Source organism: Ascidia mentula, chromosome 7 (assembly GCF_947561715.1).
Source record: "Ascidia mentula chromosome 7, kaAscMent1.1, whole genome shotgun sequence".
Taxonomy (NCBI): Eukaryota; Metazoa; Chordata; class Ascidiacea; order Phlebobranchia; family Ascidiidae; genus Ascidia; species Ascidia mentula.
This window is the reverse complement of record NC_138572.1, coordinates 899948-1028510: the sequence shown is the minus strand read 5'-3', so window position 1 is coordinate 1028510 and position 128563 is coordinate 899948. Positions and strand designations below refer to the sequence as shown.

At 37.8% G+C, this 128563-nt stretch overlaps 9 protein-coding genes and 4 long non-coding RNA genes across 26 annotated transcripts; 8 read left to right on the top strand and 5 right to left on the bottom strand.

Moving 5' to 3' along the window:
• Positions 1 to 7528: 7528 nt before the first annotated feature.
• LOC145909147 (uncharacterized) lies at positions 7529 to 17891 on the bottom strand. 3 transcript variants are annotated; one of them, XM_082996466.1, is made up of 22 exons: positions 17823 to 17891; positions 17600 to 17708; positions 16978 to 17113; positions 16701 to 16777; positions 16556 to 16633; positions 15243 to 15368; positions 15102 to 15186; positions 14845 to 14946; positions 14729 to 14776; positions 14446 to 14496; positions 14046 to 14066; positions 13914 to 13940; positions 13715 to 13744; positions 13600 to 13644; positions 13490 to 13525; positions 12850 to 12885; positions 11935 to 11976; positions 11454 to 11544; positions 10053 to 10159; positions 9624 to 9722; positions 9432 to 9525; positions 7529 to 8535 (listed from the first exon to the last, which is right to left on the bottom strand). In XM_082996466.1, exons 2-21 carry the CDS (start codon positions 17621 to 17623, stop codon positions 9458 to 9460), a joined length of 1329 nt encoding a protein of 442 aa, XP_082852592.1. In that variant the 5' UTR covers positions 17624 to 17708; positions 17823 to 17891; the 3' UTR covers positions 7529 to 8535; positions 9432 to 9457. The 3 variants fall into 3 exon arrangements, with proteins under 3 accessions (XP_082852592.1, XP_082852593.1, XP_082852591.1); XM_082996467.1 differs by lacking the exon at positions 17823 to 17891 and having other exon boundaries at positions 10053 to 10156; positions 17600 to 17811; XM_082996465.1 differs by lacking the exon at positions 17823 to 17891 and having other exon boundaries at positions 17600 to 17809.
• A 352-nt stretch (positions 17892 to 18243) lies between these two features.
• Positions 18244 to 28000, bottom strand: LOC145909769 (integrin beta-1-like). The gene is made up of 18 exons (XM_082997120.1): positions 27864 to 28000; positions 27595 to 27680; positions 27326 to 27443; positions 26743 to 26832; positions 26286 to 26514; positions 25530 to 25710; positions 24725 to 24886; positions 24379 to 24474; positions 24134 to 24238; positions 23886 to 23999; positions 23499 to 23655; positions 22952 to 23132; positions 22619 to 22704; positions 22117 to 22310; positions 21351 to 21494; positions 20909 to 21035; positions 20051 to 20217; positions 18244 to 19492 (listed from the first exon to the last, which is right to left on the bottom strand). Exons 1-18 carry the CDS (start codon positions 27916 to 27918, stop codon positions 19409 to 19411), a joined length of 2376 nt encoding a protein of 791 aa, XP_082853246.1. The 5' UTR covers positions 27919 to 28000; the 3' UTR covers positions 18244 to 19408.
• A 2797-nt stretch (positions 28001 to 30797) lies between these two features.
• Positions 30798 to 38705, bottom strand: LOC145908313 (choline O-acetyltransferase-like). Its single transcript, XM_082995564.1, has 17 exons — positions 38621 to 38705; positions 37962 to 37963; positions 37487 to 37702; positions 36917 to 37035; positions 36693 to 36746; positions 36247 to 36424; positions 35538 to 35715; positions 35155 to 35299; positions 34554 to 34676; positions 34048 to 34146; positions 33581 to 33736; positions 33089 to 33239; positions 32617 to 32727; positions 32378 to 32467; positions 31959 to 32181; positions 31454 to 31660; positions 30798 to 30994 (listed from the first exon to the last, which is right to left on the bottom strand). The coding sequence occupies exons 1-17, from the start codon at positions 38703 to 38705 to the stop codon at positions 30810 to 30812; spliced, it is 2322 nt and encodes a 773-aa protein (XP_082851690.1). The 3' UTR covers positions 30798 to 30809.
• Positions 38706 to 42283: 3578 nt separating this feature from the next.
• LOC145908838 (putative vesicular acetylcholine transporter-B) lies at positions 42284 to 44263 on the bottom strand. Its single transcript, XM_082996161.1, has 2 exons — positions 43923 to 44263; positions 42284 to 43817 (listed from the first exon to the last, which is right to left on the bottom strand). Exons 1-2 carry the CDS (start codon positions 44261 to 44263, stop codon positions 42284 to 42286), a joined length of 1875 nt encoding a protein of 624 aa, XP_082852287.1.
• A 5522-nt stretch (positions 44264 to 49785) lies between these two features.
• On the bottom strand, positions 49786 to 63118 carry LOC145909175 (splicing factor 3B subunit 1-like). The gene is made up of 22 exons (XM_082996505.1): positions 62803 to 63118; positions 62346 to 62447; positions 61739 to 61918; positions 61464 to 61573; positions 60578 to 61226; positions 59844 to 60054; positions 59332 to 59522; positions 58654 to 58761; positions 58149 to 58351; positions 57590 to 57701; positions 56888 to 57010; positions 56188 to 56303; positions 55783 to 55936; positions 54894 to 55052; positions 54525 to 54617; positions 54106 to 54276; positions 53012 to 53231; positions 52484 to 52671; positions 51701 to 51946; positions 51197 to 51433; positions 50686 to 50781; positions 49786 to 50322 (listed from the first exon to the last, which is right to left on the bottom strand). The coding sequence occupies exons 1-22, from the start codon at positions 63019 to 63021 to the stop codon at positions 50188 to 50190; spliced, it is 4023 nt and encodes a 1340-aa protein (XP_082852631.1). The 5' UTR covers positions 63022 to 63118; the 3' UTR covers positions 49786 to 50187.
• A 2697-nt stretch (positions 63119 to 65815) lies between these two features.
• LOC145908436 (prostasin-like) lies at positions 65816 to 70795 on the top strand. The gene is made up of 10 exons (XM_082995716.1): positions 65816 to 65919; positions 66041 to 66195; positions 66613 to 66761; positions 66830 to 66930; positions 67111 to 67253; positions 67834 to 67952; positions 68830 to 69024; positions 69362 to 69462; positions 69998 to 70113; positions 70394 to 70795. The coding sequence occupies exons 1-10, from the start codon at positions 65850 to 65852 to the stop codon at positions 70682 to 70684; spliced, it is 1440 nt and encodes a 479-aa protein (XP_082851842.1). The 5' UTR covers positions 65816 to 65849; the 3' UTR covers positions 70685 to 70795.
• A 1286-nt stretch (positions 70796 to 72081) lies between these two features.
• On the top strand, positions 72082 to 76323 carry LOC145909083 (serine protease 41-like). Its single transcript, XM_082996404.1, has 10 exons — positions 72082 to 72216; positions 72475 to 72656; positions 73138 to 73301; positions 73476 to 73576; positions 73641 to 73774; positions 74197 to 74315; positions 74373 to 74567; positions 74719 to 74819; positions 75394 to 75512; positions 75856 to 76323. The coding sequence occupies exons 1-10, from the start codon at positions 72135 to 72137 to the stop codon at positions 76114 to 76116; spliced, it is 1458 nt and encodes a 485-aa protein (XP_082852530.1). The 5' UTR covers positions 72082 to 72134; the 3' UTR covers positions 76117 to 76323.
• Positions 76324 to 87610: 11287 nt separating this feature from the next.
• Positions 87611 to 92321, top strand: LOC145909096 (uncharacterized). 8 transcript variants are annotated; one of them, XR_014403074.1, is made up of 12 exons: positions 87611 to 87749; positions 87831 to 87968; positions 88031 to 88188; positions 88566 to 88718; positions 89017 to 89211; positions 89572 to 89667; positions 89750 to 89966; positions 90064 to 90119; positions 90517 to 90647; positions 91174 to 91248; positions 91357 to 91493; positions 92180 to 92321. It is a non-coding gene; the product is annotated as an uncharacterized LOC145909096 (long non-coding RNA). The 8 variants fall into 8 exon arrangements; XR_014403075.1 differs by having other exon boundaries at positions 87831 to 88171; XR_014403073.1 differs by having other exon boundaries at positions 87831 to 88188; positions 88566 to 88713.
• LOC145908836 (chymotrypsinogen A-like) lies at positions 92306 to 95144 on the top strand. The gene is made up of 8 exons (XM_082996159.1): positions 92306 to 92343; positions 92518 to 92618; positions 92683 to 92816; positions 93238 to 93356; positions 93414 to 93608; positions 93760 to 93860; positions 94432 to 94550; positions 94884 to 95144. The coding sequence occupies exons 1-8, from the start codon at positions 92306 to 92308 to the stop codon at positions 95142 to 95144; spliced, it is 1068 nt and encodes a 355-aa protein (XP_082852285.1).
• A 4858-nt stretch (positions 95145 to 100002) lies between these two features.
• On the top strand, positions 100003 to 108260 carry LOC145908835 (uncharacterized). The gene is made up of 12 exons (XM_082996157.1): positions 100003 to 100097; positions 100309 to 100386; positions 100734 to 100866; positions 103387 to 104718; positions 104789 to 104881; positions 105043 to 105153; positions 105585 to 105668; positions 105960 to 106067; positions 106206 to 106298; positions 107181 to 107285; positions 107527 to 107616; positions 108166 to 108260. The coding sequence occupies exons 1-12, from the start codon at positions 100047 to 100049 to the stop codon at positions 108258 to 108260; spliced, it is 2373 nt and encodes a 790-aa protein (XP_082852283.1). The 5' UTR covers positions 100003 to 100046.
• A 482-nt stretch (positions 108261 to 108742) lies between these two features.
• LOC145909102 (uncharacterized) lies at positions 108743 to 109363 on the top strand. Its single transcript, XR_014403086.1, has 3 exons — positions 108743 to 108845; positions 109026 to 109190; positions 109276 to 109363. It is a non-coding gene; the product is annotated as an uncharacterized LOC145909102 (long non-coding RNA).
• A 954-nt stretch (positions 109364 to 110317) lies between these two features.
• Positions 110318 to 114678, top strand: LOC145909106 (uncharacterized). 5 transcript variants are annotated; one of them, XR_014403094.1, is made up of 9 exons: positions 110318 to 110582; positions 110906 to 111070; positions 111370 to 111559; positions 111816 to 111911; positions 112025 to 112244; positions 112342 to 112397; positions 112869 to 113085; positions 113706 to 113842; positions 114528 to 114678. It is a non-coding gene; the product is annotated as an uncharacterized LOC145909106 (long non-coding RNA). The 5 variants fall into 5 exon arrangements; XR_014403095.1 differs by lacking the exons at positions 113706 to 113842; positions 114528 to 114678 and adding exons at positions 113315 to 113464; positions 113523 to 113544; XR_014403093.1 differs by having other exon boundaries at positions 113706 to 114678.
• A 1841-nt stretch (positions 114679 to 116519) lies between these two features.
• LOC145909110 (uncharacterized) lies at positions 116520 to 117264 on the top strand. Its single transcript, XR_014403102.1, has 2 exons — positions 116520 to 116752; positions 116851 to 117264. It is a non-coding gene; the product is annotated as an uncharacterized LOC145909110 (long non-coding RNA).
• Positions 117265 to 128563: the final 11299 nt, after the last annotated feature.

Sequence of the window (128563 nt, the reverse complement as noted above, 5' to 3'; positions counted from 1 at the left end):
ACCCGAAATAAAATGGACAAGCAATAATGTTGCTTTGAAAATTTTGCTTCGAAAAAAAAATGAGTAAAAATATAATTAAAAGTGTTGCATAAGAAAAGCCCTTTCGACCTTGAGGTTCCACATTCAAACTGCAATCAACTTTCACCGAAAAGTAACCATGGTAACCCACCACTGGACTGAATAAAGCATTTAAACTAAAACTGGGAACTACCCGAAACCGCAACTACCGTCTATTGAAATAAGCCATAGATGGTAGAACAGCAAATATTGCGATGATATTTCCCAAATAACAAGTTACGTTGACGCGTAGTTCTGTGTCAAGTATATGCAGCCACTAGAGAGTAAAGCTGATGCAGAAGTATTTGTTAACTAGTCTGAAAATATGAAACACAATCATTCCTTTTGCAGCGAATTTAAACCAACCGATAACTTTCATGTTACGAAATATAAAGCAAAGTAAAATCAAGTTTTGAGAACTTTTTTATAATAGGAACAAACACTCTCTGTACTTCAGTGTCATAAGCCTGACCCGGTGGCAGGCAGGCAAGTGTAGGGAGCTATGTGTGCCGCGGTTTGCTCCAAAACCGGGAAATTTCTACCGCAAAGTCTTGGCACCCTCTACAATTTCACGTGATCTTAAAAAAGGTTTCGGATCGGCACGATTTTATTTCCCTCAATGACCCTGGCCTGACCAACGTTATTTGTCCACTAAAAAGTCACAGAAGATTTGTTCGGAAACTTGCAAGAAGAAACAAACCAAGATTCTCAACAGTTATGCTTTGACTCTTTTCAATTTCTTGCACGAAATTCTGATTTCTATTGAAATAAACCACCTGTATCGCTTTCATTAAATTTGCCTGAAACTGTTTAGTTTCGAGCTAAAATCTCTCGAATACAAAAATGTCACAAACCTCAACGTTGATCAAATAATCTGTCGCCATTTTCACGCTTCGGGACGGGCAGGGACCTGCAGGATAAAATTAAATGGTAAACAATTACGTAGATTTAAACCTATGTTGTCAGAAAAAACCTTTCAAAAAGTTTTAATCAGTCATAAACAAGATCAGTTTTTGGTTGAAATTCCAAACGCACAACTATAATTTAGGAAAATGAACAAAAAGTAGTAATAAGGCAAAAAATATCTAAGGTAGAATGCGATATTTTTCAGTGCGTGATAAAAACCCCTACGGTTTCCAATAAAAAATCTACTCGACCTATTTCCTTCAGAACGAAGTAAGTTCGTCTCGAAAATCTCTGTTTAGGTTTCATAATGCAAAAAATATATTCCCAAGTAAAAACTTTCTGGAAAATAAAATTCGAATCCTCCACCTTCAAAGTTCAGCAGCGATATGCGATCGACACAAGATTTATCGTCCGTTCAACACTTTGAAATTTATTCGTGACCGAATAAGTGGGGAAGCTTACGAAAAGTTGACAAAAATAACCTTACAGGAGCTGTGGGATGTATGTTAAACATTCTGCACGATTCCGGGGCATCAGAAACGGTCTCCGAGCCGCCAACACTCGTGTTGAGTCTTACAAATGACCAGCACACCACGATGTGAGTTATTTTTAGCGTGCGGAAGCCGAAATGCGACTGGACAATGGGACTCCGACATTATGGAATAGTTCGAGATCTTGTGTATGTTGTTTGTGTTCGCATTATCCTGACACACCCATTCCTCTATGCAGGATGACACGCCCACAAAGTTTGTGAATTTCGGCGGATTCGAATGAATCGGCGGATTGTCCAAACTTTCAATGAGTCGACTTTTATGTAACAGGAATGATGATGAAAGTGATACAAGGGCGGTTACATTCGGAGCCAAAACCGCATGCAATTAACACAACGCGCCTTTTCAACTTTTTCACATAAGAATCCTAAATAAAATTTTGTCGAAAAACAAAACGATGCCATTTGATTTGTGACGTCATTGTGTATTTTCGGTTGCCAAAGTTATAAAACCGTTGCTTTGGTACGATTACAAATGCATGCCGGTATATATAGGCTACTGTATATACAGAAACCACATGTAGGCAAACGTGTTGCGTTGCCTTATTTAAAATCGCGTAAGTTCGTGCATTGCTTTGACAGGCGGCCAATACCATGACCTTGATTGACCTCCGGCAACCACATGAGCACGAATATGGGGGCTCTGTGTTTTGGTAAAATTCAAATCGGCCACACCGCTAAATTATATCCCGCCTCGCCCTTGGTGCGACCTTCGAATGACGTCAAAGCCGAAAATTTTATAAATATTTTGAGAACAGATAAAATGAGGCAACCGAATTTGACTTTTTACGATATTTCGAACACAGACACGGGAATAAAATTGGTTTTTGAATCAAGAAAAGCATGAGTCCCGTAAAGGTTCTGTTTATTTGGATTTTTTTACAAATACAGGCAGCAGACGATTGGATAAAATTCGCAATAAGTTTGATTTATATGTGTAGATTCGTTGTTCACATAGAATGCGTGACAAAATTTAACAAAAAATATAGATTTTCGTATCTCTTAAATTTTTATGTTCTTTTTAATTAACTTCATATTTTCTGAATCACATAAAATTCCACTCTAGAAGGCAACAATAACCGGCACTTACTTTTGGATGTCGTTTTCTCGGGTCTAAATTCCCGTAAATCCACTTGATTAGTTTGGTTTCTTTTGATAAAACACCAACAGAAAAAAATGTCGGGGCAATTTCTTTTATCGCTCAAATCTACTTCTCTGTTCAAGAAAACATTGCGGTGAAATAAGATGTTTTTAAACGTGCACAGGGTAAAACAGTGATTCCCAACCTTTTTGTGGTTGCACACACACACACGTATCACTAAGTTGAGTGTCACAAAGTAACCTGGGATGGAGTAACAAACATTTTGAGATCACCTACGATTTTTTTAAATTCGAACTATTTCCGCAAATTACGGAATGGTGCTCGCGTACCCCCTTGAAATGGGGTCGCGTACAAACTACGCGTAACACCGGTTGGAAAACTCTGGTGTAAAACATGTAGCAAAAATTTCCAGGATTATTTATAACAATGGCACAAAACATCCAATGCTTAAGGATTTGTAATACAGATAATAAGGTAAATAGCAAGTAATGTTTTCATGTCAGGTGAACAACAAACGTGGTTTGTATGAAATTGAACCTCAAAAACTGTAAATTTGTTTGGTGTTGCGAAACCAGCGACCAAACACTAGATTCGAAACCGCGCATACAAAAACCTTCAACGTCGGTCGCATTGCTTTGAATCCAAACACAATTACATGGAAACTGGAAGGGTGGGTTTATTATTTTAACGCACAAACAGTAGCTGTCAAGCACTTTCTCCGAAGCAAATTCCCCTGTTTAATACGGGGTGAAGAGTTCATTTTACTGTTGCTGCACAGGGCAGTGCTTTCAACACTGTTGCAAGTTTCCAGGGACGAAATATATTTTAGAAGAAAACTCAAATTATCAAACACGTTTTTGTTAGCAAACTTTATCTGCTGCACAAATCGTCTAAAACGATTTTTAAAAAAGCTCTAAACCAAAAAGTGACTGTAGGCCTACAATGCACACCATAATTTAAAGACCAAATGTCATTAGCCTAATTGTCATTTTAAAGCATGACACAATTTGATATTTTATCAGTCTTTGCAATATGCAGTCCCAAACAAATGACTAAACGTTGTGTAGATTAAAATAAAAACCGCTTGTCAATTTGCTACAAAAACTGTAAAAACTTGGAGGATTTTGACAGAATATTAGTTCGTGAATGTCGTTGAACTTGGTGCTCATTAACCTTATTCGCATCCCGACCTAAAAACTATTCAATAAATCTTTTACAATAAACTGCATCTTGTCATGTCCAAGTTACTCCAGACTGTTGCGTCGAAGAAAAAGATGGCGGCCATGAAATTTAAAACTATCTTAGCTTCTAAAATCCGACACATAACAGTCAAACTTTCCTAACACTGTGTTCCAATACAAGATGAACAACATTTCAAGATGAACAACACTGAAAAAAAACAGCACAACGCAACTATAAATCATACCATGCGAAACTCTTTTCATAGTAAGTGACAAGTGAAGCTGTATCAATTACCCTTTCTGGCTGAATATTAAATCAAACGAAAACGCATTGCCATAATAATTAAGATTTATAAATAAACCTAATTCAAACAGCGATTGTTCTTAATGATTCCGCATATGATGGTTATACAAAACGAAATAAAAACAACATTCAAATGAGCATTTGTTAATTGTTAACCAAGTAAGTGTCGGACAAATAATTGTGCTGCTATTTCGCAAAAACTGCAGTACTAAATTAAACGTTTAAATTGGTCTCTATAATTTTTAACGGTTTCGATATACCGGATTAATACGCAACAATGTCTATTATGACGCATAAACACTGCTTTGTCAGGTTGAATGCAAGACGGAAGTTTAATGGACTAAAATTCATCAACTCCGAACAAGTCTAGATAACTATCTTGTACTGTCAGAGGCAGCTGCGGAGTCTGTCTCCATTTAACTGTCACCTACTAGCAGGTTTCAGACTAGCACAAAGTTCATAAGCATCTGTGGGGCTTAGCTGACTACGATTTCCGCCTAATGCTGAATTGTGTCCGACTTTCGCGCTGATAAAACAGGTAATGAGCTAAATAATCGATTATAAACCTGCAATCTAAGTCTGCCTGTTGGCCCTTAGGCTAAATCCTACCTTTAGCAATGTCTTACTTCAGCAAGTTGGTATAGCATTGAAAACACTTGCACTTACCTCTACGCTTCAGGGCTAAGTTAAAAACGTATGTGTAGGTACAGTTTTTATGCATTCTACATGTCCTTTAAAACCCTGATTCTGGGGTGCAAATACCTTGTAAGGTGTGACTGCAATACCCCCGTACTGCTGGTGGCGCGAATAGAATGTGTTTACAAGCTTCTCAGTTGTTACCTTTCTCTTTTTCTCACAACTCTCCGTTTTTCTCCCCATTCCTCTTCCACTCTTTCTTTATTCTCTTGCGCAGAGCGATGAGCGTCAATTGACGTCAGCATCCGGTGTCGTGACCGCGTAATCACATGATCGCAAAGGGCGCCATCTCCCGGTAATTCAAAATAGCGACTGATAGGGTGAATTCGGTTGAAATACTTTTAAAATCGTTTTTAGGCATAGTTTCGCCATTATGTGAATATAATAAACTTGCATCCGGTAAAAAAAGCCCAGAAAAGTGACGAAAACGCCTTTTCGTGGGAGATTTTTAAAAGTAAAATGTTAGTTTTGTTTTTTAGTGTAAAGTTGAAAATACCGTGGGAGAACCTCGGAAGAGTCGACGGCATTTAACAGAGAAATTGCATATGTCGTGAAATGCGTTCATAATTATTTCAGAAATTCGATATTTCCGTAAAGATTTCTGTTTAAAGTGTTTTTCCATTCACCATGGCGACAAAAATTCTTGCTGTAAAGTTTGTGTTTACAAAACAACTGCAAATTGTTCGATATTTGCGCTAAAAATTCATCAACTGTACTTACTTAATCCGCCTAAGCAATCTGTGAGTTTTTAAACAAAATAAACCTAAATATTTTGTTCAAAGAAACGCTTTTCCGTAGTATTTCGCGGTATGGAGTTTGCGAGTGACGTTGACACAAAAGAAAGTAGATCAAAGTTAACAAGTTTCAGGTCAATACCCACTTTAAATTCACTCCAGAAATACGATTTTGCCCTTTGAACGGCCTCCACCTGATCTTTGTGTATTCAACACCTACAATCCACACGTTGCATCAGACCTGAAAACATGACACTGGAGAAACTTTGCTGAATCATTCCGGTACATTCGGTGACGCACGGTGTGGTGCCGGTGTGTTTGTAAAAGTTCATATGGGTTGTTCGGCGTGCACCGCAACGCCGGCCAAGTGCCTGTGAAACATTCATTTCATCCCCTATGACGGGTGCACGTTTCAAAAGATAAACTTTAACAACGTTCAAGGACGTGTGTAAATAAAGGCGGAAAATAAAAGCGATTGACCCTTTTTTTAGCTAGTGCAAGGCACGTAGGCTATGTGGTTTATACCAGTATCGTTTTCAAGAGAGAAATAGGGTCCTAAATCACATCGTGTATTTTTAAACAAACTGATTTTGTATAGTATTAATATACTAAGACCTTTATGTATGTAGCACATCGAGTTTTGTTGCAAAAAAACCAAAACAGGCACTAATGAGAGTTAATAGGCCGAAATATTGAACATTTTAGGGCTCATTTGCCTCTTTCGATAAAAAAAACATAACAGAAAAGACCGCGTTTCGATCCTAACGAAGGGAAGCACTATAGGCTGATTTCCGACTGTTTTGTATCCAAATAAGTTACAGTTTATATTGTTAAACCAGAGGCAGGGCTACATTGGTGTAAAAAGGTGAAATGAACGCCTTGTCCACGTGGGACTTGTTGGAGGATATCAGGTAGCGTTTAGCCTCCGTGACTTGGCAAAATATGATACTACCGGTACAATACACTACTAGCGTGCCTCGAAGACTAAATACACAAACTTATTGTAATTGTTCGTTCTCCGTTCAAACCCACAGGATCAAAACAACCCTTTTTTCGTTTCGTGGAAAGGGCATTTCCGCATGGTTCAATACCAACAACTTTAATCTGCCGGACAGCCTTATATTAAGCATGGTTCAATACCAACAAAATTTCAATCCATCAAGCTAAGTTTGGATAACTTAGCCTACATAGTTCCATATACTTTAATATAAGGCTGTCCGGCAGAAGGCCCGCATGCGCTTTCCAAGTGATTTTGTAGGCCAGTTGACGGGAAATTCATATTCAGGCTTTTTCATTAACACATGCATAATCATGATGCTCCACGTCTGGGGTATAAAATGTAACTTCACGGAGTGCAAGTCCATGAAAAAACGTTTTGGAAATTGCCACCAGTTCGAAATATAACAATGATATAGACCAAGAAATATCTCAAACCTTACCGATTTTCTTGACGGTACGTGGCTTATCAACACTCGGATCGGTTACGTCGAGTCCGCATTAATTTGTTTATTAAAGGGGTTTGTTTGGGCTTTTTGTGCACCCCTTGTGGAGGTCACGAGCAGAATCGGCACTAATGGAGTCATATAAAAATGATTTTGTTTAGCTTACCGTCTACGTTTTTTTATGAAAGTGCAGAGTGACACTGACTTGATGGTTACTGTTGGGGGCCCACGAAGCACTATTCTAACAACACTGACTGCAAACCTGAACGAAAGAATTTTAATAACGAAATTAAAATTATCAACGAAACGACTGGACTCCAAACTGAAACTTTCCTGGACTGCGAACAAAACGTGTTTCACTGAAAAAAAAAAACGTCTGAAAACGTCCTTTTCTGAAAGTTTTTCTGTACCAACTTGCTTCTAAATATACAGTATCTCTGAACTTCTCTTATCAATCCATCCACGATGAACGAAATCTAGCGACTCCACAAACTTGCACTGATCTTTCACTTTAACACGTCCTTTCCTCTGATTGGCTGCTTCCTCATCACGTGAGTACAAGTACAAAAGTTTATTTCGTCAGCTAGATTTCATTTCGCGATTAAAAATGGAGCAAATTTGATTAGAAAAGAGTTGTCCGTATATCTTCTTCGTCGAAGGTCAAATAAATTTTCTGGTCACGGTCGAGTCGCACAACATAGTACAGGAAATATTATGGCAGTTTTAAATATCTTGGGAAGAACTTAATAGTGGGGGGATACCTGTAGAAATGCCATAAAGACAAGAAATTGTTACACTTGAACTTAACTGTTCGACTGCTGTGACAGTAATATCTTAAACAAGGCTTTCATATCTTACAAAGCCACGTTTCTGCATCAATCTGCAGTCACCGAATTAAAAATATGGGAATCGTTTTGACAAAAAAGCCTTCCATAAAAATGACAAGTAACTTCCTTTTCGCGTGCTTTGCGGTTAAGCTGTGTACACAAAACAAAGCGTCGACTACACAACATGAGTAACACGACTGTCCTATTTACATCTTGCTCGACTAGCAATAAAATGGAGATTTTTTTGTGCGAAAAGTTTGGCCCTTGGTAAAAAGCGTAGCTACAGACTGACATGATTTTATGGAAACGACAAAAACAAAATAGTTGCTACCTTTAAACTGGGTAGAACCTTCGTCCTGCAAAGAACCTTTGAACGTTCACCTTGCAAGTTATAATCCGTGACTTTTTGCACAAAAAAAGAATGGGTTTTGTTTGTTGTGGGAATTGTCCTGAAGTTGGCTTGCTTCTGGCTGCTTGTGGGCTGCAGCTGTCGGGATTCACCTTACTTCCAAAACTGTTCGCGAATTAAAACGCAAGCAAACGTCGACTGTATGTTGTGGATCAACTGTGGCTCTCTCAAATCCTCTGATCTTTCGGAAGTTGCGCATATGGTGAAGGTAATATATACAAATGTATGCGAGTGGGGGGCTGCTCACAACAAAAATGTCTCGTAACGTAAAAGTTCATCGGCTTGGGTATATATACATGCTGACAATGTTGAAAACTGGCTGACTGTCTGCAAAAAATAAATTTTCAAGTGATTTACAAAGATTTTTGGCATTTTATTGGTGAGATTATGGCTGATGGGGTCAGTTTGTCAACTGTGAGCAAATATATGAGAGTTTTTGACTAAAAAATGAACTTTAATTACCAAGGGAGCTGATGCTTTCATTGCTGAACTATTAACACTGAGTTCGCAAATCAAGCTGTGCACAAGAGGGTTTTAATGTTTTGCTAACATGGCAATGAATTCTCTATATCTGTGACTGTGGAAAAGCAATCTGAAACTTGGTTTGCTCCAAACGGTTCTATCTTGTTAGTTTTCAAGTTAATTTTTGGAGCAGAAAAACTGTTGATAAAAATGAAAGTGCCCATTATCATTTCACAAAAAAAACATTTTTACTGTTAAAACAGATTCACAAACCATCAAATGCTGTTACTTTGGAGCAAAGCAAATTTAAGTCCTTTAGGTGCCTAAATGCCCCATGGCTTGGTTTCGTAAAATAATAAGCTTGGGCAAAGGAAGACTGATCCACAACATAACTAAAACTGTGGCAATGACAACTAAGGTAACGCCATTACTTATTTGCTATCAATAGCACTTAGGTCTTGGACAGTACTAAATTGGAAAAACACTTTATCCAGAACATAGCTAAGGCTATGACAATGTTTCCCTTTGTAAACCTTACAACTGCAACCTTGTGGCACCTTAAAATACATCCCATTTAAAATCCTTCTAATTATTTAAAAACACTTTTTACCGTTTTAAAAAATCCAAATATTACTTTTTAAGCTTAAACCATTTTAATTTATGGCTGTAAATTCTAAAGTGCCACAAAATTGTGCAACTCCACCCATACACGCTGCATTAACTTCTCATCAAAGCTTTCCTGCAGCAGTTTTGATACTCACCATCTCTCATACCAACCATGCTGTCCTTAGTAGCGGGAGCTGGAGTACGCACCAGAACTGCCACTAGGTGCTGCACTTGAGCTTTGGTATGATCCTGCAAACGCATGGTAAATATATTAAAAAATGGTTTTGACAGTTTCACTAAAAAGGTGTTTAGTTTTACACAAGTTCAAGATGTGTTTCAATACTAACCATAAGGTGCAGAACGCATGCTACTATAAGAGCTGCTTTTGACTGGTCCGTAGCTGCTACTGCTGTTCATATATGATGAGTAATCATACCCATTGCTCCCTGAAATACATATTCATGTTCACAGTTGCAGCCAAGTCTTATTATCAAACTGCATAATATAAAGACAATGTTTTTCACACTCTACAGCAGGTATGTCAAACTGGCAGCCCGTTATCCAATTAGACTAATCTAACAGATTGTGTGCTTAAACCTACAGTTTTACAAACAATATATAAATGTAGATTGCATCATTATTTGCAAAGCTGACGTAGTGTGTGTAAAACATAGGTAATAGAGCCCATAACACTAAACGAGTTTCACATGTTTGCCCCAAACCATTAATCACCTAATAACATGAAATTGACACAACACATGTCAACATCAACACACCTGGCTCAGTTTTCGGACGAGTGTACGGATCGTATTCCGGAGCAGTTGTTGAGCTCGACCTTGCGTACGGGTCACGTGAGTCACGGCTGTCTCTTACATCGCGACTGCTACAACAAACACAAGAACATTTCAGCATTCCACAATTTGCAAACAGGAACAAATGTTACAGCTAATTAAGCTAATATCCTGATCATAATAGAGCAAACATTTTGAACACTGCTGTAGTCACCATCGAACAGTTGCTTTACAACAATTAGTATATCAGATTTACTATTCAATACAACAATTTTGTGAGCTGCATACATGCGGCGACTTTTTAAGCCTATTATGTCATCTCATCAGTGCTGGGTTTTTTTTGTGTCATTTGTCGGTCATTGACACAATTTTTTTGTAAATGACACAAAAAAGAAAAGCCGTTTCGGACACAATGTCCGAAAGGAAATTGACTGGTAGATTATTCTAGCGTCTCATCGTTAGGTGAAAGTTCCCTTTGTGTTGCCCCGGACGTCGCTTTTGTGATTCTCGGCGAATCGTTTTCGAGCGGCCGACGGTCGATAACACCCAGCAGGACGCGGGTTTTGCGACTTTTGTGCGATAAGAATACGGTTACAGTTGCATGGTTTGTTAACAATAGGGATTGTCCTTCATTTGTTTTTTTTAATTAAACAAACGCAGCGTATTGCCTATATAAACAAGTCTACTCTTGAAAGTTGCTTACATTTTTGTGAACGATCGCAATACCACATAACTCACTGAATAATGGAGCGCGAAGAACAACCTAGAAAAAGAGCTAAAGTTGTATCTGGCACAGGCCAATCCAAGGAGTTTTGCAAGGCCAAATCTTTCAGTAATTGCAAATGTGTTACTTGTTTTTAATGCGGAAAACGCAACTGTTGAAAGGGGGTTTAGCCTATTAACACGCTTAAAAACCCCAATAAGAAACCGTTTGCAGTGTTGCACCGCCGACACACTTATGCGTTTGAGGCTTAACGCATTATCGTTTAAAGAATTTAACTACGACAGTGCATATGCGCAATGGTCAAGTAGCGCGAAACGATTGCGCTATAAATCCGATGCGTAGTATTGTGTCTTTGATGTGTTGCGTTTGTTTATGTTGCAAAGTTGTTGTTAATAAACAATGCGTTTCCTTATTTCTTTTTGTTATATCAACAAATTAAAAATATTATGTCGTAAATGACCAAAATAAATTGAAAATGTCCTAAATTTTTACTGGCATTTTGGTCATTTGACATAAATTTTTTGGTGAAAAAAAAACCCAGCATCAGTGTAGCTTGGTGTGACTGTGGACGATCTAACTGGCTTGGCACAGACGTTCGCTTTATGATATACAATCACCACCATACAACAATTTGTCAATATAGATGTCAGACTTCTCCAAACCTTTCCACTGGGACGTGTGAACTTGTGTAGGAACGCTCATGAGAAGTTCTCTCGGTAGAACTTGGAGGAGCCACCGCCCTTTCCCTTTCACCTAACAAGAAAAATGAGTTCGGACATTGGGAACAAAGGATTTTAGGCAAAAAAAAACAGTAATACAGGATAAAATAGTTTAATTGTCCCATGCATGGTTTCACTCCACAATAACAGACACATAATGTCTTTGCAAAGTGTAAGGAATATGCGGTGGCCACTAAAGTTGGTGCTTTCGTTCCAAGCACCCAACGCAATTGTTGAATGCTGTGAAACGAAACACACACAACTTTTAAAAGAGTTTCTATTCGATACTGTGACTCAGATTATACGCCACTAGGAGGCGCTCCAGCATCACACAGGCAGAGCCGGGAAGTGTTCAACTCTTCCCAGATTACCTTGTATCAAAATTACCTAAAACGTTAATTTAAACAAATATTTTTACACTTACTTTCTCGTGGGGGATAGTCGTAAGAAGATGGTCGATCATAAGCTGGAAAAAGTTACAGGTATTTTGTTAATTTTACAAATTCTAGTGGCAGTGTACACGACATCTTGTACAAAAATAAATCTAACCCTGGCTACATCTACCGTGACCAACTAATACTTGCAACTATCATACCCTGTACTAAACTGCTTAACTGTAGCTACACAAAAAGCACTTTCTCACTAATAACTGGCATATTGTCATCACATTCACACCTTTTTCTGCCTCCTAAATTGTAGCTCTACTAAACTAACCTCTCCTTTCTGCTCTTCTCTTCGAGGTGACGTACATATTAGACCTGCATTCAGTCGTGCTGATTAACAGCGACTTGCACAAAGCTAATGGCGATATACTGCTGCTGCTACTCGATGATCTTTCCTTGGCAGCAAAACTCTCTGGAGCTGGCAGGGCTAGCCTTTTTGTCGGTTTGGTTGTTGGGTTTTCACTTGGGTATGAACGTTGGTAATAATGGTATCTGTAAGGGTAGTATCGATATCTGTACAGATAGTCGTCGCTGTCCGAAGACTCATGCCTCACTGTTGACCATGCTGAACTACGACTGTCTCTGTTATATCTGTAACCTGTGGAAAAATCACAAAAAATACTTCTGAAGGAACCTTCTTCCCTTCCTTGCTATGTTAATGCTGCCTTTGTGAGTCTTAAACCATTGTGGAAAAAGTAAAAATAAAACGTTTTTAACAACAAGATTAACTCGAAGCACATTTACTTCAAAAAACGGTCAGAATTAACAGAACTCTATCGGCCTCTGTTTATGTCTGTACTAAGTGGGAAAATCAAGCAATAGTTTTGCTAGACTCATTATCTCTCTTAAGGTGAAATAAAAGAGGGCACAGATTTATCTTGGGATATTAGCGTTACCTTCTCTGCGGTAATAATCCGAACTCCTTGAATATTCTGCAACATAAAAAAGTCTCTCTCAGAGTTTGCCCATTTTAGAGTAGTTTGTTTAATGTTTAGATAAATATCAATTGTCCCATGCATGGTTTCACTCCACAATAACAGACACATAATGTCTTTGCAAAGTGTAAGGAATATGCGGTGGCTACTAAAGTTGGTGCTTTCGTTTTAAGCACTCAACGCAATTGTTGAATGCTGTGAAACGAAACACACACAACTTTTGAAATAGTTTCTATTCGATACTGTGACTCAGATTATACGCCACTAGGAGGCGCTCCAGCATCACACAGGCAGAGCCAGGAAGCGTTCAACTCTTCCCAGATTACCTTGTATCAGAAGGAATTATATACAAGGTGGTTCTGAATTTTGTTCTTATGCGATACACTTGCCAAACTGATTTGCTTTTTTAGTTGCACAAGACTGACTTAACCAACATAAAATTTAAACTTTGTCTTTGAAATTGTTATGCAGCACCTTTGGAAATGGCGTAAAGATTAAGAACCACTGACATAAGGTGCAAGGCTGTAAAGCAGAGTTATAATCCATTCACATCACTGGACACAATTTATTTCTATCGAAAAAATCAGGAAAATTAACCCACCTTTTGGCAAGTAGTCCCTGTATTCTCTGTAGCGATCTGCGGAAAGACAAAACATTATTTGTTGCAACTCAACAAACAAACTTACAGAAAAATCAGAGCTTTTAACTCACCATATTCGCTGGAGTACTCACGGGGTGGAGCATAACGTTCATATTCTGTACAAAAAAGAAGCAGGTTACGATTCTGTTAATGGAATATTAGAAATACAATGTGATCAGTTGTTACCTCTTGGTGGTGCATACGATCTCTCGTAACCTGAAAATTGACAAAAGTGTAATTTAGTTCGACAAATATGTAAATTCCTCCACATATACGTTATATAACAATGATTTAAATGTTTTACACTTCAACTTGTCAATGAATTTCTGTTTTAAATTTTTGTGAGCATACATTTGAGTTTAAGAGACGAAAAATGGAAACTTACTGCTTGGTGGATAACGTTCGTACGAAGCTACAAATAAAAAATACATACTTTATTTGTCGGCCACATGCTCAAAATATAAACATTAAGAAACTATATTCTGTATTCATCCAAATACAAGACAGTGATACGTACATGGTGGGTATCTTTCATAAGCTGAAATAAAAACATAACAATAAGCAACAATTTATTTTCATACATTAAAGGTGATGAATTGTTTGCTATAAATATTGTCCCATGCATGGTTTCACTCCACAATAACAGACACATAATGTCTTTGCAAAGTGTCAGGAATATGCGGTGGCCACTAAAGTTGGTGCTTTCGTTCCAAGCACTCAACGCAATTGTTGAAATGCTGTGAAACGAAAAACACACAACTTTTAAATAGTTTCTTTTCGATACTGTGACTCAGATTATACGCCACAAGGAGGTGCTCCAGCATCACACAGGCAGAGCCGGGAAGCGTTCAACTCTTCCCAGATTACCTTGTATCAGGTTAAACTGTGGTAGCAGAAATCAAAGTGGGAAATTTTACCTGAATGAGCGTAACGGTCATAGACTGGGGGTGGAGGGCTTCTCCTGTATTCTGCAAAAATAAACACACACATGGTCAGTTTTATGCTTTCATTACAACTAGCTGATTCATCCAGCTTTGTGTTGGAAAAAAACAATGAAACCTACATGTCAAAAACCTTGTTTAAAAAATCAATTCCTTTAGTAGATGATTTTTGCACACATAAGAAAATTTTTTGCAATAAATCCAAAATGTTAAGGATCTAGACCCAATTTTTGTGAAAAAATCGCTCTTGTACACTTACCACGTTCACGATCTCTGTAGTAATCAGGTGGTGGAGGCCCTCTTTCCTCTGTAAAGTATTTCAATTTATTATAGAAAGCAGCCACTGAGTTTACTCAAAAGCAGTTCAACACACACCACTTCTACTTGTTTGTTTTGTCTTGTATTTCTCCAGTTCATTTTTTGGGAGAGCTTTTCTAACTTCACAGTTGTGACCATTGATGGTGTGATATTTTTGGGCTGAAAAGAGACAAATTTTGGCATAAAAAAATGTTTTAAATGTCAAAATGTTGTTTGATTGTTTATGTTTAGTACAAAGTATGAGTTTGCAAGAAGGGTACAAGTAAACATTCTATCAAAAACTTTCGTTGAATTAACAAATCCACAAGACTTACAAACTATTTTGTCGACGGAATCATGATCGCTAAAAGTGACAAAAGCAAATCCTCTCTTCTTTCCAGACACGCGATCTTCCATGATCTAAAAAAGCACTTTGTGAAATATAATCTACCTTAAAAAATGTGTTGTAAACATACCTCAATTAAATCAACACTTCCATATTTCTTAAAATGATCTCTGAGTTGTTCTTCAGTTGCATCATCACGGATTCCACCGACAAAGATTTTTTTCACTGTTGCATGTGCACCTGGTCTTTCAGAATCCTAAAAAATATGTTGAAAAGTTTGTACAAATCACAGCAAATTACACCTACTTGTATTGTGACAAAGGTCAGGACATACAACAAGTAAAACAGTATAATATTGAAAAGCAAGAAATATAAAGTATCAATTTTTGGTAGATTGGACCCTAACATGAAGTTTATCATACATAACAGATTTGATCCAACACAGGGCTGCTTTAACTATAATTGTAACCATAGGCGCCTAGTTTTCATTTTTCCAGGGGGGGCGGCTATATTATGACGTCATAATTTGTTACTATGACGTCATCAAGTATCGAAAAACTGTGTTTGAATTTCAACGCATGAGGCGTATTAGCCAAAAGGGCGACGTTAACGACGAACGCACGAGATCGGTCTACGACACAACCGAGACTGACGTTGCAGCAACCGATGTCAGCTACGCAAGCGAATCTAGGTCAACATGTTTTTTGTGCGTCGTGCAAGAAACACATTGTTTTAGGTCTTTTTATCTTCGAACGTTACGAATGCGACGAGTTAACATGGTGCGGACAGACGCGCGTAAAAGCCACTCGTAATCATTTTTAAAAAACCTGGGGGGGCGCCGCCCCCCCTGCCCCCCCGGACTAGGCGCCTATGATTGTAACCACCCTGTGCGACAAAATGCAATTTTGGGGTCAAAACTTGCTTTTGCAGGGGCAACATTTTGTGGGGGATTACACAATAGGCCAACCTTAGAATAGAACCACTGTCTTACAACTAGTGATGCACCCAAACAGCTATTTTTATATTCGGCCGAAACCGAATATTCGGCAAACGTTGCCGAATTAATTCGGCCGAATAAACCGAAACTAATTTTGGTATATCATCTCTTTCAACGCAATAAATTTAAACAAAACATGTGCTGGATTGGATCTAATCTTATCGTACAGCCTTTTTTGGCTCATAAAGAATAACCGCGTATTGTTCTAACTGCTATAATTTGATTTTTATCCTTATACCCAACACATTCGTACAGTTTAAACAAGGATTCTAAACTTTGCGTATCAGCGTTACATGCAGTAAAAAGGTTTCGGTTTCCGCCGAATTTTGCAGAAATATTCGGCCGAAACCGAATAATTGCGAAAACCTTAGTTTCGGCCGAATAAATTCGGCAAACCGAACTTTCGGTGCATCCCTACTTACAACCACAAACCATGCAAAATTTACCTCTCTGGATACTGCTCGTTTGGGGGTAACTGTTCTTCCATCAAGTTTGTGCGGTCTGGCATCCATTACTTTGTCAACCTGAATATGAAACAATATTAGGAAAGTTTGTCGGTGAATGTGTCAGGTTTAAATGTCTCTCACTCACCATTTTAATCCTTTCATAAGTCACAAAACCAAACCCTCTCGAGTTCTTGGTCTTTGGGTCTTTCATTACAATGCAATCTGAAAATAAAAGATATTAGATTGAATTTCAGAACAGATTGTTGACTTTGAGACAGCAGGAACACCAAAATAAGAGCATACGCTATTTTACTATCAGTCATGCTTCAGAAAAATCTTAACACACTATGAGGTTAGAATAAAACATAATATTGTGTGACAACTTAGTGCAACCAATGGTAAGAACTCCATTATTTCCTCACCTACGACTTCACCAAACTTGGAAAAATATGCTCTGAGTCCATCGACAGTTGTATCGAAACTCAGACCTCCGATAAAAAGTTTTCTCTGTTGTTCTGGTTCGTTGACCACAATTTCGTGGGTTTCGCCACCAGAGGCCTAAAAGAACATCATTTTCGACACTGAACTAAGCGTGATGTTAGTTAATTTACTAGAACCGCAAAAACTAGATCATTTCAATTAGGTATAAATATGATAGAACATAGTTTCTCCCTATTAGTTATGCTAGCTTTAAATAGTATTCAATATTTACACAATGATGAAATATATGTGGATTCATTAACATTGCATGCATAATTTCCATTTTATTCTTACATTCAAAACAATTTTACTTAAATTGCAACTTACATGCAGAAAATTCATTTTGCCAATGTGTAGAAATTCAAATATTTTCAACAATTCAAACCTAACTTCAGTAATGCACTGCACACCAAAAACTCCCCTTAAGAAGCTTTTATAATGTAAAAAAAAAACTTAAACGGATCGGCGCTCAAAATTGCATTTACAGCTTGTCACTAAGTTCCAGCCCTAATCCACCAGCATCGTTAAACTCAACTAATTAAATCACATTTATGATAAACGAACCTTTTCTGTGTCTTCCATTTTCATTGGTCGTTGATTGTGGGAAAACGGATTCAACGGATTTCCCAGGGATTAAGGCAAAAAAAACTTGGCTCCGATTCAAATTAATGACCTGGCAAAATAACGTTTATGCAATAAACGTGACTGCTTCAAAAACTGCAGATCGAAACAAAGCACTTTGCAAATCGCAGTTAAACCACAATCTCAAATGAAGATACGCCCTTACGTTACTAATTCATTCGTGCAGAAAGTAAAAGATTTCGCAAATCTGCAGCTTCGAGAAAGAAAGGCCGCGTCTCGCCGTCACGTGACATGACGTCACACCCGGTTGTAATCTCGCTCCCAAAACATTTTTCGGCATGCGCGTGTAGGTGAAAAACTATTTTAACTGGGGAACAGATAAATAAGCGAAGTTATTTTTATGCAAACATCTTACCATTGAAGCTATTTCGAAGCTCATCAAGCGTTTTATAATTGCGATTTCGTACTGCTAATAAGCTTACATTTCCAGGCATATCTTTCGTAAAATGAAAAATGTTTCGCGTGGCAACGAATTAGTTGGGATATTTTAATCAAGATGTTTTCCTAATTTCTTTGAATAATCTTTGCAAAAAAACATAGTGCAAAAATAAAGACACCTCATTACAAACTGATACACTTGCTTTTATTCAAAAAACACGTGTTGTTGTGGTTTGAATTCACAAGTCTTGTTACTCGATAATGTCAGTGGAAAAAGCATTAGTACCAAGGTGAAAACATAATAATGGCACAATCATAAACGGACAAGTAGGCGTCGGGAAGTTCTACACAATATATAGCGCCAAGTTAATCAATCATTAAACGACCAATTCACACAAAAAGAAACGTGTATAAAATGAAAAAGTTGATTTCATGTCACGGAAATTATTTGGCGAATGACGTCACCTCAGGACGGTAAGTTAAGTCATAAACATCACAAAGCGTTACAATATAAGAACGTGAGATGCCATGACGTCATCGAGAAGTGACGACAAGTAATACTGAAATATGCTGGGATAGAAGCAAGGAAGTGATTAAACTTAAATGTTTGGTAAAGACTAATTAATGATCTTTAAAGGGAAAAATAATTCAGAAAGATTTATGAATGAAACAAGTGGATTTTAAGAATTTCAGGAATGCATTTGAAACACTTGAACAAAGTAATCGAATAAACCAAGGCAAATAATTGACAACATTCACCTAAATTACGTTCAAATTAAACATTTTCTTTTCAATAACACATTAAAACTGCAAATGCAAATCACAAATAATTGGAAGCAACAGATAACAAATGGATTAGAGCGAAATAAGATACAACAAGCGAACACAGTTACCGGATGAGAGCAAAGTTGTGTAAAGAAATTTGACTTTTGACAGAATCAACAACAAGTACCAAAAAACATTCAATTTATGATATTTTTGACATTACTATGATCAAGGCATTAAACATTTATAACAAGTTAGCAAACCGATCCAGGGGCCTGTCAAAGTTACGACAAACAAAACACATAAAAAAACACTTTACCAAGAAATTGCCTAAAAAAAACCAAAACTCTTTACCAAACCACATTTATCCGCCAAACTCATCCATGCAAGCATATTTGTTGGCGTAAGAAAAAAGCAAATTTAAGACAAAATTACAACTCCATGCATTCAACACGCGAAACAACTATGGACATCGATGCTGTTTGAAAATATAAAAGAAAGTCTGCCATCTGCATTGTGGGGTTAGCGTTCATCCAAACCCGTCAAATGTCCCTCAAAGCATTTCCACATCGTGAAAATACAGATGTTTCAAAGATTTGCCGAGGGTTTTCCCCCAGTGTACATAGGGTTTCGGAAGGTTGAAGTCGCTTTCTTGAATATTGGGTTTTCGCCCTGTCATGCAAAAAGTGATTACTCAGTTAAAAATATACGGCATATTTTAGTTAAAGGGGCTTAATAAAAGATAGGAACATGTTTGTACAGCACGGGACACGTCACTTGGGTGCTTGGGAAATTGTGTAATAATAACCTAAGTTTTTATGGTAAAAAATAGACTTTTACAAGTATTTCCATTTTTACCCAAGGGCGAGCTTTTGATGAATGTTAAAATGTAAACAGGGCTGAACCTAACTGCAGGAAGGTGCCATGCCACAATCTTTAAAAACTCCATACTGATGTTCGTTAGAACAGAGATTCTCAAACTATGGGTTGCGCCCCCTTTTGAGATTGCGAAATATAATGATGGGGTCATGACACAATCCAAAAGTTTTAGAGGTAATTCCGTATTTCATGCTTTAGTTGTACACAGATGCACGCACAGAAAATTTTCTGTAGAAAATGGCGCGGCAGGTCAAACACGTTTAAGAAGCCCAGGTTATACAGAAGAAGTATTCATAGTCGAAATTAAGACATGGCAACTTCTTGCACGTGTAAATAAACTAATCAACTTACCCCCTGCCACTTGGGATTTTGCGAGTCTTTCTGGAAGTTTCGATATTCCCTTGCGTCCTTGATTGAAGTTAGAAGTTTCCATATAAGGAGAATAGCGAGACCGATGCCAACGATAGCGGCGATGATACCGATTATGATGTAGGTGGGGTCGATGTTTGTAATGCACTCTGTTAAATAGGATGAGTTAGTTAGATGACGTCATCTCCAACACGTAGCTGGAAAATTATTAGATGTCTGGGGCCATTACCCCTTCGGAAACACATATACGCAGGGTTTCAATACCGTGCTTGTGTCTAATATATGCGTTAAATTCTGAGTATAAAAAGACTGGCCCAAGAACTTGTGCCAACATCAGTTCTTACCGACACGTTTTTTAAACATGACAATGTTAACAACAATATGGCCCGGTCTTTTCATACTCAGAATTATGAGTGAATCCGTGAGTTGTGTTCTTAAATATGCGTTTACTTTTACAAGCGGTAACTTGCGGAATGCAATCGTGCTTATTTAGAAAAAGCGTCCTATTTTGTTCTTAAGAATAAAGATTATTGGTTTTATGGCGCGGTGCTGGACGTTTACAGATCCACAACCTTCAATAAACAGGTTAATCATCCTGACGAAATTGGTAACATCCACAAAATATAACGAAGTTTTGACACAAATCCGATATTTCAGCATCGAAAAGCAGGTACTTATTTTTAGACTAAGTCGGTGGTAACTCTGGTTATGTGGCAATAAATATCCTGGGTCTTAACGCGGATAAAACAGACATAAAACAAAGTCAATGAAAAGTTTGGAAAAAGCTTTCGTCAGTAAAATGGCTTGGCGGACTGCTGCATAAAGTTGCAAGCTACTTACGCTTCTCCTTGTCTACGTCAACCATGATGACGTCACCGACCTCGGCGTAGTAAACGTTGTATACACAATCATCTGAAAGGTCGGTAAATCTGCATTCCTGTTGGTAAGCGCTTCCGGCCTCATCCAGCTGGAATAAAAAAGTTGTGATATGTTTTCTGTGACCGCTGAATGCCAACTTTTTAGGCGACTAGGAGGTTTTATTCATTGCGAGGAATTGTGTGTGCTCTTCGCAAATACGCACCAACAACGACAAAAATACCCCCAAGATTATTTAAAAAACGCGCAACACAACAGACAACTATACTTATTTACATATACAGATGGCTACGTATACGATACTGTTCAATTATGCAATGAAAAAGTCTCTTCTGACGAATGCTTCTGTGTATAATTTCACAGGAAACGTTACGAATAGTATGACGTCATCAGACGACCGACTTACAAGGGTGACGTTGTATTTCCCGCAGCTGGCTTTACATAATTCGGATGAGTTGTAGGTTCCCGTTCCAAACGCATGACACTGGATGCAATCTCTGTGTATGTCGCATGCGCCACCTGGTGACGTTTCGCAATACTGACCGCGGAACTGTGGGTAAAAATATGACGGCTGTTACTTATTGATCGCTACACTCCCTTCAAACTTTTGACAAATACAGTTTTTTTTCGGAAAACAAAGTCAAGATTTTAAAACATGCTTTGAAAGGTAAAAGGTTAAAACAGTGTCCCCGCAATCGATTCGTAAGTTTTTATATAAAAAGGTAATTTTATGTATTTAATTTAAAAGTATGAATGCATAAGAACCATTCCTAAGTGTAATGACAAAATATTGTGATAAATAAACACCTTAACTAAGGTTTGCTTGAAACAGAATAAACAAATTATTGCATCTCCTATACAGGGTGGATTGTAAATCACTGGCTTTCAACGTGGAACCATTTGGGTGTAGAGCGATATTGAGGTCAAAAAAAAAACATTTTTTGAAAAACTTCACTTTTACAATATAAGCCTACAAACACGTGACATTCTTGTCATATGACAAACAAAGCGCATTGTTACTACATAGCAGAATTTTCGAAAAACAACCTTATGGGATCCGCGACTACTATGACCTTATCGATTCGCTCGGACCAAAAGGCCGAGAACCATTGGTATATATGATGTTACCATGGTTACAAAGGTTTTTACAGCGACAGCCTTTCTATCCCCACCTTGATGCCGTTGGTGTTCGTCTTGCACTCACAAGCTCCACACATGCATTCCCCGTTCCCGCTGCAAGGTTTCGTGTCGTTTGTTTTCACCTTGTTCGGGTCATAGCAGGTGGATGTATCCAAGGTACACTGGCAAGCGCTACCTGACCAGCCGGCGTTACATTCGCACTTGCCGCAATTACACTTGCCAAGATCTGTTTAGTTGATAGGAAAAAAACATTTAAGAAATCAATTGTATCCAGCCACGTGCGTTTGTTAGTATTATTACAACTGAAATAGATCTAACCAGTTTGCTCCTGACGGTGGGAGCTAAAACATTAAATTAACGCACAAAGATCTTTAAATAAAACCTTCTCGTGACAACGTTTTTACGGCTCTTCGTTACTGTGGTAGGTGCACTTACGTACAATAGTACGATGCACGTACGTTGGACAGCGCATTAAATGTCTATTGAAAGGTTTACTGTGGCCAACCCCCCTGTAAAGTTTACAAAATATCTTACCGTTGCAAATCTTGCTGTAGACTCTGTCACAGGTTGTGTTGTCGCACTCACAATATTTACCGTCGATTTTACGGTCGGGAAGTTGGCTGAAAAAACATGTGAAACATTATTCAGAGACTGCAGTGTCTCAATGTACCTTAAAAAACTATTTGCATCAATATAAAATTATGCCTGACAATGTTAGCATGAAGCACATCACAAAATGTGGCATACAAATACTAAACAAGCTACTTTGATTCATTTATGCAGGGAAAAAAAATCCGAAAAAAAATTATGTGAAACATTGTTGCAGTCTTGCAGTGTTTTACGTCAATAAATTTGAAGGTAACTTACTTGCATAGACAACTTCCACACTGGCATTCTCCTCTGTCGCTACACACAATACCGGTCTTTGCGTCCGTACAATTCACTAAATACGATTCAATCCCAGCCACGTCTTTCTGGTCACACGAACAATCCAGACCGGTGAAGTCAGAGTCACAAACACAGGCTCCACATTGGTAAGTGCCATGACCTAAGAAATAAAATTCTCGTGAAGTCCAGATTTTTGTTGTTGGTTTCAAAAGTGCGGTTGGGGGTTCTACATGAAACCTGATATAAATGTTGAAATCATGCAAAACTGAAACTTAACGGAGTACATTCTAATTATTTAATATAAAAAGGACAGGTATTTATTAAAAATAGTATTAATATTGAAATAACGAACTGAAATTTGACAGTTGTGTCATTAAATTTGACCCCAGATCTACAATTTAAAGCAAATTTTAGAGCAGTATTTTCCATCAATCACATAAAAACCTTACCACAAAACCCAAAAATTGTGTAACCCAAATATGGGTTTTAAAACTTGCCATAAAACATCATGTCCCAAGTAACTAACCTGTGCAATTGTTTGGATTCTCATTCTGTGTGCACTGACAATCACACAGTGGGTTAAGTTCAATGGTGACTTGCTCGTTGTAGCCATAAGGTGACACTGTCACGTTCACCGGTTTGCTGAGACACATGTCAGACGATATTGTGAGGGTGAAGTTGACCTGTGTGGAGAAAAACTCATGTTTGAAAGGAAAAGAGGTACAAAAAGATTGGTTGAAAGATGCAGGTTTCTAAACTGGGGGTTAATAATGCCTGCCGAGGGCTTTCTTACACAATAATTCCTATTAAGATGACGTTGACTTTGTTTACGAGGTCACAACCAAACTAAAAAATGTCAACAAAGGAAAGTAGCGACCAGATTAATCATAACAATGGTTGTATTGCAACTTACAACATCACCAATCTTTACTCCATCGCACTCGAGACCATCCATTGTTCCGCTACTACAGTGCGCAGTCTGTTGGCTGATTGTGACACCAGAGGGCGCTGAAACTTCCAAGATGACCTGGTAAGAGATGTGTGTTAAAAGCTTGCAACGCAAAAACTTCTGTTAACACTATAAATAATGTTTTGTGTGACTTTTCTCAATCGACTTTTGAAATTTCACTCTTTTTATGTCAAGCGTGCTTGTGTTTGTACCTTTCCTTTGAGGGCATTGTAAGCATCTTGGATCAAACTGATAATATTGGATGAGTCGCCTGTAAGTTGGCCAACAACTGATTTCGGAATCATTTTCTGTAAGTTCTGCACAAAAAATTGCAGATGTTTGACATGAATATGGCTGCAAAGTTCTATTACAGTTCTAACTTTGTGTGTAACTGATTTACTACAAATGGCTGGCGATAAAATAAAGTAATTAACGCAGCATTTTACTCTTCACTTACTTGATAAGTGGTTATAACATTTTCAGTTACAGCGAAAATTGGCTGGATATTGTGTTTTGAAATCTTCTTCACCAAATGTCCAATTGAAGGATAATCCTTAAAAATGAAAAATAAATAGCTATTTGTATAGGTGATAACACCTACAAACGTAGACAAGTAATTACCTTGTAAAACATAACGACTCATGGTTTATTACAGAAGAGCCTTATCCAAACAGATAGTAATGCATCACATTTGACAAGAAACTTAAAAATTTTATGCAAAATACTATTATTAAACACAGGGCTTATATTAATTCAAGTTAAAACTATCAAAAATGTTTTAATTCTTATTAAATGCAACCAACCATCTCGTTAGCTTTGGTGTAATGTCCTTCTTTGTTAAGGTAACAGAACCCATCGTTAGGAAGAACAATTCCTCCCAGTTTTCCGTCACCGGCGTAATGGAATCCAGCGTCAGTTGAGTAAACCAACAAGTGGGTGGCATCCTTTCTCCAGTTAATTTGGTTCTGTTACAAAAAATACCCAAATTATTAATTGGGGATTTCATGTTCTCTACCCAGCATCACTTGCTGTATTATAAAATTACATTGCAAAATTATGTCAAATTAACTATTTGTTTTGTAAAAATAACCTAAATGACAAACTGGACAGAACGCAATAATTGATATTAATTCACGTTCATTCAAATTTTGCCCTCTACAAGGATTATTGCCAGCAAAAATGTACAGCATCTGGTGTCTGATGATGCCAAAGACATCAAACACATTAAATAATTGAAACTGCTTGATGGATTTCCTTGTTTATGATATGGCATCTGTGTCAATTCCAACAAAACACATGTTTGTGTTCCAATGTTTAACATAACACTTAAAACAGTGATTCATAATCTTATGCGGTGAAGTTCTTTAGGCAAAACATGGGTTGCGCCCACCGTCTTTTTAAACTGTGATTCCTTCTTTGTTTTTTTATCCAATAATATTTTCTGCCCAATGTAACACTCAGGCCCACTCAATAAAAAATACTGATAAACTTGCTAAAAAGGGCCTTGTCTGTTAAACTTATTGTTGTACAAACTTATTTGGTGGTTTAGTACCAACCCTGGCCCATTCATGGAAAAAATACTGATAGTTGACAAAAAAAGATCGTCACCTGGCAAACGATGGCTTGCATCATCGCATCCAAACCTCCTTCGGGGTTGTCGAGGTTCGATGAATGAGTCACATTCTTTACTTTGTTCACAAATGCCTCAATCTGAGGTGTGAGGGGGAGATCGTTGTGGAAACTGTATGTTTTCACACACGGAGCCACATCGCTACATGGGTTGTTGATCCTGAAAACAAACATATTTATTCACTTTAAATAGAATCCATATATATATGTACATTACATCCAACACCACTGTAAGTAACATAACGTTGATTTTCTAATTGCAAATGTGCCCAAAAAGATTTCTATTATCTGTGTGCAATAAATGCACATTAAGTTTCAAAAAATGTTTTTTGATAATGTATGAAACAGGAGCATGCAAAAGGGTATTAGATTCACTTAAATGTCAGAGTAACTTAGTGTAATGCTGGTACTGAAAAAATGACTTCGGAATGGTAAACTTTCAGTGCCCACATAACAAATAGAACATTGTATCTTTAAATCATTGCCAGAAGGCATATTACCAAATACCAGATTATGAAAGTCCTTGTCTGTTCAACCCGCCATTACAAATCCAAACCAAATGAGACCTTAATAATTACATTATCAGTGCACCTTTAAAATGTTAGCACTTTTTTTTACGTAAGCATGAAAAAATATTTTTTTTACATTCCCCAGTTAACCAACATCACAAATTCCTCAAATCATCAACCGTGTCATGGCAGATATAGGCATTTTAAAAAAACAACAGCAGCTTACTTTGAAGGTACCGTGGAAATGTAAGGCATCACAGTTTTATCGATGAATGACCCAAATCCCAGTCTGAAATCCCTTGTGATGTTTTGCATACTTTCTCCGAGCTTCTGTCCCAAAGCCCTCAAAGACTCGAGATCGTTCTCCATGGACTTCGACAAATCAAGAAGATAATAAAGATCCACTGGATAATCTTCCGCTTGTTTGAACGATAAACGGACGGTCACTGGATCACCTGCAAACAGAGTTGTACATCAATAAATAACTAAACTTGTGTTTTGGCATTTTAAGGCTTGTAAACAAACATACACACACAACACAGTGCTTCAAGCGATCAGAAGAAATAACACAATTTAATAAAAATGACTTTTATAAAAAAGTTTGATTTTGTTTGGTATTTTATCAATTGAACAAGAATAAAAATCTATTTTGAGTAAGTTAAATTTTAATTTTTATATCTTACCAGGACGTAACAGAGTGTCTATGTGTTGTGGACGAATTTGCGTTGCCTTGCCCACATCAAGTTCACCAACATTCGAATGCGGTTTATTTTCTGAAAGAAAAATACTCAAAATTTGCCGGAGTTTTTCCAAAGTTACTGACAAAGATAGATAAAACGCAGGCCTGTCTAATGTTTGATGTCGTATTAAAACAAAAATCAATAGGAATATGGCACCAGAGTATTGACTGAAACAATGTTGATTGCCCGGTCAAAGATTTATTAATCGTCCTTTGCCCAACAACCACCAACATTGTGGTTCGTCTCTGTTGTTATGGCACCCAATTGGCACAGAAAGGATCGACATTGACCAAAAGGTACCACAAAGTGGAAATCTCAGTGCCTGCTAGTGAAAAAGCTAGCACAGTCAACAGCTGCACTGATGAAACCTTACAGGTCGAAACAGTGTGTGTACTCCCAGCTCCTAATGATTGTTATGGTTCTTTTGCATGTAAATCACCAACACATATACAGTTTTGGTGAGAGGGAAAAAGTATTGCAGTTTTGAATTAATCAAAAACATGTTTAAAATGTAATTTTAACTTACGGGTGGCATTTTGCCACGAACGAGGGTTCATGATGCTTCCTGCTGGGCATCCTTCGAAGACAAGGTTTTCAGGCAAATCACATCGCGATATAACAGCATTTGGATTATTTGCATATGCCTGTCACAAAGTACCACAGTTAACTCCCTACAGCATTTGTTATACAAATCAATTGAAATTCCCTTGTGTGACTTCTAAGGTACAGTAAATATGTCTTAATGATAAAGGAAGCAAGCGTTTTACCAAACAAAACAATTGTAACCAAACTTACTGGGTATTCACACCATGCACAACCTGGCACAGAGATACAATCTCCACATGATTTCGCTTTCTTTTCTACACATTGGTTCGGTGCACCTGAAATTCAATGAAAAATAAAAGTATTAAATCATGTTAATTTGTAGGAATTTCAAAGTATAGCTGACATTGTAAATCCAAATATTCAGGTAATAGTACGAGGTTTAGAAAATACTACAATAAATGCAGCAAGACTATGTTTTTAAACGTTCTACACAAAAGTTATCTGGACATCTCACTCACCAAAAACAGTGACCACAGTTGAAATTGCAAAAACACAAACAAGCAAACACCGCATTATTATAATATTCACACTAACCCTGCAGAAAAACAAAAGCTATTTCCTTGTAATAAATTTGACACACTGACAAATTTGTCAGACTGGAAATATTTTAACAATAAAGTCACATGCCAGCAAATCCATTGTAAAACGGGTCATATTGGATTTGGCTGTTTGTTGACATGAAAATTAATTTACTGAACTACAACAGAACAAATTAACTAAACATGTCGATCAATACAGGAAAGTCCCAAGTGGCAATTTAATTCGCATAACCAGGAAGCACATACGAATACCATATCATGTTGCAAACCTTTGGACATTTTTACATAACAATATTACAAGAAAAATGTCTAGGATAACCGTTTTGCAACAGTACAGTCTCATAATAAGTAATCTGCTTAGTATACAAGATAACAATATTATAAATACAGCCATCAATTGAAAGCAATCACTCAGTCAGTCTCTTAGCTTTCCAGGAAACAATCAAATCAATATTACTTCCTTTTCCATTGTTTTGCTCAATCTAATTTAAGAATTATATTGGTTTTTGAACTATTGTGAGCTATTTTAACAATATTAGGACTGACGTATTAACTAAACAATAGCTAATCTGTTTAAACTAAATTAAGCGGCATCGGCGCTCTCTATAGGCTATATATTATCGACATTAACCACGACCTAATTAAATAAAACGCAAACTCATTGCAGAACTGATACACTTCAAAACTAAAAATTATGCACAAAGGCGCTACGAACGCGACTAAACAATGGAAGTCGAATGACTCGAAAACGGGCGTCACTTAACTTTACACTTTCTGAACAAATAGTGCCATGGCGGGCTCACGTTAAAAAGGCAGTTTCTCCATTCGATAGGGATGGTTAGTCTTTACCATGTTTGGAATTGAGGTTAGCTTGAAATACTTCCCTGTCATGAATCATACAAATACACAATTTGTGAAGTCACTCGGTAATTTGTCACACAACAATTGCAAATAATAAGTTCAAGGGTTAAAGTATTTCCCTGTCAAATAATTTTCGCTGATAATTTACTCACAGGCATGCTCTCTTGCAAACCTGCAATTTTACGGGTAGACATAATAACGCACACAATTCAAAATCCTTGTCCGATCTGTGTGCGGTGCGAATGGAAGTTTTTAATTCCGATCTGTGTGCAGTGGGAATGGCACCAGTGTTTAAATTTTAGAAAGTTTATCGCGAGCCTTGCGTGTCGAAAACCCGAAAAAAATGGCATAAGAGCTAATGACAGCAGTGCCCACTGTTTCGACCTTTTTTATCTGCGCTGCTGGTGACACTGCACTAGTTTCACACAAACACAGGCACAGCGACTTCAACTTTGTGGTACCTTTCGGTCAACATCCGCTAGCAACCCAACTGGGTATACCAAACAATATAGACGAACCACCGTGGAGCGCCCTATGGTCAAACGGCTGCTTGGAACACTATAGTGCTACCGGCTCTGCTTTCACCCAAATCACTACAAAGACATAAGTGAAACTGCTTTAAAAGTTAATTCCTGGATCCTAAAAAACACCTTATGCAATGACATGATTGGCAGCAACACCCGACTATACGTCCTAACTTGGCGACAACAGCTATCGTATCGAGATCGTTAGAGTTACAGGTCCGTTTAACATTTTAACAATATCTTTTACATTTTGAACCAGTTATTCTTCGATGAGGCATCTTTTCTGGACAATTCCCAGCATTGACGACCAGCAATTTTGAAATAAATTCGTTTAAAATCCCAGTCTTAATGCGAACATGCCATGTGAACAAAATCGCTGCACTTTCGAAACAGTGTCGGGGTAGCCATACAAAATCACTTTCAAAATGGCAATCTATACATACAAATATGTATACTTCCAAATAGGTCATTTGCCCATAAAAGACTGACAAAAAGCGGCTATGGAAACGAAGTAATAGTCTGGCCACATATCTCATACCCTTTTCATTACTTGTTAAACGATACTACCACACTTCACTACTACACTTTCGTATACTTTCGCATGACTTTAAAAATCCAAAGCATAAAAACGCCTTCACAAACTTCAGGTATTCAACTGAAACCAAAATGTTCACGGCTCTTTTGAGCGTTCGTTGTAAATGGTTCCGATAATAGGCGCTGTAGCACAATGCATGCCATGCTCTATGCTTGACGCTCTGGATGAAAAACAATGGAGTCCAGGCGTATTTTAACCCTTTTCTCGAATTCCACATAATGTAATGTTCAAAAACTTTTTTACTATAGCGGTCATCAAAAATAGACAGCACAGTTCATGTATTTAGGTGATTGTTGTAATATTGAAACATATGTTGATATTATTAAGTTTGCCTTAATTTGCATACGTTAGGTTGACTACCGCACATTTTTAAGCATACCAGTTGAGACTTTTTGAATAAAATATTTTTCCCCTTTTATTAGCACCCAGTATTCTTATTTCATCACGTACGATTTTCCAACGAAAAACATGAAATATACGTTAACATGAAATAAACAAAAACAGCATAAATCGAAACACTTTAACATTTTGAAGCAAGCCAGTTGAAGCTTTTGGACAGCAAACAAACTATAGTGCATTGGTAGCAGATATAACACCAAGACAAGCTCTACACTGGTTAAAAACACAAAAAAAGATTTGCTGAAGAACGAAGATTAAAAGGAACAAACAAAAATTGCACAGCTGATATCATATAGTCACCAATAACATGGCTTGGAATATTCAAAAAGCAATAATACTTTTAACACAATAACACGACAGGTAACATACCGTTAAATCGACAATAGCAAATTAACACCATGCATAATAATGTAATAAACAATCAAAAAACTAAAAAAAAAAATACATATTTGTTTCATAACAATACCAAGGAATAGATATCAGAGCTCACGTAGCAATGCTCTGTGCACGTAACAGTTCCAGCAACTCGCTTGAAATCACAGCATTAGTGAGTGTGCTGTGGGTGTGAGTGACAGAGGGCCTGGTAATGGCCATGTCACTAAACCGTCTGCTTAGTTTGAAGCGATTCGGTCGACGAACTCTTGTTGAGAATGGGGCGGGCAGACGTTCATCTGCAAACACGAAATAGTTACTTCCAGGAATTGCTCTTCTGGCACTTCAGTTTCGAAGCAATTCCTATTAATCTCTATGCCACATGCAACTATTAATAAGTGCATTCACACCAAACCAGTGGTTCGCAACCATTTTGCCATTGCGCATAGGTTAAGCGTCAAAACAACTATTATAAAATTTAGGCTAAAATGTAGTGATATTATTTAATGTGGAAATAATTTATTTGGGGGATTGGCAAAACACGAGACCCGGTACTGATCCGGGGATCCCCCAGTTGAGAAACACTGTATTACACAAAAACAGGCATTGCAGTTATGCAAAACTTGATTACAGAATAGAGAAGCCACCAGCTGTACTGATGAGACCTCATAGGCCGAAGCAGTGTGTACACCTGTCTGCAGGTCTCAGAGAAAAAGGGTGATATTAGAAGAGTCCGTACAGTACAAATTTCTGCTTACTCGCTCGCAAAGCATTCGTGCTGGTGAAACTTGTCTGTCGTTTGAGGTTTCGCACAAGAATTGCTTTGTTTTCTTCGTTAGTTTGTTCGTGGCCGTTCTCCCGCAAAGTCTCATCCTCGGCAGAGAAATGGCGGATGTTGATCGGTCGGTGAATGGGGAGTTTCTTGGGCGTAGCCAAATGCTCTGCAGATTCAAAAGCTGTCCAATCTATTTAAGGTGCTGATCTTGTGAATGCAGTGCGTTTGTTTATAACACAATTGTTTCGTTCTAATCGGTGATTGTTATCCAAAACAATGAAGTCTTATTATACATAGATGCTATTCATGACTCATTAATGCAAAAACTAATTTAAATACCGGTAGTGAATTAATCACTGCATATTATAAAGTAAATTTAACTATTGTTCACTGCGCCTTTTCTCGGCCACGTGGGAAAATTATAAAGAGCACAACAAGTAATTTGACCAGTAAGTGAATTTTATTGACATTTAGTGCAGTTTTCTTACCCAAACTAGACGATCTGCGTTTATTCCATTGTTGGCAGATGTCACGCATGGTTAACATCGTCTCCCGTAGGGCGTTTCCGAACTTTTCCGAACATGTGCTCGGGCAAGTTCGGAAAGAGGAGATGCAGAAAATGACGGAATCCTCATGTGGATTGTAGGAGACTCCGTAGCCATCAGGAACGACGGCTCCGTAACACATGAAGGAGTTTGTCTTCGTCGGAATCTTAATGAAATTCAGTAGTTAAATGAAACTAGTTAATCTATTTTAATTTGTAAAAAGACAAAGTATTGGTCGTTTCAAAGTGGCGAATTGTTTTGCAAAGAGCAAGTTTTAGATTTTTATGAAAAAAGTTGATCTAAACGTAATATTTTTAACAACGCACAAGAAATTAGAACATGTTTATGCAAAATTTTATTACCTGGCTAGTTGATAGTTGGAAGTAATTGCTCAAAGCGTAAGACGGATCGGTAAAAATATCAGGCTCTGGTAAATTCATCTCTTCTGCCATCTAGCGAAAAAATAAAATCACGTTTTTTATCACAAAAATTCGAGATTCATAAACAATTTACTTTAAAGAGCTGTACCTTGCTGCTAGCATTCAAAGGACAAACTGTATGTAAATTGCTTTAAAACACGTCTTAACTTGCATTTAATCACCTTTTTCAGAGCTAAAAGATGGCAATCGATGCCGTGCCCGGAAATAGCAGCTATGGTGAGATCTGTTTGGGTTTTCACAGCTCTTCGTAATAACAACATCTTCTTTGCATCCTGGAATAAAAACGTTATTTACCTAAAGCTGTTAATACAGAACAAACTATATGATAACCAAACTGTACATGTCTGGTAATGGCACTGTTAAAAACTGTAAAAATATTTTTTTAAACAGGAGCATTCGTGATTTTCCATCGCTACATCAGGAGTTAATAAAGCATCAGTCTATCCGGTGTTAAAGGCAAATTTATTGGGTAAAATCCATGTTTTTATAAATCATAAAACTTGGAGAAAGTTATGTCGAAATTAATGTGACGAATTTATAATGCTTGACCTTGGTTTAATATCAAGATTTTTTCTAAAATTAAAATTTACGTCAATACAAAACCACGTTGACAAAACTCTTAATGCAACTCACCATCTTAATCTCTTCCCCTGATTCGGATTCAACCAAACTCTTTGCAAAGTGGAGAGCCTGAATGCTGGCAGCTCTGATGTTGTCAACTCTGCCTTTACGGAATCGTCTCGTTGATCCACTTTCATATGTTGATACCAGTCGTTGGTAGAGTCTGAACGAAAAAAAAAGCTAACTGATATTACTCTTGTCCGTATACGTCCGGATTATGCGAAGATCTGGATTAAATATTCCGGATTATACGAAGACATTTGTTGAGAAAACGGTTACGAATCATTTGTTTTACAGCAGACTAAAACCATAACACTGTGCTTTTCGCAGATACAAGCAAAAAGCAAATGCTTCGGTTATTACTGCTGTGTTCTTTATAAAATAACGCTAATACAAACATGACCAAATTATCTATGCGTAAAGTAGTTCTTTTGACAAAACAAAACTTTAGGTGAATTTGACAAAACAAAACATGTTTCTTAAACATAGAACAACTGTAATTACTTGTAATAAGTAACTTGCAGAGCAACTTGTACGAATGCATCTGGGCTGATATTCTGTTTCTTGATGAAGTTTTTTCCGTAATCTTGAAATCTCATTACAACCAATTCAAGGTTCTTGGCCATTTCGACTGCACAAGATTTCGCCAATTCCACGTATCTGGGAAGAAAATCAAGTTTATAATCCAATCGGTGCTCTGCCAAATAAAATCCGCCCGTTCGGGAATCACTGCACTGACAATTAAGATTTAACTCAAAGAGAATTAAAACTTTTTGAAGCCGTTTTGTCGAAAAATTGCAAACATTAACAGCAGCAATAGATCAATATGTTATATGCTAATGGTATTAAATGGGGAATTCTCCAATTAAAAACTCTGAATACTTGTCTAAAATATCTTGAGACTCCCACGATCACAGGGACTACGCTTACACCGACCAAGCAGTAACACAGCCAAAGCATATATTTCTTACTTTGAAGTGGCGTCGTTCACTCTCCACTTGAGGCGCTGTGGAGTTGGCAACGTCTTAAGTGAATCGGAACGGTATAGTCCCTTTGTTTCTTGTATCGACCTGAAGACATAAAAATAGTTTAACGATGTTATCTCTAGGTTTACTGGCTTTGCAGCCAAGATGGATCAGCCAGTTTTTTTCACAACATGTCGCAAAGAGATCTGAAAATCAAACTCCAGGTGGGATTTGAACCCACGACCTTGGGATAACCAGGCTTAGTTTAACGACATCATTGGCAGGATCGCCCAACTGCACACGTCCTTACATGGCGATCACAGCTATTGTATCGAGATTATTAGACAAAGTGGCCGATCCAGCTAGAAAGTAATGCATAGGCTGCAAAGCCTGTGAACGTAATGCTTTTTAAACAAAGGTGTATTTTTTTGTTTACAATGGATCAGTGGTCTAGAAAAATGTGCAGATATCTTAGTGTAAGCGAAGGTGTAAATGATAGAAATATAACCAACACGTATTTGATGAGGTGCTCGATCAAAGCTGTTACTGCGATTCCTTCAGAAGCCGAATGTTCGTAAGATAGACCGACATTCCCATCCGAACTTATAATGAGTTGGATCGTCTTGTCGTACCATCTGCACAAATATAAGAAAATATAACTTGAAAGTCATAAACATGAAGGTCAAATTTATATGTCCGGGATCTTAGCTTTAGCCCCCATGTGCATCATCATTGGTTTATCCTGGAAACTGTTTCTTAAAAAAAATATTCGTTCAAACGTTCAATACCACACCCTTTAACATCGTTCAAAAATGCAAAATGAGTCTCTGTCAGCCATAAAGACTACACACGCGATTCATAGAAATCAAACTCTCGTTTAAAAATGAATTATTTTCACAAAAACCCTTACAGAGATTGTGCCTTTTAACCTAATGTAACGTAAAAAGGTAATGTAACAAGGTTTGTACAGTAGTATATGTTTTTTCAGGCTGGGACCACAAGATCGCGTTTAAAATGCTCGAACCTAGCAACGTAACAAGAACGTTAAATCGACTGAGCGCACCCAAATTATCAGAAACATTGAAGTTTGAAGTTTGATTAGCCTCAACAAACCTGTTGCAACTGTTCAACTTCGGATCACTTCCGTAGAGCATCTGGTGGGCCATTGTGACGTCACTATTGGCATTGGTCGGTTTGTCGAGGCAGAGAATGAAGATGCAACGCTCCACTGCGTCCAGCGATAAACGGTTCGTTTGATCTGCGCATTCAACCGGAAACAAGGTCAATTGTCTCAAACACATGTAGAGGCGAATTTGTTTTAGTTTCGTGTTTTTGTGAAACTTAACGATGCAAACTTTCAACTAGAGATTTTCCTGATAAATTTGGCTCTCAAGCTGACACGCATGTTTTAAGTTAAAAATAGAGCACCGAAGCCTACTCAAGTAGCTTGTAGCCCTGAGTATTCAAACAGTCGCACTTTTTGCGTAAATTTTCACCTGTCATCAGCAACTCCCGCGCCTCTGCCCAGTCGTTCCGGTTGAGTGACGTTAATATACCGACCGGCGAATCCGTACCATTAGAGTTGTTCGCATTTCGCACAATTTTGTCGAGTTGAACATAGAAATCAGCTTCTGTTAACCTTCGGTCTTCGTCGAATATTGGCAGAACGAAAAGCTAAGAAATTAAAAGGAAAAATAACGTGGTTTGCTCTTTTGCAAGTCAAGCAAATCAGTAAATTAAACATTTTTTCCAAAAATATTTGTAAATTAACTCAACAAGAAGACTTATGCTATCTTAAGGCCTTGCAACTCTCGCGTAATGTTCGCAACCTCCTGACGTAACAATGCGCTCTAGGATTTAATGTGGAATTAATGAAGCAGCTGCTTTGTGATTTAGTTTTCACGGAATTGCCACCACGTTTTATTCAAGGTCATTCAAGGTCATTCAAGGTCGAGGCGACAAGTAGGAACGAACGAGGAGCAAAAATTAAATGACGTAGGACGACCAGAATAGCGCACGCGCGATCACGTGACCCGCATTTTAAGGGCTAAAATCGAATCTCGATTGATCCGAGGTAATCGAATATGCGCTAACTTACAATCGTTCCTCGAACCTTGTTACCGCGAAAGAGCGTTCTTACGTCATAGTGGAGACGCCGTAAAACGTTCTACTATTTTGTCTCGAAAAAGCACGGGAGAATTTTACCTGGTTGTTACACGTAACAATGATGTGTTCCGTTTCCACTGAATCGGATTTCACAGAAACCAGCTGATCACGTCCGTAACCGGGCAACCTGTATGACGTCAACAATCGGTAGTATTGTTCCATGCAAAGAGGTTGTCCGGCAAGCTGCCCACGAGCGACATCTACCGGCAGTGCCCTCCTGTTCAATATTAGTGTGAAAATATGTGTGTGGAATAAATTACAAGATTATAGAAATCAATTAAATACCGATTTATTTATATTGTGCGAGTGCAAATGCCTGTATGGTTTACGTTAGATTGAAGAGTAGTTTTAAGTTTAGGTCAGGTTAAACTCAGGTTTCATAAATTCTTTATCCCTGTTTTGTTGTTCTTAATCAAATCCGCTTCTCATTATTCAACAAAACACAAGAAGATTTGAAAATATTGAAATTAGGAAAGGTTTCTCACGCATCAAGAATGACTTTGAAATCCAAAATTCCAGACACCAACTTTGAAGCGTATCTAAAAAAAAACATTGTACATTTTGTGATAGAAGTTTGCATTAAAAGTAATGTAGCCTAAATGTCCGCCGTACAATGGACTTCGTTGCTAAAATGTAAGCCATGTTTTGTTAATACCGAGAATTCACAAATACAGAAACATTCCCAACAACCTTGCAGTCAAATTGTTACCTCAGCATAGAAACTTGATCTGTGAATTCCTGTCTCGGTAGAACCATGCCAGGATTAGAATTGACCGGTAAAGGAACGCGTGCGTTGAGGTACATGTCGTCTAACCACCATCCGTAAGCCTGGGTTAACAAAGATAAACCTGGTCAAGATAAGTAAGATACTGTAGCACTGGGATTATGACGTTTTATGTGATGACATGAAGTTCTTTAATGTTGGTTTCATATCTTTACTACTAGAAGAATGCCAGATTGATCAAGTTTTATACGATAGTTTTGTGGATTTAGCTGATTTAAATCTACAATTTTTGAATAGTATGTCTGAAAAGTATTGAGCGATCGAAAATACTCGATTGTTGTTACATTTTTGTTAAAAAAAACATTTTTTGATAAAAAATATAATTTTATTTTGTTTTTTTCATTTCTGAACTACCAAGAATGGCTGACTTTAAAAAACAATGGGACCTTATAGGTCGAAACAGTGGCCATCTGTATACAGCTTACATTGAAAAAAACAAACAAGTTTCTTAAATAAAATTTTTTTTTCATGATTGTTTCCGGGATTTTTTCTCACCCAATTTTCCTGCGTCTCCGCGCGTTTCTTCAACTTCTCCTGGATCCGATCCCCGATTCCTCCTGGAAGTCCGAACTCTTCAACCTTCTTCTTCGTCTGTTCGAACTGACCTTCGTTGACGAGAGGACGGACACAGAGAAGATATTGATCCAACGTCTCCTGGAGGTCCGGAACAGGAAGTTTGGGGAGAGAAACTTCAGATGGAGATCCTGGAGTCTGGGAAAATTAAAGTTGGGAAATGAGAGAGCTAATGAGTATTTTGCTATTTTTTGCTGTCAGGCATAATAATTTATAGGAATTGCTCTTCTGGCACTGAAGTTTCAAAAGTGTTTATTTGAAACCGACGTTTCATCCACCATCCGGCGAGACTTCCTAAATGTCCGGTGTGCCAAGATTATAAAATTACCCTGAGGCCACGCCAAGTTGAGTGATCACTCGCCGTTATTTTCATACGTCCCTGTGCTACAATACAGACTTCTACCATGTGCATAACAACAGTAAAGACTAACCATGGAACTTTGCACTTCATGGTTTATTACATAATGTGCGTTTCACCTCCCAGACGCAGAAACTGTAAATGGCCCAATGGCACTGCGTTGTTTTTGAAGACTTTCGACTGTTTGATTAAGTCTGTTGATGTTATATGGCTTCTGATGTGGTTCAAGATTTATAGTAAAGTATTTTGTGGAATATATTTGATTTGCGTTGTCAAACCCTAGTGAAGTCCCGCCGTATGGCAGACGAAGAGTTGTTCGAATAAACTCTGCGTTAATTACTGTGCCAGTGGATCATTTATAAGAGAATTGCATTATGTCTGGCAGCAACAGGGACAAACTAGTGTTTTTTTCTTTCAAATTTATAATTTTCCATCATCAATGATTCCATGATTTGCGATAAAATTCCATCATGTGAGTTTAAGTTATTTGGGTGGACCAACTCAAACCATGCAAAAATTAGGTTACGATTGGTTAAACCACAGGACAAGCATTGTGTAACGTGAGAGCATCAGAAAAAAGTGTTTTTTTTTGATAATGTATGTGCTAAATTGTTACATATCAATATCTGTGTTTTCTACACTTGTATTATGACAAGCTTGTAGTCACTGACTTCACATCGTTTAAAGGATGTCAGAACTTACCGGATATTGAAGCTTCGAAGCCGACTCCATTATTTTGCTCCCTCTCCTGTTCATCTGCTTGTTCCTGGTCGTTCCAGGCATTTCTATTTCTTCTTTGTATCAAGAGTTTCACCAGGCTACAGAAAAACTGTTGGAAAATAAACAGGAATTTCAGTTTCGCGAAAATTGTAATCACTGGGAAAAGCAACACTCCAGGGATTTTGGTATTATTGTTGCCAGGTATCCAAGTATGTTGTATTTGTTCAATGCAGGATCGACCAACTGCGCAGACTGTTGGCTTTTACCCAGATGTTAAAACCTGGTAAGATTGTATACTAAACATAGGGCAGATTATGCTTGGTATTGTGCCGCGTTAAATTGAAACTCTGCTTCCCGACCAAAGGGAAAAGAAAGAACACAAAAACATGTTACGTCAGATGGCGAAATACGGAGACCACTTTGGCAAATCTAATTAAAAAATCAAATGTGTTTCAATAGAAACAATTCAGTAACAGGGACGTTGGATGGCCTTCGTGATAATATTCCTAATCATTACATTGAAATTACTCGCGCTGGCCCAGCTTGAAGCCAACACAGAGCAGCTGATGACGTCACTTGCACATTTAGCGGTTACTACAGAGCGCATGCTTTTGATGCTGTGCAATGAAAGCCTGACCAACTTTTCATCCTGCATTTATCATAGAAAAAACTCAACACGACAAGTCCATGAGACCACTTCCTAAACCAACATTGCAATCACATTTTATAGGAAGTACCCCTTCAATATCCTGCTGTTTATACGTACGTTATACGTCACTAAAACCATAAATAACACAAGTTCCTCATTTAGAACTCGTGACGTTCTGGAACCGCGCGACGAGCAGAATAACGAGAGAATCTTTTTCGAGCCCGAATCGCGCATTTTAATCGAAGAAGAGCAAGTTATCAATTAGGACGAACTACACCGAGTGGTTCGACTGCTGCCTTCATATTGATCTTAAAATTCCTGCAGCGCGATTCATCGATCTCTGCCACGCGCGCTCTCATTCAATTATGACGTCACGCGCATACGTGATTGGCAACAAGTTTTCGCTGTAGCGAAATTTCGCGGCTAATTTGGATGGTTGGAAAGCGACCGAAGCCAATTAGGAAATTGCCGATCACAAATCAAGTTCAACAGATGCTTGTGGGAAGTTACCATGGTTACCGCTGTTCCTCTGGGGAATGACGTCATATCCGTTACAATTGTTCAAGTCCAAGACGAAGTACAACGAGAGTCACGCTGACAAGCCAGCAGAAATACAGAAAATTTATAACTTTCTGAGTAAGAAGTTCTTAACTTTTTTAAATGCCATTTCGTGCGTAATTTTTATTTTATTGTATCACCGTCAAACATAAACATATATTTAATAACCATAAAACTGCTGCTTGTTTATCGAACAAAATATTTGGTTTAAAAGCTTCGGATTCGCTATGCTACCGCCACATCCGCATAATACAACATGTGTTGACTTTCCATGGAGTCTGAATCATTGTTTTGATTTTGTTGATAAATAAAACGAGAAAAAATATCCAGGTGTTAAATTTCTATCCTATACTGAGTAAACTTTTTTCAATGCCTCAATCTGGAGATGAAACTTTTCTGATTTTAATCCTTAGTGTATTTTCATAACCACTGATGATGCTCTTTGAAGCGTTTCATCTTCAGTAAGAAAGCCGACATATTTTGAACTGAAAATAAACGTCTCCATTCCTGCAGTAAAAAAAGGAGTGGAAAATTTTACGGCTACTGCAAAATTGTTAACTGTAATAACGATATCCAAACAATGCAAGTGTTTCATGTAATATCGCATGACAAGACATGAGGATCGCTAAACTGCGCAGAACTCCATTTGGTCAGCTTGGCTGCGATACCTGCTGGTGAACGTTATTCAATGACCGTTACTACGTGCCTTATTTAAACTGAAGGTCAAAACTGTTGGGACTTGACCTTCGCGCAGAGGTCGTCAAGGTGATGTATTCCATACACGAGGACGTGACAGTCATTGACCGCATGGGATTCCACACACACGTGTAACTCACCATGTTTAACGATTTTATGTTCACAAAATTTTTCGTGTCGCAGACGGAGAAGAAAGTGCGTCGGACGATCAGATTGAACGTTTTTAACAAACTGACTTACAACGAACTTGACTTCTAAATAGCCAAGATTTTCACATCTAGTATTACAGTTATTTGTATTAGGTGAGCTACATACAGGGCCACTGCTTCAATCTACAAGGTCTCATCAGTGCAGCTAGGGCGTGACTTGCAGCTCACTGGTAAACAAAATGTAATGTTTGAAGTTTGAAGTACCAGTAGGAAAAGCGGTATGAAAGAATTGGGCTCTCCACAAATCTCCTCATCAAATATCCATGTAATGCGTTCTAATCCATCACGGACATAAACAGTCCTTTGTGCCATATTAAGATCCTGACAACACGTTTTGTGGTCATTTGATCCTGGTCCACACGTTTACGATATCTCAACAACACGATGGATTGAGAAGCGGTTTCGGAAGCCAAAAAAGAAGATTTAAAAATTTCGGGCGATTAATTTTCCATCTTTTTTTGCGTTTGGGTTAAATTATTAATGCCCAGAATTTTACCCGCATGCGATATATTGATCTGTTTTTTTTTATCGATGAATCTCCCTCAGTATGTACTTTATATGGGGAATTGCACACCAGCACCAAGATTATCTTTTCCCAGAATAATTTGAAAAGTAAAGACATGTTGTCACTTGTAGAAAGGGGAAAATCGCTTTAAGATTTTCGTTTGAATGAAATTTTTTGATTTGTTTTTTGTTAAAATAATGATTCAAGTTTGATGGAAATTAATCTTTTGCCTCGTAATAGAAATCAAATACAATTCGACCATTTAATTGTGCCCGAATATTTAGAAGTTGAAATCAATCAATTGTAAGTAGCTGTTAGGGACACTAACCAAGTATGCAATCAATGAAATCGGGTAAAAATTTTAATTATACGTTTATTAAAAAGCTGAAATGTTAAGCTATGTAGGTGCAACAATTCCTGTTTGGAAAATCTGTATTAGCTAAGTTTTATTCTACAAAATGCAGACCTTGGAGTTAATAAATGTTGAATTGGGCTCTTTACAAATCCCCTCATCAAATATCCATAAGTAATGTGTTATGATAGGATGGCACGGGTATCAGTCACCTTAACCCTTTGAAATTCACCTGATCACAAAAAGCTCAACATAAATGTATAAGTTCGTAACAGTGTATTGTCTGACTCCAACAACGTCGATACGATCAACATGTGCGATAGATAAACTTTTATCACAGCTATAATTTAATAGATGCGCGACAATAAAACAATGATATGATTCGAAATATTGAATAAACGGAACAAAACAACAAAATTAACGTCACAATGCTCTTCGATTGTGGTGTGGAAGTACTGACGTCATTTACATCGGCATGCATACGTCATCGTCTTTAGGGTTTTTCAAAGCAAGAAAATGTTTTGCATGGTTGTCGAAAATCTTTATCAGCTCTGGTAAATGGTTTTGAGGTTGTTTAAGTTGTTTGAACGCACACTTTCCTTATATAGTTAACATAACAACGCGATGCGATTATCGCGATACGTGATTTTTTCCGGCTCGATCGATATCGTTTTATTCTCTTCCCGATTCGAACAACCCCCCATTCTCAAACATCGGATTCCTGACTTCAATCCCCTTATCAGCCAAGCTCTGGAAATCCCCCTTTGACAGTGACGTTGACGAGTGTGACGTCGTCTTTAGTGACGTCATTCCGTTTGGGGTGGTTTCTTCCATAAATGTGGTAGTGCTAAAGTTTCCGTCGGCATCCATAGCGGCGACGGCGCTTTGTTTACGCGCGCGCGGTCTTGGTCGTGACGTCACAGTGGTAGTGACGCCGTTATGACGTAACGATGATCTCCGGCTTTCGGGATTTTCTCCAGGTTCGTCGTTTTCACTTGATACCTCGCTACCGAGACGCGTCACAGGTTTCTTGGTGACGTAATTTGGGTCGTTTTGGGGGTCGACGGGGTCACCGTCGGGGTCAATCAAGGCCACTCGTTCACCTTTGTCTGGTTTCCAGTCGTAAACTTCGCGAAGGAAAAGAAGAAGGGGCGCAAACATCATATTCGCAATCCCAATACCAACGTTCATTTTGAGATATCCAAGCACATGGACAGCCTGCCCCGCCAACACAGGGCCCAAGGCGTACGCTATGGAGTAGGACATGTCAGCTATGGCGTAGATACTCCCGTACACGCTCGTATGTCTGACGTCAACAAGGAACGCCATGGTCGGAAGCAGAGCGGTGTCGATTAAAGCGATTCCAAAGCAGAGAAACGCTAGTGGAAGGATGAGGATTCCGTATGTTTTGCAAGTGGGGACAACTGCAGTCGCAACGCCAATTGTGATGAGTCCGACGGCCCCGCACAGCCACTGGTAGCGAAAATATTTCTCAGATAGACGGACAGTTAAGTAAACTCCCAAAACGTGGGGGAAGAACGCCGGAAGCCACACCAAGCCCACTTGCCACTTGTCCGCTCCCATCGTCGTTTCCATCCATTTCGCTATGGTCGGTTCGAGAAACGCAAGAGGGAAGTTGGCAACCATGAGAGACACAGCGATCACAGCTATGTAAGGATCCATGAGAAGTTTATACATGGGTGTTCCTACAGGGAGGTTGCCATCCTTTGCCTTCTCGACATCCTTTGTCGGTATCTGGACCAGAAGGAGGAGCATCGCGTCGACGAGACACACGAACGCGAGGATGAGGAACGGCCATTCACGACCCGCGAATTCACAGAGGACGCCGCCGAACGGTGGGGCGACCAAACTGCCGAAAGATATAAACGCTAGAGCAAGACCGAGTGCTTTGGATCTTTCGCTTTCGTCGTGGAAAGTATCGGCAATCAGCCCGAAGCAAGCAGTGTCGGCCAGTGCTGACCCTACGCCCTGGAGGCTTCTGGCAAGAAAAAGCAAACCGAATGTTCCGGCGCAAGCAAAGAGAGCGGTGGAAAAGAACATAACAGTTAAACCCATTGTTAAAGGAGTGATGTAACCGACTCTGTCTATAAAGTTTCCCGTGAAAACGTTCGCCATGAGTTGAACAATCGCTTTGGAAGCGAACAGAATCCCTGTCAGAACATCCTCGTTTGTTTCTTCGTGGGGGGGAGGGGCCAGAGTGAAAGTGGAACGCTTCCATCGCGAGAGCTTCACTCTGTTCCGCGTTCTGTTTATGACGAAATTGTAGAATGACAAATCGCGCTTCGTGAGTCCCGAACTTTCATATTCGCTCCAACCGCTGCTTTGGAGGTCACGGGTGACGTAGCCTGCCGGATGGGCCGTCAACTCGCCACTGGATGGCGTTGTTGTGACGACGCTAGAGGCGGTAGTGGTTCCGTTTTTAAAGTATTCGGTAATAATTGGAACAATCACCATGTAAAGCATGTTGTCAAGCAACAGCGCGATGCAAACAATGACCAGAACGAGTCTGCGCTGAGACTTTCCGTCGCTGATTCGGTCACGGATCGGTGCGCACGCATCGCGCATTTTCCTGACGCAGAGATTCGTGGCACCGACAACTGCGGGAATCGCCCGATTTCGAACGAAATCCATTGTTTTTTTCGCGGCTCGCGCGAATTTCCGTTTTCGTTTGAAGGTGCTTCCCCCGCGACACGTGACCGACCGTTTGTTCCGCTTCGGCGATTTTTCTTCTGCAAAAGGCGAAACACGTTTAGGTATTTGTTGATGTTGTGGTTGAACTTTCAATAACGCACAAACATAAAAGTGTTCATTAACTGTGTTGAGCCCTTTGCAGAAAGATTAATGAACCGACGGACGATAGAACAAACTAACGTATAACGCAGCAAGTGAGACTTGTTCCTTAATTGCGGCAGAATTCAGCCTTCGATTCGACATTTTCCTAATACAAGCGACACCATGTTATTAAGTTAGGAATTTAATTGTTTGAACAAAATGCTTCAGGTTAAGTCAGGTTGTTTATTACAATAGAAAAATCGATTCCGCCTGCACAGGCATCAGTTTCTGCTAATATGGAAATACACATTTAATACCTGGTCAACACCGGTACTGACGCAGTCTGGTCATTTTTACGGTAAAAGTTTCGTCTTGCAGATATCGTAACAGACGAAAGATTCATTTCTGACCAACATTAGACAGATTGTGTTGCGTCATAAAAAGATTTGTTTTTCTTTCCAACAAACAGACAACCCAAAGTCATTTTCTCCGCTATTTCAAAATTATTTGGAGTGTGACGTCACGACGAAACGCTGGGGTCAAAGGTTAAAAGAAAAACTTCCGTTTAATCCCAGTCCGATTGTATGAAATATTAATTATCGTCAAGCAAAAGCGCCTCTATTGCTACATTTACGTCACCGATTAAGGCGCGTGTTCGATTTAATTAAAAACCTCAGGGGAGAAATCAGAGCGACTTTCGTCAGGCGATCTTAAAACCTGCGGTTTGATGCATTTTTGAGCACTGGCGATGAATTATTTATCACTGCATCGCGACATTTTGAACCCTCAATTATTTTCACATATTTTTACATGGAGTTTTGCGAGTAATGCCGACGGAGTAAATATTGCATGGCATACAACATCATTTAACAATGACCATTATTGGGCCATTTGTGTTTCAACGAAAAAAATTAGGTTAATAAATAGATGCAACGAAACAACGAAAGATATTTCAAAAACAAAACTTTTAAAATTCAACGTTGCTACGGAAAGTTTCCGTTTGTCGTAATACTCGCACACCGACAAAGCACGTTTTCAAAATAATTTTTATTTTTATTTTTTAAACAGGTTCATCAACAACTCATGCAATACTTCAACACACACCGATCAACCCAAGTTTCTTCCAACAAAATTTTTGGATCGGAACAAAGTTACAAAAAATTCAACTCACCAAGTGACTTTTATCGATCGAAGTGATTCTTGGCAGATGTCGCTCTGTCCTTGTTATCTTCGCCGGAAGGGTTGGAAGGCCAAAGTAATTGAGTAGCTTCGATCCGTTGATTTTCGAAACCCCACGAGCAACTAATATAATGTCAAACTTTCCACAGTGGTTTAGAGAGGGTCGAACAAAAACGTTTCTAATAAAAAATTACATTTCTTTACAAACCAATCAAAAAGGATAAAGAAACGTGTATTCGTCATGAAATTTGTTGAGGATTTGTTCATTGGTTATCCTCGTCATTTTTGCTTTGTTTATTTGCATAAATATCTTCAAACGAAACGTTATTTAAACACTGGACGCGAAACTTTTAACTGTGCGCCTGCGAATTGCTCGCGAAGCAAATTTATCTTCAGTAAGACAAATACCATAAAACGACATAGGAATTTGTTCCGTATACAATACATTAATACCGGAAGTCACAAAACAAATTTTTTCAACTTAAATTTGTGAAACGGTTTTAGAGGACCACTGGAACCATTGTCATTTAAACTCAAACTTCTCACAAACAAACATGCTGGATCTTTGCTTCGTGTAGTTTAACAACATTTAACTAAAACTAATGCTCAAAAAATTTGGTCTAAACAAAACAAAAACAATTCTCACAGACAAGTAACGCCTTCACTGTATTTAGTTAAACTTTTAACATGTTCAAAGTTTGGGTTTTTAAAGTTTAAAGACCTCAAAGTTGTCTCGCAACACTTCCTATTTGTCAATTGAAATAAACCACCTATTATTGCTACACTGTTCAATCAGAACCAACTCATTGACAAACAGCAATGAACCTGTCTGTTCGGCAACCTTCCTTGACTGCACGTCGCAGAAAACTATTAACCGCGACGAAAATCTTCTTGCCGAAGAAAAGTGACCTTTTTTCTGCAGCGCTTCAATCAGACGCGCAGGCATTTTTTCGCCGGGCGACAGAATTGCGGAGGGTAACAATGGATTGTCGAGACTGCTCTCTACCTTATAACCAACCATGTTCTGTAGTAACGACAAATTGCGGTCATTGCTTGGCCTTTTATATGTCAACGTGGTAGCTTTATCAGATAATTTTAAAAAAAACAATTATTTTTGCCTTCCAAGGAAAATATGTTTCGATAAAAACCCGCACACTTACGACTAATTATAGTATCAGATTATATTTATTCCGATATATCGACAGATTGCTAATAACAGGTTTGCCCCAAAGTAACCTTTAGCAGCATTAAGTCAACTAATGTCAGGTGTATGAATTTTCAGAAATTCCAAAGAGGTTTAGGTGCGTTCTCTACAGTGGCTGCCACCCCGAACCACCATGCGTTTAACCCTTGCCCTTCATTGAAAAGAGGATTCTATTTTAATCTGGGGGTCGATCATTAGCGCTGCACGGAAAGACAAGAAATCAATTTGCTGCAATTTGGTGGTCGTCTGCTCGGACCCCGATCGAAAAAAAATAAAAACTTCAAATTGCGTCTGACTGATGAAGACCGGTTACCAGCCTAAATTGGGCGAAATCCCAAAACCGAGGCGGGTTTCATTTTTAAAGATTCTTTAAAGCAATTAAACTTGTTTCCGACTAAACCATGACAAAAGATTGCGTCGCTTTTGGCCTTGGATAAACTTCTTATAATACACAACATAATATGTGTTATATTTATTTTAACACCACACATTCAAACTGCATAACCCAGTGTTACGACAAAGCATTATTAAGTTGCAAGCAGAACTGATGAACTTTTCTTGCACAAGATCAGCTGAGTGGACAAGGCCACCTTGCTGAGGTAGAAGTTACATAATTTAATCAAAACTAAGGGAAGAGCCTGTTTCGGTAATTGGGAGGTATTGATTCTTGTGCGGCCATAACCTGATGGAAGATGAACGTTTTGCTGTCGGGGGAGCAGGTCAACAATTAATTTAAATCTGTAACTTGCCACTTGGCGCTAATGAAAAGGGCTGTCAGTTGCTTCAAACCATCGGCAATTCCAGGGGGTTTGCAAACGTTTTTGTGGTTTGTTCCATTTTATTTGGTTTAAACATTTGACAAATCTCTTTTAATAGATTCAAAAAAAAGTAAAATCTTCACCAGTTTCCCATTGAATAAGAAAACTATTCAAATCATTAAAAATTGGTTTAATAACCACCGCCAACCACGTCGCAGAAACCGCGAGTTTTAAACAAACTTCAGAGTGACAACAGAATACACAAGAAAGCATCAATTGCACGATGTAAATTAAATATAAACCTTATGCTTGAAAAGCAATTTTTGGTTGATTTATCGATGAAAACGTTTAAGATTTCTATATTTTCATGACCGCCATAAAATTAATGTTTGAGAATTACTGTTTTAAACAATCACCTTTCCATATAAACAAGCGCACCTTAAATCCGGATTATAAAGCCCGCTGTCATCCGAACATCTGCCAGAGCCAACTTTTTTTAATTTAAGTTCAGATTGATTAATTTTTCATGCCCAGGGGAATCGTGGTGTCATTGTGTTCAACCGGTTGTGACAGAATTATTGTGGATGATTACATGCTCAGTGAGTTTCAATTTTCTTCCAGGTTGGAAATAATTAAGGAGGCGCACGCAGTCATTGTTGATTACCAGGAATGCACAAATTGATTCTTCCCCAGATTTTAAACTGAACATTAAAAGAGTGCAATTGTCAAATCCAACGCAAAAAACTTTACAACTTCTTAAAGGCATACGAACGACCATAAACCGTATTTTGAACCCCGCCAACGGTGACGATTACTGGTCAACATACATGCATTCCCGAAAATACATCTTGTTCGAAAAGAATTCTACTAAAAAGCTTATTTAAAGAAGTCAGAAATATTTAATTAAATTTCTTGTGACGTCGTTGTAGTTGCAACTGATGGGCGAAAAGGTCACTGGAAGGTCGTCACGTGCTAACTATGTTGCGCTGATTGGACAGATTTGCCATTTCTGACGTTCCCTCTCTGCTGGGAATCTCAACATTGGATCGAGGGTCGATAATTTAACACGCTTTCAGCATTAAAAGGACATTGAAACGTCACATAGACGTCGATTGTGACGTGTCACTTGTTGATGTGGATGGATTTGCGTTGTGGGGAAGGTGCATGGAAATGTTCAAGGCTTCGATCTCTTCTAATCTCGTCCCTTGACGTAAATATTAAATCAATTCCTGATGTCGATTCGGAAAATATACTTGAGAATATTTCACTGGTAATTTATAGAGAGCGAGACGCAGATACAGTATCAGGAATCTAAACTTTGCCGGATTTGCTTTTGGCTGGTCACGAGACCGTAGCTGATTTAACATTGGTAAACAAAGCACATGCCTAAGGGCTGGCCAAAAAGAACACCTAAATAACATTGTGACTTGAAAATATTGATTGTGACGAGTTTGCTCTCCAAATATTTTTAATTCTAATTTTGTTTTTCATTTTCAGGCAACTTGCCACAATTTGCCTCAGGGCCAACAGCGAATTAATCCAACACTGATACTGAAATATTTAGTCTTAGAGCATTGTTGCATTTGATATGATTCGTAAAGAATAGGTGGCGATATTTGCAGCCACATTTTAGCAAATATGTGGAGTCAATCCAATCCAATTGTAGGCCGCTGGGGGGCAACTCCAAAGTTGACTTTCTAACACGTGGCATTCAAAACACTTTTTGCATCATAACCGAATAATGTTGACTGAAAAAATCAACTTTGCTCGGCCGGCAAAAACTCCTGACCGATTTTTAACGGCAGCGCCATCTCGCGGATGGAATAAAAAGCACGATACGATGTGTTGTCTGGTCTGGCGCGTTCGCCTGCATCGAGGGGGTGGTGATTAGTTTTATATTTAGTCAAGTTTTTATTTTTTTTCCCCCAGAACACATTGACTGACGTTTTCCAGTGTGACGTCACACAAAATACACAAGCAAAACATGGCGGAAAGCTTGATTTCAAAAATAATGGAGCTTAACTTTAGCTGTTGCTTAAAACAACAAAAATAGCAAGTAGGACAGACAAAAAACAACTTAAGACAGCAATAATTTCGTTTCCTTAAGAATAACAACAGCATGACAACCCGAACTATCGGCTTGCCATTTTCAACTAATGGCGTGTCACATTAGGCAGCCCTGACGATGCTAAGGTCTGTTAGCGCCATCTCGCGGAAAGAATCAAACACACATGTTTATTTACAATTTTATTCGACCCTTTGCTATCGAGCACAGCTGAAGAAACTCCAAAATTGAAAAGGAAAATGATATTTCAGTTGAAAAAAATTCCACTCCAAAGCAAAGCAAAGTTCACCAAATATTTGATTGTCGTAATCACGTGTTAACAAAGTCAAGTTTTTTCTATTCCGGTTGAAGCAAAATATTCACAATTTACAGAAAGTTACAACCACAAATATAACAGTATTTCAAACCCTAATTTGCAACACAAGCCAAACAATATTTCGTAGCCAATCGGTGGATAAATTACAAAAAGCGGTACTTTACAATAAGTTCAAGTGTACAGCCACGCTACGGACTTAACATAGGTCGAATTCAGGGCATTATTTGTAATTACAAAGCAAGGGTAGAGAGCGTAGGTGGTTTAAAGAATGTAATCCATCTCATATCGAACATACTGGTTCTTGTCATCGTTGTAAATACGTGGGTAGGCGGGGATAAGGCTGTCCTGAGCCCCGATGTAAACACCGTTGTAAATTTTCCAGTAAACGTCTCGGACCTGCAAGAATTAAAAAAAGTAAAAATAAAGTGTTTACACCCAAAAAATATGATAAAATAAAGTGTTTACAAAAAGTAAAATACATTCAATTGTTTTTGTTTTCCAAACAAATCTTGACCAAATGATTACCTTAATAGCAGATAATTTCAATAACTTTGTTTAAAAACTTACCCAAGCTCTGTAAGGAATAAAGTGAACCCTACTACATATTACAAATCAAAAATTACCCAAACGTTGTTACAGCGCTAGTTTTCGAATCACAACATATCTATACAGACAGCCCAGTGTAATAGTGCTTAAATGGCCACAATTATTTGCAGGCAAGCACGGTTTTAACACAAAATATACTCATACAAATCATACTTTTCGTGCTGGGTGGAAAAGTCCTTGCAGACAATATTGCAGGAGTCGAGTTGGTCCAAGAGAAACACGGAAGCCGTCGATTGCTGACATCACAGCCTGCAAACAATTAACCATTGTTGTAAACAATACACATTGTATGACGTCATTTAACGAAGCAACAGTGAAACACTTTTTTAGTGCCGGTTAGAGGGCATGCGCTCTATTTATGATAAATGCATAAGAGATAATTCTGTAGCAAATTTAATGCGAAAAACTTGGGAGTTTAGAAAAACCACAGCCAATAAGCTGGCCATTGTAAAGCAAAACGTTTATTAGTTAACACTGGTTTGTCAGATAGTTCAGTTCAGTGATAGCACAGCAGTGTACGTAAGATTTGCTTATAATGATTTAGCTTTGGCTTTCCTTTTCCATCTGCTACTAGTTTTATGCAACATATATTGGCAACACAGAAACTAAATATCGCAAAGCACTCAGCATTCCCATAAACCCCTACTCGTGTCAAGTTGTTCACCTGTATAACATGTGGCGAGGTCTCAAACACGTTTGGCCAGACATAGTTAAGAAGGTGGTTGAGGGCGTCTTCGCAACCAAACCCGAACACACCAAGTGACATGTGACCAATCGCGGCAGACGCTATTTGACGATGAACCAAATCCCTTTCCATCAGTGCGTCCTCAAATAGGGGAACCACCGCGTATATGTAATCTTTTCCCATTTCCCCGATGTATTCGAAGAGGAAAGACATGGCCTGTTGGAAAAAGCATGGGAGTTTCAAATGTGTTGCAATGCACGGAACACTCTTTAAAGGTTATGCAGTGTTTTTAAAACAGACGTGCATTAAGCGTTGACAAACAAAGTTTTTTTTAATTAAAACAAACACGTAAAAAAACAATATTGAACTAAACAAAAAAAATTGCCTTAATTTTTAAGTACAATCCAGAAAACTGTTCTCTTTTTACAGTTTGTTAACAGTATATAAAAAATTGTCAGGTCCATAAAAATACAAAACACTCACCTTTAAGACTCCATTCTGTACATTGAGTTCAGGGACTCTGTATTCGTTCATCAGAGCTGGCAAGACGGTGAATGGCGAGCACGTCTCGGCTACTATTGCTATGGCAACGGTGGTGCACACTCTGTTCTGTCTTTCCTGCACCTTCAGATTGTTGAGAAGTGTTGCGAGGACATCGTGTGGTCCGATAGCTTTTGCAATGTATCCAAATGTGTTGACAGTGGCTCGACGGATCGACTTCTTGTGTGCCTATAGGACAGGAAAGTACAGGTAAAGACTTGTTGGTGATATGTTGATGGGTTTTATTAAGTTAACAAGGCCAGTATTATATGTGCAAAAAAGCCATATTATTGCAAAGCTGCAAGGCCAGTATTTGTTATCGAATGGTGTGTATATTAACTGATATGAATATGGCTTTTGCCAGGCAAAAATAGGTGCAAAGACAAACGAAGCTAATGATAAAACTGTACTTTACTGGTTTAGCACTGAAAAGATATTTTTATTTGCTAAAAACATAAGCTTTCGCAAGATTAGTGCTAAAAAAGCACAGTTCAGCGTCACAAGACTGATATCGTTTGTTATGACATGTGACGCTAATTATTCTAACGCAAACGTTTTCAGCACTACTGTGCTCATTGTCAGTGCTGTAAACTAACTAAGTTGTGACTAAGCTCCACAAAACCAGGCAAGGCACAAAAGCAGTTAGTGAAAATGCTGTTTTAAACCATTCAATAATTTAATAAAGAAAGAACAGGACACAGGAAGTTAGTTCGGACATTTCCTCACTTTGAGCAACTCGAGGAGTTCGAAGCAGATCCTCATCCATTCCCTCGCACTCACGTACTCCGCTCCACGATCAGCAATCCTCCCGACAAGATCGATGCAGTTCTCCTGGACTTTCTCGTGTCTGTTCTTCAGGATGGGAGTAAGACGCGGGAGAAGATCTTTGATGGGAGGAGTCATCTTATGCATTCCTGGAAAGAAAAGAGGATTTTTTGTTTGAAAGAACTCGACCATACTTTTCACGCATTTGGTTTTTGACTGTGTAGATTGTAGTGATTGAGAAACATAGAACATCAGAAAAATTACTTAAAAACAGTTTATTTGGTTGATTGCTCATACCATGGGTTCCCAACCCAACCTTTACTCCAATTAACCTCCTGGCAGCCTTTGAAGACTAACTTCACCCCCTTGTTAAACATACCGGTGACTTACACTATGTATGATTTGTATACTTTCATCCCAAGCAAATATTAATATATTTTTTTGGTAATTTCCTTTTATTCAAACATAATGTATTGCAAAACAACTGACCTATGACATTAACAATGGATTTGAGAGCGCCCAGAATTGAACCGAGAACTTCAGGGTATTCTTCACCCAAATATTCATACAACACGACACCAAGATGCCCCATCAGCTTTTCCTCCTGGCACGCCAACATCACGACGGAGATACGAGAGATGAGATCGGCCGCTTGCTGACGAACCTTCGCCGATTTGTTGTTGAGTCGCCACAAGACTGTTCCACAGATCTATTGAAAATCAGCAGAGTTTGATTAACAATGTAAAAATATACGCTTCCTGACAAATAAGCTAAAAAAAGGTTTAATTGCCTAAAGTAGAAAATTTTCAACAGTTTGCACTTCACCAGTAGCCACTGAATTTTACAGTGAAAGTGTTTTGAATTTAAAAATTAATTTCAACCGCATTTTTTCACAACATATATGTTTATACAAAAAATTTATACGACCACGCAAAAAAAAGCAAATCGATTGTTTGAGTAAAATGTACATATGAAGACAGAAAGGGAAAATTCATATTAAAATTGTTTTCACAAAAACCACACAGGTTTCAAATTTTATGTTAAACCTTACTTGCGGTGGCGCAACTAGCGGAATTTAAAGGGGACAGGCAACGACCACCGATATCATTTGTTTCAACTAAAACGACGCTTACATAGGTCAAAACGTAAAAATAATAGTTCCATTGTGAGCCAGAAATTACATTTTTATGGAACAGTTCCATTATTAGAGGTATTGTTTTGTAACAATTACACTTTAGCACGCTTGAGCTTATTTTCTCGCATGTCGTTCTTTCGTCGTGTCTATATAGGTTACTATAGTATACTCTGCTTGACCAACTTTCGCATCAGTTTCTTCTGCAACTACAACAGTTAGCCTCAATAACAATGTCTTGTCCACCGAAAAAAATTATGTCATTTTTTGTGGTGCCGTATGGAGTAAATCCTTAGTAACAATCGAAAGATTATCGCCGTTTAGTAAATGCGAATATGATTTGGCGCTGTACCAACATACGCAGACAACAAGGGGACCTGGCATGCCGACAAACCAGCTCCCCTAGTTGCGCCCCTGCTTACTTGCTTGAAAAATATTTCTTATTTCTCACCTGCGGCAGATAAGCTTTGACTCGACGATCGAGTGTGTTAACAACCGTTCCAAACCCATTCAACATCACGACATCTTCTGTTGTCTGTTCCTGGAACGCATACAAGATTCCATCGATAAGTTGTTCCTCAAGACGATGATCGATCTCCGCTGCTCCCTGATTGGCCAAAATCTGAAGCAACATAGAAACAACATGTGGGTTAAGTCACACTTGTAAGGTGACATGAGATTTTCTATTGAAGCAGAAAAGTACGGAGAGAAACCTTTGACCCCGTCCACTAGAGGTCCAAATTATTGTTAAATTAATTTGTGTAAATTACTCTGTAAAAAGTTAAGCTAAAGTTTGTTCAACATTTCATTCAAAAATGAATTTAACATCATTTAGTTATGTATGGAGCAATGAAAAATAAGTTTCCCAACCTTGTCAATAGTTTCCATCACCATTTTTCTGTATTGTTCATTTTCATCTTTCAGGTCATCAACCACCCGTTGAACGATCACTGCCGATCCAACCTGGCCAGTTCACAAAAAACATTTTTTAAATGATCTGCAATGCACCGGAGTTCCCACTTAATTCCCACACAGATAACAGAATAAGCAAATGTATGGATTCCAGGCTTGATTATTTGTTCAAGGTAAAGGAAAAATAATCAGCGAACTAACATTGTTAGGAAAATTAAGAGACCAATTTGGAAAAAAAGAGACCAATTTAACTAAACTTTCACATCTTTTATGAAAAGTAATCGGTTTTAAGAAAATGTGAAAGTCATATTAAGCAAGCAAGATTACCTTGTTGGCGATTTCGACAGTGGTGTCCACCAGCTGGCGATAGTTGCGCCTGTCTAGCGCCATCCTGTGGTTCCAGAAGTGTTTAAAGAATGGGGGAAGGATCTCAGACTTAATGTAGGGAGGTTCCACGCCATCGGTTGCACAACACTGCTTCACTACCTTCAAAATAGAAGCAAAAACTATTAGAAAAAACATTTTGAAAACACTGTTTACTAGGTATGCACCGAAAGTTTGGTTTGCCGAAACTAAGGTTTTCATAATTATTTGGTTTCGGCCGAATTTTGCAAAAATATTAAACTTTTTACTGCATGCAACGCCAATACGCAAAGTTCAGTATAGACTAGAATCATTGTTCAAACTGTGCAGATGTGTTTGTTTTATTTGTTTATTGTCCCCGAAATGATAAAAATCAACTTTAATTAGTTAATACAGCAGTCAAGGTTATTCTCTAAGTGCTAAAAAAAGACTGTAAGATTCGATCCAATTCAGCACATGTTTTGTTTAAATTTATTGCGTTTGAAGAGATGGATACCAAAATTAGTTTCGGTTTATTAGGCTGAAAATTTACAACTTTTGCCGATATTCGGTTTCTGGCGAATAAAAAAAAATGCTGTTTCGGTGCATCACTACTGTTTACGGTTAGATTTTCCGATAGGTAATTAATATATTTAAAATTCTATCTTATGCTACAGTGGTGTAATGCATTTTGGCGAAAACGTCAGCACAGATTATGTAAAATGCAAAGGGATATATTTCATTTATACCACATACTTCCTTAGTGCTACATTCCTAGCATATAGAACAAAATTCAAACTATGGAGTGCAACAGATTTTCTTCATATAAACGAAAAAACAAAACTGTTCAAGTCAAGTATATATTTTATCCAACCTTCAAGACAATCTTCTTCATTTCCTCATCCGGAGATTGGAATTCACGGATGAGAATCAACATCACTTCCCTGGTGTAATAGTTGGCGTACTCAGCATCCATAAGTGGGATAAGATATCCGATAGCTTTTAAGAATGCAGCAAGCCCCTTTCCTCTGTTATGTCAACATATTGTTAAAAAAGTGTTAAAAAAAGTAAGAAAATGTAGCAAAATTTTCAATAAGACCCTCAAGCATTAAAAACTGTGTGTTTTTAACAAAATGCAAAAATGAGTTTCAACAAACATTTTATCATGATGCTGTTGAGGTCAATGTTTGTTAACTAGGATGCAAGTCATAACCTACAAATGCTTACCACCAACCAATCAAGTGGCTCAAATAAATAAAGTGTGATAAAACACTTTTACCTGTGCGTTCTGATCCCTTTCCACAGAGGCTTGAGAACGCTATCAAAAGATTCGATTCCGTATGGCGTCGCAGCTTCAGCCAAGGCAGCTAACGCAAGAGCAGTGATAGTTCTTACCTGAAAATTACAAAGGCACAGTTATAGTTGGAACCAAAGAAGACACATATAGTGTGCAGGCAATGTTGCAGAGATGTTTCTGCTCCAATACATTCTTTTGACTGTGATTTACACCAAAAATACCAAACATTACATACATAGGCGTAGAGTTTTGCACATCAACGGGGGTGCGGCGAAAAAAAAATACTGACGTCAGAAGGTCGTTTGCACGCCATAATATACAAATTATAGCATCGTTCATGTTAGCACATTTTTAGCAGAAAAAAATGGACGAAACGTGGTTTTCTTCCTTCCACACATTCGTCAACGTAATTGTAGGTCTCGAATCTGAGGCAAACTAAACTGCGTGTTACGTACTTATACGAGTGTGATCAGAAAAGTAATGCGCCTTCATCTTTGCTGCTGTTGCCGAAAGGACGCGATGCGATTGTGTGGTTAAATTTAGTAAAGGTCGGGGGTGCGCGGCACCCCTGCACCCCCATACTCTACGCCAGTGATTACATACTCCAAAAGTTACTTGAACAACCTTTAAATAAAATTGAACTACTGAACTGCATTATTTTGCAACCAAACATTCGAAATACCTTTTGTTGCTCGTCCTCCAGTCCAGCTTCAATCGTCTCGACAAGATTTTTAAGATGGGGCAGAATCGCACACCCCATCAATATAGCGATCTGCTGGGTGATTTTAATCCCAGTGTGACGAGCCTAAAACACAAACCAATTGATTTGAAACCCATTTTTCCAGGAAAAGTATTCAAGACATCATTTATCTGCACTGTGGGAAGTGCCTGGCTGTAAGTTATCTGCACTACCAAGAGCAGAATCTAAACTTAGGGTGAACAGGTCTTATGGATTTAAGTCACACTCAGAAAAACAAATAAGAAAATATACATAAAAAAATTGAGAATAATTTTTTTCCTGTGTATAAGCTGCAGACAGATGGCCACTGATGAGACCTTTTAGGTCGTATTATTGGCTCCATATTGCTTATCAATTTTTTTTCTGTTAACTATGCACAGTTTTCTTAATGAAGTTTTTGTCTCACAATTGTGTAAGAAAAAATAAACCTTTGGTCGACTCAATCATTTCAAGCCCATTTTCTACAAAAACCTACAGCCAGGTGTGAAGCTTAATATTTGATTTCATTATGTCCTGTACACATTTCCCGAAGTGCTATATATATGTGATAGGATTTACACAACCTAATAAATAATATAACAGTCTATGGCTGCAGAATGTTTGTTTATGGAAAAAGGAATTCATGCAAATTATTTTTCCCCACACCTGCCATGATTTTTTACTTCTGCAGACTGCTTTCAAGAAAGGCAGCAAGGACGGGATTCCAAGAGCTGAAGCAACAACAGCGAAAGCCCTGGCTGTCGTATTACGGACATATCTATAATGTAAAGTAATTACTTAATAATAACTGTAAAGTTTATTTGCAAATCTTAACTGCCACAACATATGTGGTCACTAGGCTTACTAGCTTTACAACCAAGTTGGCCACTTCAAGATCCTAGTGAGGTTTGAACTCACGACCCTTGGCTAGCCAAAGGTCTACAAATTGAGCTACAAGAGTCCAGCACTTAAAGAACCCATACAACCTTCTCATTAGGGAATCTGTTGTACATTTATTATAGCCAACTGTGCAAATTCCAAAATAACCATTGGGGATTTATCATGTAGGTATTAAAATCATGAAACATTGATAATTTGATATTGTATGAATCCAGTTAAGAAATCTATCTTTGGACAACCTGTATTATATATAATGAAAATACCACAATATAGGATTTTATTTTGTAACTTAATCTCTTGCATAACATTAGTATATGTTACTTACTCGTCCATGTTATCAATATCTGGTCTCATCACGGAAATCATTGTCGCCAGTCCAGCTGCTTTTGCAAGATTCGAAATAATTTCCCTACCCTCAACACGAGCGTAATAATCTTCATCAATAAGAAGAGGTTCAATAACCACCAGGATTTTATGAACGTAAGGTCGCACAAGGTCATCAAGTTTGTACAAGATTCTGTCAATCACCTGTGAACAAAGATAACATGAAACAAAGTGGTCAAAAAGATTGACTTTGGGTCGCAAAGAATTAATATCGACTTTTTTTGATGGTTTTCTCTTGCATACAAGTGCATAGAACACAATCTTTATGCACAGTTTGTCAACAAACTAGAGACTGTTTTTTTTCTACTTTAACATCCATCACTTTTTTGTGTAGTTTTGTCATCACATAAAGTGCCGCAATATGGTAGGACCATTTTTTGTTGGCCATGAGCTGCAGACAGCAGTGCACACTGTTGCGTTCTATACCTGATAAACAGGTTTCTCACCTTAACCAGTAGATGGCGCTCCTGATCTTCAAGTGTCGGTGACATCAGAAGAGGCAGAATTTGGTTGAAAAGTGGCCCAGCTCCAAATTCTCGAGCTTTGTCCGTGATCTGCACAAGTTTTGTTACAAAATCAAGAGTTATGAAATTCTTCCTTTAAAGTTTAGAGGCACATTGGTTCGGTGCTTTTCTCTGTTGGTGAAGGAGCAAATGTACTATGATAGCACAGTTCCCAGTTTGTCAGTTCACCTGGTTTTGTTTTTTAGTTATGGTTAACTAATGTACTCTGTAGAATCACCAATTGAGTCACTAATGTACTGTTTGCCTAATAAAGTTTTCGTCACACATTTGTGCTGAAGTTGTAGCTTTTTGCACTTCTTTTTTTTCTAAAAAACAACTATTTCCATAAGCCCGTAATAAATTACTTGTCTGCAAACCGGTTTCCAGCGATTTCTCTTTAAAAGTCAAAATGGTTTGGAGCCCTGTTTTATAACCATTTGTACCCTATAGTTGCATATGCTTGGTAGCTGTTTTCAATCTAACAAAATTCAAATTTTAAGTTATTGGTGCTATTGGATCAACACAAATCTAACAAGTTGGATGACGTTAAAAAAAAATATTTCCAAGGCCTTGTATTTTGGAATCAACATTTAAAATATTATAACTATGTTGTATCCCCACCTGTCTGAGAGCACTTTTCCTCATCGGTGGAGTTCCGTTTTTAATCTTCAGGAGGAGTTTCATTATCTTCCTTTCTTTCTGCTCCTCCGGTGAAAGAGCTTCCTCGTCGACCTCCACAAGGAGTTTGTCGAAGTACTGAATGTCGTCCGGTTTAAGAAATGGCAGGTTTCCGCTTGGCTGATCAGTGATTCCTAAAAAATATGTCTGGTTAAGCTTAAGAACAAGTTCTTTAAGTGGGAAATTCCACTAAAGAGAATGCAGTCTTGTCATAAAAAAATTACAGAAAAGTCATCATTTTTAACCTGTTTCTTTTATAAATAAACCAAGACTACACCAAAAAAACTATAGAAATAGACATAATTTAATAAACCCTAATTAACCAAAGCATTTACTTCAACACAAACAATACTTAGCTTAGCAACACAACAATTTTGTTTGAGTCGTGTGTCCACAACGTTTAATACTAACTTGACTTAAACATTTTAGTATGTTGGATATATTTTTTTACAAACCTTTCATGGAGCGATCTTCCACTTGAATATGAAAACCAGTGCTCCCAGCCATCGGTGTGGGTGTAGCCGTGATCTTGCGAGCCGGGGTTCGAACGGGCATGTAACCAGTCGGTGGAGCAAGAACTTTGTAACCTTCAGGGAACATCGTGTCAAGTTCTTCATCAGTGAGCGGACGATTGCGCTCGTCAATCTCACGTTCCCACCTCCATGCCTGAATTCACACAGAACACATGACTTGTGCATCATCACTTTAGGTCAGGGTTTTAAGTGTGACATAAAGCGGGCGTCGCAAATTCGTTTTTTACAAATATTGTAGACTACCACTACCACTGCAACTGTCGTTTTCCTCCATGACAATAATTAGGAACAAACAATGTTCGGAACCAAAAGCAGGCCTAAATCAAAGCAATTCATTCACCTAACCAGGGCCACCTGTTGTATCCTTTATAGACTAAAAAGTTCTTGAATAGACTTAAAAGTTCTGTGTGTCGTAAATGAATTAGGTGGATCATATTGTGCCGATAGAATAAGAAATTTTTGAACTCCTCTTGTAAATAACCAAAGTTTGTGAACAAGTTTTGTACAACATCTACTCAAAAACCATATACATTGTTTCAACTGTCCTAAAGAAAATAGCATAATATTTAAAAATTGTTTGACATCAACTACCAGTTTTTTTTACATAATATTTGGATTTATACAGCAACTGTTGTATAATGGTTTCTGTAGTTTACCTGTAATTGTTCTGGTGTCATCGACATCAACTGGCTTGGACTAGGTGTAGCCATTCCCATCGCTTTCGCCCCAATAGGGGTTACACCAGATGGTGTGTACATAGATGGGGTTCCTGCTGGTGTATTCATCCCTGCTTTAGGGGTGAAAGCAGTTGGGGTTTGACCCGGTGTAAAAACTGGGGTTGCCTGCGATGGGGTTTGATTTCCCGGGGTCGCAGCAGCTGGGGTAAGATCCCATCTCGACTTGCGCTTGCTTGCTCCAGGGGTGTCACGAACACTGTCCTCAGCATGGTCAACTCTCCCCGGAGTCTCGGCCCATCCCATCGACCTGCCGGGGGTTTCCCTCTCAGTTTTGGGGGTCTCATCCCATCTGTTTTTCCTCGTGCTCGGTGTCCCACCCGGGGTCATAGCAACAGCGGGGGTTCCTCTACCAGGGGTCAAGGCCCCCGGGGTAGCATGCCCTGGGGTTTCAGCCCAGACCCTTGTGCTCTGACTGGGAGTGACAGCGCCACCTGGTGTCTCGCTACCCTTGATTCTGCCGGGTGTTTCGTCCCACCTGTTAAGAGCAGGTGTGTGTGACGGAGTCTCTGCTTGATCCCAAGTCATTCTCTTTTTGGGGGTTGTCCCTGTTGCCGGGGTTTCATCCCATCTGAAAAGAAATTCATTATTTTTGTTGTAACTGCTTGAAGATGTAATCAAATGAACCACAAGTTTTTACAAGTTGCTTATGTTGCTCACTGCTAAGTAGCTAATTTTTGAAATAGACTAATCTTCCTGAAGAAGCAATGATAAACATATACACAAAATTCAGTAAATTTTCTGCAATTGACTGTTGATTTTTTTTAAAATATAATTTTTCTTTTACGAGTAACATCTAAAAAAATACCTTCTTTTTTTTGCTGCTTGTTGTTGTAATTTGGTTGTTGAATGAATTTCTCCAGCCTTTAGCTTGTCTGAAATTTTGGAGCGAATTTCACGTTCTTCTTTTGTCAAGTTCTAAGAAATAAACGATGAAAATGTCAAATTGTCATCAACAATTTAAGGCAATTTTTAAACCCACAATTAAAGGCATCAAATTCCAGGTAATTTCAACACAGTGAAGCATGTTATCCAAGATATTATCTTTTTTTAATTAAAAACAGTCAAATAATCAATATATACCTGATACTTCATAATATCTCTGTATTGTGCCAGTGAGGGATCAGGGGTTTTTCCCCCATCAGCAAATGGATCCAATCTTTCTGGAGAGATAGCCCTGTTTAATCTTTGTTGTCTGTACTGATCTTCACGATGTAATATTGGCTGACTTCTGGTTTCAGCAAATGGGTCAATATCCTGGCCCTGCAATTTATTAACTTATTTTAGCATCAAATTGAAACAAAAATATCATCATTGTTATCAAATTTTGTGAGCCGCAGACAGTGCCACTGTTTAGACATACCTTCACCCTGGTTTTTCTCCGTAAGGTTGCAACTAGTTTGGTGTCCAGCGAATGATGGTGATTGCATAGTCACCACAAAGTACAAGCATTTACCTGGCCATTTGCTAATATGTCTATAGTCACACCAAGCTGCACCAAAAAGACCTTATACACAGATAAACGTTTTTATGTTTAGTGGGTTTCATTTTTTAAATGTGTTTCACCTTTGAATTGTGTTTCAGCTTTCAGGCATAGACGCCATACTTATAACAGTAACATCTGTATAATATCTTACAAACATTTATATTATTGGCTCTGTGTTTATTATAATTTTTAAAGTACACAAACCTGTGGAATGTCATTAAGCAAAGCAACTGGTGCATTGTAACTTTGTCGCTTGCCAAGTAAAGCAGTTGGATCGTTGACAACTTCTTCGTCATCTTCTTCCTCCTACGACAACATTGCAAACAAACTTCATAAATAACGTACAAAGTACAAATCTGAACTACTCGTGCATTACGTTCTTTTCAATTTTTACTAATATATATTTTATTATAGTGTAGATTTAATAGTAAAAATTCCAGATGAAAGTTTCTCTTTTTGCATTTTATTATGTGGATTTTCCAGATTTAACCATGCATTTGTACACTAAACCACTTTACAATGTTGTTCAATTCTTGCGTAACTCCATTGTATACTGCAACAAACTTATCAGCAAAATCACTTGGTTATAGAATCACCATTGCTACTCTACATCTGACTTCACAGTTAGTTGTTAAACAAACCAAGGTTAACTGTTATTCACCTGTTCATTGGGAGCAATCGATGTCACATATCCAGCAAATTTGCTTTTGGATCCTCCATAAATTTCTTGATCGAAAAATCCACCCTCCCCAAGTTTTATTCGACTTGCTTTCTCTTCTTCATCTTCCACTTCATTTGGTGGCTCTTTGTTTTCAGATAATCCTGCTTTCTTCTGTTGAATCGCTTCAATTTCCGAAACATAATCCTCCCTGGAGGCCATGTTTGTTGGAATATTTACAACAGAAACAACTCCTTTTTCCAAGATTTAGTTTTTAAGTAAACTTTTAGCAAAAACCTTTTAAATGAACAAGATTTTTAAACCTGTGCATAAATTAACACCGTTATGTACATTACCAACAAACAAAATGACAAGTTCAAAAATTGCATGTTTGTTGAACGAAAAGTTTAGTTAATGAAAAAGCTTTTTGAAAATCACAGACTAAATTACAGATTTACCTGCAAACAAACCCTGTAAAAATTCCTCAAATTTACTTGAAAATCACCTAATTTTCGACACTTTGCACTAGCGATGAATTAAAACGTTTGTCGACTTCACAAAACGAAACAAGAACGACATGCATCACTCATGAGCGACACCTTGCGAATGTCATGTTTGAAATATTTCAATTTATGGGTTTAAAATAAAAACAAACTTTAAACTTCGATTGTTCAATACAGGTTTACACTTTAAATTAAAAAAATACAAAACACAAATTTGCATTTTAGTTTTTTAGACGTTGGTTTAGCCACAGAATTTTTGTATGTTGTCATTTGGCTCTTTTTACGGGCAGATTTGAGAAAACACACGTTGCTGCTGCAAGGTATAATTAAATCACTGCCTAAATTAAAACATTATATTGTACGACATAAAAAGTTTTATCTTAATATATCTATTGGAATTTTGTTTTTATATGCAACGATTTTAAAATTTGTCGAATGTGCTTAAAATATTTAGGCCTTTGGGACTTTAAAACAGCACGACACTGCAGGCGGTCGAAACTCATGTTAATAACAATTGTATTGAAGTAGTAGCTCGATTGAATGGGGGTTGTATTGGTTCCGTGGTCGAGTCTGCGTCAATCGCACCAATTATGACGTGGCAAGGAAAAAAGTAAATTGCTGGACGTTGAAACCTTGCGGTTTTGGAAAGGAAGTTGCAGCCTTGCTTTGCCTTTGGACAAAATGACCAGATTAACATTGTCGTCACGTCACGCTAGTTTGTTACGTCACAACACAATGGACTCGTCCACGTGAAGTGCAGAAGTATTTCGTCAGGTGGTAAATGGCTTTTAAGGGTCCAAGTCCAATCCCAAACTATTTGTCGGACAATTGTTGATGTCAAAGTAAGATTGGCTCATTATATGCACTAGTGCTCGCTCAATTAGGTATTGTCGAACTGACTTTCACGTGAAAAAAATGTGCAAGGATTTGCAACAAAAAACGACATACGACATTATCTAATGGAGCGGAACGGTTAATCGTGCGAGAAACAAAGCGCATTTCATCATTAGACCCTTATTTAACTTTACGTCGTGTTCACACTACAGGGGTTACGTAACAGGGATTGTTAAATTGTGCCCGTAAAAACAACAAACTGCCGAAAAAAGGATTTTTCATCCATCGTTTACTTTGTGAAATAATGACTGCAACCAAAGTTTGGACAAATAAATTACTTTACTCGAAAAGGTTAGGCATGGAAGTAAAATAATATAGAAAATTGTCATTTAGAAAGCAAGAATCAACCTATTCTAGCTAGTTGTTACCGACCGATCTGTCCTATCTTGTCAGGTATCCAAAATAACTCACAAAGAGTGATGGACGATCAGCGTCAGTACTCCGAATTTTTATGAATAACTTAGATTGTGATTGAATAAACTCAGAAACTGATGACGCCATTTATAGCAAATTATTGTTTCCATGAGATTTCATGATAAAAGTACGCACCTGACGTTTATCTTCAAGAAATGTTTGTAAATAATTTTGGATATTTCTGATAAAAAATGATGATGTGATTCTTTTCTATTGTACTTATGTTTTTGATAGTTGCGAAGGGTGTGGAATGGTGAAGGAACCTGGGGCTTACACCCGAGTGAGCACTTATCTCAAATGGATTTATATGAATACCCGACTGAGGCCCCCAGTTGGAGCTGTAATAACACCAAGCGTTAAACTACAGACTCAGATGAACGAAAGCAAAGGTTGCTTGAATTATCAAATGTGTGAAAGTGTTATTCAGATTTTCGTTACGTCATCACATGTTTGTCATGACTTACGTCATGGTAAAGTCCACAGTTACTGTTGCCTCTTTCATAATTGCCATTTGAATATAAAACGCAAGCAAGCAAATAACTTCAGCGCCCACAAAATAGCGTGAATTTTCGCCCTGGAACGTTGGCAACTTTGGGACGTCAATGCTTTACAGCACGGTACAACATTCCGTTCGAAGTAAGCAGGGCGTCGGAAAAGCCATGTTAATAACCAAAGTATTAAAGCAGTAGTTGTATTGAATGGGGGTTGTATTGGTTCCGCAGTCGAATTTGCGTCAATTGCTTCAATCGTGACGCGGCAAGGAAGGAAAAAAGTAAATTGCTGGACGTTGAAACCTTGCCACCTTGGGAAGGAAGTTGCAGCCTTGCTTTGCCTTTGGATAGAATGACTAGATTACCATTGGCAGCACGTCACAAGCGCCAGTTTGTTGCGTCACAACCCAATGGGCTCGTCAACAGGGGGTGCAACACAAGAGTTTTGTCAGGAGGTGAAAGACTATTAAAGTTTCGGAATTTATTTGAACATTTGTTGAGGTTTATTAAAAGCTAAATCAGTTAAAAGTTAGAAAATTTCTGTTTTTGTGATTCCAATGTGTTTCTTAAAATTTGTTTTTTTTTTGTGAAAAATCGTTGTTGCTGTACTTTTGTGTCTGTTGTTATTTGTAGGCATTTGTTGGAGCCATGCACAGGCTGTCTAACAACTTTCGCGTTATAACCGATCCTTACTTTACCTAAGCTTTTGTGTTTAGTGGAAACGGTTTAGAGTTAGCTTAATTTGATCATGATATTCAGCTTCCTGCTTACTTTTCTTATTCTTCTTGGTGCAGAAGCGGGACAAACTACCACTAGAGGTAACCCATCATTTAAAAACTCCACAGCGTTTTATCATAACTTTGAATACATTTTATAGTGTACTGTGTTGTACACGTTTTTGTACAAACTTTTTTCAATAACGTAACCTTGACATTTTAGTGGCAGTCGAAGGAGGTTTGCAACGAAACGACATTATCCAATGGACCGGAACGGTTAATCGGGCAAAAAACCCAACTTATTTCTTCATTAGAGCCGATTTTAACGGCGAAATTTACAATATGCTCAAACTGCAGATCCATGGATTTTGGAACAGGGTGAGATTCTAAAGTTTAGCAAAAAGGACATGGTGTTGTGAAGGATATGTTTAATTTTCTATTCGCAGCGTAAATCCTAAAATAGTTGTTGCAACCAAAATACAATCCAGTAAATTAATTTTGCAGAAATTACTTGGCCTTATCTGTGTCATTACATAATTAACGAAACAGTTTTCTCTGTAAATTGCCGGATTAATCATTAGACAGACAATGTGCATTAAGTACGGCCAAAAATCAAGGTCACAGAAAAAACTTTATCACGTAAGTTCATGATCAAAGAATTTAAACAGTCAGCAAAGACCTCTTTGTTTCGAAAGTTAATTCATGAGCAAACCAGGTTCCGAAAATCGACGGACAAATATGGAATTTAACGTAGGCTTATTTGTCAAAGTAATTCATGTTTTACTTGTAATTTAGATAGTTGTAACCAACCGTCTGAGAAAAAATATACCCTGCGTTGTTGGTCCTGCGCTGATTAGTCGAGGGTCGGAATTCAACATCATCGTTGTTGCCAGGGTTGACCGATTTCTCATCTATTTAGACGGAATCCTTAAATACGTACACAAGTAAGTGGTTCAAAGAACGTCGAACACCAACGGCATTCGCATTCAACCATTTGTTATATTTCGTTCAGGCATGCTGTAAATGGGCCAACGATCGAACAAGTCACGATGATCTCAACGTACAACTCTGTTGGCACTCGGGAACTGAAAGTATTGTCGAGCCAAGAAATAAGTAAGTGAACTGACAAGATTACTTCGAAACAATGCATTTGTTACATCAGTTATGTCCTTTGTTGCGTCATAAAGGTGTGTCTTCAAATTAAGATGATTTAAATTTTCTATTTTAGTTTTTTACCATTATGTTCAACATGATGCTAGAACAATGAAACCAAACACACCTGTTTTCGCGCAGGCGACATCCTTTCCATGCCTGGATGTGGACAAAGCAGACTCGACATACCGGCACCTGCATTTTGCGACAATGTTGGTCCAATTCACCGAAAACTAAGAATCGTAGGCGGAGTGGATTCGAAGCCAGGCAGTCAGCCATGGCAGGTAGGGAAAAATTACAGACGAATCAGGCTTTCAAAGGAAACGTTCTGTGCACCAAGTTGGCGTTTACGTTTTGTTGGGTTTTGCTTTGGCCAGTACGGTCGGGTGGCCACCTAACGTCATAAATGCGGAACTCTTTACTCCCATGTGCGACTGACTGATGTCATACAGCAGACGGTGATTTTCCGTGAGGAAAGCACTATTATATAGGCGCCTGACTCTATACCTTTTATGCCCATATACGTGATGTCATTTCTTGTGGTTGATGTTCGCCCGCGTATTTTGCTTTTTTGCAATAGGAAATTTTTTGTCCAGGTCCAAAACAGTCTTTGGCATTCTTAAATGACAAACAGTTCAAGTGTATTGATACAAAGGGTGCACAGGCGTTTATGTGCAAACGCTAACACGCAACTAACGGCAGGAACGCATTCAACAAATACTAAAATGCGCAGTTCTTCTGCAGGCGCAAGACACATTGCAAGACACGTTGATTATATTGCTAACATAAAACGCCCTTTTGTTGGGTCAACTGTATTACAAGCATCGATAGAATTACACAACAGAAATAATGTGTTTTGTCAAGGTGGCAATGCGATACAAGCCTGAATTCTCGTCACAAAATGAGCATATATGCGGTGGGACATTAATTTCCAACTGCTGGGTGGTATCGGCGGCTCACTGCTTTTCAACCATCAGCCAAAGGTAAGAGCAAAATTGTTTTGCGTACTTTTCCCCAGCACAGCTTTCTAAAAACATTTTTAATGTTAAGAATAAAAGGCTGGCCCATATTGTTATTAGGATTGTCATGTTATGAAAACGTTTTGGTAAAAACAATATTGGCCAGTATTTTTGTTCTCAGAATTATGAGTAAATCCGTGATTTGTGTTTCCTATTTGTAATGTGTTGCGGAGATGCAGAACTTCTGGGGCTGTTATATCCGTTAGAAAATTTGGCAAATCGTAAAAGATGCCAATTTACAAAAACAATGCATTTAACTACCCTGGTTGTTCAGAGATTGTTTTATGAGTCGATCTGATTGATCAGGGTTTGTGGTGTGATTTGATCTGATTGGTCAGGTTTGTGGTGTGATTTGATCTGATTGGTCAGGTTTGTGGTGTGATTTGATCTGATTGGTCAGGGTTTGTGGTGTGATTTGATCTGATTGGTCAGGGTTTGTGGTGTGATTTGATCTGATTGGTCAGGTTTGTGGTGTGATTTGATCTGATTGGTCAGGTTTGTGGTGTGATTTGATCTGATTGGTCAGGTTTGTGGTGTGATTTGATCTGATTGGTCAGGGTTTGTGGTGTGATTTGATCTGATTGGTCAGGTTTGTGGTGTGATTTGATCTGATTGGTCAGGGTTTGTGGTGTGATTTGATCTGATTGGTCAGGGTTTGTGGTGTGATTTGATCTGATTGGTCAGGTTTGTGGTGTGATTTGATCTGATTGGTCAGGTTTGTGGTGTGATTTGATCTGATTGTTCAGGTTTGTGGTGTGATTTGATCTGATTGGTCAGGGTTTGTGGTGTGATTTGATCTGATTGGTCAGAATCGCATAATACCAGGTTTTTATTTTTACAGTGCGCTCAGGAGGCGAATCATTCGAATCGGGGATTACTTCAACCGTGACGGAACCCCGTACAGCAACGTTGCCACGGTCGAGAGTTCCGTTGACGTAGACATTGCTTACGTCATCACGCACGACAAATATTTCTACAACGAGGCACCGGAAAATGACGTTGCGCTCATCCGTTTGGCGGAATGCATCGAATTCGAGTAAGGTTTTTATAAATATTGTAGCAGTTTCTTTGGGCAGTCTGGATAAATGCTTTAAGCAAAGCCCATCAGTATATTTGTTACGCACGAATCGCAACTATAACGTTTAATTATGACGTCACTTTTGTAAAAACCTGACTTTGCCAACGTGCGGGGTTAAATTCTTTTGCTGGTGAACTTAATAACAAGATCACCAGTCAATAAGCTGCGCTAATGGGGACTGGAGGTTCGAAGCAATGGCCATCTGTCTGGAGCACACTTAAAGTAACTGAAACACTAAATGTTCCCCAGCCTGTACAACAGCGTTAGATTTGAATGTAAATTATATATTTTTCAGTACCTTCAAATTACCCGCGTGCTTGCCAACAGAACGGAGCCAATTCAGACCTGGGACCTTTTGTGGAATATCCGGTTGGGGAGCTTTAAACAGCAGCCAATGTAAGTAACTATAAAGTTGCCATACAACCCACTTAAGGCAGTGATTCCCAACCTCTTTGTGGTTGCGTACCACTTGGAGGTAAAACAATTTCGACGCGTACCATCTAGTTGAGTGTTACAAAGTAACCTAGGGGATGGAGTAACAAACATTTTGAGATCACTTACGATTTTTTAAATTCGATCTATATCCGCTAATTATGGAAAGGTGCTCGCGTACCACCGGTTGGGAAACACTGACTAAAAACTATAATAAAATAAAAAATGTTGTTCTTTCTTCTCGTGCCAAGTTTACCTGCGAACTCCCGAAACGCTTTTTACCCGTAATAACGATTCTATTGAAGTAATTAGAATGTATTTTAGGCATTTTGTTTAAAGCTGTTCGATTTTTGCTACCACGCCGGTATTCGAACCTCGGTTATCCTGGCCACCAAGCCCGGTCAGCTTTTGCCAATCGCCCGCCGATTTTCAGGGTCACTGTTCTTAGTCGCCTTACACTTGTGGCTTGTAATGTGATGTGCGTTGTCATTGGTTACAGTTCCGAGCGAATATCCAGCCTGTCTGCAAAATGCTGAGGTTACTATCAAGTCCGACAGACAGTGCAGTGCCAGTCTAGGAAAGAAATACCTCTCTAAGAAGATGATTTGTGCGAACGTAAGTAAAGGAAATACGTAATTACAGCTTAAATACGACCGAGTACATACCAGACAATAAACATATACTTGGTGCTGTAATCATTATTTGTTGTCTAATATTTTGTTTCTAATGCGTGTTGGCATGGAGATATTTACCACAAAAGGAAAGTCTTACTGCTAAAACTCACCAAAATTACGCTGATGAGTCTATATATAGAGGTCAAACAAGCAAATGTATTTGATTAAAGGATCGTTTGGTCTGTGTGTCATGCTCCTCAGTTTACCATGTTTTTTTGTAGACCGGTACAACTGACACGTGTCAGGGTGACAGTGGTGGCCCGCTCGTTTGCAACTTCCAGGAGGATGACGGGACTTATCGTCACTACCTGTGGGGAATCACCAGCTGGGGCGAAGGGTGTGGTGTGGTGAAGAAACCTGGGGCTTACACCCGAGTGAGCACTTATCTCAAATGGATTTATATGAATACCCGACTGAGGCCCCCAGTTGGAGCTGTAATAACACCAAGTGTTAAACTACAGCCTCAGATAAACGAAAGCGAAGGTTGCTTGAATTATCAAAGCCCACAGTAACAGCTGTCTACGTCATCTCTGCCAATTGTGTGTAAACGTTATTCGGATTTTCCTTACTTCATTACATGTTTGTCATGAATTACGTCATGGTGTTTAAATTAAACATATCCCAAAACATCTCTGCTGTGATTACATGCCCAATTGACAGTTTTAGGACTTGGGAAACACCCTGTTGGATAAAGGTTTATGCAGAAAACAGAATAGTGCTTTAGTTTACAGATATATCGTCATAATCAAATCGATGTTGGGAGTGAAAAGTAGGCTGCTGTGTGGGACGGTTTACGTGGAAGATGAGTGGAATGTTAACCTTGTTTGGAAACCCAAAGGTCGATGGATTATTTGATGCCAATTACAGGATTATCGAATTCAGGGAAAAAAATATGACGATGCGGTGAACTTTTATAATTAAGACCACATGAATAGCGGTGGAACCCAACCTTTACGATAAAAAAAATCATCACTAGTTTTAAAGCAACCAATGATGTTCACGGCCCACTTTTGGCATTCACGCTCCCCCTCCCTCCTAAAACGCCGCGGCCCGTGGTGCACCCCCTTTCGTAAGACCTGATCATATTATATGTTCTCGTGTAGGAACAAAGGCAACAAGAAACTTGCAACATTTTGCACTTAGTAATAATTTATTGGCGAAACACCTGCCGACGATTCTTTTACGGTCGTCGGTTTTAAACAATTTATATTCAAATGATCAAACAAAAGTTTTGAATCGCAAACCAATCATGACGCCACAATAAAAGACATGTGCATTATTTTGTCACAAACACCCAGTGAAAATAAGGGATGGGTCTTGTCAGAATATTTTAGTTTCAACTACTGTCGCCAAACCACTTGAACGAACATCAACCCTGTCCCTACATTGGTTCGTAAACAACCGCAGCTACCAAAACATTCGACCCAAGATCACCTTACATACGATGACGTCACACAGGACGCGATGACGTCATCGATTTCTCGGCGTGTTCAATGGGAGCCCGGAAACACCGCAGCTTGGAGGAGAAAGTAAATTAAATTGAATGGAATTGAAGAGAGGGAGAGAATTTGTGTATCGAGCCGAATTATCAGAGTTACCTGAAGGGTGTATATGTGCCTTCTGTCGGTTCTCTATGTTTGTCAGTGCGTTAAACTAAGATTTAGTACAGGCGCTCTCTTCCACTGTAGATCGAATTGGAAGACATATGAAAAGCGTGGATTTATTTACACTTAATTTGCAAATATTTAGCTGGTGCATATTTCGTTTTGAGGCAACTTAAAAGCTTTTGAAACTTAATTTGCGATCAATTTCATTAAACCAAAAGGACGAAAATCTGCAGATATTTTCATATGCCTCAGCAAGGTTTAACGATTGGACGAAATATAATAATACAAACTTCCATTAAATCGGGAATGTAAACAGTCAGCTTTGTGTTTAGGAATTTTTAAAAATTTAAGCAACATGAGGCAGAAATTTGTGGCATTCGCTTTGCTCTTCTTCTGCTTGAAAGCATTTGCCCAGCGCAGTGCGAGTACAACACATGGTAAGTTTCATAATTGCAAGTTGTATGTTGTGACCTCGATAACACCAACACCAACGTCTAACGTGGAATTTACTGCATGGAAAACTATAAAACGATTCTTGCAAAGTTGAAAACTTACGTAAAGATACCACTTTTTAGCTGATGCAAAACACTTGGGGCTTTATCATTCCGAATAAGAACACCAATGCTAAGATGCTAGACATGTCGCTTTTCTGCATGTCATATTGCAAGACCTTACATTACCTGTTTATTTCGCAGTCATACCGACCCCAACTGGAGGATTAAAGAAGAATGACTTAATCGAATGGAGTGGTTATACAAACACAGCAAGACTACCCTGCGTATTGGTATTAAGAGCTAAACACAAATCTTCATTTTACAGCAATAGGAAACGCACTTACTCACTACTAAGAATGACAATGATGGCCGCCAAGCATGTGGTAAGCAAATATTGCCCTTTATTTAAACCCAAAAGTAATCGACTAGTAGTGACCTTATTTACATGTGTTCCTATTGTCTACTTTTCCATTATGATGATTAATAATTAGCCATAATTAAATGATTGTTACAAAACAATGGGGTATTTGATAATTCAAATCTCAACAAACTTTCATCTTCAAATGCTGGTTTTCTTTAAACAAAATGGCTACCGCAGTGATTTGCACTTTTCAAAAATGAATTTTCAACTTACAGTAAAAAATCCTGAATTGTTATTTCACAAGCTTTTCATTTGATATATTCATATGTATATATATCGCCTATGCTTCTAAACATCATAAGTATAGCTTATTCAAGTAGAACGTGTTTCTGTTGGGTATAATGCTATCAGGAGATTTTGATGATACAAACTATCATACTGTAAAACATCGAATTGAATAAACTTGCTGGTTGTAATGGTTTCGCTTTGTATGTAACACACAGCTAATCATCAAGAACGGACCAACTGGAAATGAATGGAGTGCAAGGCCCTTTTGTCCTTTGGGCAGAGCAAGATTAAGCAGAGGGACTAAGTTTCAAATCATTATTCGTATTCACACCATATCAATCATGATATATTATAACGGAGCTCTTACCTACGTCTTACCGTAAGCTTACGTTATTTTGTTATTGTAGTGCAGAATAAATATTTGTAAAGACGATTTATATTCAATACTTCTAGTACTAATTGCTGAAGATTCAGCAACCTTAACTTGTTCGGCAAAAGTTTAAGAGTTCAAACAGATTTTCATGTAAATGTGCTCTTGCTCTTTGCTGTTTAGAATTACGAGAAGATTGCCTTCCATTGGAGAAACCAACCACATTGCTGTTTACAACTCGCAAAGGACGGAACATTTTCGGCTTTTAACTGACCAAGATTTAGGTTAGCTGTGCGAAGTTTTTCACAATTTATTACGGGGATGCACAACTCGGTAGTATATTCCCAGGTAGCAAACTGCAAGAAGAATCTTGCGGTGAAGCCAACACCGATATTCCTGTTCCGGCTTTCTGTCCTGAGGTCAAAGACGGATTGAGAATAGTGGAAGGGGTCAACGCTAACCCCGGGAGTCAGCCGTGGCAGGTGGATTATTTGTGGGAGATTTGCAAAGTTATGTTGAAACGTACAATTATAGGAGAGCTCAATTTAAACCCATGTCTTATATTCGTTGATGCCGGCTTTCATAAAAGCTTGCTTCCATGTGCACGTGTGTCTGTAACAGTGCTGGTATTTAACGATTGCTTTTTCTCTATATCTGTTATCTTTTTTTTACTTTTTCGGCCGCATGGCATGACCAATTGCCAAAAACCACACGACACACAGTGAATACAGATCATAATATTTCTTTTGTAACTACTTTTGTATATTTCGGTGCCGACTAATCACCAACATACAAACCCATAATTTCCCCCTACTAGTAAATTTTTCACCGGTTAAGAACCACTATAAGCTTAATATCTTCAAGTTTACATCAAGCGTACGAGGTATTTTTATCATTCTAACAGGTTTCCATACGTAAGAAGTATCCATTAAGAGGCCGCACCCCTCACTCTTGCGGAGGGACTCTCATCAACAGATGTTACGTCCTCACAGCCGCACATTGTGTCGAATCCAGTTCGAAATCGTGAGTAATTTCCAAAGTTCTTTTAATTTGCCATGAAAACCATTTCCATGGTTACAGGTTCACCAATGAGACGATCGTTCGGGTGGGCGATTACTACAACCGTGACGGACTCCAATTCAGCCAATCAGAGGGCGTAGAGGATTCACGTGACCTAGATATTGAAGAGGTTTACAGACATCCTTACTACTCGTATCATTCGAGTCCAACCAACGACTTGGCGTTGATTAAATTGAGACAATGCGTTTCATTCAAGTAAGATAAATTCACAAGAGTCCTGGTCCAAATTAGAATGCATTGCCTTGGTTTTTACACAACGTAAACGTAATACGCCCGAAGCAAGGAGTTATTAAATATCATGTGGAGATATCAGTGTTTCATTTTAAACTTATTTCTATGGTTGCAGTCGATTTGTGCGACCAGCATGTCTGCCTCTCGGACAAAACCAGTTTTCGTCACAATCTCGATGTGGAATATCTGGGTGGGGGGCGCATGGTCCCAGACACTGTAAGTTTTTTATGTGTTTCTGTGCATGAGTCGCTTTATCAGATGTTTATCGACAGTTACGTCATTAGGGTTTTTGAATAAAACGGTAAAAACTGGAATGCTGTACTTTATTTCAAACACGTTTCAAAATTGCCTTTCCATTCGCCTGCCAGCCTGTGAATGTATAAGCGATGCATTCGATGCAGCTTATAATCATGTAATACAGCACTGATGATAAAAAAACATGTTGTGTTTCAAATGTCTGTTTAACAATTTAGGTTTTGGCTTCTAATTCAAGGTTATTCACTTCAGTATTTAGCACCTAGACAAGGGTTTTTGAAAAACTCCAAGTTCCTGTTCCCAAATCTTTCCACAAACCGATATGGAAGCATCTCTAACACCTGCGCGTTATGAATTAACCTCTGTATTCTGTCGGTACAATTTCATAGTACAGCGCATTCAATCTACGGTCAGCATATATAACATTTGTCAGTTACAACAACGAACACTGTGATGCGGTGTTGACGAAACTTGCAAAAGTCTTGCCAACCACAACCTTTAAGAATCACATCACAACATGCTTGTTGTTCGGCAGTTAACCCCATGGATTATCCACCCTGCCTCCAGCAGGCGCCAGTGAGCATATTTCCCAATGAGAATTGCAGCCGACTGCTCGGTGTTGACTACCTTAAGCACTCCATGATGTGCGCTGCGGTGAGAACAACAATTTTCAATACCCATGCTGCGTTTTAAAGTTAATCTATCAAACACCTCTTGCTTTCCTGTTTAGTTTAGAATGCAACGTTTTGTAATTTTTGTTGTTGTTGCGATTGTTCGATGTCTGTTTTAACTTTTGCATTTACAGGTAGTTTTTTTGCCAGAAGCACTTGTGTATTTTTCGTTTTGTTTGTTCAGCAATTGAACCAAACATACACATTGAACCAAACATACAGTTATCATGGCTTGCACGTGTAGTATAAACACTTTAGGCAACTGTAAAAAAATTTCTAACTTAGAAACCGCACTTTTTTTAACTGTTGGCACTTTTGCATTCCAGAAAGATGGCACTGACACGTGTCGGGGTGACAGTGGGGGTCCTTTGGCATGTTTAGACACCAACACGACACGTCACACTATCTGGGGTATCACAAGTTGGGGAATCGGTTGTGGAAACGTAAACAAACCTGGGATTTACACGAGGGTATCGAGCTATGTTCGTTGGCTTTACCTCAAAATGCGACTGAGACCAACTGATGAACAGTTTATGAGCGACGTTCGATCTTTCCGAGTGCTTGACAAATATTGCCAACATTACTGATTGTGTCTGCTGTGTGCGTTTGTACTCGTGTATTTGACTTTTGCCCGAAGGTTTTTAAGATATTTGTATATGCTTAAAAAACTACCGAGGCTTACTCTGAATTGCATGCGAGACGTCGGTGAATAAAAACTAGTTTAATTGTTGCAAAAGAACAGGTTAATTTAAATATAATATAACTGGCAACAGCAGCAACATAATATTTACTGAATAAAACCAAAAATATAAATGAAAAAAACATTCTAACTATTTACGTGGAAGAAAACTTTTGTTGGAATAAAAACTTCAGAACAACGTTGATAAAATAGCGAAACATTCCAACGACTACTCTTAAGCGTGTTTCACCATGAACATCAGCAACAGGAATTTCATATTTTTTTTCAAGTTACCATGAAAAATACATTAACATCAAGGTCATGTACAGTGGATTTTCTATTCACAAGTTCAGCAAAATTTCAAACCAACATAATTGGTTAGGTTTGTGGTTGAAGATTGGGCAACATCAATGACTCGAGGCCAGTTTCTTCCATTTTCGTGCATAAAAACGTGCTATTGTGCTCCGATGTGTCAGAACAACGTGACAAACTTTCAGCGTTCTGTTGCTGATCAGTTTCCGTTACGTGGATGCCATGCGAGTGCGTGCGTAATTTTGTGTTTCGTGTTCAAGTAAATGTACGTGTCAGAGAAATGAGTGCACATAAGTGACAAGTCCAGGAAGCGTTTGTTTTACTTGTATAGGAGAAAGCATTGATAAGGGTCTAAATTGTTTTGTGTGATAAGTTGTTGCCTGTTGTTATGTAACATCACATCTGTTACTGGAAATGCTTTTAACAAACATATAATAGTAACAATATTTGATGTCTACTGCGGAACAATATGGAAAGAAACTTAACCGCATTAGTCATTTTGTCATTTTGCACGACCCTCCTTTGCTGCGTGTAACCTTGCAAACAATGGATTGGAGCAGGAACAATTTACATCCTTGTTTCATCTCAACAGCATGATTTTTTTACAGAGATATTTCCTATACTGTACTTGCAATACAAAGCTACACCTGCTAATCCAAGAATGGCCGAACAACAAACAGAAGGAGAAAACTCACAAAACATTGTTGCCGAGGTAAGCTTGTTGTTCTTGAATATTGACATTTGCTGTACTGGTGGTAGAGGTTGGAGAAAATCATTTGTGAATGACAGTTTTTTTTATTTTTGCACAAAACGCATGTGGGCCGTTTAGAAACAATTGTTTATTCAATAATTTTCAACGACCATGTTGCTTTTTGAACGAATAATGTTTGTGTGTTTGGTAACTTTTGCTGGTTTTATTCCAGAACCTACACCTACATACTGGTGACGTTCATCACCATCAGACTGTGGAAGAACATCTGCATCAGACTGTGGAAGAACATCTGCATCAGACTGTGGAAGAACATCTGCATCAGACTGTGGAAGAACATCTGCATCAGACTGTGGAAGAACATTTGCATCAGACTGTGGAAGAACATCACCATCAGACTGTGGAAGAACATCATCACCATCACTCCCATTATCATGAATCAACCATTACAGAATCAGAAGATAAACGAGGTATGGGAGTTTTACTAGGGAAGTTTGAAATAGAAATGCTTGTATTCAAGTCGAACCCCAACTGATTTTGCATCTATTTACGACCATTTGGAGAAGACAAAATTATTAGCTTAAATGCGACTCATTTACTAATATCTGTGTCTTGCCTCAGCAACAACATAGAATCTAATTGACCATATTATGTGACTTAGACCGTTAGACTCTAATTAAACGACGTGGACATCATCACATTAAATTGTCACTACAGATAATGTTTCACCGAATTCTACATTTTTGTTTATGTTTGTCAGCAATTTTGCTACCAATGAACAGTTAGGTTGCCAAGCATGATGCATTGCTATGGAAATCTGGTGCTATCTCGTGGAACGCAAGTTCATGTAAATGTGCATCGTTTGCTTTCATGTAATGGGTTTATGTAATTTCCGAAATTATCAAGCACCTAAAACTCCATTGCAGAGCATGGGTCAGACGCAGCGCTGTGAATTTGGCTGTTTTAACTAAGTCCTGATCTTCTGGGGCTTGTTCTCATATACAACTAATTTGACTGCGTGAACAGAATGCGTTTACGAATTTTAACACACGCGTCATATCAATGGAATTTAAAACGGGGTAACCGAGTCCTTAAGAGAGAGCGACAGAGCAAGAGCAATTAACATATATACTACTTAGATAGTGACTGTCTAAGTTCCTGTTACGGTAGTTGTTGGAGGCTGTGGGCGTGCATGTCTTGGTTTTCACAACACCGACCTCTGCTTCCAAGGAAAGTCATATTCCGATTGAAATAAGAATGTGTCTGACTTCAGCATTTAAGACGAAAGCATTCTGTCCGTGACCTTTTTTTGCGTGAAAGGTGTCAAAAAGTTTTCAGATACTTTTATGTGTTTAGTAATTTGTGTTTGGATCCAGATGCTCGGGAGCTCTCACTTCCCTTGTAGAATCATGATGAACATGCGATCATTTTTGTCTACTTGAACGAATAGTGCACTTTACAGCTTGTCAGAATAATGCATTTAACAGGTTTCGCAAACTGTGTGTGCCGCGAAAAATTGATGAAAGAGTTTCGACGGAGATATGAAACCATTCTACACATGCGCTTATATGTTGCCACTGCAAACATTCTGGTTATGTGGCATCAAACCATGAATTGTTTCAATATTTAACTCACAACTCATAACCTCAGTGACATCACAAACAGCTTACGTAACCATTTTACAAACCATTTGAGGACAAGTGTTGAGATATTTTGGTAGCTGTGACAAGCGAAACTGAGCAAATATACGGGAAGTAAAAGTGTTTGTGAAAACGTTTAAATTAGTCGACACTACAGGAACAGCTATTTCCAATATGGATTACGGTGGACAGAAGATTCCAGTTTACCGTATCTAGTGTTAAGCCAAACTGTCAAATGAAGCTACGGTGCCAGTAAGTTACCAAGGCATCTTCACGCCGATCACATGGGCTTAGAAAGTAGGGATTTTTTCACGCTTGTTTGGCCAACATGTAACACAAACACTGTAGCTAAAACACCTACGTTTGTCTACGATGAAGCTTCTTTGCTGACTGTGGAAGGGAAACACTCTCATACAATCGCTGAAAGTTCTTCCTCTGAAAAAACAGAAAATAAACAACTTTGTACAAAAAGTACAACACCTGGCTTGTGTCCCATGTTTTGCTGAGTGATTATGATTTCGATTGAGAAACAGAACTAGTAGAAAGTTTCAACTATAATGAAAAATATCACTCACATTATTTAACTTGGCTATAAAGCGGGTTAGAACTGTGGCATTAACAGTAGGCTGCTACACAACATGACTGATTGCTCATGCTTTTTGGATGCGATTTGTCAGTTATAGCAGGATTGAAACCATCACTGTCGTTATGAACATTGACTTCCGTCAGACATCATGTTGGCTGCAGGTCCCGTCACCGATGGTGTCCTTGGACCAGAAATTTTTTGTTATTCATAAGTCTTTGATTATTCTGCAGATATAGCCTCAAGATTGAACCGCCTTTTCAGCTCAATTTTATACAGCACCCGTTACCGCGTAACTACCTGACTTAAAACGCCCAAAACTAAAACTCTACCGTATTTTACGGACCATAAGGCGCAATTTAAATCCTTTTTTTTCCTCATAAATTGATCGTGCGCCTTACAAGCCGGTGCGCCTAATGTATGGATCAAGTAGTGCTTTATTGCCTACACTCAAAACCAGTACCGATACTATTATTGTATAAATAAACCACCGTCTTACACACACACTCCTTAAAATACGTTGCGTTCTATAGCCCGGTGCGCCTTATGTATGAACAAAAAACTAATCAAAGCAATTTATTGACAGTGCACCTTACAATCGGGTGCGCTTTATGGTCCGTAAAATACGGTACTTAAAACTGCCTAAAACTGGTTCAAATTCGTCCAAGCAGAGACTACTTTAGTCCAAGCAACGGCACATGTGCTCAAACGTAAAATTGAACCCCATGCATCACTGATTGCTTTGTGGCGTCCTTCTTTTGTGACAGAGGATTAAATACAAGGTGCAAATTTTCCGCCGCCAAACATATTTTCATAGAAATACCAGTTTTTTTAAGCTCCATAAAGTATACTGCATTGTGGGTAAAAATCCAACCAATCAGGGAGTTACAACTCGAAATTTGCCTGTTACAACTAAATATACTCTGTGATGTTTATTGATGTCATCTGAATTTATGTTTGTTCCTACCCCTACGAAGCAAAGAAGTTCCATAAATTGACGTGAAATAAGAGTTAGATTAACTAAAACTTTGTCAACAAGCATTTGAAATGAAAATATGATGATACATTATACGGTTGGCTAAAAAACTAAACAGCAGACAATTTTTTCCCCGTTTTTGTACTTGGGGATTTTATCATTTTTCTGTGGCATTTGACGTTACCATTACAATATAATTTGACAGATAAACACTAATCCTCAATTTGCGTTGTGGTTATGCAGCATGCTGCAATAAAATTAAACCAGCCAAACATAGATGCTAGAGCCCACTGTTTTGTCTAAAAACCACAGTAACATGGATTTATTATCTGAAAAACCTGTTTAAAATTTGCAGAAGAAAAGTTGCAACAGGCAGTTGATGAAATCAAAAAGTATCAGCTTGAAAATCTTGATCCAGATGTTGTCCCTTACAGTGAAGAGTTGCAAAAGGTTGAAATAGCAGAGGTTCAACCAACACTGATAGATACTGATATTTACAAAGGATTTCATCCTCAAAAGGAAAATGAGTTTCAGCCATCAACAAGCAAGGGGGGCAAAGCTCGATTTGTTGGTGAACACATCAAATTTCCCCAACTAGTTTCAAGCTTTAAAGAACACAAAAAGCAAGGCTTATTTCTAGCTTTCCTTGGACCAGCTGGATGCGGCAAAACCACTCTTTCAAAGAGATTATGCAGGCAACTACAAACAGAAGATCACTTAGTGCTTCATCTTCGGTTCATGTATTTAAACTACGGTGATAGAAAGCTTACTTTGCAGGAGCTTCTGCTGGATAACCAGTTCAACCATGCTTCACAGGAAACACTCAGTTTGGTTTTCCAGTGGATGATAAAGAACCCAGAAAAGTGTGCTTTTATTTTTGATGGATTAGATCAAGCAACCTGGACACTAGAAAACATGGCACCTGTAAATGAGAAGTATCACACTTCCTTGCCAGTACAACAGCTTGTTGCTAACCTTTGCAGCAGGCAATTTTTTCCAAAATCTACATTGATTCTTACTTCTCGACCCCACTCATTGCTATCAATACCATTAGGACTCCGACCTAAGCCAACAATTTATGTCAGTGATCTTTCTCCTGAGGATGCAAAGACACTGTTTGATGGTTATTCAGGTGATAAAGCAAATGAACTGTGGAACAAACTTGAAACTAAATCTCCACAATTGCTTGATTTATGTCGCAATCCAATGCTTTTACAATTTATTGTTTATGCTGGGTTATTTGGTGAGGTGCACAGTATTTCCACCATAACTAATGTATTTGATGAAGTTTTGCAACAACTTGGTCATTCTGAGCACGCAAAAGGAGAGAAATTAGAAAACCTCAAGTTGCCACTTAGCCAAATGGCATATGAAGGCATGGTTCGTAAAACCGTTGTGTTCACACATGATGACCTTCAAAAAGTAGGTTTAGAAGATGTAAAAGTACAGGATGTAGTGTTCAAAATGGCAAAGTTCTCCCGGTTTCCCAGTCGTAGAGTCTTTGATGGGAGAGATGTTCTCTTCTACTACCTTCATCAAGTTCTGCAGGAAGTGTTTGGTGCATACTACATTTCTATGTTCATGTCAGATGAAGAATTTGATCAAATCGTGGACTATTTGATTGATGAACCCCATTGGGCAATGGTTCGTCGTTTTGTGTGTGGCCTTTTGCTTGGACACAAACCAGGTATGTGCAGCACATTGGAAAGTTTGTGCTTTAATGACCATTATTTTTATTTTATAATTTTCAATCAAGCCTCTGGAAGTGGACGTAGTGAAACCAGCTCAGAATCTGATCCTGTCAATAGTGCTGTCAGCGGTATGACAATTTCCAAGATGCATAAAATCCGTCAGTACTATATTTATTTGGTATTTGTGTATTAATAATGTGTTTCTGTTATCTTTTTTGCTGACAAAACTTCGCTGATTACTTGGCAATGAACTTATATGTAATTGAAAGAAAAAGAAAGATATACGCTATACTATATATTGTGACTCATTGTTTTACAGCTCGCAGGGGAGGTTTGGCTTCAACAAATGTAAAATCTACTTCATCCAAAACATTAGATGGCGCAACAAGTTCCAAGGCCCAACTTTCAAAACAGTCGCCGGAAAATGGTGGTAAATGTTTTCAAAGCAGAAAACTGTTTGAGTGAAACATAACATATCAATAATTCTTCCTTTTTGAAACTGTTTAAGGCATATGCCGTAGCATGTAATTTCACAACAATGCTAACAAACCACAGGTTTAATTGGCATTTTTGGATGGAAAGTGAAACATAATCTAACAACAATGATTTTATTTTTAAACTGATTTGACAGTGTATTATGTGTTAAAGTATGGTTGGGTTGTACTTTGAACTGAATATCAAAATGCCAATTAACAACCAGAAACAGGATTTAATGCCCATTGAAAGTTCATGACACATGTCGCAGCATGCAATTTCACAACGATTGGCATTTTTGGATGGAATTTGTCTATGTTGCAATTTTTTGTGCACACCACTTAAAAAGCCCTTGCAGGTTGAGAACCACTGGAACAATTATTTAAAATTTTACTAGAATTTCAACAAATGTTTGTACGCTGTTTCATCATGGCACTTGTAAACAGATGGTGTCCCAGTATATTTTGTTTATGATTTGTAATACATATGTTTCTACAGCTGCTGAAACTTCCACTGCTGCAGCTGAACTTGAGGCAACCAGAATACCTCAAATAGATGGTGGTGAACTAGGACATGTAAAAAGTAAGTTCTGCCCTATATACGCACAGTGTTTAACTGATTTTTAGTGCAAGTAACAAAGTATACCATTTTTACAACACAAACTGGAGTGTAATGTTGCCACCATGTTTTGCATTCATATATTCTTTGGTATTTATTATGACCATTGTTTTTCATATAAACCTGTGGTTACATTAATAATTTTAAATTAACATAAATTAATGATTAAATGGTATGAATATTACAACACTTCACTAAAGTCTACAAAAAAATGGAAATAAATGATATATATATATATGCTATACTATATATTTCAACACATTGTTTTAAAGCTTGCAGGGATGGTTTGGCTTCAACAGATATCGAATCGTCTTCATCCAAAACATTAGGTGGCGCAACAACTTCCAAGGCCCAACATTCAAAACAGTCGCTGGATAATGGTGATAAATATATACAAAGCAGATAACATAACAACAATCCTTTCTTTTTTAAACTGGGCTCCATAAGATTTGACAGTGTATTATGTGTTATAGCATGGTTATGCTTGACTTCATAAACTCAGTATTTTTCTATAGTTTATTCCAATTCTGCCACAAAAAAACAAACAGGTTTTTTTGCGAGACTTTTTTCAAGACGTTCAAAGAAACATCCAAAACATGCAGGAAAAGGTTAAATTTTCAAATTATTGAGTTTTTTTCCCTGCTTCTTGGCAGTGACATCGCAGCCAAACTGGGTGTTTCCATTTTATGGAACTTTCATAGCTTGGTTGATAGAACTATGGTTCCTAATGACCAGAGTTATGAGTTCAAACTCCAGTGCTTTTTTATATCTTGAGCTGTCAGGAAAAGAAACTTTACCAGGCTTGGCTGTGATGCCGCTGTTACTTGGTGTGCAACCTTACATTTAATTTGTTTGCTGTATTTTTTTATCAATTTAGCTTTTTGGTTAATTTGGTAAGTGCTTTTTAACATTTGTTTCTTCAGCTGGTGAAACCTCCACTGCTGCAGCTGAACTTGAGGCAACCAGAATACCTCAAATTGATGGTGGTGAACTAGGACATGTAAAAAGTAAGTTCTGCCCTATACACACACGTTGCTTAATTGATTTTTAGTGCAAGTACTGAAGTATACCATTTTTGTAACACAAAAATTCTTTGGTATTTATTATATCCATTGTTTTGCATAAACCTGTGGTTTTGGGCACTTAAATTAATTGTCAAATGGTATGAATATTACAACATTTCACATATGTAAACATTTTGAGAGCTGCAGACAGGGTGTACATGCACTGTTTCGACCTATGATGTCTCATCAGTGTAGCTGTTGACTGTGGAACAGCTGCACTGATGAGACATCATAGGCCAAAACAGTGCATGTACACCCTGTCTGCAGCTCTCAATTATTATGTCTTTTTTAAAACATTTTGCTGTTGCTCTATATGAAACAGTCAGTAAGAATATTTATAGATCTCTATGGCTCCAAAAATGACTCATTTTTTATTTGCTTTTGAAATGGACTCCTGGTGTGGTTTAAAGCCAAATATGACATTTGAGTTGTGAATCCCTGCTGTAAAGTCCAACTGAAAAACTCCCACAGACAGAGCAGTGGCCTAGAATGCCCAAGTCCAGCTTGGTTGTTAAGCCACTGTAAACTAATTTATTTATTGTCAAAATTATCAAGTAAGGCCTTCGCATTGGGGTAACCCTTATGGTGTACATAAGTGCCATTAAATTGCAGTTATCACCTTGATTGTTTTTTACAGGTGATGGAAGTGGTTCCAGTCTAAAAACCTTGCCATCAACCTCAGGCAAGACAGACTCCAGTGATCCAGCATCCTCCACACTTAACAATGAGGATCAAAAGCATGGTAGTCAGTTAAAAAAAACTTTGCTGTAACATTTGTAACCAGTAAAGTAATACAAGGCATTTAGGTGTAGAAATCTGGGACCATCTAATTGATGCCAAAGTTAAGATGCTGCTGTTATGTAACATATTTGTTTTGTTGCACTTGTCTCCATTCCTGCCTTTCTTACAATTAGTCAGTCTTGCACTGATGACGAACACAAACATTTGAAACAACATATTTTTACTTTTCAGTTGCTTCTAACTCCATCACAGAAAAACCCAGAGGATTGATGAAGCTGTTTTTAGATCTTTTTCACAAACAACCAAAACATGCAGGTTATGAAATGTCCTAGGGAGGGGTCGCCTAAATTGCTTTTAAAAAATGATGCAAATTTAGGATCAACTGCAAGTGTAATAACTGTGACCCCTTTTTTTCTCATTTAATCATAAGAAAATCATTTTGCTGTAATAATTTTTACCAGGAAAGTAATACAAGGCATTGTCTGCATTGACCGGCCCTGAACGATTTGCAAAACCATGTTTACAATTTGTTACACAACGTTGCTTTACGCGAAAAGCTTGCTGTTAAACTTTCACATACTTTCCACTACAAGTTACCATTATATTGGGTAAACGGGTATCGTGGTTTCGAAAGTCTCACATCTCATTACGCATGTAATATACGCAGGTTATATTTGTGGAAAACGCACATTGGGAGTTTAAATAATTCTCCCATCCAAATATATGGCTTCTATTTTTGTCGTAAATGTTGATCTTGTTATTTTCAGACAAACGTGCGAAAAAGTTTTTGAAGAAACTTTCGAAATACCTGCGAGAAAAAAGGCCTGAGCATTACGAGTTACGAGGTTAGTATTTATTTCCAGTCTCTGTGATGCGTGTTTGTAAACGTAACTGTTACGTCACAGTAAGTATTGTGACGTCGCAATTCCATTGTTTCTTATAGAAGAGAATGGAATAAAAATGTTTTGTTGAGGTTGAAAGTTTTAAAGAAAGGTCGCATATTTTTTGTCGGATAAAGTTTATGTTTTCCTTCCAGTAAGTTAATGTTTTTGTATTTGATTAATTTGTTGGATCTTGTCTTGTTTAAATCCGATTAAAAGTGAAGAAATCTTGTTTGAAGTTTGCAATAAAAAGTTTTAGTGATTTAATAAAACTTCCGCCATGTTTGTTTTAATAAACTTGTCCCTGTTTCAGATTTCCTCGTAGATTTACAGGAAGTTGACGAAATAGTTAGAGATGAAATCGCCCTCTCTTGTCCTTGGAGGTTGGATTTAGACGGAACCCCACTGAAGATTTCGGATGTTTTCGCTCTCGCGGATTTCCTCCCACGGATTCGAGAACCCGGTTTGAGGCTGGTGTTGAATGGATGCGAACTTAATTCCGAAACTTTAAACATGATCTGTGAAGCGATTATGAAGATGGGACCCAAGGTTGGTTTTCATTACTTTGAGAATAAATATTTGTTTAAATCCATGATATTTCTGTAAAAACTTACTTTTTTTAATCAAAAGTGAAAACATGGAGTTAATTTTAATCCGGTTTAAAGAAAAAAAATCTGTTTTAAAAAAAGTTTGAAACAAAGATTTCCGACCAATTTTTATATTTTAAATAGTTGAGAAAACTCTACCTGAGTTACAACAAGTTTGAACGAAAAGATGTTGGAAATATTTGTCGGATTCTCCCTAAAGTGGATGAGTTGGATCTGAGTGGATGCGGATTCGATTCCGAATCTATTCCAGTCTTGAGAGAAGAGATTAAAAAACTGAAAACCCGGGTAAGAATTAGTTTAATTTATATTTGCATTAAAACATGGTTTTGTTAATTTTGATGAAATTGAAAGTTTTGTGATTTTTTTTCAGCCGAGAGTTGTGGGTTTGGATCGTCAGTAAATATTCCTTCCTCTCATCCGATGAAGACTCCAGTGGTCCGGATTGAAACAAAACACGAGACTTCCAGAATTATTTGTGTTTTTTTTGTGATTTGTTCAAAATAAATGTTTTTTACTGTAAATAAAATTGCTACGAAATATATAAAGTGAAATATGAGACGAAAAGTTTGTGAGACGAAAGTTTGTCGACATTTTTATTCCAGTTTTCAGAAGAAAGAATACCAGGGGTTGTTTGTAGAATAGAATGTTGTCATGTAGGAACGTAACAGACGGATCTACTTGGTCTTGGAATAAAATTAAAACTTCAACTGTCCCAAAATATCTGATTGTTGAATGAATTGGTTTTAAATGCAAGAAATCTCATTGCAAATGAAGAGTGAAACTCCCACAAACTGACAACGTCCATGAATCAAGTTACAAGAGAATATGTTGGTTAATGAAGTAAGTGTATGTCTCGTATTGGTCTGTTGTACACAAATACTTATTTGCAGTTTAGTTGTGCGCTGTGTAAAAGTTATTTGCTGGGTTTATTTTAAAATGAATCCTTGAGTCAATCCTTTTTAGAAAATATCCCAGAATAAATTTGATCCAAAATCTGAATAAAAAAACAATGAGAACAAAAATAATGAGAACAAGTCCTGGTCATCATGCTGACCCAAAACTAAATTAATTCATAATTTTTATCAACAGAAATCATATTAAGTGAGTTGCAGACTGGACGAGTGGGCCAATGTTATGATCTGTTAGGTCTCATCAGTGCAGCTTGGTGTTGGCTCTTGACAATTTTTTTCGCCAAACAACCAGTCGAAGATTTCCACAAAAACTGGGTGCATACCTCCATCAAGGTGAAACCCCATATCCATGTAAAAGCTTAAACCAGTGGTGCCGTCGGGCTCCATGTCACAGTAAATTATATTCATATGCAGGGCTTGTGAAATTTTCTGCAAAATATAGCTAAATTTTGGGGGAATTGCCTCATTTGCCAGTGGTTGCTGACCCCTTCATAGAGCGTTGTCAGGGAGTCTACAATATAAGCATGGATATATGTAAAACAGTAGAAGCAAGTAACAACCTGGTTATATGGAAAACACATTGTGACTTTCACCCCGTACTTTAATCTTGGCAGGACCAGATTTTATCAAAACATCAAAAATGTCGGTGACTTTTCTGAGAGGACAAAGAGGTCAAGAGTCACTGAATTAGATGATTGAGCAACACAACGAATTCCAGGAAATTTTGATCTGAAAAAGACGTCGCAAGTAAACAAGTTGGGTCCCACAAGCGGTATTTAACTTTGTTGTATGTAAATTTCAATGAATGAAATACAGAAAACTTATGTGATACTTTTACCTAGATGTTGATATTACTGCATATTAGTGTGTGTGTAACTATGTGTTGATGCCATTATTTTGCTGCATAAACTTTTCTTGTATTAACACAAATATTAGCCTAATTTCTTGTAGCATTATAAAGACAGCGAATTTTTCTTGTGTCATTACATTAAAACCATGTTATGTTTGGCTGTCATTATTATGCATTTGTTTGAGATTTGCCGAGTTTTGGTGGTACTCTAGTTACTGGTCGCCAGTGCTCCCAAACCTTTGTCATAATATCATTGTTTTCATTTTTTTTGGAAAAATCCTTTTTCATTTATCCACCAGGTTGCACTGAAGAGTAAAACATCACCAAGGCAACATCAAGAATATTCAAATCCCTGTGTGGTCAAAACAAACACACAAAAAAAAGAATGTCACGACCTCTAATTTTCACAAGGTCACCAACAACATGCTTGCCCTCCATTGAATCCTTGTAAGGTTAGATAGACTTTGTTAATAAAGAAAGAGCAAACCCATTTTTGATTTTATGTTGACCTCTACATTTGTTAAGTGGAATTTAATAAAAGTATGTGCTGGATGGCTCTTTATGCAGACTAAAACATATTAGATGAAACGAAGCAGTTTAGATTAAAAAGGTCTGACTGTAGTTGTTGTTTCACGAATTTATTGACAAAAGCAAAAGAACCATCAAGAAAAACGTCTTTATCTAAAACTCATTTACAAACATTGATGCTTTTAATTGCAAAGTCATTAAATACCTGTGATGTTTTTGCAGAGTCATAGCGATGCCAACCTGAGGACTGGAAAATAACGACTGGAAATAATGGAGTTGTTGTAAACACCAATACTTCTCTGCAAGGACATCCTGGGTGAAAAACACCCAAATTGTAATATTAGAAGTTAAACACACTCCGATGGAATGCAATCTTACTCATAACAGAAAATGACAATGAATGATGACAAACATACGGTAAGAAGTATTGCTTTCAATCAACACAAAAACTTTTGCATAAATGATATTTCATAAATTGTGTGAGACGGGTTATGTTGTTTTTATAGTTGACCTTCACCACCATTTATAAGTCATTGTTATTTAATTGTTACAAAATAATGAAGTATTGATTATATTTTAAACCAGTTTAAAAACTAACAAAAAGTTGTTAAAATTTGCAACTTGTTTGTAAAAAATGACAACAGGTTAAAATGATTTAAGTGTTACAACGTCAAACCGAAGAAACACTTTTAAGTTAGTTAATGGTGACATTCTGTGCAAGATATGTGATATTCACATAACATCAAGAAAACTAATTTACTTTTTTGATTTCAACAGGTTTCCATACATTGGAGACATCCACTAACATGCTGTAAACCCCACACTTGACATTACCTTCTTACAGCTTCACATTGTGTTAAATTCAGCTCAAATGTAAGTGTTTCTTGTGTGCAATCTGTTTCATAAAGAGCATTGATTTGCAAATATGAATATTGAGCTGTTTCCATGGTGACAGGTTAACCAATGAGACCAGCGATCGGGGCCTGGGATGGGTGGTTACAGGTTAAATCAAGGGATTGACATGACCTAATTATTGAAGAGGAAAACCTCACTATGTGATCATTCCCAACTATATACTGTTGGAAATCATTCAAGTGAAAAGTCTACGGGGACAATGTCGTTCTACACAAGATCTCACTTTTTCTAAATTTGAATATTCTCCCATATAATCAGTATGTCAGCTTGGATTTAAGTACAGAACCACAATTTTATTCAAATGTAATCCATGGACTTTTCTGTCCCATTACTAACCTATTTCTATGTTTGCAGTCGATTTATGCAGTCAGCATGTTTGCCTCTTGGACAAAACCAGTTTTCGTCACAATGTGAGTATGGAATATCTGGTTTGGGAATGCAGGGTGCAGGAAGTTTTCTATGTTTCTGGATATAATTGTTTATTGGGGTAATGCTAAAAGGTGAAATCATACAAAGCACATGTTACTTGAAAACTTTTCGGTGTGGTATAAACTTACCCTATTTCTTTTATCTTTATGTATTAACACTGCACAAGCTACAAGTGACATCCATGACAACAGTAATGAAAGTGAAAATCGTATTTCATTTTTATAAGAATGATCAAATCTATATTTTACAAAAAAATAGCCACCAGTGGTGCCATTGAGCATATTCGTCCATGTGAATTGCAGTCGCCTACTTGGCTGTTTGAACCTGACAATGTTTACTTTTGTTTTACCACAAACAATTTCCAATTTTGTTTTTCAGAACGACAGCGCATGACATAAGCCATCACACAATCTGGGATATCACAAGTTGGGGCATCGGTTGTGGAAACGTAAACAAACCTGGGATTTACACGATGGTGTCAAGCTTTGTTCGATCTTATCGGATTCTTGGTAAATATTACCAACATTATTGATTGAGACTGCGCCGGTTTGTGTGTTTTTTTTTTGAATTTTTTGTTGTGATTTTGACAGTTTGCGTTCAGGTCGCAGTACTTTAGACAACTCGGCCATCCTGTCTAAGGCATTTAATTGACCAGGATGAAATAATTTTAAACAAATCATCGTTTACAAGGTTTGTAATTGCGCCTCAAAACTACTTAAACATTTCTAAATAATATAACAAAGTACAGTGCATAGACAGGATGGCCGAGTTGTCTAAAGTACTGCGACCTGAACGCAGCGCGTTTATTATGTACTGTACTTTTTTTAAGATGGGCAAAGTTGACCAAAACAGCACAAAAAATTTGTTCAAGCCTGTAACAATTGCTAACCTTGAATGGAAAAGCTTTCATGCTTTCCATTTACTAAATATAGTGAAGGCATTTGTAATACTCAGGAAGAAAGAAATCCTGTAAAACCAGTTAGTTTAATGCATTCTTTTTCAAAGTGCTTTTACCTAAAATGCTGTGTACTTCAGATGTATTTGTGATAAACTCTACCGCCGCACCAACTGAACTATCGAAGGATGTGGCAAACCATCTATCAAGTTTATGTAAGTGCAATTTATCGTATCCAACAATATTAAACCAAACTAAAGTAGTTTTTACAAGAACATTTTTTTTTTGAACGAATCTCACAGAAATATTTCATTTAACAACAGGTTTTGGACGACGAGGTGACCGAGTGGTTAAGGCGATGGATCGCTAATCCATTATGCTCTGCACGCATTTCCGAAAGTTTTCTTTGCTTGCACGAGTCTGGAGGGGATTATAAATTTTCCTTGCCTCAACCCTAGCTGTGAGTTGCAGTTCAGTGGCGATATACACTATTGTTCATAAAATAACATGACATAGAAAACATATTTACACGGCAAAGAAAAGCAGCGATGTAACGACCGTTAATAGCTTGATAAGCAAACTATTACCCAAACATATCTCTTGAGTTGGAAGAATCTCAAACCACCTCTGTAACGGTGCAGTCCGCTGGGGTTACTCCAGGTCACTTGTGTCATAACACGAGGCATGCAAGATTAAGTCAGATAACTAACAATGTACTTCACAAAAGCATTATTTTGGCATGAACAAACCATTTTCAAAAAGAATCAGCAAGAATTAAAAGTTCGTATGTTTTAGTGCCTTCTTTTGGTTCATCCGCTAGACGGCGCTGTCAAGCCATTCTAATTTAAATATGCCATTGGTCGGTGGAAAAGGTTACAATAAATTGAATGAACTTTCAACTTACTGTAGCAAGTTCTGTAATAAATCCGGAGTCGGTATTTCACAAGCTTTTCATTTGATATATTCATATGTATATGTATCGTCTATGCTTCTAAACATCATCAGTATAGCTTATTCAAGTAGAATGTGTTTCTGTTGGGTATATTGCTATCAGGAGATTATGATAATACAAACTATCATACTGTAAAACATTGAATTGAATAAACTTGCTGTTTGTAATGGTTTCGCTTTGTATGTAACACACAGCTAATCATCAAGAACGGACCAACTGGAAATGAATGGAGTGCACGGCCCTTTTGTCGTCTGGGCAGGGCAAGATTAAGCAGAGGGGCTAAGTTTCAAATCATTATTCGTATTCACACCATATCCATCATGATATATTACAACGGAGCTCTTACCTACGTCTTACCGTAAGCTTACGTTATTTTGTTATTGTAGTGCAGAATAAATATTTGTAAAGACGATTTATATTCAATACTTCTAGTACTAATTGCTGAAGATTCAGCAACCTTAACTTGTTCGGCAAAAGTTTAAGAGTTCAAACAGATTTTCATGTAAATGTGCTCTTGCTCTTTGCTGTTTAGAATTACGAGAAGATTGCCTTCCATTGGAGAAACCAACCACATTGCTGTTTACAACTCGCAAAGGACGGAACATTTTCGGCTTTTAACTGACCAAGATTTAGGTTAGCTGTGCGAAGTTTTTCACAATTTATTACGGGGATGCACAACTTGGTAGTACATTCCCAGGTAGCAAACTGCAAGAAGAATCTTGCGGTGAAGCCACCACCGACATTCCTGTTCCGGCTTTCTGTCCTGAGGTCAAAGACGGATTGAGAATAGTGGAAGGGGTCAACGCTAGCCCCGGGAGTCAGCCGTGGCAGGTGGATTATTTGTGGGAGATTATGTTGAAACGTACAATTATAGGAGAGCTCAATTTAAATCCATGTCTTATATTCGTTGTCAGTCAGATGCCGGCTTTCATAAAAGCTTGCTTCCATGTGCACGTGTGTCTGTAACAGTGCTGGTATTTAACGATTGCTTTTTCACTATATCTGTTATCCTTTTTTTACTTTTTCGGCCGCATGGCATGACCAATTGCCAAAAACCACACGACACACAGTGAATACAGATCATAATATTTCTCTTGTAACTACTTTTGTATATTTCGGTGCCGACTAATCACCAACATACAAACCCGTAAATCCTCCCAACTAGTAAATTTTTCACCGGTTAAGAACCAGTATAAGCTTATTATCTTCAAGTTTACATCAAGCGTACGAGGTATTTTTATCATTCTAACAGGTTTCCATACGTAAGAAGTATCCATTAAGAGGCCGCACCCCTCACTCTTGCGGAGGAACTCTCATCAACAGATGTTACGTCCTCACAGCCGCACATTGTGTCGAATCCAGTTCGAAATCGTGAGTAATTTCCAAAGTTCTTTTAATTTGCCATGAAAACCATTTCCATGGTTACAGGTTCACCAATGAGACGATCGTTCGGGTGGGCGATTACTACAACCGTGACGGACTCCAATTCAGCCAATCAGAGGGCGTAGAGGATTCACGTGACCTAGATATTGAAGAGGTTTACAGACATCCTTACTACTCGTATCATTCGAGTCCAACCAACGACTTGGCGTTGGTTAAATTGAGACAATGCGTTTCATTCAAGTAAGATAAATTCACAAGAGTCCTGGTCCAAATGAGAATGCATTGCATTGGTTTTTACACAACGTAAACGTAATACGCCCGAAGCAAGGAGTTATTAAATATCATGTGGAGATATCAGTGTTTCATTTTAAACTTATTTCTATGGTTGCAGTCGATTTGTGCGACCAGCATGTCTGCCTCTCGGACAAAACCAGTTTTCGTCACAATCTCGATGTGGAATATCTGGGTGGGGGGCGCATGGTCCCAGACACTGTAAGTTTTTTTATGTGTTTCTGTGCATGAGTCGCTTTATCAGATGTTTATCGACAGTTACGTCATTAGGGTTTTTGAATAAAACGGTAAAAACTGGAATGCTGGACTTTTTTACAAACACGTTTCAAAATTGCCTTTCCATCCGCCTGCCAGCCTGTGAATGTATAAGCGATGCATTCGATGCAGCTTATAATCATGTAATACAGCACTGATGATAAAAAAACATGTTGTGTTTCAAATGTCTGTTTAACAATTTAGGTTTTGGCTTCTAATTCAAGGTTATTCACTTCAGTATTTAGCACCTAGAAAAGGGTTTTTGAAAAACTCCAAGTTCCTGTTCCCAAATTCACAAACCGATATGGAAGCATCTCTAACACCTGCGCGTTATGAATTAACCTCTGTATTCTGTCGGTACAATTTCATAGTACAGCGCATTCAATCTACGGTCGGCATATATAACATTTGTCAGTTACAACAACGAACACTGTGATGCGGTGTTGACGAAACTTGCAAAAGTCTTGCCAACCACAACCTTTAAGAATCACATCACAACATGCTTGTTGTTCGGCAGTTAACCCCATGGATTATCCACCCTGCCTCCAGCAGGCGCCAGTGAGCATATTTCCCAATGAGAATTGCAGCCGACTGCTCGGTGTTGACTACCTTAAGCACTCCATGATGTGCGCTGCGGTGAGAACAACAATTTTCAATACCCATGCTGCCTTTTAAAGTTAATTTACCAAACACCTCTTGCGTTCCTGCTTAGTTTAGAATGCAACGTTTTGTAATTTGTTTGTTGTTGCGATTGTTCGATGTCTGTTTTAACTTTTTCATTTACAGGTAGTTTTTTTGCCAGAAACACTTGTGTATTTTTCGTTTTGTTTGTTCAGCAATTGAACCAAATATACATTTTCGGTTATCATAGCTTGCACGTGTAATCTAAACACTTTAGACAACTGTAAAAAAAATTCTAACTTAGAAATCGCATTTTTTTTATAAACTATTGGCACTTTTGTATTCCAGAAAGATGGCACTGACACGTGTCGGGGTGACAGTGGGGGTCCTTTGGCATGTTTAGACCCCAACACGACACGTCACACTATCTGGGGTATCACAAGTTGGGGAATCGGTTGTGGAAACGTAAACAAACCTGGGATTTACACGAGGGTGTCAAGCTATGTTCGTTGGCTTTACCTCAAAATGCGACTGAGACCAACTGATGAACAGTTTATGAGCGACGTTCGATCTTTCCGAGTGCTTGACAAATATTGCCAACATTACTGATTGTGTCTGCTGTGTGCGTTTGTACTCGTGTATTTGACTTTCATCCAAAGATTTTTAATTGTGTTTCAAAAACTACTTTTTTAGTAATCTGTTCTTCGTGGCACAATAAAACGTAACTTTTATTGACCCTGAGGAAACCTTGCTGGATAGCAGATAAAACATCGGTAAATAAAAGTGTACGTTTAATTGTGCCAGAAGAACAGATTAATTACAACATATTATTCTTGAAAGCTACAACGACATCATATTTACCGAATAAAACCGAACTCTTAAGTCCTGTTTTCTTTGTATTTCGTGTTATACACGTTTAAGCCACAACCGTGATGAAGTGAGATCAGAATTTTTTATATTTCTGTGAAAAAGACATCAACATCAAAGTTATTTGCAAAGGATCCACTGTTTATTCATAAGTTCAGAACTTTTTAACAAAATGGTCAAGCTTTGTGGTTGAAGATTGGATCAACAGGATCTACATTGACACAACTAAACCGGTGTGCTCTATCTATCGCCGTTTCGTTGTAATGTTCCTTTTCCGGCAACTGTTCTCTGAATATATGTGGGGAGTTTTTGTTGAAACCGACGCGCGTAATGTTGTCAGGATGCACTGACGCGCTTGCGCACGACTTGCAAGACGACCTTCACATATACGTAGGGAATCTCTACAACCATAATCAGACAACGCTTTATGCTCTTGCATGACAAGGCGTGATCGTCCCATTCCGAAGTGCAGCTTGCGATGTGATCTTGTCGGTTAACTAACCAGGAAATCTTCCACTTTGTGGTTCTTTGCATTTGACGTCGATTCGTTAGGGACCAAACTAGGTAGGAACTAATGGAGACGAACCACAGTCGAGTAAACATATGGACAAGCAAATAAACTCTACCGCCGCACCAACTGAACTATCGAAGGATGTGGGAAACCATCTGACAAGTTTATGTAGACGCAATTTATCGTATCCGACAATATTAAACCAAACTAAAATAGTTTTCACAAGACAGTATTTTTTCCAAACAATTCTCACATAAATGTTTCTTTTAACAACAGGTTTTGGACGACGAGGTGGCTGAGTGGTTAAGACGATGGATCGCTAATCCATTATGCTCTGCACGCATTTCCTGTGCCGAAACTTCACTAGCATTGATATCACCAGAAAATTTTTGAAACAATGCGACGTATGAATGGATTCGAAAATGACGCACTTCAAAACGTTTATTGTTTTTTTTGCTTGCACGAGTCCGGAGGGGTTTAAACATTTTCCTTGCCTCAAACCTAGCTGTGAGTTGCGGTTCAGTGGCGGTATACGTGATATTGTTCAATAGTTATTATATCTATGGGATAAATCAAAGCGAAGCAAAAAAACAGTCCTTCGAATAAGTGATTATTAATTTCTGACCAAGTTCAGTCGCAACACTACAGTATATCGGGTTAACGTATATTTTTAAATACCAGGCTGCTGTGCAATTGTATTTGAATCAAACGCCAGTGCTAAACGTATTATTTATCGTCAAAACAAAATTGTAGTCTTTGTCAAACGCTAATTCCAGCCACTGTATCAACTACACTTAAAACAGGTTGCTACTTATGGCGGAAACTACAGCAGCTAGATGCGGTCGGGGTCGATTCGTTTCCCTGATAAGTGACAGGGTGTATGGGCAACACCGATCAGCTATATTCTGGGATACAAATAATAAAATCACAGGCGCTTGGCGGTTCCAGGTGTTGGCGATGAAACAGTTTCTTTCGCTGTAATCTCGCAACTACAGAAGCACTTTTTTATAAGAAACTTGTTTTGGAAGTAGTAGATTTGCTGCTCGTGGTGGTTTTACTGATTCGTTGATAACTAGCAGTTTTGCGGATGGAATTGCGACATAATTGTGTTACCTGGACCAAAGATATCTCGGACAATATGTGTTTGTTCACTCAACAATGCTGTTTTCAGATATTTTCGAAGTATTCATGGTTCCGACAACGCGTCACAATGAGTTTGACGTCACAATGCTACATGTAAAGATTGGCTGAAAATGCATTGGTTTAGATAGGAGTTATTTACTAAAACGCGTGTAGCGCAGGCATAGATCCTTTTGCGGGAAAACTGTTAAGTTTAGGCAAAGCAGAATTTGTCGAAGAATGTAAGTACCAAGCAACAATAACAAAAATTTTCGTATAGGCGAAGAAAAACATCTGGAATTAACCGCAACTTGCGCGTCTTGCAGCTGCATTGCATTGATGTGCGCGTTTAGTGCCTCGTTAGATGGCAAAATCGCAGCATATGAAACAAAAGACCTCAAATCAAATGATCAACGTGTTCTCCTAATTCTCTAGGTCAGGGATTCCCAAACTTTTTTGGCCGCGGACCTCATTTTGTGAACCTGTTTTTCTCGGACCCCCTGTCTTACGTCATACCATTTTGCAACGTAATCGGCGTTGAGAATTCCACAAACAATATCAACAATGGCGATTAGGGTGAATTCTTACGTCATAGACGCGTAGTAAAAGAAAGAAACTTGTAAACAAGTTTGAAATCGTAAGATACAAGGATAGTGTAGGAACCATTCAAAAGTAGAGTAAATGTAAAATGTACGTATTGTAAAGCTTACGAAACCAATCCAGTTAAGATTACTGCAGTGATTACTGCTTACGCACTGTATAAAATTGTTTTTTTTTCGGGGGGTTATCATTACGGACCCCGCAGTGCAATCTTTGGGAATCCCTGCCCACGTTTTGCAAAAGATTGTAAAATTTACGAAATTTTCAAAAACAAAAAAATTTTTTTTTTCTAACAAAAAAACATAACAGATAAGCTTTAGTGTCAGTCTACTTTCAGTTTCAATACGATAAAGATTGATTCACCGCAGCAAAAACGCACACAACAGCGAAAGTTGGGGCCACGCGCGCTGGTTGCCGTTAATTGAAGATGTTTTTCTTCGCCTATACGAAAATTTTTGTTTTTGTTGCCTGGTACTTACATTCTTGAACAATTTCTGCTTTACCTAAACGTAACAGTTTTCTCACAAAAGGATCTATGCCTGCGCTACACACGTTTTAGTAAATAGCTCTTATCTAAACCAATGCATTTTCAGCCAATCTTTACCTGCAGCATTGTGATGTTTGAACCATTGATGACGCATAATCGAAACCATGAATAGGAATTGTGTAGCCTGCATGTTTAGAGTTCCCAGTCGTCCGGACATTTACGAAAATTGGCGGTTTAATTCCTGTGTACGTGAAAATGACCGGAATTTTTAAGACGGCACCTCTCAACCTCTTATAACAACATCTGAACTAAGTATCATTCTTTAGTTGCGACGCTCAAGAGTCTGAAAGGTCTCAAATGGTTTTTGAAGCCAAAATTTGTCAACGTAACTGAAATAACTGTGTCCGAAATTGCGCTTATGCAAATATGATTACCCTGTGCTAACATTCCTTTTGACATTTTTTTGTGCTGACAAGTAAGTTTGTTATTTATGTTGTTTGTGAAGTGCACTGTTAAGAACTTCACACTGTCCGTGCAGATGGTAGACCAGTATAAAATTCAGTATTCAGCTATAATATGCAAGCTCAACAACATCCTGACAGATTGCGCACAAACATTTCTAATGCTAAACTACCATCAGTACTTGGTATAAATTATACTTAAGTCCATGCATAAAGATATCAAATTTATTCGTTTCTTTTCGTCGTCAGATTCAGTTTCATAATGGAATTCGAATCACGACAAACTGAAAGCGAAACATAGCGCTTTGTGACGTCACCACTGCTGTATTTTCGTATGGCGCGCTGTAGTTTTTTGTTTGTTGCGTCATTAGCAATGGGACGAATTTGTGATGTTAACGCATGGTGTCTTAGGGTCGGTAAGCATGTGTTGTGCCGTAGACAGAAGTTTTCTAATGTTTTAATACATAGAGTTGTCGCCTTGGTGAATAGATTTTGTGATAAATATTCAGGTTGCGAATATTTATTCGACATTGTATACGTGGGTCGAGCGGGGGATTACCCAACCAACACAGCTGATAACTCCACATGTATTAACTTGTGGTTTGTGACCAGTGGTGGGATTCAGCCGGTTCGCACCGGTTCATAGAACCGTCTCACGAAATTTTATGAGATCAGCGAACCGGTTAGCATTACTGGTTGCTGTCAATATGACTTTTTGTAACAGAACCCGCTGAAAAATATAACTTTTGTGATAGAACTGGCTGAAAAAATTTAATCCCACCACTGCTTTTGACTGAATGTTGCCAATCGCATGACTCATTTCCCGTCTCAATTACCTGAAAGGACGAGGACCATTCTTAAAGTAGCCACGCATGAAATAGGAAAATCCCTATCGCCCGTCTGTATGGTGGTTATAGAGCATCTACCATTCTTACATCCGATGACTGCTTTGAGAACTGACACAAGTTGAATTCCCATAGTTACAACTACTTACATTAAATCCTGGTGTTGCTTGTAGAATAATTTGTAAAACTATAGCAAGTTACAAGCAGTCAGTTCCGCTATTTCAACGCAAGATGCCAAACGGCGGAAACAAACGTTTTTTCTTGCCTGCAATCTTCAATACTGGCTTGAATAAATCAACCATATTGTTGCTTACTTTGCCTGGCACTGCTTACTGTAGTGGCCAAATATGTGTACTTTAGTTTTTTTTCTGTTATCTGCAATACATTAGTTTACTTTTATGTTCATGAGTATGTGTGTTTTAAATACATGCATAAGTATATGTGTGTATATATACCAAAGTGTATGAGTATTTCCAACTGTGTGACAAATGAACTGGAGCAGAAACAATTTACATCCTTGTTGCATCTTAACTGCATACACATTTTCACACAGCTTGTATATATGTGTAATATATATCTATACTGTACTTGCAATACAAAGCTACACCTGCTAATCCAAGAATGGCCGAACAACAAACAGAAGGAGAAAATTCACAAAACATTGTTGCCGAGGTAAGCTTGTTGTTCTTGAATATTGAGATTTGCTGTATTGGTGGCAGAGGTTGGAGAAAGTCATTTGTGAGCGACAGTTTTTTTTGCACGTAACAAAACGCATGTGGGCAGCTTAGAGCAGTATTGGATTTCAGAAAATTTCAACGACCATGCTGTCTTTTTGGACGATTAATATTAGTGTGTTTGGTTACTTTTGTTAGTTCCATTGCAGAACCTGCACCTACATGCTGGTGACGTACATCACCATCAGACTGTGGATGAACATCTGCATCAAAACATTGTTGCCGAGGTAAGCTTGTTGCCGTTTCTATTTATGCCCTGCAGAAGAGACTAATAGTCATGGAGAATTTGACTTAACTCTAAAAGGTTGCGCTCCATAGGTGTTTGCCACGTTCGTCTCTAATGAACGCGCCGAGTGTAGTACGCAGAAACTGAAAGATAATGTACTTCGTAAATAGAGAACTTTCGTTGGTTTTGCTCAGGTTTGGAAAAATGTTTGCAAATGTTGAATTGTAAGTTATATCAAGTCAAATCTATTTGCGGCTGCACAAATTGAGAAGTCCTCTGTCCCAAAACTAGCAAACAACTTGTTATTTGCCGCTAGCTCCATGGCAAAGATGCACCATTTCATTCCAGAACCTCCAAATTGGTGATGTATATGTGCACCAGCCAATTGTACATTACAATACTGTGATACAGCAACAACAGCCGCCAACAGCACCACCAGCCAACACAGATGCTGCCATAAAACCCCAAGGGGGGCAACAAGGTACAAAACAATCAACTGATAAACGTTTCACATCAGCATTTCCCGCTCAATACTCGCTAAGCCTGTTTACATAAACGCTTCGCTCAATAGGTTGGGATACAAATGCTTGTATTCAAGTGGAAACCAAACTGATTTAGCATTTATATTCTACCATTTGGAGATGACAAAATTGTTAGCTTAATTGCGACTCATTTAACAATATCTGTGTCTAGCCCCAACGACAACATAGAATCTAATTCAACATATTATGTGACTTAGACAGTTAGACTCTGATTAAATGACGTGGACATCATCACATTAAATTGTCACAGCAGATAATGTTTCACTAAATTCTACATTTTTGTTTATGGTTGTCAGCAATTTTGCTACCAATGATCAGTTAGGTTGCCATGCATGATGCATTGCCATGGAAATCTGGTGCTATGTCTGGGAATGCTAGTTCTTGTACATGTTTGGCTTTTATGTAATGAGTTTATGTAATTTCAGAAATTGTCAAGCACCTAAAACTCCATTGCGGAGCATGGGTCAGACGCAGCGGTGTGAATTTGGCTGTTTTAACTAAGTCCTGATCTTCTGGGGCGTGTTCTTAACGATATAATTTTACTCCGTGAACAGAATGCGTCTACGAATTATAACACACGCGTCATATCAATGGAATTTAAAACTGGGTAAACGAGTCCTTAAGAGAGAGCGACTGAGCAAGAGCAATTAACAAATATACTACTTAGATAGAGACTGTCTAAGTTCCAGTTACGGTAGTTGTTGGGGGCTGTGGGCGTGCATGTCTTGGTTGTCACAACACCGACCTCTGCTTTTAAGGAAAGCAATATTCCGATTGAAATAAGAATGTGTCTGACTTCAGCATTTAAGTTGAAAGCATGCTGTCCGTGACCTTTTTCGCGTGAAAGGTGTAAAAAAGTTTTCAGACACTTTTATGTGTTTAGTAATTTGGGTTTGGATCCAGATGCTCGGGAGCTCTCACTTTCCTTGTAGAATCATGATGAGCATGCGATCATTTTTGTTTACTTGAACGAACAGAGCACTTTACAGCTTGTCAGAATACTGCATTTAACAGGTTTCGCAAACTGTGCGTGCCGCGAAAAATTAATGAAAGAGTTTCGACGAAGATATGAAACCATTCTATTACACAAACTGTCGAAACGGTGTCAATAAGTAACCAAGGCATCTTCACGCCGATCACATGGGCTTAGAAAGTAAGGAATTTTCCTCACGCTTGTTTGGCCAACATGCAAAACAAACACTGTAGCTAAAACACCTACGTTTATCTACGATGAAGCTTTTTTTGATGACTGTGGAACGGAAACACTCTCGTACAATCGCTAAAACTTTTTTCTCTGAAAAAACAGAAAATATACAACTTTGTAAAAAAACCTGACTTGTTTCCCATGTTTTGCTGAGTGATTATGATTTCGATTGAGGAACATAACTAATAGAAAGTTTCAACAATAATGAAAAATATCACTCACATTATTTAACTTGGCTATAAAGCGGGTTAGAACTGTGGCATTAACAGTAGGCTGCTACACAACATGACTGATTGTTCATGCTTTTTGGATGCGATTTGTCAGTTATAGCAGGATTGAAACATCACTGTCGTTATGAACATTGACTTCCGTCAGACATCATGTTGGCTGCAGGTCCCGTCACCGATGGTGTTCTTGGACCAGAAATTTTTTGTAATTCATAAGTCTTTGATTATTCTGCAGATATAGCCTCAAGATTGAACCGCCTTATCAGCTCAATTTTATACAGCAACCGTTACCACGTAACAACCTGACTTAAAACACCCAAAACTCTACTTAAAACTGCCTAAAACTGGCTCAAATTCATCCAAGCAGAGACTACTAACTTAGTCCAAGCTACGGCACATGTGCTCAAACGTAAAATTGAACCCCATGCATCACTGATTGCTTTGTGACGTCCTTCTTTTGTGACAGAGGATTACATACAAGGTGCAAATTTTCCGCCGCCAAACATATTTTCATAGAAAAACCAATATGCGTTCTTCAGCAGTTTTTTTAAGCTCCATTAAGTATACTGCATTGTGGGTAAAAATCCAACCAATCAGGGAGTCACAACTCGAAATTTGCCTGTTACAACTAAATACACTCTGTGATGTTTGTCGATGTCATCTGAAATTATGTTTGTTCCTACTACTACGAAGCAAAGTAGTTACATAAATTGACGTAAAATAAGAGTTAGAACAACTAAAACTTTGTAAATAAGCAGTTGAAATGAAAATATAATGATACATTATACGGTTGGCTAAAAAACTAAACAGCAGACAATTTTTTTCCCGTTTTTGTACTTGGGGATTTTATCATTTTTCTGTTACAATATAATTTGAAAGATAAACACTAATCCTCAATTTGCGTTGTGGTTATGCAACATGCTGCACTAAAATTAAACCAGCCAAACATAGATGCTAGAGCTCACTGTTTCTCAAGAAACCACAGTAACATAGATTTATTATCTGAAAAACCTGTTTAAAATTTGCAGAAGAAAAGTTGCAACAGGCAGTTGATGAAATAAAAAAATATCAGCTTGAAAATCTTGATCCTGATGTTGTCCCTTACAGTGAAGAGTTGCAAAAGGTTGAAATACCAGAGGTTCAACCAACACTAATAGATACTGATATTTACAAAGGATTTCATCCTCAAAAGAAAAATAAGTTTCAGCCATCAACAAGCAAGGGGGGCAATGATCGATTTGTTGGTGAACACATCAAATTTCAGCAACTAGTTTCAAGCTTCAAAGAACACAACCAGCAAGGCATATTTCTAGCTTTTCTTGGACCGGCTGGATGCGGCAAATCTACTCTTTCAAAGAGATTATGCAGGCAACTAGGAACAGAAGATCACTTAGTGCTTCATCTTCGGTTCATGTATTTAAACTACGGCGATGAAAAGCTTACTTTGCAGGAGCTTCTGCTGGATAACCAGTTCAACCATGCTTCACAGGAAACACTCAGTTTGGTTTTCCAGTGGATGATAAACAACCCAGAAAAGTGTGCTTTTATTTTTGATGGATTAGATCAGGCAACCTGGACACTAGAAAACATGGCACCTGTAAATGTGAAGTATGGCACTCCCTTGCCAGTACAACAGCTTGTTGCTAACCTTTGCAGCAGGCAATTTTTTCCAAAATCTACATTGATTTTTACTTCTCGACCCCACTCATTGCTATTAATACCATTAGAACTCCGACCTAAGCCAACAATTTATGTCAGTGATCTTTCTCCTGAGGATGCAAAGACACTGTTTGATAGTTACTCGGGTGATAAAGCAAATGAACTGTGGAACAAACTTGCAACTAAATCTCCACAATTGCTTGATTTATGTCGCAATCCAATGCTTTTACAATTTATTGTTTATGCTGGGTTATTTGGTGAGGTGCACAGTATTTCCACCATAACTAATGTATTTGATGCCGTTTTGCAACAACTTGGCCACTCTCAGCATGCAAAAGGAGAGAAATTAGAAAACCTCAAGTTGCCACTTAGCAAAATGGCATATGAAGGCATGGTTCGTAAAACCGTTGTGTTCACACATGATGACCTTCAAAAAGTAGGTTTAGAAGATGTAAAAGTACAGGATGTAGTGTTCAAAATGGCAAAGTTCTCCTGGCTTCCCAGTCGTAGAGTTTTTGATGGGGGGAATGTTCTCTTCTACTACCTTCATCAAGTTCTGCAGGAAATGTTTGGTGCGTACTACATTTCTATGTTCATGTCAGATGAAGAATTTGATCAAATCGTAGACGATTTGATTTACAAACCCCATTGGGCAATGGTTCGTCGTTTTGTGTGTGGCCTTTTGCTCGGACACAAACCAGGTATGTGCAGTGCATTGGAAAGTTTGTGCTTTAATGACCATTATTTTTATTTTATAATTTTCAATCTAAGCCTCTGGAAGTGGAAGTAGTGAAACCAGTTCAGAATCTGATCCTGTCAATAGTGCTGTCAGCGGTACAACAATTCCCAAGATGCATAAAATCCGTCAGTACTATATTTATTTGGTATTTGTGTATTAAAAATGTGTTTCTGTTATCTTTTTTGCTGACAAAACTTTGCTGATTACTTAGCAATGAACTTAAATGTAATTGAAAGAGAAAGAAAGATATACGCTATACTATATATTGTGACTCATTGTTTTACAGCTTGCAGAGAAGGTTTGGCTTCAACAAATGTTAAATCTACTTCATCCAAAACATTAGATGGCGCAACAAATTCCAAGGCCCAACTGTCAAAACAGTTGCCGGAAAATGGTGGTAAATGTTTTCGAAGCAGAAAACTGTTGGAGTGAAACATAACCAACAACAATGCTTTCATTTTTAACTGTGCTGCACAAGATTTGACAGTGTATTATGTGTTAAAGTATGGTTGAGTTGTACTTTGAACTGAATATCAAAATGCCAATTAACAACCAGAAACAGGATTTAATGCCCATTGAAAGTTCATGACACATGTCGCAGCATGCAATTTCACAACGATTGGCATTTTTAGATGGAATTTGTCTATGTTGCAATTTTTTATGCACACCACTTAAAAAGCCCTTACAGGTTGAGAACCACTGGAACAATTATTTAAAATTTTACTAGAATTTCAATCAATGTTTGTACGCTGTTTCATCAAGGCATTTGTAAACAGATGGTATCCCAGTATATCTTGTTTCTGCTTTGTAATACACATGTTTCTACAGCTGGTGAAACTTCTACTGCTGCAGCTGAACTTGAGGCAACCAGAATACATCAAATAGATGGTTGTGAACTAGGACATGTAAAAAGTTAGTTCTGCCCTATATACGCACATTGCTTAACTGATTTTTAGTGCAAGTAACGAAGTATAACATTTTTACAACACAAACTGGAGTGTAATGTTGCCACCATGTTTTGCATTCATATATTTGTTGGTATTTATTATAATCATTGTTTTGCATAAACATGTGGTTTAAGGCACATAAATTAATTGTTAAATGGTATGAATATTAAAACACTTCACTAAAGTCTACAAAAAATGGAAATAAATGATATATATATATGTGCTATACTATATATTTCAACACATTGTTTTAAAGCTTTCAGGGATGGTTTGGCTTCAACAAATATCGAATCGACTTCATCCAAAACATTAGATGGCGCAACAACTTCCAAGGCCCAACTTTCAAAACAGTCGCTGGATAATGGTGATAAATATATACAAAGCAGATAACATAACAACAACAATGCTTCCGTTTTTAAACTGGGCTCCATACGATTTGACAGTGTATCATGTGTTACAGTATTATTATGCTTGACTTGATAAACTCAATATTTTTGTTTAGTTTCTTCCAATTCTGCCCCAAAAAAACAAACAGGTTTTTTTGTGAGACTTTTTTCAAGACGTTCAAAGAAACATCCAAAACATGCAGGAAAAGGTTAAATTTTTGAATTTTATTTCCCTGCTTCTCGGCAGTGACATCACAGCCAATCTGGGTGTTTCTATTTTGTTGAACTCTCATACCTTAGCTGGAAGAACTATGGTTCCTAATGACCAGGGTTATGAGTTTAAACTCCAGTGTTTTTTTATATCTTGAGCTGTCAGGAAAAGAAGCTTTACCAGGCTTGGCTGTGATGCCACTGTTACTTGGTGTGCAACGTTTTAGTGCTGTAAGCATGCCACAGTAGCTCAATCCATTTGGTGTGTTAATCTAAACAATTATGTATTGTTAATGTAAAAATATGTCAGTGTGTCCCCTAGTGTAAAAGCTAGCACAGTGCCACTGTCTACAGGTGCACTGATAAGACCTCATAGGTCGAAACAGTACATGTACACCCTGTCTGCAGCTCTCAATTATTATGGCTTTTTTTAAACATTTTGCTGTTGCTGTACTTGAAACAGTCAGTAAGCATATTCATAGATCTCAATGGCTCCCAAAATGCCACTTTTTTGTTTGCTCTTGAAATGGACTCCTGGTGTGGTTTAAAGCAGTGGTTAGCCTATGAATACAGCATAGCTGAATTAAATCCCCTTTTCCCAGTAAAGCAGGATGCACAATTCAAGGATTAATGCATTTTTTTAATGTTAAAACCTGTTTGCAAAGTCACATCTAAAACCACTGGCAAACCAAATATGACATTTGTGTTGTACATCCCTGCTGTAAAGTCCAACTGGTAAACTCCCACAGACAGAGCAGTGGCCTAGAATGCCCAGGTCCAGCTGTCAAAATTATCAAATGAGGCCTTCGTATTGGGTTTACCCTTATTGGTGTACATAAGTGCCATTAAATTGCAGTTATCACCTTGATTGTTTTTTACAGGTGATGGAAGTGGTTCCAGTCTAAAAACCTTGCCATCAACCTCAGGCAAGACTGACTCCAGTGATCCAGCATCCTCCACACTTAACAATGAGGATCAAAAGCATGGTAGTCAGTTAAAAAAAACTTTGCTGTAACATCTGTAACCAGTAAAGTAATACAAGGTATTTAGGTGCATAAATCTGGGACCATCTAATTGATGCCAAAGTTAAGATGCTGCTGTTATTTAACATATTTGTTTTGTTGCACTTGTCTCCATTGACTGACCCTGCCTGCCTTTCTTACAATTAGTCAGTCTTGCACTGATGATGAACACAAACATTTTAAACAACATATTTTTACTTTTCAGTTGCTACTAATTCCACCACAGAAAAACCCAGAGGATTGATGAAGCTGTTTTTAGATCTTTTTCACAAACAACCAAAACCTGCAGGACAAGGTTTGCTACTATCCAAAATTCATTATGATGCATTAATGGCGATTCCATGCGCTGGACGAGAAGATAAACTTGCTCTAGACAAAAGCAAGCTTGCGCTTTGGACGATATTTTTTCTGCCACTGCATCGTTTTATCATTTTTATGAAATGTCCTAGGGAGGGGTCGCCTAAATTGCCCCTGCCTAAAAATGGTGCAAATTTAGTATCAACTGCAAGTGTAATAACTGTGACTCTTAACCATGTACGTACCTTACCATTCTCACGTGGTTTTGAGCTAAATGCTGAACGATTTGCAAAACCATGTTTACAATTTGTTACACAACGTTGCTTTACGCGAAAAGCTTGCTGTTAAACTTTCACATACTTTCCACTACAAGTTACCATTATATTGGGTAAACTGGCATTGTGGTTTCGAAAGTCTCACATCTCATTACGCATCTAATATACGCAGGTTATATTTGTGGAAAACGCACATTGGGAGTTTAAATAATTCTCCCATCCAAATACATGGCTTCTATTTTTGCCGTAAATGTTGATCTTGTTATTTTCAGACAAACGTGCGAAGTTGTTGAAGAAACTTTCGAAATACCTGCGAGAAATAAGGCTTCGGGGATTGTATTTAAATGGATACGAGTTACGAGGTTAGTATTTATTTCCAGTCTGTGTGATGCGTGTTTGTAAACGTAACTGTTACGTCACAGTAAGTATTGTGACGTCGCAATTCCATTGTTGTTATAGAAGAGAATGGAATAAAAATGTTTAATTCAGGTTGAAAGTTTTAAAGGAAGGTCGCATATTTTTTGTCGGATAAAGTTTATGTTTTCCTTCCAGTAAGTTAATGTTTTTGTATTTGATTAATTTGTTGGATCTTGTCTTGTTTAAATCCGATTAAAAGTGAAGAAATCTTGTTTGAAGTTTGCAATAAAAAGTTTTAATGATTTAATAAAACTTCCGCCATGTTTGTTTTAATAAACTTGTCCCTGTTTCAGATTTCCTCGTAGATTTACAGGAAGTTGACGAAAAATACAGAGATGAAATCGCCCTCTCTTGTCCTCGGAAGTTGAATTTAAATTTATACGAAATCCCACTGAAGATTTCGGATGTTTTCGCTCTCGCGGATTTCCTCCCACGGATTCGAAAACCCGGTTTGGTGCTGGGGTTGAGGAAATGCGGACTTAATTCCGAAACTTTCAACATGATCTGTGAAGCGATTATGAAGATGGAACCCAAGGTTGGTTTTCATTATTTTGAGAATAAATATTTGTTTAAATCCATGATATTTTTATAAAACTTACTTTTTTTAATCAAAAGTGAAAACATGGAGTTAATTTTAATCCGGTTTTAAGAAAAAAAATCTGTTTTAAAAAAGTTTGAAACAAAGATTTCCGACCAATCTTTATATTTTAAATAGTTGAGAATTCTCGACCTGAGTTTGAACAAGTTTGAACAAAAATATGTTGGAAATATTTGTCGGATTCTCCCTAAAGTGGATGAGGAGTTGTGGCTGCGTGGATGCGGATTCGATTCCGAATCTATTCGAGTCTTGGAAGAAGAGAATAAAAAACTGAAAAACCCGGTAAGAATTTGTTTAATTTATATTTGCATTAAAACATGGTTTTGTTAATTTTGATGAAATTAAAAGTTTTGTGATTTTTTTTCAGCCGCGAGTTAAGGGTTTGGATGATCAGTAAATATTCCTTCCTCGCATCCGATGCAGACTCTAGTGGTCCGGATTGAAACAAAACACGCGACTTTCAGAATTATTTGTGTTTTTTTTGTGATTTGTTCAAAATAAATGTTTTTTACTGTAAATAAAATTGCTACGAAATATATAAAGTGAAATATGTCTGGAGCAGAAAGTGAGACGAAAGTTTTCCGACATTTTTATTCCAGTTTTCAGAAGAAAGAATACCAGGGGTTGTTTGTGGAATAGAATGTTGTCATGTAGGAACGTAACAGACGGATCTACTTGGTCTTGGAATAAAATTAAAACTTCAACTGTCCCAAAATATCTGATTTTCCAATGAATTGGTTTTAAATGCAAGAAATCTCATTGCAAATGAAGAGTGAAATTCCCACAAACTGACAACGTCCATGAATCAAGTTACAAGAGAATATGTTGGTTAATGAAGTAAGTGTATGTCTCGTGTTGGTCTGTTGTACACAAATACTTATTTGCGGTTTAGTTGTGCTCTGTTTAAAAGTTAGTTGCTGGGTTTATTTTTCAATGAATCCTCGAGTCAATCCAAATAAAAAAAATCCTAGAATAAGTTTTATCCAAAACCTGAATAAAACACACGTAATGAGAACAATCTTATCGGCAACGTTTTAAACATTACATGTTTGTTTTTTAATTATGTATGTGCAAACCAGAGTATATTGCCCTTATCTTGTTACCACTGTGTTGCCACCACCTCATTACCTATATCATTATATAAATTTTATTGTGTAAATTGGGTAATTCTTCGACATTTATCTTTTTAACGTATCTTTGCAACCCAAGCCAATCCCGAACGCATGTAAAAGTGCTGAAGTATGAACTTCTAAATCACTTGGCATGTCATGAATATTAAATTAATGTGCCAGGGGTTGCCGACCCCTTCATAGAGCGTTGCCAGGGAGTCTTCCACAACCTCTAAATACTCACTCTAAGTAATTTATAAACCCCTATTTTTCAAAAAAAATTTTGTGTAGTTTACAATATGAGCATGGATATATGCAAAACAGTAGAAGCAAGTAACAACCTGGTTATATGGAAAACACATTGTGACTTTCACCCCGTACTTTAATCTTGGCAGGATCAGATTTACCAAAACATCAAAGAGGTCAATGACTTTTCTGACTGCTTTATATTCCAGGACAAAGAGGTCTAGAGTCACTGAATTAGATGATTGACCAGCACAAGGAATCCCAGGAAATTTTGATCTGAAAAAGACGTCGCAAGTAAACAAGTTGGGTCCCACAAGCGGTATTTAACTTTGTTGTATGTAAATTTCAATGAAAGAAATACTGAAAACTTATGTGATACTTTTTCCTTGGTATTGATATTGCTATATTATCACAAGTGTGTGTAACTATGCCTATATAACATTATTTTGCTGCATAAACTTTACAACAGTAATTTCTTGTAGCATTATTAGACAACTATTTTTTTTGTTTTATTACATTAAAACCATGTTATGTTTGGCTGTCATAATCATGCATTTGTTTGAGATTTGCCAAATTTCAGTGGTACTCTAGTTGCGGGTCGACAGTGGTCACAAAACCTTTCATTTTTCATTTATCCACCAGGTTGCACTGGAGAATAAAACATCACCAAGGCAACATCAAGAATATTCAAATCCCTGTGTGGTCAAAACAAACACACAAAAAAAGAATGTCATGACCTCTAGTTTTCACAAGGTCATCAACAACATGTCTGCCCTACATTAAATCCTTGTAGTTGGTGCAAAAAAGGTTAGATTGACTTTGCTAATAAAGAAAGAGCAAACACATTTTTGATTTTATGTTGACCCCTACATATGTTAAGTGGAATTTAATAAAAGTATGTGCTGGATGGCTCTTTATGCAGACTAAAACATATTAGATGAAACGAAGCAGTTTAGATTAAAAAGGTCTGACTTTAGTTGTTGTTTTTCGAATTTATTGACAAAAGCAAAAGAACCTTAAAAAAAAGTCTTCTTTATCTAAAACTCATTTACAAACATTGGTGCTTTTAATTGCAAAGTCATTAAACACCAGTGTTGTTTTTGCAGAGTCATACCGATGCCAACCTGAGGATTGGAAAATAACGACTGGAAATAATTTAGTTGTTGTAAACACCAATACTTCTCTGCAATCCTGGGTAAAAAACACCCAAATTGTAATATTAGAAGTTAAACACACTCCGATAGAATGCAATCTTACTCATAACAGAAAATGACAATGAAAGATGACAAATATACGGTAAGCAGTATTGCTTTTAATCAATGCAAAAACTTTTGCATAAATGATATTTTATGAATTGTCTGCGACAAGGTTATGTTTTTATTGTTGACCTTCCCCACCATTGATATAAGTCATTGTTATTTAATTGTTACAAAATAATGAAGTATTGATGAATAATATTATTGATTATATTTTGACATTCTGTACAAGTGTGCAATATATGTGATATTCACATAACATCAAGAAAACTAATTTACTTTTTCAATTTCAACAGGTTTCCATACGTTGGAGACATCTATTAAGATGCTGTAAACCCCACACTTGACATTACCTTCTTACAGCTTCACATTGTGTTAAATTCAGCTCAAATGTAAGTGTTTCTTGTCTGCAATCTGTTTCATAAAGAGCATAGATTTGCTCATGTTTTCTTGATAAACTTTTAAAACAACAAATAGTATTATTGACCTGTTTCCATGGTGACAGGTTAACCAATGAGACCAGCGATCGGGGTCCAGGGTGGGTGGTTACAGGTTACTACAAATCAAAGGATTCACATGACCTAATTATTGAAGAGGAAAACCTCACTATGTGATCATTTCCAACTATACTGTTGCAAATCATTCAAGTGGAAAGTCTACGGGGACAATGTCGTTGTACACAAGATCTCACTTTTTCCGAATTCGAATATTCTCTCATATAATCAGTATGTCAGCTTGGATTTTAGTAAACAATCACAATGTTATCCAAATGTCATCTATGTACTTTTCTGTCCCATTACTAACTTATTTCTATGTTTGCAGTCGATTTGTGCAGTCAACGTGTTTGCCTCTTGGACAAAACCAGTTTTCCTCACAATGTGAGTATGGAATATCTGGTTTGGGCATGAGGGGTGCAGGAAGTTTTCTATGTTTCTGGATATAATTTGTTTATTGGGGTAATGCTAAAGGTGAAATTATACAAAGCACATGTTACTTGAAAACTTTTCGGTGTGGTACAAACTTACCCTATTTCTTTTATCTTTATGTATTAACACTGCACAAGCTGCAAGTGACATCCATGACAACAGTAATGAAAGGGAAAATCGTATTTCATTTTTATGAGAATGAACAAATCTCTATTTTACAAAAAAATAGCCACCAGTGGCGCCTATGAGCATATTCGTCCATGAGAATTGCAGTCGCCTACTTGGCTGTTTGAGCCTGACAATGTTTACTGCAGTAAGAGTGGAAATTTTCTTTTTCCACTGTTAGCTACTGTATGGTTAAATCGAGTCGTTCTTGCTTATCTAAACATATTTCCACAAACAATTTCCAATCTTGTTTTTCAGAACGACAGCACTGGCACACATGTCGGGGTGACAGTGGGGGTCCTTCGGCATGTTTAGACCCCAACACGGCATGTCACACTATCTGGGATATCACAAGTTGGGGAATCAGTTGTGGAAACATAAACAAACCTGGGATTTACACGAGGGCATCAAGCTATGTTCCATCTTATCAGATTCCTGACAAATATTACCAACATTATTGATTGAGACTGCGCCGGTTTGTGTTTTTTTATTTTTTTATGTGATTTTGACAGCTTTTTTGTTTTGAAAACCAACGCATTTAATTGAACGGGATAAAATCATTTCAAACATCGTTTACAAAAGTTTGTAATTGTGCCTTAAAAACTACTTCTAAACATTAAATAATATAAAACAGGATGGCCAAGTTGTCTAAAGTACTGCGACCTGAAAGCAGCGCGTTTATTATGTACTGTACTGTTTTTAAGATGGGCAAAATTGACCAAAACAGTGCAAAAAGATTTGTTCAAGCCTGTAACAATTGCTAACCTTGAATGGAAAAGCTTTCATGCTTACTATTTACTAAATATAGTGAAGGCATTTGTAATACTCAGGAAGAAAGAAATCCTGTAAAACCAGTTAGTTTAATGCATTCTTTTTCAAACGTACTTTTACCTAAAATGCTGCGTACTTCAGATGTATTTGTGATAAACTCTACCGCCGCACCAACTGAACTATCGAAGGATGTGGCAAACCATCTAACAAGTTTATGTAAGTGCAATTTATCGTATCTGACAATATTAAACCAAACTAAAGTCATTTTTCCAAGACAATATTTTTTTCAAACAAATCTCACGTAAATATTTCATTTAACAACAGGTTTTGGACGACGAGGTGGCCGAGTGGTTAAGACGATGGATCGCTAATCCATTATGCTCTGCACGCATTTTCGAAAGTTTTCTTTGCTTGCATGAGTCCGGAGGGGTTTAAACATTTTCCTTGCCTCAACCCTAGCTGTGAGTTGCAGTTCAGTAGCGATATACACTATTGTTCATAAAATAACGTGACATAGAAAACATATTTACACGACATAGAAAAGCAGCGATGTAACGACCGTTCATAGCTTGATAAGCAAACTATCACCCAAACATATCTTTTAGTGGGAAGAAACTCAAACCACCTCCATAACAGTACAGTCCGTCTGGGTTACTACAGGTCACTAGTGTAATAACACGAGGCATGCAAGATTAAGTTAGATAACTAACAATGTACTTCACAAAAACATTATTTTGGCATGAACAAACCATTTTCAAATAGAATCAGCTAGAATTAAAAGTTCGTATGTTTTAGTGCCTTCTTTTGGTTCATCCGCTAGACGGCGCTGTCAAGCCATTCTAATTTAAATATGCCATTGGTCGGTGGGAAAGGTTACAATAAATTGAACGAACTTTCAACTTACTGTAGCAAGTTCTGTAATAAATCCGGAGTCGGTATTTCGCAAGCTTTTCAATTGATATATTCATATGTATATGTATCGCCTATGCTTCAAAACATCATCAGTATAGCTTATTCAAGTAGAATGTGTTTCTGTTGGGTATATTGCTATCGGGAGATTATGATAATACAAATTATCATGCTGTAAAACATTGAATTGAATAAACTTGCTGGTTGTAATGGTTTCGCTTTGTATGTAACACACAGCTAATCATCAAGAACGGACCAACTGGAAATGAATGGAGTGCAAGGCCCTTTTGTCGTCTGGGCAGGGCAAGATTAAGCAGAGGGACTAAGTTTCAAATCATTATTCGTATTCACACCATATCCATCATGATATATTACAACGGAGCTCTTACCTACGTCTTACCGTAAGCTAACATTAGTTTGTTATTCTATACAATATAGTGCAAAATATATATGTGTTGCCTATGCCTAAATGTTCGGTCGAAAAAGTAATGAATTTGTAACTAGAAAAGAATGGATAATGCTTTCTACCAAAAGATAACTGGCTTTGTAATGTGTAAAGACAATTTATATTCAATACTTCTAATACTAATTGATGAATATTCAACAATGTTAACTCTTTTCGGAAAAAGTTGGAGATTTTAAAAGATTTTCATGTAGTTGCTCTCTGCTGTTTAGAATTACGAGAAGATTGCCTTCCATTGGAGAAACCAACCACATTGCTGTTTACAACTCGCAAAGGACGGAACATTTTCGGCTTTTAACTGACCAAGATTTAGGTTAGCTGTACGAAGTTTTTCACAATTTATTACGGGGATGCACAACTCGGTAGTATATTCCCAGGTAGCAAACTGCAAGAAGAATCTTGCGGTGAAGCCACCACCGACATTCCTGTTCCGGCTTTCTGTCCTGAGGTCAAAGACGGATTGAGAATATATTGCTATATTATCACAAGTGTGTGTAACTCTGCCTATATAACATTATTTTGCTGCATAAACTTTACAACAGTAATTTCTTGTGTTTGGCAGTCATAATTATGCATTTGTTTGAGATTTGCCAAGTTTCAGTGGTACTCTAGTTGCGGGTTGCCAGTGCTCCCAAAACCTTTCATTTTTCATTTATCCACCAGGTTGCACTGAAGAGTAAAACATCACCAAGGCAACATCAAGAATATTCAAATCCCTGTGTGGTCAAAACAAACACACAAAAAAAGAATGTCATGACCTCTAATTTTCACAAGGTCACCAACAACATGCCTGCCCTACATTGAATCCTTGTAGTTGGTGCAAAAAAGGTTAGATCGACTTTGTTAATAAAGAAAGGGCAAACACATTTTTGATTTTATGTTGACCCCTACATTTGTTAAGTGGAATTTAATAAAAGTATGTGCTGGATGGCTCTTTATGTAGACTAAAACATATTAGATGAAACGAAGCAGTTTAGATTAAAAAGGCCTGACTGTAGTTGTTGTTTCTCGAATTTATTGACAAAAGCAAAAGAACCATCAAGAAAAACGTCTTTATCTAAAACTCTTCTACAAACATTGATGCTTTTAATTGCAAAGTCATTAAATACCTGTGATGTTTTTGCAGAGTCATAGCGATGCCAACCTGAGGATTGGAAAATAACGCCTGGAAATAATGGAGTTGTTGTAAGCACCAATACTTCTCTGCAATCCTGGGTAAAAAACATCCAAATTGTAATATTAGAAGTTAAACACACTCCGATGGAATGCAATCTTACTCATAACAGAAAATGACAATGAAAGATGACAAACATGGGGTAAGCAGTATTGCTTTTAATCAATGCAAAAACTTTTGCATAAATGATATTTTATGAATTGTCTGCGACAAGGTTATGTTTTTATGGTTGACCTTCCCCACCATTGATATAAGTCATTGTTATTTAATTGTTACAAAATAATGAAGTATTAATTAATAATATCATTGATTATATTTTGACATTCTGTGCAAGTGTGCAAGATATGTGATATTCGCATAACATCAAGAAAACTAATTTACTTTTTCAATTTCAACAGGTTTCCATACATTGGAGACATCTATTAAGATGCTGTAAACCCCACACTTGACATTACCTTCTTACAGCTTCACATGTGTTAAATTCAGCTCAAATGTAAGTGTTTCTTGTGTGCAATCTGTTTCATAAAGAGCATAGATTTGCTATGTTTTCTTGATAAACTTTTAAAACAACAAATAGTATTATTGAGCTGTTTCCATGGTGACAGGTTAACCAATGAGACCAGCGATCGGGGCCCGGGGTGGGTGTTTACAGGTTACTACAAATCAAAGGATTCACATGACCTAATTATTGAAGAGGAAAACCTCACTATGTGATCATTCCCAACTATACTGTTGCAAATCATTCAAGTGGAAAGTCTACGGGGACAATGTCGTTCTACACAGGATCTCACTTTTTCTGAATTCGAATATTCTCCCAAATAATCAGTATGTCAGCTTGGATTTTAGTACACAATCACAATTTTAATTTAAATGAAATCCATGCACTTTTCTGTTCCATTACTAACCTATTTCTATGTTTGCAGTCGATTTGTGCAGTCAGCATGCTTGCCTAATTGGACAAAAACAGTTTTCGCATATTTGTCCATGAGAATTGCAGTCGCCTACTTGGCTGTTTAAGCTTGACAATGTGCACTGTTTACTACTGTATGGTTAAATCGAGTCCACAAACAATGTCCAATCTTGTTTTTAAGAACGACGGCACTTATACACGTGGTGGTGACAGTGTGGTTCTTGTCATGCGTTGACACCAACAAACCTTCACACTATCTGGGGTCACAAGTTGAGGCATCGGTTGTGGAAACGTAAACTTTCAATTTGCGCTACTTTTTCTAAGTTTCCTTTGTCGCGTAATCGCAGCAATTATCTCTTTGTTTCTGTCTTTGATATCGCCCGACATATTTGCGACTATTTCCACAAATAAACAATTCATCACTTTTGGTCTCAGAGATCCTAACGTTCAGTCTAACTCAGATCGCAATGTGGTCTCATTGGTTACAACATTTTGTCTCCTAGATCCCAACATGTGGTTTCCTACATCACTACCATCGTTGACGGGAACTGCGGCCAACATGGTGTCAGACCGAAACTTTCTTGACAGACTTGATGTTGGATTCGCGGAGATGCAACTCCGTCAAACCATCCGAACCCTTCAATATCTTTGGGTGTTAACCAGTGTTGCGAGGCCCTTAGCAGTTCGGCGGGCGTGACCCTTTGGTCCCGGACAGAGCACCAGGCGGGGATTTCTACATTAGTCCGTAAGTCACAAAGCGCTCCGGTCAACAGAAACCGATAAACTTTATTCCGAAGGCGCTGCGGTTTCTACACAAGCGTAGAAATAGCGACCAAAAATACAAAGAAATTAAATACACAATGGTCTTTACTGAACTACTATGAGATCAGAGTCACAAATATCGGAGTTTTCCAACAAATCATCTTTTTTTATCACCGTAAACAAGGTTAACGTTATTTACCAAGAAGTTATACAGCACAATAAATAATGCCAGCTTACCGTAGAATTGTAGGCAGCAAAAAACAACTGGCCATTAAATTTGCCTAAAATTGTCCATATTCATACAAAAAGAATAAGGTTTAGCAACCTACAGCAGTGCATGACAACTAACCAAGACGAAAACAGGGACAAAGGCTTGTGTGGCGTAACAACGATACATTGTGTTGACGTCAAAACTAGTGAATACCCAGGCGAAATAGATGTTTTAGTGTTATTTCTAGGTTCATCCGCTAGACGGCGCAGCCAAGCCATTTTAAACTTGCCATTGGTCGCTGGGAAAGGTTCTAATGAACCGTGGGGTTTTAAACTTCCCCTACCTGGCTCGTTTTGTGTCTGGACAGTTTTAGGTGTTGGTGAGAGTAGTTTGTGCGTGAACCGGTGTGATATGGAGGTGGTGGGGTGATTTGGTGACTCTGGGCTATTCTAACATGCGGTCCCTGCTTTGAGAACTGATACAAGTTGAATTCTCATAGTTACAACAAGCTTATATTAAATCCTGGAGTTTCTTGTAGAATAATTTGTAAAACTATAGTAAGTTACAAGCAGTCAGTTACACCAAGCCAAGTTTGTCTCACGTAATCAGCGCTGTTTAAAGTCTGCCCTAATTTGAACAAAGCACTTCAGGTGTTTCGTCTTATCAAAAACAAATATTATAGGTGAATATTCGGCTGGAGGTGTAATAACTTGTTTGTCCACCCAAGAACTTATGTCGCTAGGCTGCCGATGCGTAAATCATTACTTTAAACCGTCGTCGTTTTTTTCGGCTTTGCGTAATTTCTCTATGAGTTGGCGATAATTTTGATTTCGATCATTTGAGTGATATTTTGGATAAGGTGAAGGTGAATAATTCAATTTCTTCAATTTGCCGTGCAAATTTGCTGCACCTGAAGAAGCGAGATCACGCTCGCGAAAGCTCGTGCTGATAAAGTCGTTTACTAGTCAGTCGCTTACAAAAGCAGTGCACCAGCAAGCATTATATGTGAAGGTGAATAGAAATGTTTACCAACTACAATATCGGTTGTGATTGCGACTTTTCTGTGTAAATATGACACATATTTGCATCAAAAAATATAGCTTATATTTATCTATGGAAAATATGTTTCTGGTAGATTCGCCTGTTGAATCAAGTGCTTATATTCTGTCACCTTTTTGAACATAGTAACTTTAAATTAACGCATGTCGGCTTCCGGATGTATGATGCAAAATGCATGATCATTATATCTCACTGTGGCATGGAAATAAGAGCAACGTCATTTGTTTCATGGCAACGCACGTGTGCAAATCTCTGTTGGTAAATCCCCAGTTTCAGTGCAACGACATTGGAAATATAACACAGAGCATTTTCCTCCATAATATTTCTAACATCAATAAAGTTCGCTTCAGCCACGACTGCGTCACGTAGTATGACGTAAGCAAGTAGAGGCTACTCCAACACCTTGTTTATCACAAGTAAACATTAATCAATGGCCGAGCTCGGCTTATGACAGTACGCACTGTTTGCTCGTGTAATTAATCTTCATATTTCATATTGTGCTCGCTTAACTTGCCGTTTACTTAGTTTACAATTGCGCTTAAAACACATCGCCAATCCGGCAAGACACTCTTACGAATTCAATTGTTGAAAACCATCACTATATGATATATGAATTTGGCGAGTGCCTGTGGTTCAAACTCAATAAAAAAGCAAAATTTAAACTTAAGTTATTGAATCAATTTCCCTCGATAAAGTTGTTGTTTGCCCAATCTTAAACGTGTTTGTTACTAATTTAGTTTGCAGCGCTTAAAAAGAGTGTTTGGAATAATCCATAATTGAATTTATTTCTCGTCTCAATGGCAAGTACAATTTTGTGAAATGTTTCCACAAAGTTAATGAGAACCGACCAGCTATGAAATCGAAAGCGGAATAATCTTTTTGTGTATGTGGCAAGCATTTATTTAAGGGGTTGCATTTTTTTTGTGAAACAAACCCCAATGACTTTAACCGACGTTGCCAGTTGCGCGCCCTGATGGTTCCGTTTTCACAAAAGTGGATTCGAAACCCCGTGCACTTGAAGAAACCGCAGTGTTCCTTGGCATAGAAGCATCATTGAAACCGAGCTTTCGTGGTATCAAGGTTTCAAGATGCTCAATATTGAACCAATGAGTGAACATATGTTACCGAGCGACTTTACTACTGTGCAGTGCGGAAAATCGTGTGATGTTTCTACATTAAAGGTAGCTAAAATACAGGTAACAACGGATAAAAAAAAACGAATATGCAGAAAAATATTACAATGTGTAGGTGTGATTGGTCTTGGGTTTGCAGTTTTTTGGAAGTGTTGTGGATTGTTTTGCAAGAGGGCAATAGTTCAGTTTTATCACAAGCATATCGTTAATTATGGGCAAAGTTCGGCTTCTGATATTCGTGGTGATCAACCGTTCCACCAGGCCTGCCATGAAACAACAAGTTTGTCTCACGTATTAGCGCTGTTTAAAGTCTGCCCTAATTTGAACAAAGCACTTCAGGTGTTTCGTCTTATCAAAAACAATTATTATTATTCCAATGTTCGACTCGAAGCGCTAACGACTCTTGTCCACGCAAGAACCTATGCCGCTAGACTTCCGATGCATAAATCACAACTTAACACCGTCGTCGTTTTTGTCGCCTTTGCTTCATTTCTCTATAAGTTGGCGATAATTTCGATTTCGATCATTCAAGCGATATTTTAGATTAAGTGAAGGCTAGTTAAGAATGTTTACCAACTACAATATCGGTTGTGGTTGCGACTTTTCTGTGTAGATCCAATTGTTTACTTCAGGAAATTGAAATATGTCGGTGGTCGTTGTATCAATGACATTTGTGCGCAGATTTGTTGTTGTAATATTTGGTTCGTTCTGTGTCGGCCTTGTCACCGAAGTTTCCAATGTTTATTATTATTTTATAGCTGGTTTTGTCACGCAAAAACCTTTACCAAATAATAGATTTAATTAATGGTTTGAATAATACATGACTAAAAAAATATCATTTGTGCAAATCGTTCAATTAGTTGTTAAATCTACACTTTCAGTACAACGGACTTCTAAATGTAACATAGAGCACTTTCCTTCATAATAATACACAATATAAACAAAGTTCGCTTCAGCCACGACCGCGTCGCGCGATATGACGTAAGCAAGTAGAGGCTACTTCAACACCTTGTTTATCACAAGTAAACATTAATTAATGGCCGAGCTCGGCTTATGACAGTACGCACTGTTTGCTCGTGTAATTAATCTTCATATTTCATATTGTGCTCGCTTAACTTGCCGTTTACTTAGTTTACAAATGCGCTCAAAACACATCGCCAATCCAGCAAGACACTCTTACGAATTCAATTGTTGAAAACCATCACTATATGATATATGAATTTGGCGAGTGCCTGTGGTTCAAACTCAATAAAAAAGCAAAATTTACACTTAAGTTATTGAATCAATTTCCCTCGATAAAGTTGTTGTTTGCCCAATCTTAAACGTGTTTGTTACTAATTTAACTTTAAGCTTAGTTTGCAGCGCTTAAAAAGAGTGTTTGGAATAATCCATAATTTAATTTATTTCTCGTCTTAATGGCAAGTACAATTTTGTGAAATGTTTCCACAAAGTTAATGAGAACCGACCAGCTATGAAATCGAAAGCGGAATAATCTTTTTGTGTATGTGAAGAGGCATTTATTTAGGGTGTTGCATTTTTTGTAAAACAAACCCCAATGACTTTAACCGACGTTGCCAGTTGCGCGCCCTGATAGTTCCGTTTTTACAAAAGTGGATTCGAAACCCCGTGCACTTGAAGAAACCTCAGTGTTCCTTGGCATAGAAGCATCATTGAAACCGAGCTTGCGTGGTATCAAGGTTTCAAGATGCTCAATATTGAACCAATGAGTGAACATATGTTACCGAGCGACTTTACTACTGTGCAGTGCGGAAAATCGTGTTATGTTTCTACATTAAAGGTAGCTAAAATACAGGAAACGACGGAGATAAAAAAACAGAAGATGCAGAAAAACATTACAATGTGTAGGTGTGATTGGTCTTGGGTTTGCAGTTTTTTGGAAGTGTTGTGGAATGTTTTGCAAGAGGGCAATAGTTCAGTTTTATCACAAGCATATCGTTAATTACGGGCAAAGTTCGGCTTCTGATATTCGTGGTGATTGGTCGTTCCACAAGGCCTGCCATGAAACAACAAGTTTGTCTCACGTATTAGCGCTGTTTAAAGTCTGCCCTAATTTGAACAAAGCACTTCAGGTGTTTCGTCTTATCAAAAACAAATATTATTATTCCAATGTTCGACTCGAAGCGCTAACGACTTGCTTGTCCACGCAAGAACCTATACCGCTAGGCTGCCGATGCATAAATCACAACTTAACATCGTCGTCGTTTTTGTCGCCTTTGCGTAATTTCTCTATAAGTTGGCGACAATTTCGATTTCGATCATTCAAGCGATATTTTTGGTTAAGTGAAGGTGTCTAGTTAAGAATGTTTACCAACTACAATATCGGTTGTGATTACGACTTTTCTGTGTAGATTCAATTGTTCACTTCAGGAAATTAAAATATGTCGGTGGTCATTGTTACAATGACATTTGTGCACAGATTTGTTGTTGTAATATTTGGTTCGTTCTGTGTCGGCCTTGTCGCCGAAGCTTCCAATGTTTATTATTATTTTTTAGCTGGTTTTGTCACGCAAAAACCTTTACCAAATAATACATTTAATTAATGGTTTGAATAATACATGACTAAAAAAATGTCATTTGTGCAAATCGCTCAATTAGTTGTTAAATCTATACTTTCAGTACAACGGACTCCTAAATGTAACATAGAGCACTTTCCTTCATAATAATACACAATATAAACAAAGTTCGCTTCAGCCACGACCGCGTCGCGCGATATGACGTAAGCAAGTGGAGGCTACTTCAACACCTTGTTTATCACAAGTAAACATTAATTAATGGCAGAGCTCGGCTTTTGACAGTACGCACTGTTTGCTCGTGTAATTATTCTTCATATTGTGCTCGCTTAACTTGCCGTTTACTTAGTTTACAAATGCGCTCAAAACACATCGCCAATCCAGCACGACACTCTTACGAATTCAATTGTTGAAAACCATCACTATGATATATGAATTTGGCGAGTGCCTGTGGTTCAAACTCAATAAAAAAGCAAAATTTACACTTAAGTTATTGAATCAATTTCCCTCGATAAAGTTGTTGTTTTCCCAATCTTAAACGTGTTTGTTACTAATTTAACTTTAAGCTTAGTTTGCAGCGCTTAAAAAGAGTGTTTGGAATAATCTATAATTTAATTTATTTCTCGTCTTAATGGCAAGTACAATTTTGTGAAATGTTTCCACAAAGTTAATGAGAACCGACCAGCTATGAAATCGAAAGCGGAATAATCTTTTTGTGTATGTGGCAAGCATTTATTTAAGGTGTTGCATTTTTTTGTGAAAGAAACCCCAATGACTTTAACCGACGTTGCCAGTTGCGCGCCCTGATGGTTCCGTTTTTACAAAAGTGGATTCGAAACCCCGTGCACTGGAAGAAACCGCAGTGTTCCTTGGCATAGAAGCATCATTGAAACCGAGCTTGCGTGGTATCAAGGTTTCAAGATGCTCAATATTGAACCAATGAGTGAACATATGTTACCGAGCGACTTTACTACTGTGCAGTGCGGAAAATCGTGTGATGTTTCTACATTAAAGGTAGCTAAAATACAGGAAACGACGGAGATAAAAAAAACAGAGGATGCAGAAAAATATTACAATGTGTAGGTGTGATTGGTCTTGGGTTTGCAGTTTTTAGGAAGTGTTGTGGAATGTTTTGCAAGAGGGCAATAGTTCAGTTTTATCACAAGCATATCGTTAATTACGGGCAAAGTTCGGCTTCTGATATTCGTGTTGATCAACCGTTCCACCAGGCCTGCCATGAAACAACAAGTTTGTCTCACGTATTAGCGCTGTTTAAAGTTTGCCCTTATTTGAACAAAGCACTTCAGGTGTTTCGTCTTATCAAAAACAAATATTATAGGTCAATATTTGGCTGGAGGTGTAATAACTTGTTTGTCCACGCAAGAACTTATGCCGCTAGGCTTCCGATGCATAAATCATTACTTTAAACAGCAAGCCAGGCTTACCCAACAATTTAAGGCCACTTTAAAATGAAGACAGTTATCGTGGGTCACAAACGTTTTAACCAATATTAAAACCAATTAATTTCATTGCTCAAAATTCTTCTAATATTTATGTGCTTGAAACAATACATCGCATTCTAATAATATCAGCAACAACAGCAAATTAAGTCCAAAATATCCAAACATGAAAAGCTAAAAGGCATTGTGACGCAAAATAATCCTTTAGTTATGACTCACCAATCATAATATGACGTGTCCAATCACTGGTTGCGCGCTTTGTTGCCAATAGGTATGCATATTTATACTAAATTCGAAAAATTGGTATATTTTCAAAGCGTTAGGCAAACATGTTTTTGATTATTAGTTTTATTAACAGTAAGGTATATTGCATTTGCAAATACACGACCTAAAGGTTTGATACCGTGGGCTTCCAAAAAAACTGAAAAAAATAAAGTTGGCAATACGGGGAAATGCTCCAATCCCATTTTGACACTCCCTTTCAAAAATTCTGGTTGGACCTTTTCAAAAAATATTTGTACCGATTTGTTTATAGTACGTTACCGATTCATGAGGATTTAGAACCACTCACTGGTTTACAAATATTAGAGCAACGTTCTTCGTTGCATGGCAACGCATGTGTGCAAATCTCTGTTGGTAAATCCCCAGTTTCAGAGCAACGTCATTGGAAATATAACACAGAGCATTTTCCTCCATAATATTTCTAACATCACTAAAGTTTGCTTCAGCCACGACCGCGTCTCGTGATATGACGTAAGCAAGTAGAGGTTACTTCAACACCTCGTTTTATCACAAGTAAACATTATTTAATGGCAGATCTCAGCCCGTGGTCGAACACACTGTTTGCTCGTGTAATTATTCTTCATATTTCATATAGTGCTCGCTTAACTTGCCGTTTACTTAGTTTATAATTGCGCTTAAAACACATCGCCAATCCGGCAAGACACTCTTACGAATTCAATTGTTGAAAACCATCACTATGATATATGAATTTGGCGAGTGGCTGTGGTTCAAACTCAATAAAAAAGCAAAATTCACACTTAAGTTATTGAATTAAATTCCCTCGATAAAGTTGTTGTTTGCCCAATCTTAAACGTGTTTGTTACTAATTTAACTTTAAGCTTAGTTTGCAGCGCTTAAAAAGAGTGTTTGGAATAATCCATAATTCAATTTATTTCTCGTCTCAATGGCAAGTACAATTTTGTGAAATGTTTCCACAAAGTTAATGAGAACCGACCAGCTATGAAATCGAAAGCGGAATAATCTTTTTGTGTATGTGAAGAAGCATTTATTTAAGGTGTTGTATTTTTTTGTAAAACAAACCCCAATGACTTTAACCGACGTTGCCAGTTGCGCGCCCTGATGGTTCCGTTTTTACAAAAGTTGATTCGAAACCCCGTGCACTGGAAGAAACCGCAGTGTTCCTTGGCATAGAAGCATCATTGAAACCGAGCTTTCGTGGCATCGAGGTTTCAAGATGCTCAATATTGAACCAATGAGTGAACATATGTTACCGAGCGACTTTACTACTGTGCAGTGCGGAAAATCGTGTTATGTTTCTACATTAAAGGTAGCTAAAATACAGGAAACGACGGATAAAAAAACAGAAGATGCAGAAAAATATTACAATGTGTAGGTGTGATTGGTCTTGGGTTTGCAGTTTGTTGGAAGTGTTGTGGAATGTTTTGCAAGAGGGCAATAGTTCAGTTTTATCACAAGCATATCGTTAATTATGGGCAAAGTTCGGCTTCTGATATTCGTGGTGATTGGTCGTTCCACAAGGCCTGCCATGAAACAACAAGTTTGTCTCATGTATTAGCGCTGTTTAAAGTTTGCCCTTATTTGAACAAAGCACTTCAGGTGTTTCGTCTTATCAAAAACAAATATTATTATTCCAATGTTCGACTCGAAGCGCTAACGCATTGCTTGTCCACGCAAGAACCTATACCGCTCGGCTGCCGATGCATAAATCACAACTTAACATCGTCGTCGTTTTTGTCGCCTTTGCGTAATTTCTCTATAAGTTGCCGATAATTTCGATTTCGATCATTCAAGCGATATTTTAGATTAAGTGAAGGTGTCTAGTTAAGAATGTTTACCAACTACAATATCGGTTGTGATTGCGACTTTTCTGTGTAGATTCAATTGTTTACTTCAGGAAATTAAAATATGTCGGTGGTCGTTGTTTCAATGACATTTGTGCGCAGATTTGTTGTTGTAATATGTGGTTCGTTCTGTGTCGGCCTTGTCACCGAAGCTTCCAATGTTTATTATTATTTTTTAGCTGGTTTTGTCACGCAAAAACCTTTACCAAATAATACATTTAATTAATGGTTTGAATAATAAATGACTAAAAAAATGTCATTTGTGCAAATCGCTCAATTAGTTGTTAAATCTACACTTTCAGTACAACGGACTTCTAAATGTAACACAGAGCACTTTCCTCCATAATATCATGCAATACGATAAACAAAGTTCGCTTCAGCCACGACCTAGTCACGCACTATGACGTAAGCAGGATCTTTGAACACCTCGTTTATCACAAGTAAACATTAATTAATGGCCGAGCTCGGCTTATGACAGTACGCACTGTTTGCTCGTGTAATTAATTTTCATATTTCATATTGTGCTCGCTTAACTTGCCGTTTACTTAGTTTACAATTGAGCTCAAAACACATCGCCAATCCAGCAAGACACTCTTACAAATTCAATTGTTGAAAACCATCACTATATGATATATGAATTTGGCGAGTGCCTGTGGTTCAAACTCAATAAAAAAGCAAAATTTACACTTAAGTTATTGAATCAATTTCCCTCGATAAAGTTGTTGTTTGCCCAATCTTAAACGTGTTTGTTACTAATTTAACTTTAAGCTTAGTTTGCAGCGCTTAAAAAGAGTGTTTGGAATAAGCGATAATTTAATTTATTTCTCGTCTCAATGGCAAGTACAATTTTGTGAAATGTTTCCACAAAGTTAATGAGAACCGACATGAAATCAAAGGCGGAATAATCTTTTTGTGTATGTGGCAAGCATTTATTTAAAGTGTTGCATTTTTTTGTAAAACAAACCCCAATGACTTTAACCGACGTTGCCAGTTGGGCGCCCTGATGGTTCCGTTTTTACAAAAGTGGATTCGAAACCCCGTGCACTTAAAGAAACCACAGTGTTCCTCGGCATAGAAGCATCATTGAAACCGAGCTTTCGTGGTATCAAGGTTTCAAGATGCTCAATATTGAACCAATGAGTGAACACATGTTACCGAGCGACTTTACTACTGTGCAGTGCGGAAAATCGTGTTATGTTTCTACATTAAAGGTAGCTAAAATACAGGAAACGACGGAGATAAAAAAACGAATATGCAGAAAACACTACAATGTGTTGGTGTGATTGGTCTTGGGTTTGCAGTTTTTTGGAAGTGTTGTGGAATGTTTTGCAAGAGGGCAATAGTTCAATTTTATCACAAGCATATCGTTAATTACGGGCAAAGTTCGGCTTCTGATATTCGTGGTGATTGGTCGTTCCACCAGGCCTGCCATGAAACAACAAGTTTGTCTCACGTATTAGCGCTGTTTAAAGTCTGCCCTAATTTGAACAAAGCACTTCAGGTGTTTCGTCTTATCAAAAACAAATATTATTATTCCAATGTTCGGCTCGAAGCGCTAACGACTCTTGTCCACGCAAGAACTTATGCCGCTAGGCTGCCGACGCATAAATCACAACTTAACATCGTCGTCGTTTTTGTCGCCTTTGCGTAATTTCTCTATAAGTTGGCGATAATTTCGATTTCGATCATTCAAGCGATATTTTAGATTAAGTGAAGGTGTCTAGTTAAGAATGTTTACCAACTACAATATCGGTTGTGATTGCGACTTTTCTGTGTAGATTCAATTGTTTACTTCAGGAAATTAAAATATGTCGGTGGTCGTTGTTTCAATGACATTTGTGCGCAGATTTGTTGTTGTAATATGTGGTTCGTTCTGTGTCGGCCTTGTCACCGAAGCTTCCAATGTTTATTATTATTTTTTAGCTGGTTTTGTCACGCAAAAACCTTTACCAAATAATACATTTAATTAATGGTTTGAATAATAAATGACTAAAAAAATGTCATTTGTGCAAATCGCTCAATTAGTTGTTAAATCTACACTTTCAGTACAACGGACTTCTAAATGTAACACAGAGCACTTTCCTCCATAATATCATGCAATACGATAAACAAAGTTCGCTTCAGCCACGACCTAGTCACGCACTATGACGTAAGCAGGATCTTTGAACACCTCGTTTATCACAAGTAAACATTAATTAATGGCCGAGCTCGGCTTATGACAGTACGCACTGTTTGCTCGTGTAATTAATTTTCATATTTCATATTGTGCTCGCTTAACTTGCCGTTTACTTAGTTTACAATTGAGCTCAAAACACATCGCCAATCCAGCAAGACACTCTTACAAATTCAATTGTTGAAAACCATCACTATATGATATATGAATTTGGCGAGTGCCTGTGGTTCAAACTCAATAAAAAAGCAAAATTTACACTTAAGTTATTGAATCAATTTCCCTCGATAAAGTT

Bases quoted from the DNA above. Each gene is read 5' to 3' on its own strand.
- LOC145908835 (XM_082996157.1), top strand. From the start codon at position 100,047: ATGGCCGAACAACAAACAGAAGGAGAAAATTCACAAAACATTGTTGCC. The intron at 104,719-104,788 runs GTATGTGCAGTG...TTTCAATCTAAG, and splicing joins TTTGCTCGGACACAAACCAG to CCTCTGGAAGTGGAAGTAGT. The intron at 107,617-108,165 runs GTTTGCTACTAT...TGTTATTTTCAG, and splicing joins ACCAAAACCTGCAGGACAAG to ACAAACGTGCGAAGTTGTTG.
- LOC145909769 (XM_082997120.1), bottom strand. From the start codon at position 27,918: ATGCGGTGTTTGCTTGTTTGTGTTTTTGCAATTTCAACTGTGGTCACT. The intron at 22,705-22,951 runs GTAAGTTACCTT...ATGTTTTTTCAG, and splicing joins TGTGGAAGTTGTCTATGCAA to CCAACTTCCCGACCGTAAAA. The intron at 21,495-22,116 runs GTGGGGATAGAA...TTTTACCCACAG, and splicing joins CGAACACCAACGGCATCAAG to TTCCGCGGTCAGTATTGCGA.
- LOC145908313 (XM_082995564.1), bottom strand. From the start codon at position 38,705: ATGCCTGGAACGACCAGGAACAAGCAGATGAACAGGAGAGGGAGCAAA. The intron at 36,425-36,692 runs GTGAGAAACCTT...AATATTGAACAG, and splicing joins TTCAAAGTCATTCTTGATGC to GAGGGCACTGCCGGTAGATG. The intron at 30,995-31,453 runs GTAAGCAGAAAT...TCGTGTTTGCAG, and splicing joins CACGAATGCTTTGCGAGCGA to ATGAACGTCTGCCCGCCCCA.
- LOC145909147 (XM_082996466.1), bottom strand. From the start codon at position 17,623: ATGAAAATGGAAGACACAGAAAAG. The intron at 14,777-14,844 runs GTGTGTGTTGAA...AATACTTTACAG, and splicing joins AAAACAAACAAGTAGAAGTG to AGGAAAGAGGGCCTCCACCA. The intron at 13,526-13,599 runs GTGAGTTAAAAG...GTCTTTCCGCAG, and splicing joins TGAGTACTCCAGCGAATATG to ATCGCTACAGAGAATACAGG.
- LOC145908836 (XM_082996159.1), top strand. From the start codon at position 92,306: ATGATATATTACAACGGAGCTCTTACCTACGTCTTACC. The intron at 93,357-93,413 runs GTGAGTAATTTC...CCATGGTTACAG, and splicing joins GTCGAATCCAGTTCGAAATC to GTTCACCAATGAGACGATCG. The intron at 93,609-93,759 runs GTAAGATAAATT...CTATGGTTGCAG, and splicing joins AGACAATGCGTTTCATTCAA to TCGATTTGTGCGACCAGCAT.
- LOC145908436 (XM_082995716.1), top strand. From the start codon at position 65,850: ATGATATTCAGCTTCCTGCTTACTTTTCTTATTCTTCTTGGTGCAGAA. The intron at 69,025-69,361 runs GTAAGGTTTTTA...TATATTTTTCAG, and splicing joins GCGGAATGCATCGAATTCGA to TACCTTCAAATTACCCGCGT. The intron at 69,463-69,997 runs GTAAGTAACTAT...CATTGGTTACAG, and splicing joins AGCTTTAAACAGCAGCCAAT to TTCCGAGCGAATATCCAGCC.
- LOC145909175 (XM_082996505.1), bottom strand. From the start codon at position 63,021: ATGGCCTCCAGGGAGGATTATGTTTCGGAAATTGAAGCGATTCAACAG. The intron at 58,762-59,331 runs GTGGGGATACAA...AAACTTGTGCAG, and splicing joins GGAAAAGTGCTCTCAGACAG to ATCACGGACAAAGCTCGAGA. The intron at 56,304-56,887 runs GTATTTCGAATG...TGTAATTTTCAG, and splicing joins TGGAGGACGAGCAACAAAAG to GTAAGAACTATCACTGCTCT.
- LOC145909083 (XM_082996404.1), top strand. From the start codon at position 72,135: ATGAGGCAGAAATTTGTGGCATTCGCTTTGCTCTTCTTCTGCTTGAAA. The intron at 73,775-74,196 runs GTGGATTATTTG...TCATTCTAACAG, and splicing joins CCGGGAGTCAGCCGTGGCAG to GTTTCCATACGTAAGAAGTA. The intron at 75,513-75,855 runs GTGAGAACAACA...TTTGCATTCCAG, and splicing joins ACTCCATGATGTGCGCTGCG to AAAGATGGCACTGACACGTG.
- LOC145908838 (XM_082996161.1), bottom strand. From the start codon at position 44,263: ATGGATTTCGTTCGAAATCGGGCGATTCCCGCAGTTGTCGGTGCCACG. The intron at 43,818-43,922 runs ACTCACGAAGCG...TCTGGCCCCTCC, and splicing joins AGCGAATATGAAAGTTCGGG to CCCCCACGAAGAAACAAACG.